Source organism: Equus quagga, chromosome 11, assembly GCF_021613505.1.
Source record: "Equus quagga isolate Etosha38 chromosome 11, UCLA_HA_Equagga_1.0, whole genome shotgun sequence".
Lineage (NCBI taxonomy): Eukaryota > Metazoa > Chordata > Mammalia > Perissodactyla > Equidae > Equus > Equus quagga.
The window spans coordinates 91,565,842-91,710,020 of NC_060277.1; the positions used below are offsets into that span (position 1 = coordinate 91,565,842).

General features: G+C 43.6%; 2 protein-coding genes and 1 non-coding gene across 11 annotated transcripts; all 3 read right to left on the reverse strand.

The window, feature by feature from the left end:
• Window positions 1-3,100: 3,100 nt before the first annotated feature.
• On the reverse strand, window positions 3,101-57,912 carry B4GALNT2 (beta-1,4-N-acetyl-galactosaminyltransferase 2). Of its 8 annotated transcripts, XM_046677025.1 has the most exons (13): window positions 57,774-57,911; window positions 57,484-57,618; window positions 27,459-27,658; window positions 26,754-26,888; window positions 18,232-18,338; window positions 16,393-16,430; window positions 14,625-14,805; window positions 13,501-13,587; window positions 7,334-7,521; window positions 6,353-6,493; window positions 4,898-5,117; window positions 4,096-4,303; window positions 3,101-3,326 (listed from the first exon to the last, which is right to left on the reverse strand). In XM_046677025.1, exons 2-12 carry the CDS (start codon window positions 57,499-57,501, stop codon window positions 4,098-4,100), a joined length of 1,521 nt encoding a protein of 506 aa, XP_046532981.1. In that variant the 5' UTR covers window positions 57,502-57,618; window positions 57,774-57,911; the 3' UTR covers window positions 3,101-3,326; window positions 4,096-4,097. The 8 variants fall into 8 exon arrangements, 7 of the variants coding, with proteins under 7 accessions (XP_046532981.1, XP_046532980.1, XP_046532984.1 ...); XM_046677024.1 differs by having other exon boundaries at window positions 3,101-4,303; XM_046677028.1 differs by lacking the exon at window positions 57,484-57,618 and adding an exon at window positions 41,340-41,442 and having other exon boundaries at window positions 3,101-4,303; window positions 27,459-27,659; window positions 57,774-57,902.
• On the reverse strand, window positions 35,188-35,333 carry LOC124248002 (small nucleolar RNA SNORA12). Its single transcript, XR_006890890.1, has one exon. It is a non-coding gene; the product is annotated as a small nucleolar RNA SNORA12 (small nucleolar RNA).
• Window positions 57,913-125,432: 67,520 nt separating the features above from the next.
• Window positions 125,433-136,967, reverse strand: IGF2BP1 (insulin like growth factor 2 mRNA binding protein 1). Of its 2 annotated transcripts, none has more exons than XM_046676654.1 (11): window positions 136,626-136,967; window positions 134,959-135,240; window positions 133,951-134,085; window positions 133,156-133,278; window positions 132,226-132,361; window positions 131,380-131,502; window positions 130,849-130,965; window positions 129,949-130,023; window positions 129,040-129,171; window positions 128,676-128,789; window positions 125,433-126,793 (listed from the first exon to the last, which is right to left on the reverse strand). In XM_046676654.1, the coding sequence occupies exons 1-11, from the start codon at window positions 136,769-136,771 to the stop codon at window positions 126,701-126,703; spliced, it is 1,476 nt and encodes a 491-aa protein (XP_046532610.1). In that variant the 5' UTR covers window positions 136,772-136,967; the 3' UTR covers window positions 125,433-126,700. The 2 variants fall into 2 exon arrangements, with proteins under 2 accessions (XP_046532610.1, XP_046532609.1); XM_046676653.1 differs by having other exon boundaries at window positions 130,849-130,968.
• Between the last annotated feature and the right edge of the window lie 7,212 nt (window positions 136,968-144,179).

The following is a 144,179-nucleotide window of genomic DNA, read 5'->3' on the forward strand; positions in this document are numbered from 1 at the left end:
GAAAACACCCAGACCCACAGAGTGCTTGCATTATTTAGGACACTTTGGTTCTAAGTCACATGAACCAACTCAAATTAGGTTAAGTAAAAAGGGAAAATTATAAGGGTATACCGTTTCACAAAACCCCAGGGCAGGACTGTAGCCAGACCCCAGGAAAGAACCAGAAGGCTGTCAGGAGTCTCTCATTTCAGCTCCTCTTGGTGCACATGTTGAATTCTTTTGTAGCTGCAGACTGACCTTCTCTGCTCTTTAGCATAACATAAAGGGGCAGCTCTGCTCCTGTGTGATGTCTGAGGTCCCACCGTGCACAGAGCCTGCCTCGATGTTTTTCAGCCCCAATTCAAACCCCGAGACAGATGATCTGATGGGCCGTTGGCTCAGGAGCCTGCCTCTCTTGGTCTAATACATTTTGACCAGGGAGAGGCACACATACTCTCTGGGTAATTGACGAATTTCTGGAGAATTCCTGGAGAATTGGCTCACAGTTTAGGCAAACACCCTAGAAAAGCTCCATTTTAACTACTCCTTCCTATTGGAGGAGAAGGCTCCAGATCCTGGGACAGGGAAGGGGATATGCCTGGAACAGACTGACGATAACTACAGCGCGTCAGATGGTCCCTGCCGGGGGATGTTGCAGAACGCTGTAATTGCCGTGAAAGGGCCCAGCTCTAACCCCCTAGATGCAGGATGCAAGGAATTAATCAGAAAGGCAGATATTTTTGTGGAACCTGGCCAGGGACAAACATACAAAAGTATTTGTCCAGATATTTAATTTGTTTTAATTATTTTTTCCTTTTTTTTTTTTTGAGGAAGATTAGCTCTGAGATAACATCTGCCGCCAATCTCCTCTTTTTGCCGAGGAAGACTGGCCCTGAGCTAACATCCATGCCCATCTTCCTCTACTTTATATGTGGGACGCTGCCTCAGCATGGCTTGCCAAGCAGTGCCATGTTCGCACCCGGGATCCGAACCAGCGAACCCCGGGCCACCAAAGCAAAATGTGTGAACTTAACTGCCGCACTACCAGATTCACCCTGTCTTAATTATTTTTAAATATTTAAAAGCTATGATAACTGAAGCTAGCAAACTGTCAAAATAAATGTTCTATCCTCTTACCTTGAAAAGGCAAAATCGAAAATATCCTAAAGCTTGGTTTTGGTATGACTAAAAGTAGGCAACGTACCAAAGCAAAGGAATTTAATAATTATTGTGCGTGTCTGGTTGATTAGTTGATGCGTTGGTGATGTTTGGATAAGAACAAAGATATATAAATTCATAATTTATGATCCATCTATTCCACACAATTTGATTTTCTTGCTTTTGTTTCAGCAAAATCACTAATTATGTTTTTATAATTGATATTTTTCATATAATTTGTAGCCAATGACAGTATTAATCTGTCAACAAACTACAGCCTGGAGACCAAATGCAGCCTGTGACTTGGGTTTCGAATGGCCCCACAAGCTCAGAATGGTTTTTCCATTTTTAAAGGGTTATTTAAAAAAAGAGAAAGAATATCTGACAGAGACCTTAAGTGGCCCACAAAGCCTAAAATATTTACTATCTGGTCCCTTACAAAAATGTTTGCTGACTCCTGATCTAACATATTGCTACTCCAAGCATCCTCTGAGGTCCGGTCCAGTCCGTGAACTCTTTGTTTCCAGTCTTCAGCGAAACAAGGAGCCGCGCCAAAATCAAACTCACCTCCGCCCCTCAGCGCACTGTTGTAGCCAAGCGGCCGTGTTTTCACGGCAAGTCTTCCTCAATGAAGGAAGCAGAAGTTGATTACACTGGGACGCATGCTCCTTACCTCTTTGTGCACCAGCACACTGAGTAGTCATAATCTAAAGAATCAATGAATAAAGTACGATTGTGTTCACAGTGTGCAAAATTTACCTCCAAGGGTAAATTGAAGCAAGTGTAAGATTTGCCAAAAGTTATAAAAATTAAAATTATTTTTCATGTCTTCAGAAGTTATTTTTCTTTCAAAATAGCTAAACTTATCTACGAAGATTAAAAGACAAAATGAAAGTTATAATGAACAAAGATCACATTTAAAAATCAAATGTTTAATTGTTTTAAATTTAACTTTTGAAAATTTGTCATTAAATGTTTTTATAAAAATACAATGACTGCAATCTTAGCTTTCACTAACTACCTAATTGCCAAGGTAAAGAATCCGCATCACACTTCAAGCCTGATACAGCTACAACGACATACAGAAACATTAAAAAGTAATACAAATTGTTACTATTTTCAAGTGTTCTTAAGCCTGTGAACACCACAGTAAATGTCTAGTACTTCCGGAACCGTGAGTTGAAAGGCAGGAAAACAGACACTAGGTAACAGGCAAGACACTACCGCTATTTATGTGATCTGAGAGGAAGCGTTTAATAAATGAAAAGTTTCGTCTTTTTCTTTTACCTAAGCACTCTGAAGCACAAATCTCACCTGTACTCCGAAGTATTGTCCACAAACTTTCAGTGCATTTGGACGTGGCTGTCTTTTGTTTTGAAGACATAAGGCAAGAGGTGTGGAGAAGTGTTTCCCTGGGGCCTGAATAGTGTTAGTCCCCAGAGTAGATATTTAGGGTCAGAGGTTATGCTGTGCCAGCACTGAGCCCTGGATCCTGACTGACAGAGATGTTCAGATGCTCATTGTAAGCAAACGTGTTTGTGATATTCAGGGTTCTCTGAAGCTCTTCTGAAGCCTCTTCAGGGGCTCTTCCTGCCTGGGTCTAAGGGCAGTACTGGATGGGACAATCCAACATCATCTTCCTGTATAGCTATGTTATAGTACACAAAAGGCACGTCCTATTGAACGAAATGATTGTGCATGTTATTTAAAGCTGTAAAAGCTTTTGTGATAGAATCTTTATGACATACACAATGGAATGAGATATGTGTTCAATTACGGTTTGGGAGAACAGAAGATGATTGCCGATCTGTATCCATATCTGAGAAATGCTGAATTAAACAAAATTAAACTAATTCCCTTACTGCAGGACTTCTCAGAGCCTTTAATATGTGAATGTGAATTGCAATTTTCCAAGAGGGAGATACAGCATGCAGTATTTTTCAAAATTACTTGACTACCAAAATGTTTTTCATGAAGTTTTATTAAAATCTCACAGACACGTTTTCAGAGATCTTGAACCACCCCAGGCCATCTTTGGTAAGAAAGAGTGGAAACCACAAAGGCTAGCGCAGTAACTGTAGAATCTACTGCCTTCCAAGATGACAGAGACGACCTTCCTCGACAACCTGTGATGGCTCCCCTCTGTAGAGGACATGGGTCTTGCGTGGTCAGTCACTGGTCTCAAGTCTCTGGAATTCAATGGCGTATCATGGCACCGTAGCACAGGGTCTCCAACTCCAACCCCTGGCCCTCTGGAATGCGTCTTTGTGGTAGCGAGTCTGATGCCAGAGAAATCTTTTTCTGGCAGACAGTGGACTACCCCAGTGCTCTCCTTCCTCCCTCCCTCCCCTGCCTGAATCCCATCCATCTTCCAGGCTCTAGATGAGACTATTCCACAGAACCTTCCTCCGCTGCCTTCTCCCCCCTCTGATCCTCTGACTCTGGCTGCCCAGTTCTGCTCATGGACTGAGCTGAACCAGGCTGCAACCTTCTCAAGGCAAGGACCCTGGGTTAGTCACATTATTTGAGTCCACAAAGTATGAGCAAATAAAAATTTATGGAAGACAGTGACGCCAGAGATGATGCTTCTGACTGTGACATCATTTCCACTAAAGCCCCTCAAGGACCCAACAGCCACTCCTTTGACTGAGGATACCAACACATCATACGCCCTTTTGTGTGAAATCAGATGAGATGATGTGAATACTGTATTTGCAAATGCTTCATAAATGGGAAGCCATCATACAGATAATGACACAGTCTCCATTGCCCCAATCAGTGATTGGTCTATTTTTAATAACCCTGAGCCTTAGATTGGTACTTTCAGAAACTAAACCCATTTGCCCTACCCACTAGATGGTTCATTGCAACGTTCCTCTTATCAGGAGTCCATTTTTTGATAGCCCAACTACCAGTTCCACAACCTGTCAGTGCAGTGCTTTCCCCATGCCTGGGCACCTTTATGTAGAGCACTGGAGATGGTTCTTGAAGTAGTGGAGAGCCAGCTTGAACTGGACCTGGGCTTTGGTGTTGGCCCGGTATGTGCTGTACATCTTCTCCAGGGAGGCCAGCTCCTGGTCCGCCGCTGGAGCATGTGACTGGTGACCCACTATTACCTGTGGGCATGACCCCACGAGCAGGCTCCCAAGCCCATCAATAAAGAACTCTGCCAAGAGAAGGAAAGCACAAGAGGGAAATGTGAGCTGCAGCCAGAGACCCAGGGTCACATCCCAGGACTGAGAGGAGAGTTCGGGGAAGGCGACACTGTTTATACCCCTGGGGAGGTTAAGTGCCATGCAAAGCCGCTTGCCCAGGCTGATGAGTTGGAAGGACATAAATAAGCTCATTTCTCAGACAGAGATATGGGCAGAGAGACACAGGTTAGCCTTCCAGCTGGACAGATCTGTGGACTCCAGGACTGAGGGTATAGGAGGAGAAAGAGAGAGGACAGTTAACCAGTTGCAGTTAAATAGGAAAAGATTTCTGGAAAATGAGAATAGGAAGCAGGGTGGGAAAAGAGGGAGAGGACAGAGCTGTGGGGAAAGGTTGGGGAAGGGTGTCTCAGATAGGCAGCTACAGCCTATAGAGAGACAGGAAGTCAAAGAGAGGGTGGAAGGAGGCAAGAGAGACCATGAGCCCTAGTCTGGGGTGAGAGGGGAAGGAAACCCCCTGTGGCCTGGTGAGCAACCACCATCAGGGGTGCATGGCCTTTGGAAAGAACAAACTTCTGACTCTAGTTGACAACACACCCCCTCCACACCTGCATGAGCCACTCGTTGTAAGCGGGGGTCAAAGCCAACTCTTTGGAGTCGCTCTGTGTGGGCCAGGAAGAAGTTGACAACGCCACTGGTCACCACGCAGCTGGGGAAGCCATCCACGGGTCCGAAAAATCCTGACCTCCGGTGAAGACAGTCCCCATTCTCGCCCTGCTCCAGCAACAACTTAAACTGGAACACGTTTCCAAGCACACTGCCACCTACCTAGCCAGTGGGCAGAGAAATCCATGTTAGAGAACACAAATTCAATAGCCATGTTGCCTCTGCCAGGAAGCCTTACTGGACTGAACCTCAGTTATAACCAGAATCACACCCTTTCTCTATCTACTCTTCAGACTATCCCTCAGTTCCTCTTTTTTGCTGTTGCAGTCACAGCCTTCAGCATACTACTGCTGGCTCCTTCGGATCTTTTCATTTCTGCTTACCCCAGAAAATCTCCTTGGCGGGAGCAGCAAGCACTTACACTAAGTCTAAATGGCAGACGACTTCTCTGTTCTGCTTACCCTACTTTTTCCAGAAGAAGGCAACTCACTCTCTTCCGTTAGGAGCGGAATGTGAGTGCAGACAAGAAGCAGCCTGCGTGTGCAGTGGTGTGTGTGTGGTGTCTCCACTGCCAGCTTCTTGCAGCGAGCAGTTTGTCTCAAGCTGTCTTCCTCCCATTCTCCACTCCTGGCCCACTTCTCTGAGCTGCCTGTCCACGCACTCATGGGAAATACGTGCATTTGTATGTTTGAGCCCGAGCGAAACAGGAGGGGCAAGTCCATCTCTGCCTGAACCGTCATAATCCTCTCGGTGGCACAGTAAAATCTCCTTGTCCCCCATCATTGGTTGTTTCTTTCTTCCTTTTAGTAGATGAACCCTCTAAGTTTTAAGTGGGCTAAATTAAGACATAGCTAACTGTCCAACTAAAGACTAAATTTCTCCACTTGCCTTATTAGCTATCACCTTTTTCTTCTCTTTTCTATATGTGAATTGACTTTTGATGTTTCTCTTCTTTTCTTTCCTTGTTTTCTTTTTAACGTCATTAGGGCCATGTGTGCTTTTAAGATTTTGTGCCATTTACATTTTTTTTTAATGGTGTGGGACAGAAGCAGAGCACTGCTCTCTTTCATCTCACACCAATCGGGGGAAGAAGTTAGAGGTGAGGCATAAACATACCATTTTCAAGATAGAACAACGGTGAATTTGGAGGGGCGTGTAATTTGCTTGAAGAAAAGTAAGTACGGAGGCAGAAGCAGAAATGCACATCTGATCCTGTGCGATGCTCACGCCGCCAGCGCTGCTCTGTCTTATTCATCTCCTGCCTCAGCCCCTCTCCCTCCGCTGCCCTTCTTCTCTTCTTCCCTCACGTACATTCCTCTCTTCTCTGCCCCTCCCCTTCCCTCTCTTGGCTGTCTCTGCAGATTGCATCCTGGGTAAATCTGGCAACACCCCCTTACCACGTCCAGTTCAGTTTTCTCCAGGACATCCACCAGCACCTCAATCTTGGTCTTGCTGTTGAAGAGAAAGTCATCGTCCACCCAGAGAACATACTTGGTGGTGACCTGAGATATGGCCAGGTTCCTACCAGCAAACCAACCCTGTAGGTGGATGAGGTTAGATCAGCGGTTGGCTACATATTAGGATGATCATCTGGGGAGCTTTCTAAATTCCCAATGCCAGGCTGCACCTCAGACAACTGAAGTCCAAATCTGTGGGGGTGAGTCCGATGTACGGCTGAGGTTGAGAACCAGTGGGTTAAAGGGAGTCCACATCTCAAGAGATACCGGAAGAAGCACAGTGACTCTCAGGATCAAAGATTGAGACAAAGTAAGGCTAGCAAGCCCTTCCTTGGCCCCATGGCAAATATGGATCAACAGTCCATATCGTCCATGGACCAAAAAGTCCAAAAGTCCTTTTTCCCGACAGACTCTCTGTGGCTCCGCTTGCATTTCCCCTTATGTTGCCTGGAAGGTGTTGGAGGGTGGGACCCCCCGGTATGTATAATATCCATTTCCTTCTGTGCGCACTTGAAGGAAGGTATACAGGGGGAGAGAGAGACAGAGATAGAGAGGAGAGATGCTCCAGAGATGCTCCAGCTGGGGTGCCATCCTAGGGATGAGAGGTTTCTCTGGGGTTGGATCTGCCTGTCAGGAATCCTTAGGATGTCAGACACTTCAAGTCACTTAGAAGGACCTCCATTTCCACATCAAGTGTGAGGAAAGGCAGATTAACCACCCCGTTAATGCAGAAAAGAGAGAGTAATTGGATTTTTCTGTGAACTGGGAGTCAGTAAGGAGACTCAGAGGAGAGTCCTACCCCTCCCACTCCAGGACTCTGCTTCCAGGGAGGCCCCTGGGGCAGCCCCATCCAGGGTAGAAGCTAACTCTGGGGCTCTCTTGTCCCGGGACTCCCTGTCTCCCCATCTGGGAGGGACGTACCTTCCCAAAGGGCATGGTGTAATACTCCACGTGGTTGTCATTAATTTTCAGGGGCTCTTTGCTGTCGTCAGCCACGATCACCGTCAAGTCTGGGTAATACTCACGAATGCTCTGGAGCAGGGTCATGAGCTTATGCGGACGGAGGAAAGTTTTGGTGGCGATGGTCACCAGGTCTCTGAGCTTCCTCTCTGGGCAAGAAAGGGTAGATGTCAGAGCACTGTCTTCCCGGAAGCCTCACTGTCTTATATTGTTCTGGTGGTTTCTTTACGCTAAGACCTCTCAGTGTTTGTGGGCCTCACGCCTCTTGTGTACAGTCGGTGCTTAATAAGAGTTTGTTATTTGGATTAGAAAATAAATGTATTTAAAACATACCCAATGGGTTAAAATTTTATGTTTTCTATTCTTGAGTTTCTTCTTCTGGCTCCATGATGCCATTTTCTACTGTCTATTTGAATGCTTCATCCTAGGCTTGCTTCTCAGCACTTTGCTTGCATCCTGCCTCCATGTTAATACCAGGAGTTGAGATGCACAGAGCTTTGCCCATCAAGGGGTTCAATATGGAGGGTCTCTGGGCCCAGGAAGAGGAGAAGAGACTTAAAGGACTTTAGACCTGTCCCTGTCACCAGCTGTACTCACAGAGAGAAACCTACTTGGCCTTTATCTTCAAGAAGACATGAGTGGAAGGGGGTCTGCCTGGAGATTGGAAGGCCCAGACCAGAATGTCCATCTTAAGTCGTGTGATATATATAAAAGGTTGGAGAAGGGACAGATCTTCTGTGGGAAAAGCCCCCTGATGAAGCAACAGGAGCTGCTGGTGTGTGTTTGGGGTTGAGCCACCGAATGTGGAGGCACCCAGCTGGCTGAGCACGTGAGCTATCTGGGTCGGGGGGGTCAGTTGGAGTTAAGGCACCCCAAAAGCCACAACCCTGCCTATTGTTTGTTGGTGAGTGCTGCATAACCCCCTGCAGAGTGACTTTCTCAGAATGTCAGAAGTCAGAAGTTATTCCAAAACCCCCTTTTTCATACATGTTGCACATTGACCCGGCTCCTCCTGGGTCTGAGGGAGTGAGGGAAAAGATATCAGTGGAAAGAGTCAAGAAAATCGTGTTCAAGAGCATGTCAACTGAATCCCTCCTCCTTTTCTTTCTTAGGCCACGTGACAAGTTTGGTTCTTTTGTTACAGCAGAGAACCAGGGGTGTGAATTACCACAGGATATGGTCAAGGTAGGCCATTCCTGGCCAAGCTGGTGGTGTAGCTTTCTGCTTTGAGATTTCTTTTTCTTTTCCCAAACACACAGCAATGAAAAGAAAAATGCAAAAATATAGCCATGCTCTAAAACAGACAAAGTTTCTTCCAAGAAACAGAAATAAAAAGCCGTGAGCAGAGCAGAAGCTGAGGCTGCTGCATTCTGGGGTCACAGCAGCAGGGCCCAGGAGGCTGATTCCGAGGGGAAACAGAATAAAAGTGTCTCATGGGAGCATGGGTGGAGAGGCAGGCTTTTTGCTGGAAGCCATGGATTGGAGCTAGGTTGCGCTCCTTCCATCCCTCACCACATACCAACTGCTGGGCAGGGAACCCCAACACAGCTGTCAGCCCTGCACACACCTCTGGGTGCAAACAGAGATGACACCTCCTCACAGCCAGGGCCTGTGCCAAGCCACCCTCAGGCTCAGCAATTGGCTCTTCAATAACGCCAGCATCACCATGGGACAGGAACCCCAAGACTCCAGTAGAAAAGGATGGACTAGGAATCTGGGAATAATGGGAATAGAACCAAATGTGGGATGCTGTGAGATGAGAGGGAGTAGGGAGGGAGAGACGGAGAGAGGAGGAAATGAAACAAATAAGCAGGCGAAGGCTCCTCCTCAAGATGAGCTCACCACCCCAAATTCCAGAACACTCCAAGGAAACTAGCATGAAGAGTGACAGCCAACACATCTACCAGGTGCAGAGGAACCTGCTCCAGACAGACTGAAAAGAATAGAGAGATCTGAAAAGGATCTAAAACGAGAATGTTTAAAATCTTTAAAGTCATAAATAACAGAATCAAACATGTGAAAAAGGAAATATGAAACAAAAACAGGCATAAATGAAATAAGAATATTTGCATATGAAAACAACCAAAGATTATTGAAGATAAATGTTAAGAACCAAAAGGGGGATATGACTTCAGATATATTAAAATATTTTTAAAAGCATAAGAGAATGCTATGAACAACTTTATGACAAAAAATTGACAATTTTATATCAAGCATACTTTTATAGACACATTTAAAAAGTTGACTCAATGCACGTATAGATCAATAAGCATTAAAGACATGGAATTGATATTTTAAAATTTGTCCCCCTTCTCTCACTCCTCATTTACATTCGCACCCCTAACCCCTCAGCCCGTCCCCCCCAACTTAGACATGGAAAAGACACAGTGACCAGATAAGTTTCAAGGGACATATAACTCCTCTTTTATGACAATTTATTTCAGCAAATAGAAAAAAAGGGAAAACTACCCAACTCATTTTATGAGACTTGTACAATATTGATAACGAAACAAGGCAAGGACATTAGAGGAAAAGATAGTCTGAGTTTTGAATATAGAGGCAAGAATCCTAAATAAAATAGCAGAAAATTTAATTCAGCATTTAATCAAATAATGCATTGCAATCAAGATGGGTTTGTTCCAGAAATGCAAGGCTATTTCAACAGGAGAAAATCAATCAGTGTAAATCACTACACAAACCCAATTAAAAGAGAAAAATTATTTCAATAGATGCAGACAAATTACCTGATAAAATTCAAAACTCATTCATAATAAAAACTCTTAGCAATGAAATAGAAAGCAGAAATAGAAAAATTCTTAGCAATCGAAATAGGAAAGAAAGAAACGTTCTTACTCTGATCCCTCTACCACACTACTACCCAGCAAACACTAATGGTGGAACATTAGAATCTTCTTCTTCACGCTGGGAACAAGCAAAACTGCCTGCTACCGCTACGACTATTCAACACGGTGCTGGAGATTTCAGCCAAATGCAGTTAGACAAGAAGAAGAAACAAATTATGAGAATTGGAAGAGAAGAGACAAAAATCATCATTATTTGTCTAAGAAAGAAACTCTATATGTTAAAAAAATAATCACTAAGATGAGTGCAACAAGGATGCTGTTTATAAGTTTGATGTTCAAAAATCACTCATGTCCTACATACTAGCAGCAGCCAGTTAAAATGTAGAAGATCCAATTCATAATAACAATAAAAAATATAAGGTACCTAAGACTAAATCCAAAAAATACGTGCAATTCCTTTACAAACAAAATTACAAAATAAAGTATTGCAGAACCTGTGAAGAGACTATAACATGGGGACTACAATATGGAGAGACAGACCAGATTCATAGTTGGGAATATTCAACTTTATAAAGTTGTCGATTCACCTCTAATTAATCTATAAAATCTATGAAATTCTAATCCAAATCTCAAGGCATTTTAGCGGATCTCGATGAGCTGATCCTCAAACTCTAATGGAAAAGGAAAAGACCAAGAAGAGCTAAGAAAATTTTGCAACGAAGCGCAGTCATTCTGAAGTATAGCATTTACTTCCATCGATATAAAACCTACTATAAAGCGTATTGGAACATTACGGAATTAGCCCAAGGATAAAGAGATCAATGCAACCTCAAGAAGCCCATATTAGACCCCTGAATAGATTGGGTGTGTGACAGATGTGGCAATCCAAGCCAGGGAGGAGGAGGATGGACCATTCAAGATAAGGTGTTGAGACAATATGCTACTCAGATACAAAAAATTAGACCCCCACCATCTGCCGCACATAAAAATAACTTCTAGGTGGATTAAATAGCTAAATCTGAAAAGCAACACATGCAACTTTGGGAAAAAAATACAGAATATCTTACAGCTTCAACGTGGGGAAGAATTTCTTGAACAAGGCAGCAAAAGCGAAAGCTAGAAAGAAGACGATGAGTCAATTTTACTATATTAAAGGATAAAACTTTCATGTAACAAAAGACCTCAAAACAAAATCAAAAGACAAGCCATGGACTGACAAGAGGTCAGAATCTAGAACTTCATACCATATAGTGTGACAACTTTCATGAAAAGTTCAAAAATGCATAAAACCACACTGTATGCTGTGTGTGTGTGTGTGTGTGTAGGAATAGGAATCTATATGCTACATGTACAAAAACAGGAAAAGAAAGATCATAGTTGCTGGAAGAAGAGAGGAGGATAAGACTGTGGAGATTTCCATTGTGTCTGTAACACTTTATCTTTAAAACAAACCTGAAGTTTAAAAAAAAAGATTTTTTGGTTAATTTCTTGCACTTTTATTTTTGAGATAGTTATGATGTTAAACAAAAATTTTAAATCCTTCTCCATAGATATTTAAAGCTGCTGCTTTTAAATAATAATTAACTTGTATTTTGACTAGAATCTATTTGAATAGATCATATTTTGAGTATATAGGTAATACATTCAAAAAAGGCCAAGTGGCAGATGTTAGCTCCAGACTAATCTTCCTCAAGCAAAAAAAAAAAAAAAAAAAAAAAGGAAGATTGGCAACAGATGTTAGCTCAAGTTAAATCTTCCTCCAGGAGGTAAGCAATATTACCAACTTGTTTATTTTTCCATAATCAAGCAATTACGTACACACATTCTTTTTTCCCTCTCTTTCTTTTTACAGAAATGGTAGCTTACTATTCACTTTCTTCTGTACCTTGCTTACTTCTTGGAAAGCATTTTTATCAGTATAAAAAAACTTTCCTCCTTCCTCCTCCTGAATGCCACTGCATGGAATTTCATTATATGGATGGACCACATTTGATCTAACCAGTGCATCCCACTTTTAAGGTTTTGTCATTGCAAACAATGCAGCAACAAATAACCTCGAACAAACATCATTTCACACAGATGCATCTGTAGGATACTTTCTGGAAGTGGAATTGCTGGCCCAAAGGGTATACACACTTAAAATGTGGATGGATATTAGCAAGGTTGTGCCAATTTTACGTTCCCACCAGCGGTTTCTAAGAACGCCCGGATTCCCAGTCCTCGCCCAATACTTTTTGATATGAATGTAGTTTTCATTTGCACTTTTCTTAGTGTGAGATTGAGCATCTATCCCTGAGCTGACATCTGCAGCCAATCCCCCTCTTTTTGCTGAGGAAGACTGGCCCTGAGCTAACACTGTGCCAATCTTCCTCTACTTTATGTGTGGGACGCCTACCACAGCATAGGTCCACATCCCGGATCCAAACCAGTGAACCCCAGGCCCCCTAAGCGGAACGCGAAAACTTAACCGCTCCACCACCGGACCAGCCCCTGAGAATGTATTTTAATGGTTAAGCATTGTTGAACTTAACTTTTTGTGAATTGTGCATTTTTCCATTGGCTTATTAGGTGTTTTTTCCTATTGATTCATAGGTGCTCTCAAGTAAAATTAGACCGTTCTCTTGAATGTGTATGGGAGATATTTTTCCAGGATTTGTCCTTTGTCATTTGCTTATGGTGGGTTTCTGCCATCAAAATATTTTTAAATTTTATGTGTTTTCTGTTTTAAGTCTTTTCTTTATGGCCTCTGGGTTTTGTGTCATATTTAGAAAGGTCTTATACTCTAAGGTTAGTTTTTAAACTTCATGGGCTTTTTCTATTACTTAAAAAAATTAGATATCTGATCTATTTGGAATTTATCTTGACATGAACTATGAAATATTCACCTTTTTATCTTCCACATAACTACACAGTTATCCCACAAGATTTCTTGAATAATCCATCTTTTCTCTCTTTAATGTGCAAAGCTACCTTTATCACATGGTAGAATTCCAACACGTCTATTTCCAGATTTCCAATTTGTATCCATTGGTATATCTACTCACGCTCCAGTACCACTCTGTTTTTATTATTATTACTTATGAAAATGTTATAATCATTAGGTTTTTTTCAAAATAAGTATAACCATATAATAAATATAAATAAGAGATATTAAGAGAGTGTGTCCTAGAATTCTTTTCCTTCAAACAAAGCTTGTTGTCAGGAATCACACGAAAGCTGTTGTTTTCCTCACTTCTCCTCTCCCATCTCAGAAGGGATCTCTTCTGAACTTCACCAACAGCTCTACAGGATCCCAGCATGGAGCCCCAGGAACGAGGGCCTTACCTGGTCCAGGGTCGTATAACTTGGGTATGACAGGATAGCGGATGGTCACCGGAAACTTGGCCACTGAGGACTTGGACTCCAGACTCACTGGAGGGAGAAATAAGGTCAGAGTGGGCAGCACCACGCCTGGGTCACTCTCCACGCTGCCCCAGGGAAGCCGATGTGACGGGGGAGTGAAGATTTGGTAGAGAATGTCCTGTCTGGGATGAGGTTGAGGACCCCCTAGAGTATACGGCATTCTGGCTCCTGACTTGCTGTGTGCCCCTGGGGGGACCTGCTGAACGCCTCTTTCCCCATAAGAATGTGTGGGGTGGGGTGGGCTTGGAATCAGAGGGTCTGGATTAACTTTGACTTTGCCACTTATTATCTGAATTGCCTTAGGTAGATCACTTAACCTCCTTCTCCAGCTACAAAACCAGGCTAATAATACCTGCCCTATTGTACCTCTCAGGGTCATTTTGTGAAAGGAAATTCTGGAAAATCTGAAAGTGAAGAGAACTCTCTCTTTAGTTGGTGGTCATGGGTAACCTGTCCCATATTTCATTTTTTCTGTTGGTGTCCTGGGAATGCATCCTGTGTAGCCAATCGAAAGAGGAAAGGGTGACTTTTAATTTCATCCAGGAAGAAACTGGAGCTTCCTCCAGGGTGGCAGGAATTGTTCTCCCTGGAATTCCTGGGGTGGGGTAGGGATTAGGAGGGGAGGAGGCAGACAGAGCCACTGCCCTTGGGACTGGGAGTTCCTCCACATCCCTGTCCCTGTTAGCGCCCAGGATTAGATACTGATGCACAGGCTGGCTCCCTCCTCTAACACAGCTGAAGTCTTCAGCTTTGAGAGCTGCAGAACATGGGAAACAGAATTGGATGGTTTCTAGGAATGCAGCCTGAATGATCTGTCCTCATAGAGAGACGAGCAGGCATTTTGCCTCTTCTTTCCTTTCAGTCACTCTATGGAGTCAATGGCAATATGGGGATAGTATAGAGTACAGTAATTGGGAAGTCAGGTATAGAGGGTCAGAAACAAGAGCAAGGGAGGAATCTTAAATGCAGGCAGGCTTCCTGGAGGAGGAAGATTTTGAGAGAGCCCAGTGGTGTTTTCTGGCTCCCATCCAGGGACGGGCTCTCACCCACATCCACTCTGTAGTTCTGGTACACGGTGCTGGTGTATGTCACGTGCTGGAGGATGAAATTCAAAAGCTCCCGGGAACTGGTCGAAATGTTCAGCTGCTTTTGACCTCTGCCCTGCACCACACTGTCTGGGACGTCGGCGAGGGTGTTCAGTGTCCCCAGAGAAGCTGTCAGGGTGACCTAGGGTGGGTGAGGCAGAATGACACTAAATGCCAGGACAGGGACACACCCAGGATGGCCAGCAGGGGGCAGAGCACATAAGGGTGAGAGGTTAAAAGTGTCGGGGTGCCCCTGAAAGCTAGGGTCTGGCTCCAAGCAAGTTGCTGCTCTTGCCCCAGGCAAGGAGAAGCAAGCCCTGCGGCCTGGTGCGTTCAAGGGCCAAATCTTGAAACATTCTGGTCTCGGCTTGCAGGATACCATTCCTCTAGATTTCTTCCCACTCCCGCTGGCGGCGCCTTTCGACTTCCGTTAGCCAACTTGTTCTCCTCTATCTGACCTCCAAATGGCGTTTTTCAGGGTTCGGTTCTGCATCCTTTCCCCTTCTTACTCTACACCTCGCTGGAGGAAGCGGCATTAAGAACCATTCATATGCTGTAGGTTTAAAAATGTTTGTCCCCAGCTCATCTCTTTCTGAGATCCAGCCTCTGCTAGGAAGTTTCACAGGCAACCCAAGCTGATCTCTTCAAAATGAAACTATTGATTTTTCTCCTTAAACCTGTTTCTACCCTCTCCCGGGCTCTCCCTGCCTCAAGAATGGCACCTTCCTCCACTCAACTCTTCACGTCCCCAAATGCAACTCGTGCTTGCTCTGCTCTTTCCCTCACACGGACAGCCAATCTATTAGTGACTCCTGTCAGTTCCCTTCAAAACGTAGCTGGAATTGGCCCACTTCTCTCCATCCCCATCGCTCCTCCCTAGTGCTACTCTCTTCTCTTGTCTTCCTGTCTTCTGTAACAGCCAGTTATCTTTGTGAAAAGTAAACTGGACTATGTCACCCCTGCTGAATACGCTTTTGTCAGTCAACAGATATTTTCTGAGATGCAAATGACAGGCACTGGGAAGAGAGTAGTGAATGGACAGAATTCCTGCCTCCGAGAAGCTTCTATTAGTGGGAGGAGAGGTGATAAGTGTATCAGGATGCACATGAGATATTCAGGTACAAGTGCTATGAAGAGAGTAGCGAGGAGTGACGGGGCAGGGATCTTCACTCAGAGGAGGGGGCAGAGAGGCCTCTGGAGGATTGAGGAGCTTTGCAGGCTTGTTCATTCCCACTTCTGTCTAGCATGCAGAGGGGGGAGAACAGAAACTTCATTTCCCTGACTCCTTTTTAATTAGGATTCTGGATGTGATTTGCATCCCCCCGATCAGATATACTTGCATAAGACCTTGCTTTGGAGCTTTGTTAAGCGGGGAAAGCAAGGCAGGGCACAGAGCATCCATCTTGCTGACGCCAAATCTGACACAGGCAACACACCCCAGGGCCCGTGGCTGTGGCGGCAGCTTCCTCCTGCAGCACGGGCAGCAGCACCCTTGGTGGCCCAGTTCTTTGGAAGTCCTCCCTGGAACTCCAGCCACTCCCATAACTGGAAAAATCAAGCCTTCTCTAGGCACCCTTCTCCTCCCCCGACCTTGGCCCCATGTCTGATATTTAATCTGGATGGGGGCTCTGTCAAAATCCGACACCAGTCACCGTTGGGGGAAGGGGCATGGACAGGGAGCCATGGAGAGGAGGCCAGGTGCCAAAGGGGCTGGGAAGGGGACTCTTGCCTCGTAGGTGGGGGCTTCGGGTCCTTCAAACTGGAGACCTAGAGGACACACAAAAAAAGGAGAAAAAACACCATCTGAGAGGATGCCAAGAGCTCTCTGATGCTCCCACTTTCCTGACTGATTCCTTCACATCCTTCCAGAGTCCCTTCAGGTATCACCTCCTCTCCAGGGTGTTTGCTGACCACTGCCCTCTCCCTAGGGTTTTGTTAGATGGTGTCCCGTGGTCCTTCTCAAATTCCAGTGGTTCTAAGGCCTCTGATACCCACCCTCAGCTTTGGGTGGGTATTGTGAATTAATCCAGTCCCTTCCACGTATCTCCGTTACTGAAGGGAAGAAAGCAATGGATAAATAATGAATCATCCGTATACAAAGTTCCTAGAATAGTCACAGAGACAGGAAGTAGAATGGTGGTTGCCAGGGGCAGAGGGGAGAGGGGAGTTAATGTTAAATGGGCACAGAGTTTCAGTTGGGAAGATGAAAAAGTTTTAGAGATGGACAGTGGTGACGGCTGCAGAACAATGTGAATGTACTTAATGCCACAGAACTGTACACTTAAAAAATGGCTAAAATTGGTAAATTTTTTGTTATGTATATTTTCCATAATAAAAAAATGAATCATCCAAAAATGGCAAATCATTTTTAAAATGACTATTCAAAACCACTCGCAATTCATCCCAAATGCATTTACTTTAGAATATATCTGTTCTTGCAATATGACTAATTGAAATTCTAATTCAAACATACCCTCCCCATGTGGCCTTAGAGAACTTATTAAACTCATCTGTGAAATTGGCAAAATAATATTCACCTCACAGGGATGTGATGCTGAACTAGAGAAGTGTGTAAAAATCCCTCGAGGAGGGGAGTTTTAACTGACATAAACATTCTTTTCAATATGGACTCATGCTTTGCCCGCTCCCATTTGTTAGAGGACACCAAAAAGCCAATCATGTCCTTCTTGAGGCACATAGAATTCTGTCCTGTTCTGTGTGATCTCCGAGCCCCAGGGAAGTCACAGCTACCAAGGACGGTTCCCAGTGGTGGAAACAGTGAGATTAACGTAAAAGGAAATCACATCAAGCTGCTTGCCTTGTGCTGGGTACACAGCAGGTACTCAATGAATGACTGTCGTCTTCCACTCCCTCTTTTTGATTAAGAAGGAAGAAGAAAATGTTGCAGAGGTTGTGGAGAAAAAGGAACCCTCATACGCTGCTGGTGGGAATGCAAACTGGTGCAGCCACTATGGAAAACAGTATGGAGATTTCTCAAAAAATTAAAAATAGAAATACAATATGACCCAGCCATCCCACTACTGGGTATCTATCCAAAGAGCTTGAAGTCAGCAATTCCAAAAGTCCCATGCACCGGTACGTTCATTGCAGCATTATTTACATTAGCCAAGACATGGAAGCAACCTAAGTGCCCATCAACTGATGATTGGAGAAAGAAGATGTGGTATATATACAATGGAATACTACTCGGCCATAAAAAAGGATAAAATCGTCCCATTCACAACAACATGGATGGACCTTGAGGGTATTATGTTAAGTGAAATAAGCCAGATAGAGAAAGACAATCTCTGTATGACTCCACCCATATGTGGAAGTTAAACATGTAGACAAAGAGAACAGTTTAGTGGATACCAGGGGAAAGGTGGGGTGGGGGGTGGGCACAAAGGGTGAAGTGGTGCACCTACAAAATGACTGAAAAACAATAATGTACAACTGAAACTTCACAAGGTTGTAAACTATCATAACTGTAATAAAAAGTAAAAAAAAAAAGAAAGAAAGAAACAATAAGAAAGTTGCCCGGGGCGTCTCAGGAGGGGGATGTACCTACCTGGGATGGGAACTGTGTGCAGGGGCATCACCTCCACCCCGTGGACCGGGTACCCAAAGGGGAGGTTGGGCTGAGCCAGTAGGGGTGGTGGGCGGGGCAGCCCTTCTCTGCAGGGAAACAGAAGCGTTAGCAGCTGCCTTGATGCTCGTCCCTAGTTAGTTCTTAAGTGGTCCCTGTGCCCAGAGTCTTGTGCTGCCAATGGGGAGAAACTGAAAGCAGGCTGTCCCGTCAAGCTCATAGACACAGAGAACAGGTTGGTGGTTGCCAGAGGTGGGGGTGAGGGGCGGGCAAAATGGGTAAAGGAAGTTAGAAGGTATAAACTTCCAGTTACAAAATAAATAAGTCCTGGTCTGTAACATATCGCATGGCGACTATAGTTCATAATACTGTATTGCATATTGGAGAGCTGCTAAGAGAGTAAATCTTAAAAGTTCTCATCACAAGAAAAAAGATTCTGTAACTAAGTATGGTGACGGATATTAACTAGACCTATTGTGGCGATCATTTCACAATATATACAAATATGGAATCATTATGTTGTACACCTGAAACTCATATGTTAGAGTCAATTATACCTCAATTAAAAAAAAAAGAAAGTAGATTGTCCTTTTCTCCCCTCCATTCTCATTCCTCTCTTTTATTCCTACCCCTCCTCCTAGCCTCTAATTCCACAAAAGAATTGAGGCAGTTTACAACAAAGCACATAAAAAAAAAATAAAAATATGACCAGCAAAAAAGAAAAAACAAAATGATCACACCAATGGGCCAACCCAGCTGCAGGAGCTGAATGTCAGAGTCACATCTGAAGGTCCTGGCGGCCAGCACAGAGTGACTGACAACAGTGCCCTGGTCTTATTATCAAAAGGACAAGGTAGACCAGGTCCTGAAGGAAGTAAAACTTCTCCTGGCACTGAATTGAAAAGTAGCATATGTCACAAGAAACTTTTTGGGGAGTGGTTGTTGTCTTGATAGTTTTAGACACAAACACAGTGGTGATTTTCATATGGTTTTGCTGTTGTAGCAACAGGAAGGTCACTGATACCTTCCATCAGAGGCAGTGCATAACCCAACCCAATGAGATCAATTCTTTGACGGACTAAGGTGTATGGCTGAAATGCAGCCTTCAGGGATCCGGTTTAACCAAGGATATCATTTAGATTACTTGGAAGAAAGGTTAGACTACTACAGCGAATATTTATGGGAATATGAAATGACAAAATTTAAAACTGCAAAAGGACATGAATAGGCAATTAAAAGAGAAAATACAAACTGCTAATAAATATATTAAACATGCTCATATACACAATGGAATACTACTCAGCGATAAAAAAGATGAAATCTTGCCGTTTGCGACAACATGGATGCACCTTGAAGATACAATGCTAAGTGAAATAAGTCAGACGGAGAAAGTCAAATACTGTGTGATTTCATTCATATGTGGAAGAGAAAACAACAAACACACACATAGATACAGAGAACAGATTGGTGATTACCAGAGGGGAAGTGGGGGAGGGAGGAGGGACAAAGGGGTGATAGGGGACACGTTCACGGTGATGGATGGTTATTAGTCTTTGGATAGTGAACATGACGTAATCTACACAGAAATTGAAATATGATGATGTATACCCAAAATTTACATAATGTTATAAACCAATGCTACCTCAATAAAAAAAAAATAAAAAGAAATATGCTTAGCTTCAATATTAATCAGGGAAATGCAACTTTAAAAACAATGAAACAGGGGCCAGCCCAATGGCACAGCCGTTAAGTTCGCACGTTCCACTTCGGTGGCCCAGGGTTCACTGGTTCGGATCATGGGTGTGGACATGGCACCGCTTGGCAAGCCATGCTGGGGTAGGCATCCCACATATAAAGTGGAGGAAGATGGGCACGGATGTTAGCTCAGGGCCAGTCTTCCTCAGAAAAAAGCGGAGGATTGGCAGCAGAGGTTAGCTCAGGGCTAATCTTCCTCAAAAAAACCCAAAAAAAAACCCCAACGAAACACCTTTTTCATTGAAGTTTTAAAATTTGATGCGGCAGAGGTTAGTTCAGGGCTAATCTTCCTCCAAAACACCCCAAAAAAAAACCCCAATGAAACACCTTTTTCATTGAAGTTTTAAAATTTGATGCTAGCAAGTTGGTTAGGTAGGGGGCATGGAAGGTACTAACCACACTGACCCACTCTTCATGAAAGTGTGAATTAATATAGGCCCTCTTGAGGGCCATTTGGCAGTATTTATTAAAAGTAGAAGTAAGCGTTAAGCGAAATAAGTCAGTCAGAGAAAGACGAACTCTATATGACTCCACTCATAGGTGGAAATTAGTATATTGAGAAGGAGATCCGATCGGGGGTTACCAGGGAAAAGGGGGGGGTGGGGGGAGGGTACGGAGGGGGAAGAGGTGTACCCACAACATGACTAACAAAAATGTACAACTGAAATTTCACAAGCTTGTAATCCATCATAACATTAATAAAAAAAAAAAAAAAAGTAGAAGTAAGCATATTCTATGCTGGAGCAATTCAGATGCTAGGAAGGGGAGAAATGCTTTCATGTGTAAACAACATGACAGGCATAAAGAGGTTCATCTCAGCACTGTTTGCAATGAGCATCCTTATACACATCTTAATGAAATAAGAATGTAAATATAGGGGCTGGCCCTGTGGCCGAGTGGTTAAGTTTGCACGCTCCGCTGCAGCGGCCCAGGGTTTTGCCGGTTTGGATCCTGGGCACGGACATGGCACTGCTCATCAGGCCATGCTGAGGCGGTGTCCCACATGCCACAACTAGAAGAACCCACAACTAAAAATATACAACTATGTACCAGGGGGCTTTGAGGAGAAAAAGGAAAAATAAAATCTTTTTAAAAATAGAATGTAATATTGTTATTATAAATTATGCAAATGTCATAATGAAAGATTTTTTTAGTTTGAATGTCTTTCAATAGGAGAATAGCTTAATAAAATTCAGTCTTCATATTCATACCTCTGCAACAATTGAAAGGGATGAACTCGATGTATAGCTAGCTCTTAAAAATATATCATTGAATGAAAAAAGCAAATATCAGCAATCTGTAACTTGTAAAGTGTAATTTCTTATGGTGCCAATTACACTAAAAACATACACACAAAACCCCAAGTATATGTTTATAAGGATATATATACACATAATATGTCTGTGATTATGTGTGTTCATCTGTGTGTGTAACAGCATAAAAAATAGTGTGGAATAATATATACCAAACTCACAATGGTGGATTCCTCAGCTGGGTTGGCAAGGGAGCGTATCATATAAGGAAGGGAAGAGAATGGGGGTAAGGGGTTGGTTCAAGTGGACTTTTTTAAGGAGCATTATCTATGTACTACTTCTTAACTGAAGTCTAATGTGGAGCTAACACACAGGATCAGACCAACCAATCGGACTCACGTGAATCAGAGATCCACCCAGTATCAAGCTCCACTAATAATTTCAAGGATACAGACAATTAAGAGGCACAGACAGAGCACAGAGGCCATAGGCATCCTGGATGGATCCCGCCCCCTATCCCCGGTCATGCCTTCCCACATCAGACATGGGCTCTCTGGCAGAGGATACCAGACGTGATCTCCAAACGAGGTTTTGCTGGATTCCCTCACATGGCAGGAAGCACGTAAGTTATGAAGCACCTCCATTCATACCCCCAGAGAATTGTACTGCTTATGAGATATTCACGAGGGAGCCAAAGATTCTGGGTTATTTACTATACGTGATCTCTTTGGCTGGAGACATCCTGCTAAGAGCAGCGTCAGCTTGCAGGGAATCCCTAATCTAAGGGAGGAGACAGAGCCCCAGTATCATGAGCTTTGCAGTCCGATGGAGGACAGCTTAGCTCTCACAGAGCCCTTGGGCTGATGGGAGAACGACACAGTTCCACCCTCAGGAGCCACCAGTCAGATGAGAGTGTCAAGGCACACAGCTTAGCTAGCATTTAGGAGCAACAAGTTCTGGAAATTAATACAAGGCAGGGATTGTCAACCTAGTGGAGTGGAGACAGGGAAGTAACAGGCTTGCTGGAAGGGCTTTCTCAAACTACACAATCCTGTCTACTACCCAGCCCCACCTCCCATCACTCCCAGAAGAACCACTACTTGCTATTACCAAGAAGTTGTAGCGGGCCCCATTCCCCCAGGTGTGCTGAGACAGAAACACTTTGGGAACCACTGATCCCCGCCAGTCAAGTTGGTACTTGCTGAGCTAAGGGTGGAGAGTTTCCAGCCTGAAGATGCTAAATGAAGCTCGGAGGAAGAGAGTGTGTGGGACAGAGAATGTGGAAACAATCCTTGTTGACTGGTGTGTTTTGCTAAGAACAGGGCTGGGAGAATGTGGGGCAGGGACATGGGCAGCCACTGAGAGTGTCAGTGTCCAGCCTCCTGGCCCAAGAGCCAGCCGGTCCCCTCTGATGATATTTATTAGGGATGCAGCATCCAGGCTGTGAGAGCTTGGCTTACACCTGTATTGCCAGGTAAAAACTCAGGTAAACTGAGTCTTATCCAACCTACAAGCTCCAGACCCACCCCACCCCAGCAAGAAGCCACTGGACTGTCAGCAGTGTGCAAAGGATTAGGGTGAGCCTGCAGATGGAGTTTTTGCATCTGAGTGTAGTTTATTCAGGGTGTAATTAAAACTGGGGGGTGTCCCTCAGACTAGGGGGGAAAATATGAAGACCTTGAGCGCTTGAAAGGTTGGGGTGAGAAGAAAGACACCGTGAGCCCAAAGCAAGAACTTCCTTCCTAAACATGGGGGACTGAATGGCAGAAAACTTATCCCAGAGCTGGAGCCTCTTGGATACCCCTAAATTGATGGCCAGTATGTCAGCCATTGAAAGGTGGTACCTCAGTGACTTGCCCAGCCCACTGTCCATTGGTAAGCGTGGATGCTTTGTGTGAAAGGGGCTTGTAAGGCAAAATCCTGCCCACTTGCTCCCATCAAGAGGCCTTGATATATATATCAAGAGAGTCAATTGTTGAATTTTCAGAATTTTTCAAGCCAGCCATTAAACATAGCCATTAATAAAAATTAAATTATATACACTTAAGTATAATGAAAACAAAGGTAATAAACACTGAAAACCCATCACTTCCTAATTACTTTACATTTTACTATTACCCCTGCTCTTGAGGTTATTTATTGCATCTGCGTGGTAGAGATACTGTGTCATGGTGACCTACTGAGAAGCTCTTCCCAACTCTGCGTTCATGATGTCACGTTGGTAGCTTGAAATCAACCACAGTATGATTATTAAACCACAGAAACCAGCAAACACTACAGGCCACTGTCAAAAGTCCATTGTTAAACACTTACCACCACTATTCATACCTCTCCCCCAACACACGCAAACACTCCTACACACACATTCCCTCCCCTGTTAAAAACATGCATGGTCGCATACCACACCTTGCTTTTTCAACATAATAGATAGCAGAACTCCTTCCCTCCTGGTATATCTAGATCTACTTCATTCTTTTAAACACCTGAAGCATTGTCGTCTGAATTGCTCCCTTTTCTTCAGGAAGTGACTCCCATCCAGAGCTCTGCTCAGAGCCACACATGACTTCACGTCCCATTATTCACTCATTTCTTGACTGCCACGCCCTGCACTAAACTGGGGATAATAGGAAAGTAAAGTCCCATTCCTGGAAGGAGGAGAACCCAGACCAGATACCAACAACTAGCACACTGGGTCATCTGCTCAGGAACAGAGATGAGGCCAGCTCTGAAGGTCACCTTCTTCTCAACTTCCTTTTTTCAGTTCTCAGAGCTGGAAGCTGCTCTCCCTCCTAAGAACGACCATTTCACTCTCTCTGACTGCTGTTATAATCTTGAGCTTTGAATTGAACCCTTGAGTTCTACACAGTTTGCTGAATACATTCTATGGGCCTCACCACCCACATTCACTCAACACCGGTTCCAGCATCCGTAATGATGGCGGCACACGTAGACAGATGCGGAGAACGGACGCCACCTGGGGGAGGGCACACTGATTGTCTCCTCTCTGTCATGTCGTAAACTCATTGACAGCAGGATCTAGGTCACATTTATCTTTGTACCTAACTCAGCGCCTTGCTCAAAGCTGGTGTTCAGTGTGTTTCATTAGCTAATTGACAAAGATTTGTGGCCCTGGTAGGACCCGGGTGTGTCCCTACTCAGCCACTTCCTTATTGGCAGGAGACCTGGTTCACATCAGTAGTTACCACTGGGCTCTGTTTTTGTTCATAACTGTATTGCCAGGTAAATCCTAAAAGAGCTGGGCAATTCCACAGGGGAAGGAGGGAGCAGGTGAGAACACGGCCAGCTCCTTGGCCTTCCGTGTTCGCAGTTAGTTCCTTCTTATAATTCCTTCTCCCCAGCTCCCTCCAGATCAGTACTCCTCCCAACAGTCACCCACCTCATGTCCTCTTATCCCTCCCTGTGTGCTCCATCTCACCCCCTCCAATCTCCTGTTCTCCCTTCCCCCACCATGCACCTCCTGCAATGTGCACACCTGAGCACTAACTCCTGAGCCCTATTGTTCCTCGCACAGCTGGGTGGCACCAGGGTTCAAATCCATGCCAGAATCATCTATGTATTCTACCGGCTTTCAGATTTTCAATACTCCTTCCTGTGTTCTCTTTTCTGGGGAGCCTTTCATTTGTATGCAGCTTAGGGGGTAGTAGCTGATTCCTGAAATTAACCATGGAGGGGCCTGACTCACCCTTCCTCTTCCCTGTTTCATGCCTTAGGCTCAGTCAACCGAGCAGCAAGGCAGTGACCCGGGACTGTTCATCACACAGGCACAGACAACATCTGCTCCAGCATAGAAGGAATGTTTACCTTCCACCCGATACTCAGCAGGTTTCTGGTCTTCCCTATACCTTCCCTACCACGTAGTCTCCACAGAAAAGCCAGAGTGATATTTTACAAAAGTATCTCAGATGATAACTTGCCACTTTTTAAAACTGTTCAATTCTTTGCATTACCCAGAAAGCAAAATACACACTCCTCCTCTTGGCTTACAACGGCTGTCATGACTGGCCTCTCTCTGGGCTCACATACCATCAGCCTTCCCCCAACTTACTAGGCTCCCAGAGCCAGGGCCCGCTTGCTTGTCATGCAGCCATCTCGACAGGCCCACCCTGACTCTGGGCCCTACGTTAGTCTTCCTTCTGGGATGCTCTTTCATGGGGGATCGTGGTGGACTCCTGCTTGATATACAAAGCAGAGTTCAAGGTCACCTTCCAACATCATCCCATGAAATTTTATGCCATCAGGTAGCATTCCACCACAATATTTTAATTTACATCTCCAAATAGCACTTACAATAATCAGATATTTAGGTGATTTGTGTATCTCTTAATGTATTACGTAGTGCCTGGAGGAACTAGAAGAATGATAATATTAATAATAAACCACAACGATAATAGTAGGTAATATTTCTGCAGAGCTTCTCCACGTCGGTCCCCTTATGAGTTACTAGCTCTTTGTATATTAACACAATGCACCTTACAGTAAGCCTATGAAGGAGGCATCTCTATTACAGTTTTTCATATGAAGATACTCAAGTACTGTGGGGTTAAGCAGTTTGCCATCCAGGCTCTTCTAGAGTTCAAGTCCTTAATCACAGTGCAACTTTTTTTAATTTGTAGCACGCCTTCCACTGTAACTCATAAATGATTGCTAAAAAAAAAAAAAATGGAAGGGCCTGCTCTTCTGTGCTCCCTTGGTTTTTTTTTTAGATTGGCACCTGAGCTAGCATCTGTTGCCAATCTTTTTTTTCCTTCTTCTTCTCCCCAAAGACCCCCTGTGCATAGTTGTATATTCCAGTTTTAGGTCCTTTTCTAGTTGTGCTGTGTGAGACACCGCCTCAGCGTGGCCTGATGAGCAGTGCCATGTCAGTGCCTAGGATCCGAACGGGGAAAACCCTGGGTCACTGAAGCAGAGCACGTGAACTTAACCACTCGGCCACAGGGCCGGCCCCAACCCTTGGTTCTCGATTTCCCAGCCAGGTCATCTTACCACCAGTAGATCTGGTGAGATCCCAACATCCTTCCCACAAATTCCCTCTTGACATAAGCCAACCAGAATCAATTTCTGCTCTTTTCAACCAACAGTCCTAGTCAATACACCCCGAGGGTTTAACCCCGGGCCTTGCACATCACAGGGGGACAGTATGTTCTCAACATATAAATGACGTAGATGGTGCAACTTGGTGAGACTACACTGTCACCTGCCATCGTGGTGCCACCATCACCACACGGACGTTTCAAACTATCTTCCTTCCTTTGCTCCTGTTTTATTAGGAAATGTTGTAGACGTGCCAAGTTTTATAAACCTTCATTTAAGGATTGTTTCCTCAGTTCTCTTTCCTTGGTTTATTCCTAATAGTTCCTCCCAGGGACCCCTGCAAAAGAGAAAGTTCCTTCCTTTTCTCTCCCACCCGTGCCCTCCGGGCAGAGTAGAGAGCTTTTGCTCACCTCAGGACCCAAGAGCCCTCACAGTCTGCATTACCTCCTCTGAAAGTGTTCAAATTCAGCCTGTCTCCTCGCATTCACCGCAGGGAGGTCACTCTGGTCATAAGCACTCTGAAAGTCATAGCCCTGAGGTTTGGTGACTTCACATTTGCACTGATTTTTCGGGAACAGCCTAGAACAAACAAGAGGACTGTGAACACGGATGGGTGGGCGGGCTGGTGGGGAGAGAACCTGAGGTCAATCCAGTGTGTCATTCACCCTGAGACTCCCCCTTCCTGTACCCGGCTGTCCCAGCTGGGCTGAGACCCTGGAATCCTAGCAGCGGCCCCTCAGAGACACAGAGAGGGGAGGGAAGGGGGGAGGGGAAGAAGGTCCCCTCTCTTGAATTATCTCCTGCACCAACATTCTTTAAACTTGAGAGTTGTACGAATGTCAGTGGCATCTCAGCCCCACCAGAAGAGGAGGCGAGTGGGCCAGAAAGGCAGCATCTTTCCTATAGTTTTGGTGAAACAGGCCCTCCAGAGTTTTAAGGGACTTTGCCGGGTGCTGTAGAGAAGAGAGCCTGTGGCCTGCAGACCAAGTCCTCTCCTGGTCCCACAGTTTGGAATTACTTTAGCAACCAGTACAGGTTCAGGAAGGTAGGAAGCCATCAGGAAAATGGGCTCAACAGGGCAGAGTAAACCACAGGAGGAGCAAGGGAGGTGTTGGACCAAGGGGAAGAGAGGGGACATTGCTATCTCACCAGATTCCATTGTAGGTAAAGAGGTTCCTGAGACGTTCCTCAGGCAGAAGCCTCAGCATCTGGATGGCTGGAGCAGGACGTGGGAGCCCTGGTATGAGGCTATTGAACTGTGCGAGAAGGGGCACACTTCTGAATGTAAATAAAACAATGCCAAGTCCTACGATTAAGACTGACAACTTGAGGAGCCATGGAAATCTAGAGCTGTTGGGACACAAAAGAGCAAATTCTGTTAAAATCTTTTTTCTTGATTATGGAATAAATTACTTGATTGTGTCATACATACGGAAAAACTAAGTTGAGGGAAAATATAAGTTAAACCTATATCTTATTCTATTTACTAAAATTGATTTGATAAATAAAACAGTAAAGAATCACATTGCAACAAAAAGACTCAGAAAAGTCACAAATAAAAGAATGGGCAAAAACATCCCAAGAGAAAAAAAAGGAGAGCAAGGTTTGCAATATTAATGTCAGATAGTTGAATTAAAGACAAAAAAAAGTATTAAATAGGACAGAAATGATCACTTATAATGAGCAAGTGCATGATCCACAAAACAGAGGTAGTGGTCATGAACTTTATCCACTAAATAATCGCATTAAAGCACACCGAGCAGAGAATGACAGGATATGAAAGGAGAAGGATTAGAAATGCAAAGATAGTCATAGTTTCTAACATTCTCATATTTAACACCTCACATTCTAACATCTCAGTCTTTAAGAGATCAAGTCTCAAAAATACATAAAGCAGTAAAGCAAGTGAATGATAGAATTCATATTCTGTTAAAGAGTTTCAGGAACATTTACAAAAATTGGCCACATATTTGGACACGAAGAAAACTATAATAAAGTAGAAATTGTTCAGATCGTATACTCTTTTTTTTTTAAAGATTTTGTTTTTCCTTTTTCTCCCCAAACCCCCCCAGTACACAGCTGTACATTTTTAGTTGTGCGCCCTTCTAATTGTGGCATGTGGGACACTGCCTCAGCGTGGCTTGATGAGCAGTGCCATGTTCCCGCCCAGGATCTGAACCCGGGAAACCCTGGGCTGCCACAGCCGAGCACGCAAACCCAACCACTCGGCCACTGGCCGGCCCCAGATCATACACTCTTGACAGTGCGATCAAAATGTAACCTCATAACAAGCCCCCTCCCTCCAACAACATGAAAAAGTTTTGAAAACTTCCCAGGACGTCAGTGACATGGCAGCGTGAGCTCTCCCGGGACTCTCTCTCCTTCAAATTACAACCAAAAGGAGCAACTTCTTTCCAACCAAAAAAAATCCTGATAACACAGAAACCGTCAGAGATCCACAGCAGCCAAACAATGGAGGGTGGAGAGGCTGCAGCGCCCCTCAGAGGAGCTGGAACGGAGTGGGAGGGAACTTCGCTCCCGCCCCTAGAGGCTGGGATCGCTGTGGCAGGTGAGGAAAGGAGTGGGGGAGGGGCCGTGCCACGGGGGAACAGTCCAGGACTCCCACAGACCCATGCACATGAAACTCTGTAAGGGGGGAAAGCTTTCCAGTGGGGGAACCCCATCAAGCCAGGGCCCCAGGAAACCAGAGAGCAGAGCTGATCCGAATCCAGGTTTGCATGAGACAGAAAGTGCCCCTCCTCCCTCAACCCACTCTGCACGCCGCCATCATGGCTAATGGCGCAGGGCTCAGAATGCGTGGCTCTCCACGTCCATCTAGTGGCGACTAGCTGTAACTGCAACCGAATAATAGCATCATGTGCAAAAACTGCTCCTCTACCATCCAGCAATTTATAAAAGCTCCAGACCAAAAGGAAAACAATAAAAACACAGAAGTATGTCCTGAGGACTTGGAAATAGGTAAACTAAGTGAAAATGAGTTCAGAATAGCTATCATCAAAAAACTCAATGAGGTAAAGGGAAATATAGAGAAACAAGTCAACGAGTTCTGGAGTTACTTCACAAAAGAGATTGAAACTATAAAGAAGAATCAATCAGAAATACTAGAGATGAAAAATACAATGGATCAGATAAATAGAATATGGATTCCCTGAATGCCCGTGTAGACACCATAGAGGAGAAAATTAGCATAATCGAAGATAGACAGGCTGAATGGCTCCAGACAGAGGAAGAAAGAGAACTAAGAATTTAAAAAACCGAAGAAAATCTCAGAGAAATAGCCGACTCAATGGGAAAATGCAACTTAAGAATCATTGGAATTCCTGAGGGCGTGGAAAAGGAAAATGGAGCAGAAAGTGTGCTCAACAAAATAATAGAAGAGAATTTCCCAAATCTAGGGATTGAGAGAGAAATGTGTGTGGAGGAAGCTTTCAGATCTAGATTTGTCAATGTAAAAAGACCTACTGCAAGGCATATAGTAGTAAAAATGACAAAAATGAATGACAAAGAAAGAATACTCAGGGCAGCAAGGTAAAAGAAAATAACCTACAAAGGAACTCCTATCAGACTTTCAGCAGATTTCTCTACAGAGACCTTACAAGCTAGGAGAGATTGGAATGACATATTCAAAACTTTAAAGGATGAAAATCTTCAGCCAAGAATACTCTATCCAGCAAAAATATCCTTCAGATATGAGGGAGAAATTAAAGCTTTTCCAGACACACAAAAGCTAAGGGACTTCGTAGCCACAAGACCTTCACTACAAGAAATCCTCAAGAAGGCCCTCATACCTGAAAAAAGAAAAAAAATGGAGAAAGGGTTCACAAAACACAGAGTAGGGAGACAGATAGAATCAGAATAGGATAGCAAATATTCAACTATAACATTAGGATAAAGGGAAGGAAATCACCAAAGCAAAGACAATCTTATCACTCTAACCACAAATTCACAGCACAAGTTGGAATAAGAGATGAAAATAATAATTTAGGAGGGGAGGAGGAAAGGGATTGAATCAGTCTAGGCTAAGGAAGTAAGAGACCCCATGAAAATGGACTATGTTATGCACGAGATTCTGAATACAAACTTCAGGGTAGCCACTAAACTAAAAAACAGAAGAGAGACACAAAACATAAATAAGGAAAAATCTAAGAAACCCAGCATAAGAAATTGCAGAAATCAACAAAATTTTGGCAACCTGAATTCAGCAAGTCATTGAAAGGATTATACATCATGATCAAGTGGGATTCATACCAGGGACACAGGGATGGTTCAACATCCGCAAATCAATCACTGTGATACACCACATCAACAAACTGAGGAATAAAAACCACACGGTATCTCAATAGATGCAGAGAAAGCATTTGACAAGATCCAACAGCCATTTATGATAAAAACTCTGAACAAAATGGGGATAGAAGGGAACTACCTCAACATAATAAAGGCCATATATGACAAACCCACAGCCAACATCATACTCACTGGGCAAAAACTGAGCACCATCCCCCTGAAAACAGGAATGAGACAAGGATGCCCTCTATCACCACTCTTATTCAACATAGTACTGGAGGTTTTGGCCAGAGCAATCAGGCAAGAAAAAGGAATAAAAGGACTCCAAATAGGGAGGGAAGAAGTGAAACTCTCACTGTTTGCAGATGACATGACCTTATATATAGAAAACCCCAAAGAATCCATTGGAAATCTTTTAGAAGTAATCAACAACTACAGCAAAGTTGCAGGGTATAAAATCAATTTGCATAAATCAGTAGCATTTCTATACTCTAATAATAAACTAACAGAAAAAGAACTCAAGAACACAATACCATTCACAATCACAACGAAAAGAATAAAATACCTCAGGGTGAATTTAACTAAGGAAGTGAAAGATCTATACAATGAAAATTACAAAGCTTTTCTGAAAGAAATGGATGATGACATAAAGAGATGGAAAGACATTTCATGTACATAGATTGGAAGAATAAACATAGTTAAAATGTCCATTCTACCTAAAGCAATCTACAGATTCAACACAATCCCAATAAGAATCCCAATGACATTCTTTACAGAATTAGAACAAAGAATCCTAAAATTCATATGGGGCAACAAAAGCCCCCGAATTTCTAAAGCAATCCTGAGAAAAAAGAACAAAACAGGAGGCATCACAATCCCTGACTTTAAAACATACTACAAAGCTACAGTAATCAAAACAGCATGGTACTGGTACAAAAACAGGTGCACAGATCAATGGAACAGAATTGAAAGCCTACAGATAAAACCACACATCTATGGACAGCTTATCTTCAACAAAGGAGCTGAGGGCCTACAATGGAGAAAAGAAAGTCTTTTCAACAAATGGTGCTGGGAAAACTGGAAAGCCACATGTAAAAGAATGAAAATTGACCATTCTTTTTCACCATTCACCAAAATAAACTCAAAATGGATCAAAGACCTAAAGGTGAGACCTGAAACCATAAGGCTTCTAGAAGAAAATGTAGGCAGTACACTCTTTGACATCAGTATTAAAAGGATCTTTTCAGACACCATGTCTTCTCAGACAAAGGAAACAATAGAAAGAATAAACAAATGGGACTTCATCAGACTAAAGAGCTTCTTCAAGGCAAAGGAAAACAGGATTGAAACAAAAAAACAACCCACTAACTGGGAAAAAATATTTGCAAGTCATACATCTGACAAAGGCTTAATATCCATAATATATAAAGAACTCACACAACTCAACAACAAAAAAATCAAACAACCCAATCAAAAAATGGGCAGGAGACATGAACAGACATTTCTCCAAAGAAGATATATGGATGGCCAATAGGCACATGAAAAGATGTTCATCATCACTGATCATTAGGGAAATGCAAATCAAAACTACACTAAGATACTGCCTTACAACCATGAGAATGACAAAAATAACTAAAACAAATAGTAACAAATGTTGGAGAGGTTGTGGAGAAAAAGGAACCCTCATACGCTGCTGGTGGGAATGCAAACTGGTGCAGCCACTATGGAAAACAGTATGGAGATTCCTCAAAAAATTAAAAATAGAACTACCATACAACCCAGCCATCCCACTACTGGGTATTCATCCAAAGAGCTTGAAATCAGCAATTCCAAAAGTCCCATGCACTGCTATGTTCATTGCAGCATTATTTACAATAGCCAAGACATGGAAGCAACCTAAGTGCCCATCAACTGATGGAAGATGTGGTACATATATACAATGGAATACTACTCAGTCGTAAAAAAGAACAAAATCGTCCCATTTGCAACAATGTGGATGGACCTTGAGGGAATTATGTTAAGTGAAATAAGCCAGATAGAGAAGGACAGTCTCTGTATGACCCCACTCATATGAGGAATTTAAAAATGTAGACAAAGAGAACAGTTTAGTGGCTACCAGGGGAAAGGCGGTGTGGGGGGTGGGCACAAAGGGTGAAGGGGTGCACCTACAACACGACTGACAAACAATAATGTACAACATATTTCACAAGAAATTTCACAAGATTGTAAACTATCATTAACTCAATAGAAATGAAAAAACACACAACTTTCCAAAGCAACTCTTGAATAAAGGACAGTATCAGAAGAAGAATATAAAGATAGTAAAGACACTGCATATTAAAACTATGGAACACACTAAAACTATACTAAGAGGAAAATTTGAATTTACATACAAATTTCTAATCACAAGACATAAAAGGAATAAATTAAGCAATCATATAAGAAGTTTGAAAAAGGACAACAATGGGGCTGGCCCCGTGGCGCAGCGGTTAAATTCGCACATTCCGCTTCGGCAGCCCGGGGTTCACTGGTTCGGATCCCAGGTGCAGACACGGACATGGCACCGCTTGGCAAGCCATGCTGTGGCAGGCATCCCACATATAAAGTAGAGGAAGATGGGCATGGATGTTAGCTCAGGGCCAGTCTTCCTCAGCAAAAAGAGGAGGATTGGCAACAGATGTTAGCTCAGGGCTAATCTTCCTCAAAAAAAAAAAAAAGAAAAAAGACACATTGAATAAAATAAAATCCACGAATCTAATGATACTCCAAAGGAAACAATGCCGCGGGGTGGGGGGTGGGGGGTGGGGGGTGGGGGGTGGGGGGGCTCAAAACTTAAAAAGTAAAGCTTTTTAATTATAGAAAAATTCCAAGCAGATATAAAAAACAAAGAGGATAGTAAAATGAATCTCCATGTACCCATTGCCCACCTTCTATTCACGGACAAAATGGATTTATCTATTTCTCCACCGATTTCCCTCCCTTCCCAAACCATTGTGAAGCAAATCTGGACATCATATCACTTCATCAGTAAATAGTCTAGTACGTATCTCTGAAGGGTAATGTAGTAGTTTTGCACTCAACTTTACTGAGCTGGAACCGGTTCCCCGGAATTCCTTTCCTCATGTGATGCCAGGTTATGGAAGGCCGCAAGAGAAATTTGCATAAGATTTGGGAGGCAGAAAGAAAGCAGCAGCCTTTATGCTCTGAGGGTTGTACTTTGTCAGGGGCAGTGAAGGACAGCCGAGATACTGGCAAATTCCATCCACTTGGTCCTCTTTCTCCCTACTCTGGGTCCAGTCCTTCTTCCTAACTACTGACCTTGCTGACGAGCAACCTCCAGTTCACTACCAGAACTTTCTCTGTGACCTCACAGCAGTGGTAGCCACGAAGAACTAACAACCTTTCATACTCTTCTCCACCAACTCTCTTTGTGGTTGTGCTCCAGAAAATGAATGCTTATGGATTCTGGTTTTTTTTTTTTTTTGGAAAAGCATTTGGATTTTATTTGATAGTTTAACTGTTTTTGAAAATGCTGATAAACACAAGCTGTACTTGGAGCTGACAGACGTGCTTCTAATATAGGATTTTCATCCTAGAATGTGACTTTTTCCAAAAAATATTCAATCTGAGGCCTCTTGCCGCAGGCAGCTTCCATGGGAATGCACAAAGAAAGAGGCAGGAAAACAGTCCCCATGGGAGACTGTAGTTTCTTAAAAAACAGGCTGCTACTAATTCCTGTGATGTTCATAAAGTGTTTTTCCCTTTGCTTAGTCGTCCAGAGTGAAGTCAAAGGGCTCAAAGTCTTTCCGGAAGCAGCGAGCCAGGGTCTCCTCCTCTTCCTTGCTGATCTGACACTGCCTCCAGTCAGACTTGTCAGGAATATTAAGGATGGCTTCACCGGCCAGGACCTCCCTTCCAAATTGCAAAGGAAAATTCTTTTTAATTCTATGGAAAAGCTTCTCTCCTGTGTCAAGTTCAACATAAAAATACGCTGCTCCTGGGGCTGGCCCCGTGGCCGAGTGGTTAAGTTCGCGCGCTCCGCTGCAGGCGGCCCAGTGTTTCGTTAGTTCGAATCCTGGGCGCGGACATGGCACTGCTCATCAGACCACGCTGAGGCAGCGTCCCACATGCCACAACTAGAAGAACCCACAACGAAGAATGCATAACTATGTACCGGGGGGCTTTGGGGAGAAAAAGGAAAAAAAAAAATTTTTAAAAAAAAAAAAAACACGCTGCTCCTGGCTGTGCAATCTGCTTGATGTCAGAGTGCTCTGGGATTTCTACCAGCTCTATCTGCTGCTCCCATGCCTGCTAAGGAAGCCATCTTTAATGTCATCAGCAGTGCAGCAGCTGAGTGGCACAGGAATAACCTGGGGGGTAGGGGTAGGGGGTAGGGAGATAGGAGAAATTCTTTGTGCAGGTGCCAGAGAGGTCATGCCTCCTGCACAGTTCCTGAGAAGGAGCAAATCCATCACAGGGGTGGAGAAACACCCCTCAGCAGAGATTCTCCTCAGGCCAGACAGACCTGTGTCAGCCTGTCTGTGAGGACTGAAACTTACGAGGTGGCCCTGCCACATGTGAGAGCCAATCGCTGATGCAGGAAAGGCTAGAGAGACAGCTCTGTCATCAAGCCTTCGCCAGCTCCTAAATAATACACGTGGCAGAGTCAGGCCCATCCGAAAACTTAACAAATGCGCCAGAAAGAAAGCCACCACAACTGCTTATGGATTCTCGCAAGGTCCAAGTCATTCACTTGTGCCAAGGCTGGGTAGTGACTTTTCTCTGATCCTTTCGGGAACTTTACCTCTCCCGCTTGTCCCGCAATTGTGTTAATTCCTGCAATAAATTCCTCACTCTATAATACTCATAGTAGTTCTGCTTCCTTGACTGAGGCGTGACTGGCACCGACAGATAAGGGTTCTCACACACACACACAATCCCATCACCACAGCTAAAAAAGGAGCAATCACTCTTTAATACCACCAAATGTCCACAGTGTTTAAATTTCCCCATTGTTTTTTTTTTTTTAAGGATCAAAGTAGGATCCAAATAAAGTCCAAACGTTGGTTGATATGTCTCCTAAGTTCCTTTTCACATATAGATTTCCCTGCATCTCTCTTTTATTTTCTTTTGCAACTTATTTGTTGAAGGAACTGAGTTGTTTATCCTATGCAGTGTGGATTTGTCACACCTGGACTGTATGTTTTCAGTCCCCTGGCATCACATTCCTTTGTCCCCTGTATATTCTAGAAGTTTGTAGTTGGGGCCAGCCGGGTGGCTCAGCGGTTAAGTTCGCATGCTCGAGGTTTGGATCCCGGGCACAGACTTATGCACTGCTTATCAAGCCATGCTGTGGCAGGCGTCTCACATATGAAAAAATGGAGGAAGATGGGCATGAATGTTAGCTCAGGGCCAATCTTCTTCAGCAAAAAGAGGAGGGTTGGCGGTGGATGTTAGCTCAGGGGTAATCTTCCTCAAAAAAATTTTTAAATAAATAAATATAAATTTTTAGTTAGATCAAGAGGCTCAATCAGATTCAGGTTAGATTTTTCTCAGAAAACTACTTCATAGGTGATGGTGCGTGTCCTTCCATCAGGGAGGCGGGGCACAGAAGAGCTCGTCACCTTTCTTTTGGGGGATATTAACAGCTATTTGTTGATGACTGCCCGAATCAGTGGTTCTCTATCGGTCTCAGGACCCCTTTATAATCTTAAAAATTATTGAGGACCCCAAAGAGCTTTTGTTTTTGTGGGTTATACCTATCAATGTTTACCATTTCGGGAATTCAATTTGAGAATTTAAAAAGTATTTATTTGTTCATTTAAAAGGAAAATAATAAACCCATTACATGTTAACACAAATAGCATATTTTTATGAAAAATAACTACGTTTTTCAAAACAAAATATATGAGAAGTGTGGCAGAACTTTACATTTTCGCATATCTCTTTAATGTCTAGCTTAATAGAAGACAAAAGAATTCTTATATTTGTTTCCGCATACAAACTGTTATGATATGTTGTTTGATTGAAGTGTATGAAGAAAATATGGCCTCACACAGATATGTAGTTGGAAAAGGGAGAAATATTTTAATTGCTTTTTCAGATAATTGTGGATATTCGTCTTTGATACTACACCAAAATCAAGATGTGGTAGTTCTTTTTTTTTTTTAAAGATTTTATTTTTCCCCTTTTTCTCCCCAAAGCCCCCCAGTACACAGTTGGCTATTCTTCATTGTGGGTCCTTCTAGTTGTGGCATGTGGGACGCCGCCTCAGTGTGGTTTGATGAGCAGTGCCATGTCCTCGCCCAGGAATCGAACCAAGAAACACGGGGCCGCCTGCAGCGGAGCGCGCGAACTTAACCACTCGGCCACGGGGGCAGCTCCAAGATGTGGTAGTTCTTAAAAGGTTGGTCACAATGTGGAATCTGGAACAAATGAATTTTTCGTACTCTGCTACCTTAAAATCCACTGGTACGTCTTGCACTTTGAATGGATCCTTTACCCAGGCATGGTCAGATAACATCATGCTGTGGTCACATGGAAAATATTAGTCCACGGAGTCATGCTCTGATCTTCCAAATGTTGATACATTTCATGATGCAATATCAGTAATTCACATTCATTAATATCAGCACCAATCTCATCAGAAAAGTCTCTTCATAAAAGGCTGTCAAGCTCCTGGTGGTGGAAAGAAGTTTTACAAAGTTCTAATTTTTCTAAAACTTGAATTTTTTTACTGGCAACAAATACTCCCAGCTGTTTTTCTTGAAGTGACAGGATCACCGGGTCCATTTTTTGATAAGATTTCTGCCAGATACACAAGTCTGAATAACCACAGTTTATGAGCCTTTCCTTCAAGTGAAAAAGATTTCCACAAAAAAGCAGCCAGCTCAGCTCGCAAGTCAGACGGCACAAGTGCTTTTTCTTGAGACAACAGCCATTGTATGTAGCGTGTTTTATGCGTAAATCTCATTAAAAAGACAGACTTAAAAGCTGAGAATGTTTTAAAAATCAGTCGTTCTTACTGTTTCATCCGGGATATTTGAAGGGACCCGGGGTCTTTTGTACCGGGAGTGTGCGGTGGTGGGGTGGACAACCGCCACCAATCCAGTTTGCTGCCACTGCCCTAATCCAAGCTAAGGCGCCAGCTTTTGCCCATCGTTGTCTTTGCATCATCAGTGTAAATGTTAGCTCAGTGAAAAAGGCAAATACCATCTTAATATTGTTGTGAAAAGAGTTTTGCCCTGTAGACTCCCTGAGAGGGTCCCTGGGACCCTCAGGAGCCCTACAGCCCACAGTTTGAGAACCTCTGCTCCAGCCCTTCTCTTCTATGGGGTTGTCAGAGTTTTTTCTTCTCTCTAGAAGCTCTTTTTTTTTGAGGAAGCCTGGCCCTGAGCTAATGTCCATGCCCATCTTCCTCTACTTTATATGTGGGACGCCTACCACAGCATGGCTTGTCAAGTGGTGCCATGTCCGCACCCGGGATCCGAACCAGCGAACCCCGGGCCGCCGAAGCAGAACGTGCGAACTTACCCGCTTCGCCACCGGGCCGGCCCGCTAGAAGCTCTTGATGTATACATGTTCACCTTTGTCTGTGGTGTAAGTAGCAAAGATTGCTTCTCCCAGTTTGTCACTCGTCTTTTTCCTTTTTAAAGAAACTAGTGTTTATTTATTTTTAGTAAAGTTCAATTTTAATATGACAAAGCATCACAGTCCAGAGCAAGAAGCAGGATTGACATTAAAAGAGGCGAGTGAAACCGAGGGCTGCTCACAGGAACCACCTCCCCAGGGCCACACCTCTTGACTTCTTCAGCACAATGGGCCTATTTGGACCTATTTCATCCGGTCTCAGAACATCCTTCCTGGCTCCTGCTCTCTCTGCCTCCCTGGCAAGCCTGTCTGCCCTCAGGGCCTCAGCCAGTCTCTCCCATGTTTTTTTCACTTTCTGATTCTGTCTGCAGATATCTCCATAGGTTACCGACTGTCTGTAAACCGACTGTGGGAGACAGAGGCCTGCTCCTGGGATCATCTCTGCCCAGTCTGAAGACTGTGCAGTGGTGGGCTCAGGGCTGGTGTGTAGAGACCCAGCACCCAACACGGCTGAGGGATTTACCTGGACTATGAGGAGCGATTATTTTTAAAGTATTTGTAATGTCAAAAGTACTTAAAAGTTCTCCAGTGCTGCAGGCCTGGGGACCCTGCAGTCTCCTGGATGCACAGACTTGTGGGGCTTCTGCAAGGTCTCCTCCCTTGACTGCACCTGACCTCAAGGCCAGGATGAGAAGTTATTTTTGTGACAGCCTTCTGGAATATGCAGCTGGTGAGGCTTATAGGAAGTGCAGAACTTTCACGACGTCCCAGCTTCATCTTGGCTAAATGAACTTATCTTTTCCTCTCTGATGTCTGGGGCATCATATTTCTTTTGAGCTTCCCCAGAATAGGCTGGCTTGGAAAACAGGTAGATGCAGCTTCCTCCATGGCTGCAGACTTGTCCTGGTGACCCATCATGCTCCAGATGTCAGACAGCCTCTGGTTTGCTGGAAAATGCAGTGACTTCTGCCTCTGATTCCCCTTTTATGGGGGAAGGGAGTGGATAACCCAATCAGTGGATAATCCAGAGGAGACATCCTGTCACTTATTGATGTGATTTGAGAGATTCCTAAATCTGGTGGGTTCTGGGGGCATCTCGGTGAGAGGAGGGACCTCTCTGGAGACTGAGACATTGGTGGGGGCCATTGTTCTGACCTGGTGTGCTGACACAGACCCCGGTGGATGCCACTGAGGTTCTTCCCTGGGCCTGTTAGCGCAGGGGTCTGCCACACCCACTAGAACACAGATTTAATCCAGTTCAGCCTGGGCAGGAAGCTTGCCCTAGGGACTGGCCCTGCCCAACAGCAAGCCTGCTGGCTACTTGTCGGCCTGCATTGACTGGGTGCCCTGATCCTCTACTGGCAGGCAAGTGTGTCCGCCTCTGTGGGGCAGAGCTTGTGTGAGGACCAGGGGAACTGTGGGGGGCATTGGTGGAGAGGTGGGGGCCTCTGCAGTGGGGCGTCAGGATACTCTCCAGGGGGTTAGGAAGTGTGCACGGACCAGGACTGTGTTGAAGGTGTGTGTGGTCCTGTGGGGGGTAAGGCTTATCAGCGGCAGCTAAAGAAATTTTTAATTGTGGTCATAAACATATAACAGAATTTACCATCTTCACCAGTTCTAAGTGTACAATTCAGTAGTTTTAACTACAATATTCACATTGTTGTGCAATGCATCTCTGGAACTTTCGTCTTTTTTCTTTGTTTCTATTTTTGCATGCAAAACATTTTTTAGAACTTTTTTCTGTAATTGAAATTTAAATCTTTTGCCTATTGAAGAAAAGCTCTTGTTTACTGAAGAATCAAAACTAATAAATGTAGGAGGAATCATAGAATTAGAAACATCATCACTTTGCAACCACCAATGGAATAAATGATTCTGGCCAGGATGGTGGATGCATGTTGAAATCATTGCGTGCAAGGTTGTTGGGGAGCAGGATATTTAGTGGTGCCAATATAGAGATCACTTACTATTTACAAAGAGAAAAACAATATCTCTACAGTGGAATGATCAGCCCGTCACTACCTAAACCAAGTGATCAAACAGCATCACTAACAATGAGACAACCCGACAAAGCGTGCCTCCTGACGTGATGCAATGTGAAGCACACGGATCACTAACGGAGTATTAATGCTGGAAATGTTTCATCCAGATGTAATCAAGCCTCCAGACCTGACTTCCAGTTCATAGGCAATAGCAAGAAATAGAGAAGCAAATTGAATAACACCATCAGAACAATCGGACACGTCAGCTTGTCGGATATTCTACAAGACAATGGCCTGGACTCTTCCAAAAGACAGTGTTATGAAAAGGAAAAAAACGTGGGGGGAATGGGGCTGTTTTTGATAGTTTAAAGAAATCTAACGACCAAATGCAATGAGTGAACTTTGATGGGATCCTTGTTCCACAAATGTGAATATTTGAAGCTGGGCTGAATGTTAGATTATGTTAGGGAATTGCTGATTTTTTAGGAGAGACAATGATATTGTGATTATATAGGAGATTGTTCTTATTCTTAGAAGTATGCTGAAGTAGTTAGGGATGAAGTATTAAGATGTCTGGAACTTCCTTTCAAAAGTCTTGACCATTTGAAAGAGGGGGAAAGAGAGAAAGCAAATGAGGTAAAATATCAATAATTGTTGATCTAGGTGGAGGGGGTCTGAGTATTAACGGTAACATCAAGTTTTCTTTAGGGTGTGACAATTTTAAAAATAAAAACTTTGGGGTTTACAAACAATGGAATAAAAATTCCTCAGGTAAAATAAGAATAGGTGGATACTTTCTCAACGTGACAAAAGGTTTACATTCCAAACCAAAAGCCAACATTACGTTTAATGGTGAAACACTGGAAAATTCCATTATAGTCAGGAATAAGATAAGAATGCCCACTGCAATTATTTAACATTGTCATGAAAGTGCCAGTTAGTGCAGTAAGATTAGCTTATGGAATAAAAAAGATATATAACAAAAAGGGGAATATTATTTATAGATGAATTGTGTACTTGGAAAACTAAAATGTATTAAATGAGAAACTATTAGATATAATAAGATTTTAGTAGGGTAGCTAGTTACAAAATAAATATTTTTTAAAAATAATGATAATCATCATATTACAACAATCAGTTACAATGTTCTAACCTTCTGCCAAGAGCTTCGTGTGCATTATCTCATTTAATTCTCACAACAGCGTAATGAGAGAGGTTCCATTACTCCAGCCGGTTAACAGATGAGTTAGCTGAGGCTTAAAGGAAAACAAACTTGCTCAGTTGGTTATTAATGAATGCAGGATTCAAAACCAGACCACACGTTTAAACGCTATGCTACACAGTTTTCTATAAGCCAAGAATGATGGGTCAAAACACAATGAAAGAAGAGATCCAATTCAAATTAATACAAAAGGATAAAATCCTCAGGCAGGCAGACGCATAAGAAGGAACATGTGGGACCTATGTGGCAGGCAGACTCCAAAGGTGGCCCCATGATCTCGGTCCCCTGGTTCTATTTGAACATTTAGCAAAACATTCTTTCTGTTCAGCATTGAAAACGGGCTTATTATTTGTACCAACTGACTTTTCCTGAAATCCCGCAGTCTTGAGTCATAAGTCTTCTTTAAAGACTTATTCTATTATTCTTTATTTATATTTATTTATTCTTATTCTACTCCCATGCCAGAATTGTATCAATATACAAGAAATTTAGAGAGATGAACGACCAAATTACCCAGCCCAATACTTGTGTATTTTTAGTATCATAGGGAATTAAAAGCCCAGGGACTATGAACACTCTAGGTCTCACGTGGTTTATCCCTTCAGGCATTTCAGATTTTGGAAGCAGGCCCTGTACAGTTATTTGCCTGCTCACTTGATGTTTATAGCTCCCATATTTGTACCAGTATACACCTAGTTTATGCAAACATGGATTTTTGCTGCATTTTAACCAAGTCTTACAGTGGCTATTTGTCTTTCCATAAATCTCATTTTGTGCTGTTATGGAAAATCTCCGTTTTGAAAATCTCCATTGTACAGAAGCACGTCTTTAACGTCTTCAGACAAAAAAGCCTTACAGTTAAACTGAATGTTTGCATTTGGTGGGTAACTTAACAGGGAGGGCCGGAAAAAGAACGAGAGTGGACTGTTAATATTTTTAGGAAAATGTTGCCTTTGTCTTGTGCAGAACAGGTAGATATATCTGTTAGAATATATTTTTAAAAGGTGGTGAGGCCTCGTTTTGGAACTAAAACGATATTTAATCATAAAATTTCTGAAGCTCTTGTAATTTTTTCAACCTGTTGGAAGTTGTCTACCACTATTATTTTTGTTGGAACTGTGAATTTTTTCCTTTTCTTCCCAACCTCTCAGAGAAAAAAAGGAAGTGAGTTTCTGGTAATGAATTGAGCAGATATCTAATATATATTATGCCTTTTGAGCTGTGTAACCTAATATTTGGATACTTGATCATTTGTTTTATTATGTAATTGATAAAATAGTGATACATATTGATATTAATTTAATCATATATTTATGCCATCTGGGGATGTACGATTATAGTTCTTTGGGAAAGACAATTTGTCAAGTGTTCACTAGTTTGTAAAAACTTACTGTGAGAGCTTAAACATGTAAATAAATAATGAAATTCATTTCTAAACAAAAGCAAATTGCTGAATATACATAGAATACACAGGATGAGCCTTAAAAAAACTAAAAGTTGGAGGCCAGGCTGGTGGTGCGGCAGTTAAGTTGGTACGTTCCACTTTGGCGGCCCAGGGTCTGCGGGTTCGGATCCCGGGTATGGACATGGCACTCCTTGTCAAGCCATGCTGTGGCAGGCGTCCCACATATAAAGTAGAGGAAGATGGGCATGGATGTTAGCTCAGGGCCAGTCTTCCTCAGAAAGAAAAGAAGAGGATTGGTGGCAGATGTTAGCTCAGGGCTAATCTTCCTAAAAAATCCTAAAACTTTATTGGATTATATACCAGATTACATGCATATTTAAAACGTGTAATCATAGAGAAAATATCTGAAATTACACACATCTAGTTGTTAATTGTGGCCAATGCTAAGAAGCGGATTATGGGGAGGAATTTTTCAGTCAACATATTCTTATATCAACATATCCCTATACTCATTCTTTCTCTTTTTTTTTGCAGTGATCAAGTATAAATTTTGTCATCGAACAAATAAAGAATTAAGAATTAAGAAAATTACTACTACATTAGGGAAATAAGAATAAATGGAGATAAATTCCTATTCTTAACTAGAATAACTCAATATCGTTGGGCTGTAACTTCACCCTATATTAATCTGTAAATTCAATACTGTAACCACATAAGCGAAACTGTGACAGGATTTTTTAATTTGTCAACATGATTCTAAAATATATTAGAAGCAATGCATGAGAATAGCAAGGAAAATATTATAAATAAGAATAATGTCTGTACACTAGACCGTGCCACTACTGAAGAATAAAATTATTATAAAGCCACTGTTATTGAAAGTATGACAGTGATTCAGGAAATCAGCAAACAGGTGAATGGAATAAACCAAAGTCTAGAAACACTTGAGAACATATAAAAATTCCATGTGGAATTTTCACCACTTGGTTATACATATATATCAGTAACATCTGAATTTTCTAAAATGGTATTCAGAAAAAGATAGATAATTTAAACTAATCAAGTTATAGAAACACTGGCAGAAAACAGACCTCGACATCCTCTTAGTCAAATTCAACCATCTGATTAGATGTATCTCAGTTCGCAGCTCTGGTTCACCAAACCTGGTTCCAGCTGGAGACAACCTCTCGCAATGCAGTCATTAATAGGAACTGTGTGGTGAAAATTACCAATAAAACATCCCACAGCTGAATTTTTATCCAATAACTACGAATGTTCTACACTATTAAAATTGCACTGTTGTGCAGCGGTTAAGTTCCCACGTTCCAGTTCGGCAGCCTGGGTTTCCCCGGTTCAGATCCAAGTGCGGACCTACACACTGCTTGTCAAGCCGTGCTGTGGCAGGCGTCCCACATATTAAAAGAAGTACAGGAAGATGGGCACGGATGTTAGCTCAGGGCCAGCCTTCCGCAGCAAAAAGAGGAGGATTGGCAGCAGATGTTAGCTCAGGGCTAATCTTCCTCAAAAATAAAAAAATTGCACTGTTTATGTGCTTAAGTGGGGATGTTAAAATTATAATTGTATGAGTCTGCTATTCTGGTTGGACCACATTTGAGAAACATTCAAGAAAGGGCCAAGATGCAAATTATGAAGTCAGTGAGAAATAAGGAAATGAACCAGTCATCCGTTTCAGCTGATGTCAATTTGCCCCTTCAAGCCAAGTGAAGCTGTTTAATCCTGCCAAGCAATTCTCACATTCCAGGTAGAGCTTTGGGGACAGGCAGAAACTGGAGGGGTAGCCTGAGTCCTGAGTCAGAAGATGGACAGCCTGATTGCCTCAAGGGCTCTTGTACCCAGCAGGGATGGTCCTGATGTCAAGCCCTCTTTGCAGACAATGAAAGCCAGCTAGGCAAGATTTTCCCCCATTTGCCTAAGAAATTAATCTCATGATTTCTGTTGCTCTATCACACTATCCCCTTATGACCATGACTCATTGACAGAAACACCTACAAAGGAAAAGGTTGAAATACTTAAATATGCATCATAACTTTTTTTAACACCTGCACAGTGGAAAACAGCACTGAAGTAAAAATGGTAATATTGGATTACTGAAATGGTTAATAACAAACAAGAGAGCAAAGGTTTAATCTTAATTCACTTATGAGAAAAACATGAAGACACTAATAAATGGGCACAGAATATGAAGAAATGACTGACCCAAGAATAAACGTATTTTATTCTTGAATAAATATAGTAGGTGAGCACATAGGAAAATATTTGTCCTCACTTGTAAGTTAAAAATATTTCAATTAAATGCAAACTGGTGAAGCCACTATGGAAAACAGTACGGAGATTCCTCAAAAACTAAAAATAGAAATAACATATGACCCAGCTATCCCACTGCTGGGTATCTATCCAAACAACTTGAAATCAACTATCCAAAGTGACCTATGTACCCCTATGTTCATTGCAGCACTATTCACAATAGCCAAGACATGGAAGCAATCCAAGTGCCCTTGACTGATGATTGGAGAAAGAAGATGTGGTATATATATACAAGGGAATACTACTCAGCCATAAAAGAGACAGAATCATCCCATTTGCAACAACATGGATGGACCTGGAGGGTATTATGTTAAGCAAAATAAGCCAGGCTGAGAAAGAAAAACACCAAATGACTTCACTCATATGTGGAAGATAGATAAACACATTGACAAAGAGAATAGTTCAGTCGTTACCAGGGGAAGGGGGGTGAAGGGTGGGCACAAGGGGTGAAGGGGAGCACTTATGTGGTGATGGACAAGAAATAATGTACAACTGAAATCTCACAATAATGTAAACTATTATGAACTCGATAAAACATTACTGAAAAAAAAGTAATTACTCAATGGACACATTTAACAGCAGAGCAGACACAGGTGAAGAGAAAATTAGTAAGCTGGAAGAAAGGGAAGAAGAAACTTCAGAATTCACCACAGTTGAAAAGATAAAAAATAAAGAGAGTAAGAGACTGAGGTAAGAGACTTGGTTGCTGGTGAACATCTAACAGAGACAAAGAGAAAAACAAAAGAATAGGGTAGCGGCACCAGTAAAGAGACGTTGACTGAGAATTGTCAAGAACTGATGTAAAGCACCAGTCCAAAATAAAATCTAAACTGGATAAATAAAAATAAATCCACGCATAGCTCAACGATAAAAACATTTTTTAAAAATATTGAAATTAAAAATAACTTTGAAGTAGCATTTTAAGCCTATTCAGTTAGTGACAAAAAAGGTCTGGTGATATTGTGGGCAAAAGTGATATATACACCCTGCTTTTGGATATTTAAGTCAGGAATTTTTGGTTTCAAGTATCAGAAACCCATTCAAATTATATACAAGATAACTACAAACTATTACATAATTATATAATAACCATGAAACGTTTCACAATACTGAGTACAAATAATATCGCCTGTCTTTATTTTCTTGAACTAAATTAGAAGCGGCTACACTCCACCCTTTACTGTGACTGGTGGAAAGTTCAAAAACAGTCTTATGGAGCTTCTCCCTCCTCTACTGGCTCATCTAAGAGCCTTAGGAGCAAAAGGGACTTCTGCCTCCGAAAATAGGGTGATTCAGACCAACTTTCCCAGTGATGACTAGAAAAGCTGGACCAAAAGGAAAAATCTGCTTGAAAAGATCAGACAGCTACCAAGATAGTGAATTACTGGGATAGAATTCAAGGAATAAAGGAGGCTAAGGAATGAGGCGACTTCCTCTGGATGTGTTTGCTGATTCCTTCGGTAGCTACTGGGAGGCTGAGCATGCTTTTCTCAGCCTCTTGGGGTTAGGAGAATAGATATTAGAGTCCAAGATCCACCGCGGGTGGTGGTCGGGGCAGGGGAGGGGGCAGTTCCTGGTGACTCCCATTTGCTTCGCATTGGAATAGAAGAAGGGGTGAACCAGAATTAGATAGATGCTCCCAGGCATGGCCACTAGGCTTCCCATCATCTTTGGGGTTTTTTGGGGGTTTTTTTGTTTTTTCTTGTTTTGAGGAAGTTTAGCCCTGAGCTAACTACTGCCAGTCCTCCTCTTTTTTGCTGAGGAAGCCTGGCCCTGAGCCCGTCTTCCTGATCCGTGCCCATCTTCCTCTACTTTATATGTGGGGCGCCTACCACAGCATGGTGTGCCAAGCGGTGCCATGTCCACACCCGGGATCCGAACCGGCGAACCCCAGGCCTCTGAGAAGTAGAATGTGCGAACTTAACCACTGTGCCACCAGGCCAGCCCCATCCCATCATCTTTGGAAGTTGAAACATTGCCAGTGCTCCCAGTGCCTAGCACAACCAAACATACATCAGCTCTGGAGAACCCTAGATCGCCAAGTATTTCCACAGACTATTTTGTAAAGCCACTGTTTGACACATGCGGAGATAATGTTTTTAAAATGAGGCAAATAAGGCAATAAAAACACAAGGCTTCAGATATTGGAGTTGTCAGACATACATTATAAAATAAGTAGACTTACAATGCCAAAGAACTGTAAGTTAATGATTCAGAATTTTAACACAGAATTGGAAAATAAAAAAAGAGCCAGACAGCGGCTGTCCCAGTGGTGTAGTGGTTAAGTTCACGTGCTCCACTTTGGTGGCCTGGGGTTCAAAGGTTCAGATTCCAGCTGTGGACCTACACACCACTCATCAAGCCATGCTGAGGCAGCATCTCACATAAAAAAATAGAGGAAGACTGGCACAGATGTTAGCTCAGGGCTAATCTTCCTCATCAAAAAAAAAGTAAAGAAACAGTGAGTATTGGAGTATTGGAGGAGAGAGAATGAGGTGGAGTAACATTTGAAGGAAAAAAGGAAAAGGAAAAAGGAAAAACTTTCAAAACTTGAAAGTTTTCAAGTTTTCAAGGAGCTTGATAAGCAACAAGGAAGAAAATTTAAAAATGAATATGAAGTTGAGTACCTGAGGGTTACTGTAAATATTCAATAAGATTACCTATTGACCTTGTTATGAAAAGACATTAATCTTGTTAATTTGCCGTTTTCTTGTTTAACCTGATGGATGACTCAAGGTTCACACAGATATATGAGTTTGTTTTACACAAGAAATAGAATCCCTTCAAGGAAGTTGCCCTTACAAAAATCAGCCCCTGGCTGCGTTTGATTGCTGAAGGGCTTACTGGGAGGGAAAGAAACAAGGATTATCCCTTTGTTTCCTCAAAACTCCTCCTGCCACACCCCTTAGCTCTATAAAACGCCCTGCTTTCTTCTGTACGAAGGCAGATTTGAGAGAACCTGTCCTTCTGCCTTCTCTTTTTGGTCAATTCAAATAAACCTTTCTCCATCTCCAAGCAGGATGTCCCAGTGGTTGGCTTACTGCGTGCATTGGGCACACGAACTTGAGACTAAGAGGTTTGATATCAAATATGCACCAAAGAACATCATAGTAAAAATGCTGAAAATTAAAGACAAGGAGACCATCTTAAAAGCAGCCAAAGAACTGGGGCCAGCCTGGTGGCACAGCAGTTAAGTTTGCATGTGCTGCTGCTTCTGTGGCCCGGGGTTCGCCAGTTGGACTTAATCACTCGGCCACGGGGCTGGCCCTTGGGGTTCGCCAGTTGGGATCTGGGGTGTGGACCTACACACACTGCTTGTCAAGCCATGCTGTGGCAGGCGTCCAACATATAAAGTAGAGGAAGTTGGGCAGGAAGCTCAGGGCCAGTCTTCCCCAGCAAAAAAGAGGAGGATTGGCAACAGGGCTAATCTTCCTCAAAATAAATAAATAAATAAATAAATAAATAAATAAAAGAAATGTTTTAAAAAGTAGCCAAAGAAGAAAAGTTTACCTTCAAAAGAGATTGCTAGCTAACTTTCCAACAGAAGACACGGGAAGCTAGAGACACTGAAATATCTTCTATCTCAGCAAAAATATTCAAGAATGAAGGTACAATAAAGACTTTTTCAGACAAACAACATTTGAGGGAATCTGTCACCAGCATACTTGCACTAAAGTGACTACTAAGGCAAATTATCCCAGATGGAAGGTCGTAAGGAAAGAAGGAAAAGAAATAAAAATGGCAAATAAGTGGGTAAATCTAGATGACTACTAACTGCATAAAACAACAATGCTGTTTTGTTTGGTTTTAAAAAACTAAAGAACCAAAAAAACCAGTAAAATACTGATGTAAGTCAGGAAAGGCAGTAAATAGACCGGAAGTGTCTTAAGATCTTTGTATGATTCAGGAAGAAGATTAAAAATACCAAGTAATTTTAAACCTTGATAGGTCAAGAATATGTTATAATCTATAGTGTACCTACTATGGAAATAGTACATATAGAGAATAACTTCCAAGCTAATAGATAAGAAAATGGAACAATAAAAAAGAACCAATATAAAAAAGTGCAAAGAGGAGCCGGCCCTATGGCCGAGTGGTTAAGTTCATGCTCTCTGCTTCAGCGGCCTAGGGTTTTGCTGGTTTGTATCCTGGGCATGGACATAGCACCGCTCATCAGGTCATGTTGAACTGGCGTCCCACATAGCACAACCAGAGGCACTCACAACTAGAATATACAACTATGTACTGGTGGGCTTTGGCGAGAAGAAGAAAAAGAAAAAAAGATTGGCAACAGATGTTAGTGCAGGTGCCAATCTTTAAAAAAGAAAAAAAGTGAGAAAGAAGAAAATAGATCAGATAGGAAAAAGTAGAAATATTCAATGAGATGTTAGATTTAAACCAACTATATTGATAATTACCTAAATGTAAACTGATTAAATGCTCCAATTAAAACACAAAGATAGTCAAATTGGATGGAAAGAAAGAAGCACGATTATACGGGGTTTGCAAGAGACACATCTAAAACACAAAGATATAGAGTACAAAGAAAGATAAATACACCAAGTGTAACCAAGATAAAGTTGATATTTCTATATTAATATCAAATGAAGTCAGGTTTTCAGACAAAAAGCTAAAACCATAGATAATGAAGAATACTTCAAAGTTATAAAATATTCACTTCACAAGAAGAGATAGCAATTCTTTATTCCAGTAATATAGCCTCAAAATATAGAAAGCAAAATATTGAAAGAATTACAAGGGGAAATAGACAAATCTGCAATCACGGTAAGAGATTTTAACATACTACTCTCCCTAACCAAGACTGCAAGCAAACAAAAACTTCGTAAGTATTTAGATGACTTGAACCGATCAGCAAACGTGATATAAATAGACATATATTGAACACTGCATGTAATGTCTGCAGAATACACATTCTTTTCAAATGTACACAGAATGTTTACAAAAACTGAAAAAATTCTGGGTCATAAAACAAGTGTCCAAAATTTCAAAGAATTTAAGTAATATGGAGTATATTTTCTGACCCGCATGCAATTAACCTAGCAGTGAATAACAAAGATATAACTAGAAAATCCCTGTTTGGGGAAATTCAGAAATACACTTGTAAATAATGACGGGTCAAAGAAGAAATCACAATAGAAATTAGACAGTAGTTTGACCCAAATGATAATGAAAATACCACATATCAAAACCTCTAGGAAGCAGCTAAAAACCAATACTTAGAAATATACTATTGCACAACTTCCATAAGTCCCCAATTATCTGCTGATCTTAACCCTCCGTTTCATCAGCCACTTCCTTAAATACACATTGAGCTCATAAAACTTGCATTTTAGCATCGTGTTGTACCCTCCCTTAGCTTCTTTGCTGCAAGTCCCGCTCCACTACCTGCCCACCTTCATCTGCCGCTGTGGATCACCACTGCCCAGCAAGGCTAAACTGAGGGGCAGAAAGAGGCCATTCATGTAGGTACCAACCCACAATACAGAACCATACTGAGCTCAAGATGGTGCAGTGGAGCCCCCTTAGCTGAGAGGGTGGGCTGGGTGGAACGGAGAAACTTACTGGGTGAAGTGGGGGAGTACCATCTCCAGTCCCAGCTTGAGTTTAAAAGTATACATTAAGCATATTGTAATGGATCATTTTACCTTTTCATTTAGGAAAACGTCTCAGGGATAGTATTATAAAGAATTGGTACTATGCAGAATGGCTTTAACCAGAGTATGCACACACTAGATGCAATTCTGTAACACAACAGACTTTAACTGTGGTCACACACAGATGAATACTATGGGCTCTTTACAGTTTGTATATGGGAGAATACGGGACATAGCCTGCCCTTTTAGGATATTTACTCACATAGGATATTTATACAATATGTACACACATATAAACATGTGTTACAGACATGTACAAATTTTGCAAAAATTCTATTTAATTTAGTAAAAATGTACTGAGCACTCATTATGCGCCAGACAATTTTCTAGAACACAAAGATGGGTCAGGAATAGACCCTGTCCTCAAGGAGATCAGTGTGGTTAAAATGACATACACACTTATTCTCTCACTTCTTCTTGGCAAGTGTGAGTATACTTTCCAAGACCCAAGAGAGCTTAAACTACTACTTATTGTTTTAGCAACCACGTTGCTTCCAGAGCTGTCATCTGGCTTGGGTTGAGTGGTAAGTTACAGTTTGACTTTTTCCTAATTTTTTTTTCAATAAGCTTTCAGCTAAAAAATATCCAGACCCTGCAATTAATTTAAATAAAATAAATTGTTGCTTACAGTTTCTTCTATTTTGGCATATTACAGGGAGAATTTTTGATTACGTGGAGTGAAAGACTGCTTAGCATTGAATGTTGAAACTGGACTCAACTCAGCTTGGTTCCGCTTACCAGATACCACACGGTTAAGAAACAGGGAGGAGGCAGAACAAAAAACACAGGAGAAACAAAGAGTAATATGTCAATGAACTGATGGCACTTTTCCTTTCCTAGAGGTAATCCTTGAAGGCAGAACATGAGCTGAGGAACACATTTAATAGAAGCCTATCTCTCTAACCACTTTCTTTGTCTAATGAACTTTCATTTGCTCAACAGACAATGGGTGCTGACTATGCCAGGCACTTTGCTAGACAGCAAGAAATGGGAATAAACCAACTATAGTCCCTTTCTTCAAGGAATACATAAGTTAATAGGGGGAACGACTCATACAAACAAATGTGTACTAGGTGAGAAAGAGAGAGAGCGGATAGAAGGAGAGAGAGAGGATAGAAGGAGAGAGAGAGAAAGACTTTGAAAATTTTTTAAGCGTCCATATACACAGGTAATCCTGATGACCGGTCAGAACTTTTCATCCCTGTATGGTGAACACTAGGATTTTTTTAAAAACCTTGCTCATGGTATTTCATATTAGTCATCTACTCCATTTGGCAAAACAGAGAACGTGTCATAGACCTGGATTCTGGTCCGAGTTCTTCCAGTTTATAGCTGAGTGGCCGAGGGCTACTCACATCATCTCACGGAGCATCTTACCTCATCTGAGAGGAAAGGAGTCTGCCTACTATAGGATGGTGTTGATAGAAGAAAGCACTTTGCAAATGAGAAGTACTGTCAGGACGACTACTGTCTTCAAGAGAAGACCTTTCGGCTGGATGATCTCTCATTTTTCCAGTCACCTGTCTTGTACTTCCAACACAACAAGGGATCTTAACCTCGGTCCATGGATTAGTGGTTGGCTCCCAAGTCTGGAGTACTAGCTAAGATCATTTGTAAAGGGTTGGGTGTATGTGCACATGCGCACTTTCCTAGTTCCACAGATTCTCAAAGGAGTCCACAGCTGCGAAAAAAGCTAAAACCACGGGTCTAGACAGAGTATCTTTTGGGAGGTGCAGAAGGTCCCTTATGTATCTTTGTATCCCAATACCTGTGTCACAGTGTCCTGCACATAGGAGGGGCTCCTAAATTTGATATATTAATAAGTATCAAAATGGATATGTGTGGGGCCGGCCCCGTGGCCGAGTGGTTAATTTCGCATGCTCTGCTTCCTCGGCCCAGGGTTTCGTCAGTTCGAATCCTGGCCATGGACATGGCACCGCTCATCAGGCCATGCTTAGGCAGCGTCCCACATGCCACAACTAGAAGGACCCACAACTAAAAATATGCAACTATGTACCAGGGGTCTTTGGGGAGAAAAAGGAAAAATAAAATCTTAAACAAAAAGGATATGTGTTATGATGGCAAATATTAACGTTCAAAATGAGTCTGGCTTCATCCTAGGGATGAAGTATTGAATTTTGATGAAGCCTATCATTGGTTGTCAAACAGGAAGAGGTACCAAATTTAGAAGGCCTGATGACTGTACAGTTTTAAGCAACTGATTCCAGAAGTTCATTATTTCTTTGCTTGTGTGTTCAACCAACTTAGGGAAAGTCCTTCCCTCCTCTTTGTTGAACTCACAGATGATTTTATTTGTTTGACTGTGTCAAGGTTGAAGGCTGTTCAGTCATTAGGACTCCTGAAGACTCTTCTCGGAACATGTGGGAAGGATCTGGCGAACATAAGCCCCCTCCAGGACAGACCACAGCTCCAAAGCAGAGGCAACTTCGGGGGAGTAGACCCAAACCTGCTCTGACTAGCTGTTTCTTACAAAAATGGAAATCTGCTAATACAAAACTTTCCTGGACATGACTACCTGAGATTGTAAAGGTTAATTACGTGCCTCGTACTGAAGAACAATCAAAGTAGGTGAGGCGCTCAGCCTGCTAAACTGTATCACAACCACAGGTGAAAGTACAAGGTTGTCCACTGCATCATTATTGCAACACTGAAAAACCAGAAAGCAACCTAAATCCCTATCAATAAGAGACTAGTTAAGAGAATTACCATATGTCCTAACAATAAAATACTAGTAACCCATTCAACAGAATGAGGTGGTTGTAATGTCCTGAAGTGGCACTATAACTAGGAGACATTTTTTTAAGTGAAAAGCTCATTGCTTTCTAAAAAGTATTTTATTCTGAAATATTTATAGACTCGTGAGAAATTGCGAAAATAGTAGAGTAAGTACAGTAAGTCCCATGTAGCCTTCACCTAGCTTCCTCCAATGGGACATTTAAAATACGTCTTAAAGAAAAACAAAGTAGGTTGCAAAATGGTATATATGGTAAGATCCTATTTGTGTAAGCATAAAAGTAAGTACATTGAATTGTCAGCACTAGATATCTCTGGGGAACAGGGAGGAGAAAAAAAGAGGAAGAGAGAAATTTACGGCTTTGAATACCTATATCAGAAAACAAGAAAATATGAGAGTCAGCAAGCCAAATATCTACCTCAGAAATTAGAAAAAGATTGGCAAATTAGGCTCAAATAAAGCAGAAAGAAGGAAATAATAAATATGAGAGCAGAAATTAATGAGATAGGAAATATACACTACAAAGATCCAAAGTCAAAAGTTGTTTTATTTAAAAAAACTAATAAAATTAATAAACTCATTGGCGATACCAAGAAAAAACAAGAGTAGGCACAAATCACCAATGTCAGGAACGTTGGGAGCATCACTTGAACCTTACGGCCATTGAAGAAGTAATAAGAGAAGATAAGTGAACAATTTTGTGCCAATAAACTAGAAAATGTGGATGAGACGAGCACCTTCTTACAGAAGAATACAACTTACAACAATTGACACAAAAGCAAAAATAGAAAATTCTGAATAATCCTGTCAAGCCAGTTTTTTGTTTTCATTTCATTGCTTATTCTTCCAAAGAACAGGAAAAGAGGGAACACTCTTCAACTTACTTTGTGAAACAGAATAAACATTTTACCAAAACCTGACAAGGAGATGATAAGAAAGAAAAATCACAGGCAACCTCACTCATAAAAATAGATGCAAAAATCCTGTGGCAGCCAGTCTCCAGGGTGGCCCTCGACGCTCTCTGCCTCCGGGAATCACACCTTGGTGGAGCCCCTTCACCCACTGGCCCATGTGACAAACAGCACAGAGCAGAAGAAGCTCCTTCTCACGTTGGTCTGGGTGATCAATATGCAAACAGCATATTGATTAGGTCTGAGATTAGGTAATAAAAGACATTGTGGCTTTCGTTTTGGTGGCACATTCTCTCTCAGATAATTAGCTCTGGGGGAGCCAGCTTCCATATTGTGAATTGCCCAGGGAGAGCCATGTGGAGAGGAACCAAAGCTTCCAGCCGACAGGCACATGAGTGAGCTAGGAAGTGGATCCCTGAGCTCCAGTCAAGGCTTCAACAGATCACAGCTACTTTTCCTTAAAATGCATTATATTAATGTCTGGCAGGTTTATGATTATTATTTTTAACTACTTAATTCATAAATATTTTTAGATTTTCTCAACTTTAATATCTAATATGGTCATAGGAATAGATGCAACCCACATAAACAAAAGCTCTTTGGGAGCTCAATAATTTCTAAGAGTGTAAAGGCTCCTGAGATCAGAAAGACTCAGAAATGCTGGTCTCAGTTCTAAGCAGTGGCTGCAGTTACAGGTAAGTTTTAATAATATACATGATCTTCAGATTAGCACGTTTTATTACTTATTCTTTAATAGAAATTATATTCTACACGGAAGTTAATCTGAAGAACTCACGTGGCTCAGCTAAATAGGTTCCTTTCAAGAGTCAGCTTGCAAACAGAGTAAGTTTATAACATTCAGAATTGTTCAAGCTGGCTTAGGGAGCCATTCGTGTCTCTAACCAGCGTGGTGTTACCCAGTCCTCCACCTAAGCAGTCGATGTGAGAGATGCACTAACAGCACAGAGATTTTAAAGACAGGGAAACCAAACTTCAGTTACTTCAATTGTCATTAGGTACAACCACTGAGTTTTTCATTAGTGTTTGAATTTTTAAATAGCAAAACAGCTATTTTTTAGCAAAATAGCAAACTGCCAAGTGTAATATTTTGTTTGGAATTTCAATTAATTAAATTAAATTTTAGTTTAACTTAAGTGTGAATTTTAACCTATACGTAAACTACTTTACCCAATTTGATTATCTTTTAAAATTTTAGTTTATTTTTATTTGTCTTAGAATGAAAGAAGCAATAAAATAATAACTATTTCTGAGTACTGAATGATTATTACTGAAAATAATTCTGTCCTAGGGAGAAGAGGAGTGTTAAAAATGATCAGCTGATGCTGTCAAATAGGCGGTCACCACTTCTTCAAGAGGTCAGGACAGTTGTAATACTAGCACCTGGTACGATGCCTAGCACACAGCAGGAAATGTTAGAAAGAAAACATCCCACACAATCAAAAAGCATTGGCTTTAGCCTCAAATGGAGCTGAATTCCAATCTGCTCCTTCCAGTGTATTCCTTGGGCAACTTCCTTCCTCGATTTTCACAACTGTAGAGTGGACATAATTAGAGTACATTCTTTAGAGAGCACTGCTCAGAGCATTACCGGTACAATCGAGAACAGGACCTATACGTAATACACAAGTACTCCATAGTGTATGAAATGAAATGAAATACCAACTAGCATTTACTGAGTTTATTGCATGGCACTATAACGATCATTTCCTGGATTGATAGGGTGCGTTGGGGTGAACCATCTTATCTCAAAGGGACAAAATCAGAAATACCCATTTCGAAATCAAACATTTTTTAGTAAGAAAGGAAACTGAAAAGGCAAAGAAAAGTTTAAAAGAAGAAGGAAGAGGGGTCTGGCCCGGTGGCCGAATGGTTAAGTTCGCGCACTCCACTGCAGGCTGCGCCGTGTTTCGTTGGTTTGAATCCTGGGCGCGGACATGGCACTGCTCATCAAACCACGCTGAGGCAGCGTCCCACATGCCACAACTAGAAGGACCCACAACGAAGAATATACAACTATGTACCGGGGGGCTTTGGGGAGAAAAAGGAAAAAAATAAAATCTTTAAAAAAAAAAAAAAAGAAGGAAGAAACCTTAGTTCCCCCAAAGTCACACAGGCCAGCAGCCTTAAGATCTCAGAGATGTAAAGATGGTAAATGACATCCATGAAAACTCAGACCTTTTCTGCATGACTTCAGGTGTCCATACGCGAAGGAAAAGTCAAGGTTGCCGAGGACTTGCCGACTTTAAATTCTTTGGCACCAGTTTCAAGCCTGGTGCCACCCCTTGTTACTCATTAAGGAATGCGGGGTGGGGGTTGGGGAGGATGTTGGAGCTGGAACCTGCTGGAATGAAAGCCTTAGCCAGACCAAGGTGGACGCCAGGGCTGCCCTGCTTCCCCTAGCTACGCCACATCCTCTGTACAACGCACGCTTCATTTTAACGCTTACGAAATATCATCTCACGAACGTCTCCTTGCATTTTCACGAGGTGACTTCCTTGTCAATGTTTCTAATGATTGTTCTAGTTTTGAAAGATACAAAGAAAACAAACTATGGCGATAAAAAGGCACAAAATGTATTTCTGATCCTTCCACGTAGTTTACAAAAATTAAATTAGACCTCCAAGTCTACTTTCCCCCTGTTAATTATTACGCTACCCCTTAGAGGCTCTTCGGTGTCCAGGACAACATAACCCACGCTCACTCTGCCTTGAGGTCGTGCGTCTGGATCCGAAAACCGACTTTCCAAAATCCCTGATCTTTTTCGGACGTTTCCTGAAGCTGCGGAAAGGACGCAGCCTCACCTCCCCCAGCTGCCCGAAGCCGGCGGCCCCCGCGCGGGGGACCCGCATCCCCAAGGCGCTCGGTCCTGGGCGCAGGAAAGAGGCCCCAGCCCAGGTCAGAACCTTCGGCTTCCAAGCCTCGCGCCCCGAACCCCGCACTCCAAAGACCTCATCCCACGCTCGAGGCCACCACACTACACATTCCTGGCCACGAGAGGCATCCTCCACGTCGAATATTCCAACTGGAAATCCAGTGTTCCCCGGGGGCGCAGCGTTCAGAAATGAGCAGAGGCTCCCAACAGCGTCACCGTGCGCCGTCCCTTTCCAGCTGCCCCCACCTATGTGGCAGATGGGTTGAACTTAATTTAGAGACCACTTGCCCCCTCCCTGGGCCCTAAAGTCCGCGGCCCCGCCCCGGCACCTGGGCGCTCTCCGACGGCGCGCCGGGCTGGCCAAGTTTGACTTCCCACTTCTCTGCTCCAGGGACACTCACCGGCACGAAGTCATCCTTAATCGCGCCGCCTCGCACAGACGGAGCTGGTCGAGCCGGGCAGCCACCCCCGCCGACTGCCAGCCCAGGCACCAACACCAGCAGGTTCTCTGCGAGCAGAGCAGGTGGTGAAGGTCGCCAAAGCTTGGGTCGGTCCCCGCCCACGTCACCGCCAATCCCCGCCCACCTCCTTGGTCTTTCACCGCGCCCAGCTTGGCGCCTTACCCATCCCAGAATCTTTTTTTAAAAAAATAATTTTATTTTTCCCCTTTTTCTCCCCAAAGCCCCCCGGTACATAGTTGTATATTTTTAGTTATGGGTCCTTTTAGCTGTGGCATGTGGGATGCCGCCTCAGCACGGCCTGACGAGCGGTGCCATGTCAGAGCCCAGGATCAGAACCGGCGAAACCCTGGGCCGCTAACGCAGAACACGCGAACTTAACAAGTCGGCCACCGGCTAGCCCCCCCATCCAAGCATCCTTGTCGTTGTTTGCGAATGACCGAATCTCACGGCGAACAAGACCCCCAACTAGTCCACGTCCTGGAGAGCTCGAGAAGATGACAATAATGGCCATTTATTCGTCACAACAGCCCTAAGTGCAGTTATTAGCCCCACTTTTAGGATGGGGAAACTGAGGCAAAGTGGGGTGATTGGGAAGTAGGCGGAGGAGCTGGGATTCCAAGCGCGTCTGGCTGACTCTGAAACCCGGAGCAAAGCGAGCATTTTCTGTCCCTTTGACGCGGAGCCCCCAAGCCGGCCAGACTCCAGAGTGTCTGTGGTCCGAGGTGACAGGAGGGGGGCCTCTCTGCAGAGGACCGCGTGGATACAGCGTTTCAGCCAAACTTCCGAATGGCCAGGGACTGAGAGAGGCTGCACAGGAGCACGGTCTCGAGCCCCGCACCGCCTGGGAGCGCGCTTCTCTTCTTCCCTGCCCAGGTCGTTGTCCCCAGGCTACCGGAGCCGGTCCTCGCACCGCGCTTGTAACTCGGAGCGCGCCCGGCCCGAGGCCTGAAATCCGGCTCCCATGCGCTTCTCGTCCAGCCTCTGTCTGGGACCTCTTCTCCTTCCGCTCGGTGGGTAATTGGACTTCTTTCTCCACCTTAAAGAACAACGAAATGCCCACGCCCACCTCTAGTCTCCCTCCCAACGCAGCCCCTCGTTTCCTTCCAGGCGAAGCTGTGTCTGTGCGTCCACGAGCCTCACGGCTTTGCCAGCAGCTCACACTTGGGTTCGCCGCGTTCGGCCTCTGTCCCGCCGCCACCCTCCACTTCGCTCCACCCGAACTCTTCTGGCAAAAGAGGCAGGGAGGAAAGCTGAAGAGGTTGCATCCCTCTCACAGAGCTGTGCGGCCACTTAATGCCTCTGTGCCTGGAAGAGTCTGGTGAACCTCCGATGGAATGAGCATTTGCAGGACCGTTTGCATAAGCGGCGAGAGGCGCTGGGCACTGGCTCCCCGTGGCTCAGCTCCAGCGTGATTGTATTGTATTTGACTATGACCCAACTTAGGTCGCGAACATGATTTTTTTTGAAGTGGACAAAACGGTGGCATGAAAATGCTTGCAAAATGCCCAGTGTTTCTACTGTATACAGTATGCAGTTAATTATATCCTGCTGTGTCCCCAAAAGGCTTTAAGGCAGAGAGACATAAAAAACAAGGTCGTGTAAATAAAGGAGAAAAATGACAATCTATCAAACCAAGTCTGTCGGTAAAGAGGGTAGAAAGAAATGTCAGAGAGGCTACAATCTTGTGCAGGGGAGTCCCAAATTCCTCCTGGAGCTTCTCAGTAGCCAGCAGAAAAAGGAAAGCCAGGTGGAGGGGCGATCTGAAGTAGCAGTTGCAGGTAAGTATTTTCTAGGAACAGCTGCAAAAGGGACTTTATCCTTTCCTGGTCCAGACTAATCAGCAAAGGGCTGTGCTTACCATGTGACTCATTGTTTACAAAAGGCTTTCACATCCATTATCCTCCTTAATACAACCCTCCTCACAAAGTCATGAACCTCTTTGAAGTTGTGAAGACCCAGCCTAGGAGATTTCATGACGTGTTCAAACGTTTGTGGCCAGCGACACAGCCAGGACTTGGACCCAGGTGCTCTGTCTCTAAGGCCAGTGGTGGCTCCCCTGTACCCCGTGCCTTGCCAGCTCTGTCGAAATGGGAAAGCTCTGCTTGTGCCTTGGAAGTGGGGAACGCGTTTAATTCAACCATAGCTTCTGCCACACAGAAGTGTTATGACCTGTGATTTCAGTTCAGGGTGAATTTTCTGTGATTTTGAGTGTGTCTGCCTGCTCTGAGGGTCATGGGCAGGAAGGGAAAGTTAGCTAAGTGAGGATCGAGTTTTTGAGCTTGATCAGCCAGGAGCTCCAACGCCGGCTCCCTGCAGCAGAGCCAGGCTGTGGTTCCTGGGTGTCTAGACCCAGAACCAAGCAGAGTGTTGGCTGCTGCCCTGAGGGGTAGGGAAGAAATGGCCCCTCAGCGCTACCTGGAGCCCTGACGGGTGGCCAGGCCTGTGACATCTCTCTCCAGGCACCATCTGGGGTCAGCCTGAGGGTGTCCTCTCCCAGGAGGTGACCTCAGGCTTTTCCACTGTGGCTGGTTACTGTTTTACACCAGGACAAGACCTCCACTTTTTCCTGGCTGTGGACCCATTTCTGGCTGTCAGTTTGACAAATCAGCAAGTTCTTTTTTTTTTTTCTTCAAAGATTGGCACCTGAGCTAACAACTGTTGTCAATCTTCTTTTTTTTCCCTGCTTTTTTCTCCCCAAGTCCCCCCAGTACATAGTTGTATATATATATTTTAGTTGTGTATCCCCCTAGTTGTGGCATGTGGGATGCCGCCTCAACATGGCCTAATGAGCGGTGCCATGTCTGTGCCCAGGATGCGAACCCTGGGCCGCTGAAGCGGAGCACACGAACTTAACTACTCGACCATGGGGCCGGCCCCCAGCAAGTTCTTAAGTAACCTGAATTTCCTCTGAGCTTAGCCATTTCAGCAGCTCCCAGTGCCCCATACACCCGCCTCTGGCACTGGTGTCGCTGGTCCAAAGGCCAAACTCTTTGTCTTTGACAATCGAGTTCTTGTCTACTTGTCCCTTGTGAGAGAAGCTTTGAGTGGCCCACAAGGAACTCAGATGCATCCAGTGGATCCTGGTGCCACACCTGAACTTTCTGAATGAGGTTCTTGGGAGACTGATTAATCCGGCTTTGCATCCTGGTCCAATGAAAACAGTGCTTTTGGCCAAGAGGAGGGGAGCTCAAGGAAGAAGGAAGTCAAATGATTTCTGACACTCTACAAAGTGCTGGTGCCTAATAGCCACTTCTTCGCTCCAGGGGAATGAGACCATGACCTATTCATGTTTCCACTCCCAGAGGTTCACACAGGCCTGCTCAGAGTTGGCACTATTCATTGACTGAATGAATGAATGATTGCCTTGACTGGTTGGATTGTTTCCTCACTAGCCCCAAATCCAGTCCTTGCCGATGCTCAATAAATGTATGTTGAAAGATAAAAGAAGACGGGGGACCAGCTGTTCGGAGACCCAAAGGAGTAGGGACAAAACACCCTAGTGTTGGTTTGTAAACTGGCCCCCAAGCACGGAGGGCAAGGAGAGACTGAAGAAAGAGGCAGCCCAATACAGTTGAGTAGGTGTCAAGTTAATAAGCAAGGGAACTTATTTACGAGGCTTGTCTGGGGAGGCTGTGAGACAAGCAGATCTCCCCATCCACCCGCCAGGGTCTTAAAGGTTATATATAAGCCTTAACAGGGTTCAATCTCATGTACCATCCAGAGGGTCTCAACACTTTACTCTCTCAAGGCTACATCCTTGGAGCAGCTCCCACTGTGGGAACGATAGGAAGAGTATATATTCCAAAGACAGAGGGGCTGGTGAGGAGCCTCTGATTGCCCGGATCCAGCTTGTGGGTCAACTGGCAGTCTCGTCCTCTTGATTGCCTCCTCCAACACCTGGCTTGCCATAACCTCAAGGAAAAGGGAAGTGATGTAATTTGCTCAAGAATGAGAAGTAAGAGATGGATGTGCAGGGTTAGCCCTTAAGGGGGGAAGTCCTGAAGATGGTGCTAGGACCTCAGTGAGCCCTGAAATGTGTTCCAGCTCTCCCATGCTAGCCACTCTCCCCCGAAAGACTTCTCCATGTCCCGTGCTTCTTTTGTCTGGCTTTTACTTTCAGTCTCTGGCTAAAAGTCGCTTCCTCAAAGGGGCCTTTTCCAGACCAGAGCAGACTCTTCTTTTGGTATCCTATAGCACCCGGTACTGTGTAGTCACAGTCTCGGTCAGAGTCTGTAGTTGTATATTAACGTGGGTGTGTGTTTGTTTGTTGCCTGTTTTCCACGTTCCCTGGAAAACAGTACCACTTCTGTTTTGCTCTCCATTGTATCCTTAGCATAGAGGCTGGCTCATAGTTGATATTCAAGAAATATCTGCTGGAGAAAGGAATGGATGAATTTTATTATACCATTTGACGCTCAGAACACTCTCAGGCCCTCCGTGTTGCATTTGCCTCATTTTCACATGAAGAAAGTGAAACTCAGAGACTTGTGAGAGGACACCGAGGGATTGGAGCCAGGTCTGCCGGATCGAACTCCCTACACCTCCTGTGCTGCCTGGGTGTGGGGGGGTCCAGGTTAATGAGTATGGGAGAGATGCAGAGGAGACAGAGAGAAAGTCAGGAAGGACCAGGGCCCAGTCTGGAAGAGCGAAGCAAGGGTGGAAGTTGAGGGTGCTGCCCTGCTGGCCTCAGCCTGACCCTGGTGGTCACGAAGTACATCATTTACATGGACCAAGGCAAAAGGAACACAGACTCGAGAGGATGAAGCCTTCTTCTCAATTGTCTTCTAAGTCGTCGAGATAGCTTCAAGAGGCAGTATGGTGCACTGCTTAAAAGATAAACTCCAGAGCCTGGCTCTGCTCCTGCCTGTTGCCTCTGCGACCTTGGCTCCAGAAGGAAACCCAGGAATCAGATTCACACCCAACCCATGGCCTGGAACCAAGGCCAGCTGACCAGCAGTCTATAGCAGAGTCATTCGGCTGAGCCCGGACTAGATCCACTGAACCATAGTTGATTCTGTACCCAAGATCTTGAGAATAAATCCTTGTTGTATGCACTGTTGGGATGGTTTGCTATATACTATTGTGGCAAAAGCCAACTAAGACATATTTCTATTAATAAATCCAGTGAATTTTAATTCTAAGTTTCACGGGAAACTTTGATTAATATTTAAACTTCCTCAAACAGTTACGTGCATCGGTCAATGTCAACCTCACAGGCGGAAACATATGGCTCACTCAAAAGGGCTTAACTGAAGGGAGCCTGAATAAGGAACTATTTACAGAGATGTGGGTAGGATTAAGGAAACCAAAATGGGATGGTGAAGCCCTCGGCAACTAGCAATGGCCAGAAGATGTTACCACCTTAGGCTGAAGGGCAAGGGGTGGGAAGAGAGATATCTGAAACCATCAAGAGCTGTGGCCTTAGATGGAGGAGCCACAGCCACTGCCCAACCACAGGGAGGGAGCTGGGGAGTAAATACAGTAGTCTCTCCTTATCCACAGGGGAATGCATCCCAAGCCCCCCAGTGGATGCCTAAAACCACGGATAGTGCCAACCCCTGTATATACTATGTTTTTTCCTATACCTACATACCTATGATGAAGTTTAATTTACAAAGTAGGCACAGGAAGAGATTAACAACAATAACATGTCTTTGGCTTATCTGAATTGCCAGCATCACTACTCTTGCACTTTGGCATCATTATTAAGTAAAATAAGGGTTACTTGAACACGAGCACTGCGATATTGCGACAGTCAATCTGATAACTAAGGTGGCTACAGAGTGACCAACAGGTGGGTAGTGTATAGTGTGAATATGCTGGACAAAGGGATGATTCATGTCCTGGATGGGATGTAGCAGAAGGTGCCAGATTTCATCACACTACTCAGAATGGCGTGCAATTTAAAACTTATGAATTGCTTATTTCTGGAATTTTCCATTTAATATTTTCAGACTGCAGTTGACGATGGGTAACTAAAATCATGGAAAGCAAAATCTCGGATAAGAAGGGACTACTGTACTCTGATCTCTTTCTTCCTCCACTCTCTAATTTCCTGCTCGTTGTTCCCATTGACTGAATTCAACTGGAAGCAGGAGGACAAGGGAGCGTGAGTCCTACAGACTACAGATGTCTTCCCGGAGTACAGGACAAGGCAGAGAAGGGTGGAGGATAGGTCTGGAGGAACAGAGAATAACTAGCACACAGCCTCATTCACAACTGGATCAGCCAACAATTGGTAATAGCTATTGAGAAACACCCCCCAAATCTTAGCGGCTTAACACAGTAAACGTTTATTTCTTGCTCATGTAAAGACCACAGTAGGGGCCGGCCCAGGGGCCAAGTGGTTGAGTCCGCAGACTCTGCTTCGGCAGCCCAGGGTTTCCCTGGTTTGGATCCTGGACGCGGACATGGCACTGCTCGTCAGGCATGCTGAGGCAGTGTCCCACATGCCACATCCAGAGGACCCACAACTAGAACATACAGCTATGTACTGGGGGGCTTTGGGGGAAAGAAGAAGGGAAAAAAAAGATTGGCAACAGATGTTAGCACAGGTGCCAATAGAAAAAAATAGCATTAAAAATAAAATGAAGACCACAGTAGATGTGCCTGGTTAGGTTGTTCTCTTGAGTGACTCTCCTCCAAAGGATGATTAAGGGACTCAGGCTCTTTCCATCTTGTAAACCCTTCATCCTCAACACGTGACCTTTAATGTCATCACTCAATAGAAAGAAGCTCATGGGAAAGGCGCGGCAGATACCTAACCTCCTCGGTTTAGAGAGGATATATAGCTTCTATTCCCTTCCACTGGCCACAGCTAGTCACTGGGCACACTCAAGTGCAGAGGGCCTGGGAATGTAGTCCCAGGTTGTGCAGCCAGTTCCTGGCAACAACCCTAGCAACAAGCCTCAGAGGACTTCCCACTGTGCAAGGGTGGTCAGACAGCCTTCTTTTCCACAACAATCTTAGTGCATTAAATTCCTTAAAGCATTTCTAGTTGCATTTTTTTTAAGATTGGCACCTGAGCTAACACCTGTTGCCAATCTTCTTTTCTTTTCTTTTTTCTTCTCCCCAAAGCCCCCCAGTACATAGTTGTATATTCTAGTGATGGGTCCTTCTGGTTTTGGCATGTGGGACGCCACCCCAGCATGGCCTGACTAGCAGTACTAGGTCCGCACCCAGGATCTGAACCAGCAAAACCCTGGACCGCCAAAGCGGAGCGCGCGAACTTCACCACTCTGCCCCAGGACCGGCCCCTCTAGTTGCATTCTTAAGGGTGATATATTCATATTCATTGTTTTCTCTTTTTTAAGTACTTCACTTTTCTGATCTGATGAACAAAACTTCTCCGAGTACTTTAACCACCCAGGAAAACCTAATCAATTAAATTGATAAAACATAGTAAATCTCAAGTTCTCTAAAACCATTCCATCACTATTTATAAACTTAGTACATCTCATACATTTCTCTTTGAGTATCACAAGTCTAGAATCTATTACCCAAAAGATTACTAACACACAAATTATTCCTGAATATGACATAAAAGTACTACAGGTTTGACTTATTTTATCATCTCTTTATTTAGCTCTGAAGGATCCAGGGATTAAAATAAATTGCATTACTAAGAAAACAATTTCACTGTACCCAGAAATAACTAGGGTTACCATCTCAGCAGGCCGAGCTGTTTATGAGCTGGGTATTTTTTTTACTGGGATGCAAGACTTGACTCTTCATGATTTAAACAAATGCTCGGCTAGCTGGGACTTGCAAATCTGTATCCTATAATTGGGGAATTCTCAAAGGACCAATCTCTTTGAGTCCATGAGGCACCATTATCTAATTCTTTCATTAAATTTGAGAATACTGAAGGCTTTACCCTCTCCAAGATTGCACCTAATTTCCTCACTGCTTGGATGGATTTTGATTTTCTTTCATTTTTGGAGGGATGAGTAAGTTAAAGTAGTAAGTCGGGTAAGAGCATAGACTCTAGAACAGACTGCCTGGGTCAAATTCTGTTCTATTTCGTAGCTGTGTGACCTTAGGGAAATCCCTTAATTTCTCTGTGCTTCAGTTGCTTCATCTGTAAAATGATGATGATAATAGGACCTAGCTCACCAAACTGTTGCGAATATTAAAAGAGTTAATACAAGTTAAGCAATTAGAACAGTGCTTATCACGTGAGTAAATAGTAACAACTTGTATATACTTATTTAATAACATTTTTAAGACTCTTTGCTATTATTAGGGCCATGGAGCTGATTCCGACTCCTAGCGACCCTGTGGACAGCAGAGCAGAACCCCACCTGGTCTTTTTGCACCATCCTCTCGCCTTCCAGTGCTGTATCAGACAATGATCCACTGCTATTCATAGGGTTTTTGTGGTCAATTTTTTCAGAACTGTGTGGCCAGGGCCTTCTTAGTCTGTCTAGTCTGGAAGCTTCATTGAAACCTGTCTACCATGGGTGACCCAGCTGGTATTTAAAATACCAGTGGCATAGCTTTCAGTATCACAGCAACACGCAGCCACCACAATATGACAACCAAGAAATGGATGATGTGGTTCCCTGACTGGGAAACGAACCTGGGGCATGGCAGTGAGAGCACTGAATCATAATCACTAGAGCACCCGGAATGGCTTTTTAAGACTCTAAAGTCTCTTTAATGCTATTTCATTCGCTCCTTCACACCCCTATTCATTCCGCCATAATGTCTTTACATTCTGTATTCTGTGCACATTGTCCCTCTCTCTCTAGGCATAAACGCACCTGAATGTACCCGAATCTCCTCCAAAGCTTTGCTTGACATTACAGACACACAGAAAAAGCGTCTCCCCAGGGCGAGATGAGACAAATGGCTTGCACAACAGAGAACAAGATCTCAGTGGCCCTGATCTCAAAAACATCATGCTAGACTTTCCTACTAATACTCATTTCTAGAGTAAAGGAGGAATGAGATTTTCCTCAGAGACAAAGAAAGACCAAGGTAGGGAGATGGCTTCCAGGATTCCCACAACGTCATTTTCCTCTTGAAAGCAAACACCACCAGATCAGATTGGATCAGAGTGCCTGGAGTTGTTTGGAATCTGCTGGGGGATTTATGTGTCAACTTGACTGGACTGTGGAATACCCAGATATTTGGTTAAACATTATTCTCTGCGTGTCTGTGAGGGTGTTTCTGGGTGAGATTAACATTTGCATGCATAGACTGAGAAAAGCAGATTGCTCTCCCCAATGTGGATGGGCCTCATCCAATGTGTTGAAGGCCTGAATAGAACAAAGAGACTGAGTGAGAGGATTTCCTTTCTCTGACCAACTGTCTTCGAGCTCGGACACCGGTCTTCTCCTGCCTTCAGACTCAGACTCAGCCTGGAACTCACACCATCTGCTCTCCTGGTTCTCAGGCTCTCAGACTTGGACTGGAACTATCCCATCAGCTCCCCTGGGTCTCAGCTTGCCATTTGCAGGTCGTGGGACTTCTCAGCCTCCATAATCACACGAGCCAATGCCTTATAATGAATCAGTCTAGCTGTCCATCTATCTATCTATCCATCTATCTATCTATCTATCTATCTATCTATCTGTCTGTCTATTTTTATCTATCTATCTAGATAGATGCAGATACCCTGTTGGTCAGTTGGTTCTGTTTGTCTGGAGAACCCTGACTACTACAGAATCCTAGCTTGGAATACCCACTCTTAGGAAAGAGATTTGAAACATCAGGATCCCAACAGCGCTCCTCTCTCTGCACCAGACTCTTCCACGTGCCTTGGCCTGGGGCTGGGGCTGGAAAGGACCTTAGGGAAAGCATGCTGGGGGCCTCAGGTAAGAGAGACATGTAAGAGGAGAAGCCTCTGCCCCACTTTCCTCATTTGGGGAGCTGCTGCCTTAGTCTTTCCACCATGAAGAGAAACACTAGGAAGGACAGTGGAGGAGGAAAACAGTATGAGCTTGGGTGCTCAGTGACCCTGGAGAGTCACTGAAAACTCTGAGGAGCAGGCTTCTCTGGCTTCTGGTAAAGCAGTGACCAATGGCCCTGCTGCATAAGCCATTTTAGTCAGGTGTTAATTGTGGCTGAAAAGAAAATCATAGTCTTAATCTTGACATGACTCTAGAGTTTGCCCAACTCTTAGATTTACATCTATGGATGACACACTAGACATGTAGTAAAGGACAAAGAGACATTTATGAGACTCCACAGTTGCCAGTTGGGGTTATCAGCATCAGCAGAATGGGGGTGACAGAACCCTAAACCAAGATGCAACAGACTTGATTCTGACTGGATCTCCAGCTGTGCCTTTCTCTGTGTGTCCTTGAGAAGGTCACTTTACCTCTCTGGGTCTCAATTTCTACTCTCTTCTCTTGCCGCATTCTTTCTCTATAACATGTAGAGACTCTTAAAGTCTCCACCTTCTCCTCCTACCAGCACCCAGAATTAGGATGAAAATAAGAAGAATAAATGTTAATTTACATATTTATGACATTTTGCCGATGATTCAAAGAGGAGAAGTGTAGCTAATATACTAGATGACAGAAATGAGACCAAAGGAAACTTGGCTCTATCTAGTAATACCTGAGCCTATTCTGATGAAAGTTGCAGGTATAAATGTCCAGAGGGGCACTCAGATCCAAAACGCTGATGCTCCATTACAGGAAAAGGGGCTCGGAACATACCCACACCGGCTGTAAAAAAGATGGGGCATTGATGTCAACTCTAAGTTCATTGTGAGTCAAGAGTGGGACCCAGTGTGGTCCCTCCTACTACATGTAGTGCAAACCCCAACTGTTCCCTGGGTCCCTCCCTGCCCTTTCTCAGGGCCCGGCCCTATCAATTGCCTCTTCTGTCTGCTGTATCTTCAATTTCTCCCTCTCTACCAGACCCTTACAGGCAACATTTAAACACGTTCATGCCTCTCTCATTAAAAAGGAAAAATCCTGGGATCCTGACCAAGATGGAGGCGTGAGTAGTCTTCTCTGTCTCTCCCCCTTCGAATCTACAACTATTTGGACATTCATTGCTTAACAAAGGATATCCATATAGCATCTCAGGACGCCTGAGAGACCCGTGCTGCTATACATCGGAAGGCGGACAGACTTCCCCCCAGGAGGAGGTGGAGATAAGAGAAAACTCTCCGACCCCGACCCCCGAACAGCCTAGTACCTGCAAGCGGCTTTCTTCCAGCGGAGGCCCCCAGAACATCGCCACACACCAAGGGCAGGAGGGTGCGCACACCAGAGGAGCGATGGTGGAAACAGGTGACCACAGCCCTACCTAAGCCCCCAGCGATTACACCTAAGCCCTGGGGGAAACTCCAGAGTCCCATACCAGAGGCGACAGGGAAAACCTCTACTCGCCATTAGTGGAGAGGCGCCGCCCAGCCGGGAGGCTCCCGGAGAGAATCCCAAACGGGGCAGCAGCCCACCAGCTGCCGCCGCTAGTCTCACGGACTGTGGTAGTCGCCCTGTCAGGGCACGGGCTACTGGAGATCTCCTGGGAGAGGACTGGGGCTGGGTGGAGTTCCAGCTGCCGGCTCCGCAGCCCAGGGGGAAACTCCAGGCTTTCGTCCTGGCAGCAGGCAAAGCCTCTGCCCGTCATTAGCAGAGAGGCCCTTCCCAGCATCTGCAACACCGGGAGGCTCCCAGAGAGAATCCCAAATAGGGCAGCAGCCCGCCAGCTGCCGCCACCGGTCCCACAGACTGCAGCTGTCGCCCGGTTGGGGTACAGGGCTACCGGAGATCTCCTGGGAGAGAACTGGGGCTGGGTGGAGTTCCAGTGGCCGGCTCCATGGCCCAGGGGGGAACTCCAAAATCCCGTTTTGGCAGCAGGCGAAACCTCTACTCACCATTAGCAGAGAGGCCCCGCCCAGCATCCAGAATGCCAGGAAGCTCCTGGAGAGAAACCCGAATGGGGCAGCAGCCCGCCAGCTGCCTCTGCTGGTCTCACGGACTGCGGCTGTTGCCCGGTCGGGGCACGGGGCTACCGGAGATCTCCTGGGAGAGGACCGGGGCTGGGTGGAGTTCCAGTGGCTGGCTCTGCAGCCCAGGGGGAAACTCTGGGGTCCCGTTCTGGCAGCAGGGAAAGCTTCTACTCACCATTAGTGGAGAGGCTCCGCCCAGTATTCAGAATGCTGGGAGGGTCCCAAAGAGGAGAATCCCAGGCAGGGCAGCAGCCGGCCAGCCACCACTGAACTCACAGTCTCCGGCTGTCCCCCTGACAGGGCAAGGGGTCCCCCGAGATCCTGGGGGAGAGGACTGGGGCTGGGTGGAGTTCCAGCTGCCCGGCTCCATGGCCCAGGGGAAACTCTACAGTCTTACAGCAGGCTCAGCGAAAGCCTCTGCACAGCACTAGTAGAGAGCACCCACCTGGCAACCACAAGGCTGGAAGACCCTGGGACAAAAGTAGCATAGCTATGTGAGCTAACCACAGACTGCAGAAGATGCCCATAGCTCTGCTGTGACCTATAGTGGACAAGTGAGATTTTGTGGGTGTCGACAGTGACAGAGCTGCAAATATAGGTGATCCTGCCCTTGGCCGCTGGAAAAGCCCATAACACCGCTGCAGACCCTAAGGAGGGAGCACGTCTAGGTGGTCTGCAACAGTAGGCACAAGCAGCCTGAAGCCCCCTTGTGACTGCCCCCACAGCTGAAGAGGAACCCCACAGGACCACTGTGACTACGAGGAGGGGGCCAGGCGCAGCTAGCAACAGCTGATAGGGTTCCTGGTGGGTACAGTATAAACAGCTGTTCCCCCACCACACCAGCAGAAACAAGTGGAAGCAGTAACTAAACTCTATCTCTATGCAGAGGCACAAATGTACACCATCAAGCAATATGAAAAAATATATTAAATCTCCAGAACAGAAGGAAAATGACAAATACCCAGAAAACAACCCCAAAGACAATGAAATATATAACCTAAATGATGATGACTTCAAAACAGCCATCATTAAAAAACTCAATGAGTTAAGAGAGAATTCAGATAGACAACTCAACGAGTTCAGGAGCTATGTCACAAAAGAGTTTGATACTATAAAGAAGAACCAAAGAGAAATACTGGAAGTGAAGAACACAATAGAGGAGATTAAGAAAAATCTAGACGCACTGAACAGTAGGGCCGATAATATGGAGGACAGAATTAGCAATTTGGAAGATAGGAATATAGAAATGCTGAAGGCAGAGGAGGACAGAGAACTAAGACTAAAAAGAAATGAAGAAACTCTCCGAGAATTATCTGACTCAATTAGGAGATGCAACGTAAGGATTATGGGTATACCAGAGGGAGAAGAGAAGGAGAAGGGAGCAGAAAGCCTGTTCAAAGAAATAATGGCTGAGAACTTCCCAAACCTGGGGAGAGAGATGGAACTTCATGTGACAGAAGCCAATAGATCTCCAAACTTTATCAATGCAAGAAGACTAACCCCAAGGCATATAGTAGTGAAGCTAGCAAAAGTCAATGACAAGGAGAAAATACTAAGGGCAGCCAGGCAGAAGAAAATAACCTACAAAGGAACCCCCATAAGGCTATCAGCAGATTTCTCAGCAGAAACTTTACAGGCTAGAAGAGAGTGGAATGATATATTCAAAACTCTGAAGGACAAAAACCTGCAGCCAAGAATACTCTACCCAGTGAAAATATCCTTCAAATACGATGGAGAAATATAAACTTTCACAGATAAACAAAAATTAAGGGAGTTCATTGCCACAAAACCTCCTCTTCAAGAAATGCTCAGGAAAACCCTCATACCTGAAAAATCAAACAAAGGAAAGGGGCTACAAAACCAAGAGCAAATGAGATAAGTAGAAGGACAATAACAGAAAGTAGCAGCTCTCCATCAGAACAGGTTAGCAAAAATTAAATAAAACATTAAAGATAAAGGAAGGGAAACACGAAGAATAAATATAACCCTGTCATTTTAACCACAAACTCACAACACAAGAAAGAAGGAAAAAAAAAAAAAACCTGACAATAACAACCTAGAAGGGGAAGAGAAAAGGGATAGAAGGTTTTAATTTAAGGAAATAAGAGGCTATCAGAAAATGGACTATCTCATCTATGAGATGTTTTATACTAACCATATGGTAACCACTAAACAAATAACAAGAATAAAGACACAAATTACAAATCAGAAGACACCCAATACAGAAATTTACATACCTGAATTAATAATCCAAAAACCATGGGACGAGAAACAAAGGAAATGCAAGACAACTGGAAAACAAGATATAAAATGGCAGCGGTAGGCCCCCACATTTCAATAATCACTCTAAATGTAAATGGATTGAACTCTCCAATCAAAAGACACAGAGTGGCAGGATGGATCAAAGAACAAGACCCAACAAAATGCTGCCTCCAGGAAACATACCTCAGCCCCAAAGACAAACACAGATTCAGAGTGAAGGGATGGAAGACAATACTCTAAGCTAATAATGAACAAAAGAAAGCAGGTGTCGCTATACTAATATCAGACAAAGTAGACTTCAAAGCAAAACAGATAAAGAAAGACAAAGAGGGACAGTATATAATGATGAAAGGGACACTCCACCAAGATGACATAACGCTTATAAATATATACGCACCCAACACAGGAGCACCAAAATTTGTAAAGCAGCTCTTAACAGAACTATAAGGAGACATCAACAACAATACAATAATAGTAGGGGACCTCAACACCCCATTAACACCAATGGATAGATCATCCAGACAGAAAACCAACAAGGAAATTATAGAATTAAATGAAAAATTAGACCAGATGGACTTAATAAATATATATAGAACCCTTCATCCAAAAACAGCAGGTTACACATTCTTCTCAAGTGCACATGGAACATTCTCAAGGATAGACCATATCTTGGGAAACAAAGCAAGCATCAATAAATACAAGAGAGTTGAAATAATATCAAGCATCTTTTCTTATCATAATGCTGTGAAACTAGAAATCAACTACAAGAATAAAGCAGGGAAAGGTGCAAAAATGTGGAGACTAAGCAACATGCTACTGAACAAACAAGGGATTATTGAAGAAATTAAAGAAGAAATCAAATATTATCTGGAGACAAATGAAAATGAAAACATGCCATACCAACTCATTTGGGATGCAGCAAAAGCAGTCCTAAGAGGGAAATTCATTGCAATACAGGCTCACCTCACTAAACAAGAAAAATCTCACATAAGCAACCTCAAACAACACCTAACAGAATTAGAAAAAGAAGAGCAAACAAAGCCCAAAGTCAGTAGAAGGAGGGAAATAATAAAAATTAGAACAGAAATAAACGATATTGAAACAAAAAAGACAGTAGAAAGGATCAATGAAACAAAGAGTTGGTTCTTTGAAAAAATTAACAAAATCGACAAACCCTTAGCCAGACTCACTAAGAAAAGAAGAGAGAAATCTCAAATAAATAAAATTAGGAATGAGAGAGGAGAAATCTCAACGGATACCAAAGAAACACAAGGGATCATAAGAGAATACTATGAAAAACTATATGCCAACAAATTGAACAACCTAGGAGAAATTGACAAATTCCTAGACTCTCACAACCTCCCCAAACTGAATCAGGAAGAAATAGAGAATCTGAGTAGACCAATCACAAGTAAAGAAATAGAAACAGTAATCAAAAACCTCCCCAAAAATAAGAGTCCGGGACCAGACGGCTTCTCTGGAGAATTCTACCAAACATTCAAAGAAGATTTAATACCTATCCTTCTCAAACTATTCCAGAAAATTGAGGAAGATGGAGCACTCCCTAACACATTCTATGAAGCCAACATCACTCTGATCCCCAAACCTGACAAGGACAACACAAAGAAGAACTACAGGCCGATATCACTGATGAACATAGATGCAAAAATCCTCAACAAAATTCTGGCAAACCGAACACAGCAATACATCAAAAAGGTTATACACCATGATCAAGTGGGATTTATACCAAGGACACAGGGATGGTTCAACATCCACAAGTCAATCAATGTGATACACTACATTAACAAAATGAGAAACAAAAACCACATGATCATCTCAACAGATGCAGAGAAAGCATTCGACAAGATCCAACATCCATTTATGATAAAAACCCTCAATAAAATGGGTATAGAAGGAAAGTATCTCCACATAATAAAGGCCATATATGACAAACCCACAGCCAATATCATACTCAACGGACAAAAACTGAAAGCCATCCCTCTGAGAACTGGAGCAAGACAAGGGTGCCCACTTTCACCACTCCTATTCAACATAGTACTGGAGGTGTTGGCCAGAGCAATTCAGCAGGAAAAAGAAAGAAAAGGAATCCAAATAGGCAATGAAGAAGTAAAACTCTCACTGTTTGCAGACGACATGATCTTATGTATAAAAAACCCCAAAGAATCCATAGGAAAACTATTAGAAACAATCAGCAGCTACAGCAAAGTTGCAGGGTATAAAATCTACATACATAAATCAGTAGCATTTCTATACACTAACAATAAACTAACAGGAAAAGAACTCAAGAACTCAATCCCATTCACAATTGCAACGAAAAGAATAAAATACCTGGGGATAAATTTAACCAAGGAAGTGAAAGATCTATACAACGAAAACTACAAGACTTTCTTGAAAGAAATTCATGACGACATAAAGAGATGGAAAGACATTCCATGCACATGGATTGGAAGAATAAACATAGTTAAAATGTCCATACTACCTAAAGCAATCTACAGATTCAACGCTATCCCAATCAGAATCCCAATGACATTCTTCACAGAAATAGAACAAAGAATCCTAAAATTCATATGGGGCAAGAAAAGACCCCGAATTGCTAAAGCAATCCTGAGTAAGAAAAACAAAGCCGGAGGCATCACAATCCCTGATTTCAAAACATACTACAAAGCTACAGTGATCAAAACAGCATGGTACTGGTACAAAAACAGATGCACAGATCAATGGAACAGAATTGAAAGCCCAGAAATAAAACCACACATCCATGGACAGCTAATCTTCGACAAAGGAGCTGAGGGCATACAATGGAGAAAAGAAAGTCTCTTTAACAAATGGTGCTGGGAAAACTGGACAGCCACATGTAAAAGATTGAAAATTGACCATTCTTTTTCACCATTCACAAAAATAAACTCAAAATGGATCAAAGACCTAAAGATTAGGCCGGAAACAATAAGTCTTCTAGAAGAGAATATAGGCAGTACACTCTTTGACATCAGTTTCAAAAGAATCGTTTCGGACACCATAACTCCTCAGATGAGGGAAACAATAGAAGAATAAACAAACGGGACTTCATCAGACTAAAGACCTTTTTCAAGGCAAGGGAAAACAGGATTGAAACGAAAAAATAGCCCACTAATTGGGAAAAAATATTTACAAGCTACTTACCCGACACAGGGTTAATCTCCATACTATATAAAGAACTCACACAGCTTAACAACAAAAAAACAAACAACCTGATCAAAAAATGGGCAGAGGACATGAACAGACATTTCTCCAAAGAAGATATAAGGATGGCCAATAGACACATGAAAATATGCTCATCATCACTAATCATTAGGGAAATGCAAATCAAAACTATGCTAAGATATCACCTTACACCCATTAGATTGGCAAAAATATCCAAAACCAAGAGTGACAAATGTTGGAGAGGTTGTGGAGAAAAAGGAATCCTCATACACTGTTGGTGGGAATGCAAACTGGTGCAGCCACTATGGAAAACAGTATGGAGATTTCTCAAAAAGTTAAAAATAGAAATACCTTATGACCCAGCCATCCCACTACTGGGTATCTATCCTAAGAACCTGAAATCAGCAATTCCAAGAGTCCCATGCACCCCTATGTTCATCGCAGCATTATTCACAATAGCCAAGACGTGGAACCAACCTAAGTGCCCAGCAACTGATGATTGGATAAAGAAGATATGGTATATATACACAATGGAATACTACTCAGCCATAAAAAAGGACAAAATCGTCCCATTCGCATCAACATGGATGGACCTTGAGGGTATTATGTTAAGTGAAATAAGCCAGACAGAGAAAAACGAACTCTATATGACTCCACTCATAGGTGGAAGTTAACATATAGACAAGGAGAACTGATCGGTGGTTACCAGGGAAAAAGGGGGGGTCGGGGGAGGGCACAAAGGGTGAAGTGGTGTACCCACAACATGACTAACAATAATGTACAACTGAAATCTCACAAGGTTGTAATCTATCATAATCTTAATAAAATAAATAAATAAATTTTTAAAATTAAAAATAAATAAATAAATAAAAATAAAAGGGAAAAAAAAAGAAAAAAGAAAAATCCTCCCCAGTTTTTTCTTCAGCTGCTTTTCTCCTCCCTCTCTTCACAGCCAGATTTCTCTGCAGAGTTGTCTGTACTCGTTGCCACCATTCCTCCACCTGCCACACACTCCTCAATCTCCACATATGGATTCTACTCCACAGTGTCAGCCAAGATCACCGTTGCTTCACGTTGGTAAGTCTGATGTACAATTTTCAGTCTTCATCTTTCTCAGTCTCGCAGCAGGGCCCTCACCATCCTAAGTCTGTAGAGTCGGGTTATATATACCTCCTCATGCCCAACCACTGAGGAACGTACCGCACGTAGTGGTTTGCATTATTGTTCCCGTGGATACTCTTCCTTGTATCCATGCCTTTTGTGATGCAACTTTCCAGTTCTCTCCATAGAGGAGGAGTGTGCTTCCCCATCCAGTGGTGCTGGGATTGGCCACATGACTTGCTTTGGTCAATAGGGTAGAGGAAGAAGTGACAGTGTGCCAGAACAATCGCAGGACTTCAGAAGCATTGCATGTTTCTACTTACATTGCTGCATTGCTGCCAGCGCCACAGGGAAAAAAATGCCCTTGTTCCAGAAGAGTGAGAGACACAGGAGCAGAGCTGCTCCAGCTGGCCCACTGTCTTGTTAGCCTGAGTGTGATAATTAATGCTTACTGTTGTGTGCCACTGAGTTTAGAGCTGTTTGTTGCACAGCACTGCTGTCGCAATAGTAGCCTGATACACTGTGCTTTCCCCACAAAACAGTCGTGGGCCTCAAACTTAGTCTGGACATCAAAAATCAAAAATGCTCATCAATGGCTATGTTAAGTCTCCCCTTCCATTACTTCTCTTCCTATATCTTAGCAGTAGAAGAAGAATGGAAGATTCTAAGAAGATGTGTCAGCTCTTAGAATTTTGTGAGGACCCCTCATTTCCACATCAGAATTTGGGATCAGAGATCTGCAGGTTTGGACCCCATGGGAGGTGTCTTCAAATATTGTCACAGCTTTTTGGTCCAGGAACTGCCATCTGGAACTTAAAGGAACTGAATTTTGCTTCAGTTTTCTACCAAGCGGTATCCATTTTTTTCTGGGTTGGTATTGTTGGAAAACAAATCCAGTTGAGTACATTTGAAGATGTAATTGGCGTTATTAAACAATTCATGAATTGAGCAGCGTCTCATCTGGCAAGCAGAGAGAGACTCCCAGGAGTTAGCAACAAGGAAGACTTCATATCGTCAGGCAGAGGGAGTGAGGAGGAGGAAAGGAAGTTATCAGCAAGGAAAAAATGAAAGTTCAGGGGCTGGCCCCATGGCCGAGCGGTTAAGTTCACGCACTCCATTTTGGTGGCCTAGAGTTTCACCAGTTCACATCCTGGGCACGGACATGGCACCGCTCATCAGGCCATGCTGAGGCAGCGTCCCACATAGCACAACCAGAGGCACTCACAACCAGAATATACAACTATGTGCTGGGGGGCTTTGGGGAGAAGAAGAAGAGAAAACAAGAAGATTGGCAACAGATATTAGCTTGGGTGCCAATCTTAAAAAAAAAAAAAAAGAAAGAAAGAAAGAAAGAAAAAGAAAGAAACACACTTGTTGGGCTTCTGTGTATAAAAAAAAATTAAAGTTCATGGTAGGAAAGTAAAAGTGTAGGTGAGGAAGGTTTCTCCTTGGCTGAGCTGCAGCCTCTTCCATTGGTTGGGCTTGTTACTGGGCTGGAAGGGAGACTTTCTTCCTCCTGACGGAGCAGTAATTTTACTTCCTGTCTGGGAGCACAAGGTACCTCCCTTTCTGTTGAAGTCTGTAACTTTGCAGTAATTGACATTGTAATTGATGTCTTCCTGTTTGGGATAATTGAAGTGTTCCTGTTTGGGAGTTATTGATGGTGGGGTGGTAGGTGAGAGCTCCCTCACAGGCCTTTCAACTCCAATTTTAGTTGAGATTTCCTTTATTAATTTTCACGGTATTTGTGGTCATAGATTCCCAGCAGTCAGTATTTGTAACCATAAATATTAACATAATTTCCTATACTTCTGAAAACAATAAAATGTTCACTATTAAATTTTGAACCCCTTTCAAACTATTTCTATTGTTTTCTGAGTTATGTCCCTCCCTGGCACTGGCCCCAGAGTTCCATCAGCAGCAGTAGTTGTAGCCATCTTTTGTAGCTAAGTCATCTATAAAAATTTTATTTCTAGAGGGCTGGCCCTGTGGCCGAGTGGTTAAGTTCGCACGCTCCACTGCAGGCAGCCCAGTGTTTCATTGGTCCGAATCCTGGGCACGGACATGGCACTGCTCATCAAACCACCCTGAGGCAGCGTCCCACATGCCACAACTAGAAGGACCCACAATGAAGAATATACAACTATGCTGTGTACCTGGGGGCTTTGGGGAGAAAAAGGGGAAAAAATAAAATCTTAAAAAATATATTTTTATTTCTAAATTATTCCATCTTTGTAGTGCCAAGCTAGTGCAGTTTCTTAGTGATCTTTCTCTAATCCATGTGGCACATCCATGAAAAACTGAGGGGGAGAATTGAGCTGGCTCCATAAATAAGTACCCTTTATGTTTTTATATATGAACTTGAGTTGTTTGGCTGTAAAGGGGACTGCCATGGCTAGATGAGGAGATTGAATAACCCCTTGGGCTGTAATCCCTGTGTCAGAGACCCGGAGAGCTCATCAGTGCCTGTGTTTCCCTCTTCTTCCTGACACGGCTCAATAACATCCCCCAGCCTCCGCTGTAGCAAGAAGCCACACAAACTTTATGCTGGGGTTGCCCTCATGCCCTCTTCCATTTGGCTGTAATAGTTACCCATTGTAACTGATTCATAACTCCCCAACCGTGCCTGCAGCTCCCTCACTCATCTCCAGGTCTGTAGTGTGGGACCACACAGTCTTTATGTCATGCCCCTGAATTTCAGGCCCATTGCCTGGATTTGGAAAACTTATTAAATACCCATTCCATTCATAAATCCTCAACTCTCCATATGCCACTGACTCCAGGTTCTACTCATGTCCCCGCCGACAAGTTAAGAAAATCTCTTGGTTTCTCAGAGCTGAGACTCACCTAAGTGGCTCTGTTCTGCCCTGGGGCACAGGCCCAGACAGAAAGCAAGGGCAGAGATGTTTTAGGTGCACTGTTTTTTATCACATGGACATGGCATTCTCTTTCTAGAGTAAATACAGGGAACGTGGTACCAGATGAACCAGTCACAATTACCACTAAAGCTGCTTAGGAAACTTTTGTTCATGCTTGAACCGTTCATCAGTTACCCAGTGTGCCCTCACTGGCTCCCAACTTCTCTAGAGCTGCTGTGCCAAGGAACAGAATGACCTCACACTTCAAAGGATGCCTAACGGCATTGTCTGCCCGTAATCTGACTCCCTTGTGAATACTACCAAGTTGCATTGGTCTATAATTATTTCAGAGGCTTCCTGGAGACCCAAGTGGTCAGGGGACAACAGAGTGGAGCTTGTGAGCAATTCATTGTGAGCACTTTACAGAGGTGCTTCATTCTATGGAGTGGCGCTGCATAAGCCTCAAGGTACCTGATACCACAGGGTTTGGTTGGGTACCTGGTGGCAGTGTCATGAGGTCCCAGGCCTGGAAGCTGCATGGTGTGTTTCCTCTCTAGTTGATTCAGCATATTGGTAAAAGCCAGAACCACATTATAGTTAGAAATTGAATCCTTAAAACAAAGGCAGAATATTATGGGAAAAACAACAGGTGGATTTGAAAAAGATTCAGATAGAAAGTCTATAAATGGAAAAAAAGCATTAAAATTAAAACCAGTGGATAGATAAAAACTATTTGGACTTAGCTGAAAAGAGATTCCATGAACTGGAAGACAGATCTGAAGAAATTCTCCAGAATGCTACAGAGAGAATTAAAGAACTTTAAAAAAATGAAAAATAGGTTAAGAGGCAGGAAGGTTAAATGAGAAGGTCCAGAAGACATCTAGTGGGAGTTCTACTAGAAAAGAATAGCGGGGGCCCAGCCCTGTGGCTGAGTGGTTAAGTTCACATGCTCTACTTTGTGGCCGAGAGCTCACCTGTTTGGATCCTGGGCACGGACCTAGCACTGCTTGTCAGCCCATGCTGAGGCAGCAATCCACATAGAAAAACTAGAGGAACCTACACCAGGATATACAACTATGTACTGGGGGGCTTTGGGGAGAAAAAAAAAAGAATAGCAATCATGGAGTGTCATGATATTCAAAGAATTCGTAGCTAAGAATTTTCCAGAATTGAAGAAAGCGGTATGCCTCCTCTGTTTGAAAAGTGTCCAACAAATGCTGAGCAGGATAAATAAAAGCAAATCAACATATTGTGATGAAACTGCAGAAGATCACGGATTAAAATGGAAAACTTAAAACTACCAGAAAAAGAGGCAAATACTAATAGATTTCTAAAAAGGAAATGATATCCAGACTGGCAGCAGCCTGTTTATGAGCAACACTGGATGTCAGGAGACATTGCAATTATATTTTGGAGACTCAAGTAGTGCTCAGGGAAAATAACTCTCAATTTAGAATCTTTTTGTGTGTGTGTGTGAGGAAACTTGGCCCTGAACTAACATCTGCTGCCTATCCTCCTCCTTTTTGCTTGAGGAGGACTGTCCCTGAGCTAACATCTGTGCCAATCTCCCTCTATTTTGTATATGGGATGTCACCACAGCTTGACTTCAGGAGCAGTAGGTAGGTCCATACCCAGGAGCCAAACCTGTGAACCCCAGGCTGCCAAAGCAGAGTGCGCAAACTTAACCATTATGCCACAGGGCCAGCTCTCAATTTAGAATCTTATACACAACTTCAAGGGTGAAGTGAAATAGGCATTTTCAGACTTACAAAGAATAAAAGGGTTGGTGCCAGCCCTGTGGCCAAGTGGTTAAGTTCTCGTGTTCTGCTTCAGTGGCCCAGGGTTTCACTGGTTCGGATCCTGGGCGCTGACATGGCACCACTCATCAGGCCATGCTGAGGCAGCGTCCCACATGCCACGACTAGAAGGACCCACAACTAAAACTATACGACTATGTACCGGGGAGCTTTGGGAAGAAAAAGGAAGAATAAAATCTTAAAAAAAAAAAAAAAAAGAATAAAAGGATTTTTTCAATCCCAAGATCTCTGAAATAGCTGCTAAAGGATGTGCCTGAGTGAAGGAAAATATACCTGGAAGGAAATTAGTGGGATGCGATGAGAAATAGTAAAGTGAGAAATCAATAACACAAGCTGGTGTATCTAAATAATTATTGATGATAAATAATGACTAATTTGTGCACGCCTAAAAACCTAAACTTAAAATATGCAAATACTTGAAAATTGAAATATTGGAAAACAAGAGCATAAAATATGGAGAGAGAAAGTTTGGAATATAGTGAAAAAAAGTGCTAAGATTCTTATCTTGCTCAGAAGGAGGAAAGATGTTTTGATCAACATTAGATTTTGATGGAAAAAATATAAGGATAAGTACATACGTTAAGAATGTAAGAGTAATAACTAAACATATAGAAATAGATGTATATCTTCCAAACAAAGAGAGAAGCGGGGAAATGGAAAACAAAAATTTTCTTTTTTATTTTTTGCACAGGAAGATTCACCCTAGGCTAACATCTGCTTCCAATCTTCCTCCTTTTTCCTTCTTTCTCCACCCCGACAACCCTGGTACATAGTGGTGTATAGTTGTATGTTCTTCTGGTTCTTCTGTGTGAGCCATCACCACAGCATGGCTACTGACAGACGAGTGGTGTGGTTCTGCAACTGGGAACCGAACCTGGGCCACCAGAGTGGAGCACACCAAACTTTAACCACTAGGCCATCAAGGCTGGCTCGAAAAACTTTCTTAATCCAACAGAAAACAGAAAAGCAGTAGGGAGTAGGGGAGGTTAAAAGCATGTGTATTAGAAAACTCCAAATAAGATGCCAGAAATACGCCAACAAAATTAGAAATCACGATAAATACGAGAACTAAACTCATATATAAAAGACAATTTATCAATTTGGATTTTTAAAGTGAGCTATATGATCCTGGTAAGACATACCCAAAACCAAAATAAAACAAAACAAAAAGGATACGGGAAGGTTAAACATGAAAGGATGGGAAAATATTTACTGGGCAAATAGCTAACTAAAAGAAAGCTGATAGGGCAATACTAAAATCAGAAAAAATAAAATTTTAGACAATGAATATTAACAGGTGTTGGTAGGAGAATCGGGAAATCATCTCTCCCCTTAAAACCTCAAAAAAATAGAAAGAATTATAAGAAGAAATTGACAGATGTCCAATTATAGCTAGAGATTTTAACAGAAGCAGTTCAAGTAGACAAAATTCTAGTGAGGATTTAGTAGAATTGCACAACTCAATTACCAATCTTGATCAAATGTGTGTGTGCACATACACAGGTACACACACACACATAGACGCACCCCAAAGATAGACAATGCACATTCTTTTTAAGTACACACATGAACATTTACAAAATGGACCGTTTACTATGCCCAAAAGAAATCTCGAAAAAGTCATAACTTACAGACCCATTCTCTAACCACAATGCAATGCAATTAGAATTACACACACACACACACACACACACACACACACACAGAGGCCAGAAACCCCTACTGATTTGGAAATTGAGACACATACTTCCAAATAATGCACAACTTAAAGGGGAAATCTGAATACGAATTGCTAAATATTTAGAAATGAACTATGGCATGGTTCTGGCTTTTACCTATATGCTGAATTAACTATAGAGGAAAAATACCATGAAATGGGAAGATTGGGAAAAACCCCAGGGCTGGAGGGGTGGGTGCAAGGTTAGGGCAGTAGCTTTGGCTGGAGGCCAGTCGACTACGGGTGTGTAAACTCGGAGAGGAGCTATTGGAATGATGCTATTGCGTCTTCCCTGCCATTGCCTTGGGACAAATAGTGCCTGCCCTACACCTGCGGTGACTCAGAGCTGGTCCAGTGGCCTCACGAGTAAAATCAAGGCAGCACAGGTGCAAATGAGAGGCTAAGAAAAACAAGTGCATTCGACGTGAGAACATTCCTCCTTGTGCACTTGAACCTTCACATGCCCAAACTTGAGGGCATGGGGGATGGGAAGGAAAAATTATTCAACCAGGTTATTACGCGTGTGAGAGGGACTACTGCATCCTTCATCCCTTGGTTCCTCAATTCATGCATTCAGGCTAAGGGGAAGAAGTGTATACTGGCCACTGGTTTAAGGCATATGCCCTTTAGACCTGGGCAAAAAAGGGCCACTGACTTGAGCCCTGCACTTGAGAGGCCTTGCTCTGTTTTTCCTGTGGGGGCAACCTGGAGCCTACATGCCTCCAGGCCACTCTGCGTGCCCAGGACCCTGGAATTCCCCGCCCTCCAGAGTCTGCACAGTTCCCTTCCCTAGGCCTGTGCTGCCGCCGTCAGCATACATAGCCCTAGGCTCATGGAGTGAACAAGGGTTGGCTAATTGCAGAGCATGCGGATGGAGCTTGGGATGTGAAAGTTTGGGTGTTCATACAAATTTATGGAAAGACAAAATCAGTGGTAGGAAAGAGAGGGGCTGGTCCATAGCCTACACCTACGGGCTGGCTTGCCTTGCACTACGGAGACCCAAAAACTCCAAATTCAAATCTGAGTTTTCAATTCATTAGGAAGGTGTATTTGTTAAGGTAGGGAGGCAGAACATATTGTATTTGGCTGTTAGCCTGATTCATAACTTTAAAATATTTAGACATATGATATGTCTGTCTGCCTCTATTTATATTCTTGCCTTAACCTTGCAAATGTTAGGGGTGGGCCCATGTACCATATGCTGTAGGACAGAACACCAAAGGCATGGGCTATTGTCTCCCAGCTAGTGTGTAATTGAGTCTTCAGCAGACCCTTCTGCTGTTCTGTCAGCCGCTGTGATGGGGCTACTTGTTAAGACCAGGACTTCTGTAAGCATGAGCTTGTTGTCATTCTTGCTTCGCCATAAAATATATCCCCTGGTTGGCATTCCACATTTTATGGTGGACATCATGGTGATAGATGAAGTATTCTGTAAGGCCATGACACGGGTGCTGGCAGAAGCACCTGAAGGTAGGGCAGGCAAATCCATACCCAGAAGACTTGTCTTATCCTCATGTGGACAAAGCACTGCCCCTCCGTGATGAGAAAGGGTCCAGTGAAGACCACTTGCCTCCAGGTAGCCAGCTGGTTCCCAAGGGAACTTTGGGGGCTTAGTATTAGTTTCTGCTGTTGGAAAGTTGGGCATTCTGCAGTGGTTCCTAGATCAACCTTGGGAAGAGAACTTGTCTCCACTAGGGCCACTTTGTACCTGGGCCCCTACTGAGCAAGCACTGGGGTGGCTGGGCAGGGAAAGCAAACTCATGCCTGGAAGATACGTCAATTCCATTTCGGAGCTACCTGCTCCAGGATAGAAAGCGTCTGATGTAATCAACCTGGCTTTGAGTGGCAGATTGGTCTCCTTAAGAGATTGTGCCATATTGAGGGCCTAGCTGTAGTTTCTGCTGCTGACAGGTGAGAAATTCAGCAGTAGCAGCAGAAGGTAGATCAGCTTTGGTGACAGGAGCCCATGTATACGCCCATTCATAGCTTCATCCCTGCCACCATGGCTACTCTGCTCATAGGGCTATTGGCAAGCACCATGGAAGGGGTCAGGGCAAGGACAGAGGCTGGCTGACACCCACTGAATAAATTAGTGTATCCATCTGTTTGCTCAGTGCCTCTGATGTGGATGCCGTCTGATGGTTATTGATGGAAAACATAAACACACGCACACTAATGCTCACTCCCATAGGTCCATCCACACACGTATTCTTTAGACCTCCTTTCTCCAATCGTTCAATCTTGCTCCTTTCAGGCCGCAGACTATCCAGCTGAGTTATCTTCATTATCCAGGAGTTCATAAATATCTTTATCTCTGAGCACTTTTCCATCTATACAAATTTGGTGACCATATGAGGACTCAGAAAAACCTGTGACGCTGCCATTAAGACACAAGCCTGTGTCAGTTAGCTTTTGCTGTATAGCAAATGTAACCACAGGCCCTCCAGGACCAGTTCGACTGACACCATCTTATCAACAGAGTAATTAAGAGCGGTTTTTCAGAAACTGAGACAACTTGTCCAGTTCAGGCCAGTTGAGACCACCAACCCATCAACGGGGCCTGCGCGAATGCTTGACAAGTGACCTTTTTGACCTCAAGGAACTAAAAACTCCACCCTCAGATCATGAGGCCACCACCATTTTATAAACGTGTCCTATGAAGAGGCATGAAACTTTACTACGCTTGCGCAGATCATCAATTACCTCACTTCTCCTTACCTCCAATCATCTATTCCCACACTTCAGACCACCTCGCCCCCTACCCCATAAGTATCCCTGTGTCCTCATTTTCGAGGCGCATCTGAGATTGATTCTCCCGTCTCCTCCCTTGGCTGCCTTGTGATTAAGTCCTTTCTTTCTGCAAACTCGTCCTCTCGGTGATTGGCATAATCATGTGGCAGGCAAAACACACGTGGTTTGGTAACAATTTGGAGCGCCAACCAGGAGGAAAGTCCAGATGGACTCTTTTGCCCATAGTTCATCAGCCCCTTGCCAGTGTGGAGAACCTGTGGATGAGTCCAGTAGCTGCCTGGGCCCACTTGTCCCAGGAACCATTCTAGGATTTTTTCCTGGCTTGGCGCTGCCAGGTCCAGTGTATAACTTCACTTTGCAATAAAGAAATGGTTTCTGGGTTTGGAAGATGTCTGTTGGGTGAGTAACTTTGGCACAAGGGACCAAATTCTTATTTCTTCTTCCATCTGGTTTGACTTCCGAAAAGGAAGGCTTGATGTGGCCTTCATTGTGAGGGTCCTGGTTTTAGGACACCCGATCTAGTTACAGCATAAATATAGTTTTGACCCGTCTTGCCTAAATTCTGAAACAATGGGAAATACTAGTTCTATCGCTACCTGTAGCCCTCTGGGCTACATTCCCCAAAATTTGGCAGCTCTGGCAGGACTGAAATAGTCACTGGCTCCTCTCCTTGATTCCTGCCTCTTGGCTCCCAACAGATGAAGCAATGGGCTGCAGCAGCATATCCTGGGCTGAATCACCTATGTTGCTGGAGGCTTGCAAACAGGAGGGAAACCAGGACTGTCCTGCCCAGTATTTAACTGCCGACTCTCCCTACTGACTCTTACTGAGCTGGCACCTGTGGCCTCACTTAGACTTTTGTCTTCTGCTACTTCGTTTGAGTTGAGGCGGATCTCCCACGAGCCAACATAAAGTCTACCTTTGGTTTAGCATCAGAACAGGGTGTGTGTGCCCACACAGGACTGAGGGAGAAGAGAGTCTTCTCCCCAGGAATAAACTGAGGCAAAGGAGAGGCTTTTCCCCAGCAATGAACTGAGAGAGTCCCTCTCCCCAGGAAGGGACAGAGGGAGCCTCTGGGAACAGTTCCTTAAGGGAGCCCCTCTCCCAAGGACTGGTACGAATCCCTGAGGGACAGACTGGGTGATGGATCAGGGACGCCTGATCACCCCAAGTCACAGTCAGTGTTGCTTGACCCTCGTGGCCAAGACACCTCAACAAGAGGTTTCGAAGTGACAGCGGAAGAGGTAAGAACAGCTGTTTAGGGTTTTTTGTTTGTTTGTTTTTGTCTTTGTGCCAACCTTCTTCCAACAGGATCAGCCAGGAATGATGGGCTTTGTATAAAATTGATTACATCACTTATGCCTGATCGTATTTTAAATTATATTGTGGGGATAACTGAAAATGGCTGGATCTGTGGATCAAGATAACTCAGGATAATTTAAAATTACAGTGGCCACTTTGGGGCTCCTTTGAGCCTCCTAAACTTGTACATTGGCTATTAGAAGGAACATTCCAACTAGGTGAGATTATTTAAGAAGTGCACTTATTAAGTAGTGGCTTTTACAGATACCTCCACAATCTACCTTTAAAGGAGGACCCAAGAGGGCCCCTCCCAGAGTTAATGAGATTCAGAGATTTTCTGGGAAACTGCTGCCCTTAAACAGTTAAAGGGAAGCTAAAATAAAAAAATTAATGGAGTTGTTTATTGCTGTCAGGAATAATTACTGTTCGTTCCAGCTGAAACTGAACAAGATATTTGAAAGGATTTAGTAACTTATGATCAGAAATCTAGCCAAATTAGAAGCTGATATTTAAAGCCTGATGGGAATTTTTTTGGTCTTCTTCCCTAAATTTAAACTATGCACCCAGAGGGAAAGAAAAATTAAGGATAATGTAAGTGGATGGGCATGTTAGTCCTTTGATAAGTAACTAATCTCCCCTGTTAATCTCAAAAAATTGTGACCTCTCCAGGAGCTATTATCTAGACCATCCTGGATTCCTAAGACTGAAAGAAAGAAAGAAAGAAAAACTGGGGAAAGAAGCTTTTGGAGATGCAGACTACTATGAAAGCACCCTTGCCCAAAAATCTAAGGAAAAATTTTAAAACAGAGTCTATAAAATCTTTGCTGCATCTGTCTGTTATTTATGTGTGTGTCTGTATATATTATATATGTGATATTTTTCTACCTCTGAATGTCATAATTTCTGAAAGCTCTATTTAATTGGTTTAAAGTAAGCACTTACAGAAATTTATTCTAAATGTAATAGAAATTAACCCAAATTCCTTTTAAATTAACAAAATATAAATGTCTTTGATAACTGAAAACTTACTTAAGATGGCTGGTTTAATTAGAATGGACATGTCCTCAGAGTTATCAGCATTGGATATAATGCAGACATGCAGCCTTTATTCTACATTTATTGGTCAAAAAGCTGATGTTATCTCTATTACAAAACTGGCTAGCAAAAATAGTAACTTAAAATGATATTAATTTTGTCTAATGTCTTAAGAAGTTTATATAGGCAGTCTAAATAATTATGGGGAATGAGTAAACTGAATAGATGTGAAAAAGATAAAAGTATTGGGTGAACTTTTTAACAATAATTTCGTGTTATGGCATGTATATTTAAGATAACTCCCAAAATTGCTCTGGTAACTTGAAACTTTGAATGTTTGCTAGGTGAAATTAAATGATAAAAAATTCATTGACTGGCTCATTTTCAAATAAGATAAAATATTCAAACATTATCACTAGACATGTCTAAGTTTACCTAATTTTGGCTTCTTATTACAGAGAAAAAAAGATCTTTGGGTCTATTAGTAAACATGTCTTGTATTTTATGAAGAATTGTAATATGAAGTAACACATTCCTAGGAATTATGAAATTATTTATAAATTTGCCAAGCCACAGAATGGTAACATAAAAGACAATTCATAATTGCTTACCCTTTAGTTTTCACTAAAAATTAAGGTTGGTAAGCCTTAAGAATTCTAATTAATATATGTAATTAAAGCTACTAAAAATTAATTGAGGAAAACACTTTTGTATTCAAGAAAAGTAAGATGTATGTTTTCAGTAAAGAAGGTATAAACACTGGAAATATTTGTTTGCTTTTTTTAGAAAGATAAATTTGTCCAAAGTACTGGGAGGGAAACAAAAGAAGGCATGGGACAGGGGCTGGCCCCGTGGCTGAGTGGTTAAGTTTGCGCGCTCCACTGCAGGCGGCCCAGTGTTTCGTTGGTTCGAATCCTGGGCGCAGACATGGCACTGCTCATCAGACCACGCTGAGGCAGCGTCCCACATGCCACAACTAGGTGGACCCACAATGAAGAATATACAACTATGTAACGGCGGGGAGCTTTGGGGAGAAAAAGGAAAAAAAAATGTTTTAAAAAAAAAAAAAGAAGGCATGGGACAAATTCTGAATGTAAAAAAAAAGTTATAGAAGGTTTGTGGAAGAGGAAGCCTGAAGAAAGAGTTTTGTACATGGTCAAATTGGCTAAGATTGAAATGAGTTTAATTAAGTGAATGAGTTTTAATATCAAAAGTAAACTGGTGCAAAATTAGAATTTGGTTTTCTCTCTCTTAAAAGGATACTTTTCCTGGACTTTTAGTTTGCTCTTGATAATGAGGTTATAAAAAGTTTTGTTTACCTTTGAGTCAATCTAACTAAAAGACAAAAATCTATGTTTTGTTAAAATGATTTCCTATGTTCTAAAATAGTAAAATCTCTCTATGAAAAGAACTAAGGTGTTTTATTTTTTAAGCTGTTTACCTTTAACATCTGTTGTCACTTCGGTTAAATGGATAACTAAGCATTGTTTCATAGGGACCTATGATATTATGTGGGTAAATGTTATTGATATAAGTGTTTTAAAAATTATATAACATTCCTAAAATTCTGATCTGTCCTAGTTGTCAGCTATAATTATAGTTATTATCTTGAACTGTTGTATGTCACAGAAATAGCCAAGTTTCTTTGGCAATTGCCCTTTTTGAGTCTTTTGCCATTTTCAGATAGTTGTTGTTTTACTCTGATGTTTTTGCAGATATGTTTCGTCTTCAGAGAGACTCATGGAAAGGACTCTGACATTAGCTCTAGAATGCAGGTTTCTGATAAACTTTCAGATTATAAAACTGAGCTGGGTAAGAGATTACAGAACTCTAATGGAGAAGCTGATGGCATCGTAAAACTGCTAATAGAAGATCAAGAATTGAGTACATAGGACTAAGTGAACTGATGAGGATGATTATAATTTTGATGAATTTTTGTTTGAAATTTGGCTGATTTTTTAAATGTTCTGTTTTTCCAGATTTAAGGAAACTTTTTTCTCTTTTCTCTTAAGCTAACTATGACTTATAGCAATTTTGTAAATTATATCTTCAAAGCAGAAGTGAAACATTTCTCTTTTTCTCCATGCTTTATCCCTCCAGAATCTGGAAACTCTTGATGAGTGAGTATTCTTATTTTTAAGGAAATATAATTATTTGCATAAGTTCAGTAAGAATCCAATCTCCTTGTAGAAGGACACAATTGGAAATATTGCTTATATTACCAAGGCTTTGACTGAATATCATATTTGAGAGAAATATGCATAGACTCAGATATGACCAAATAGCTTTGAGGCACAAAGATTGACTTTATGGACTAAAGCCTCTTGGAAATGTTGGCCTGGTACCTTTCTTACAGGATTCCCAGCAAACTTACCAGGTCGGTAAAGAAGATCACTTCCTTAGCAGGTGCAAAGAACCTCAAGATATTTTTGGGACTCTCAAGAGAAGAGAGGAATTCACTCAAATCTATTGGCATTGTAGGCAGAGTCTGATGACAAATCCTTGGTTTGGCTTTCCTGGCCTTGAGAGGCCTTTAAAGTTCAATCTGAGATTCCTCATGAAAAGTTCCAGCAAAGCAGATTTCAAGGAGCCTATATGATCAATTGCTATTCTTGCTGTATTTATGTAAATAATTGGGCCAAGTTTATTGAAATTAGACTTATTTTGCCAACCAGTGAGTCTTAATTTGGCTATCTTTGGTAAAAATGAGGGTGATTTTAGAGAGAAAAATTGTTTCAATAAAAACTATAGTGCACATTCATGGATATTAGATTCTAGTTCTGTTAATTGTCTTTGAGATTTTTGTTTTCTATCTATAAATTGGACTGGATGCTGAATTCTTCTGGTCTCCTGAAATATCTGGCTACAAATCTCCCAACTAGTGTTTTCCATTTTTTCCCCATCATTTTCATTTGGAATTATTGAGAAGTAAAACTACCCTTTTTTCCAGAAGCCCTGCAAACTAAAGATGGACAACTTGATATAAACTTAAGAGAGATTCATGTCTGTTGCTGTGTAAGCCCCTCAGAAGGATACCTGAGGGGCTGGCCAGGTTACATAGTGGTTAAGTTTGCGCACTCCACTTCAGCAGCCCATGGTTCATGGGTTCAGATCCCAGGTGTGGACCTGTGCACTGCTCATCAAGCGATGCTGTGGCAGCCTCCCACATACAAAACAGAGGAAGTTTGGGCCTGCCTGGTGGCACAGTGGTTAATTGCACACAATTCCACTTCAGCAGCCAGGGGTTTGCCAGTTCAGATCCTGGGTGTGGACATGGTACTGCTCAGCAAGCCATGCTGTGGTAGGTGTCCCACATATAAAGTAGAGGAATATGAGCACAGAAGTGAGCTCAGGGCCAGTCTTCCTGAGCAAAAATGGGAGGATTTGAAGCAGTTAGCCCAGGGCTAATCTTCCTCAAAAAAAAAAAAAATAGAGGAATATTGGCATGGATGTTAGCTCAGGGACAATATTCCTCCAGCAGAAAGAGGAAGGTCAGCAACAGATGTTAGCTCAGGGGTAATCTTCCTCACATACACAAAAAAGATACCTGAACATCTGATGACATCATCAGAGACATTTCAAACAGCAAAAGATGCTTTGACCTTGACTTCTAGAAATCTTGACTGGCTTGCCCCTGGGGTCAGAAACTGGTTTATAATTTGCTCCAATTATTAACCTTGTTTTTCTTATTGTTCCTCCAGAAATTCTTCTTATTAAATAGCTGGTTACTTGCTTACATAATATAAGCCTAATTTTGGGAACCCACTTGCATCACCACCTTACTAAGAGACTGGTTCAGTGAGATGGAATAACCTATGCCCCATATCAGCAGGAAGAAGCTAGAGCGGTTGTTACCCCATTTTCCTCAAGGTTTACAGATGAACAACAAAAAGGGGAGATTTGTAACCACAGGCCCTCCAGGACCAGTTCAACTGGCCCCATCTTATCAACAAAGTAATTACGAGTAGTTTTTCAGAAACTGAGACCCCTTGTCCAGTTCAGGTTGGTTGAGACTACAAATCCATCAACTGCGTCTGTGAAAATGCTTGACAAGTGACTTTTTTTTACCTCAAGGAGCTAAAAACTCCACCCTCAGATCATGAGGCCACCACCATTTTGTGAACATGTGTCCTATGAAGAGGCATGAAACTTGACTACACTTGTGCAGATCATCAATAATCTCACTTCTCCTTACCTCCAATCATCTATTCCCACACTTCAGATCACCCTGCCCCTCTATCTCATAAATATCCCTGAGTACCCATTTTTGGAGAGAGAGATCTGAGATTGACTCTCTTCCTTCCTTGATTGGCTGCCTTCTGATTAAATCCTTTCTCTTTGCAAAGTTGTTGTCTTGGTGATTGGCATAATTGTGTAGTGGGTAAAATGAAACTGGTTTGGTAACACAAACTACTCCAAAACTTAATGGTTTAAAACAGCAAGCATTCATTATTTCTCATAATTCTATGAGTTGACTTGGAAGCTCTTCTGGTCTGGACTGGCTCAGCCGGAGCTGGGGCTGGATGATCTAAAGGAGCCTTACCCAAATGTCTGATTGCTGGCAGGCTGAGTGGTCTAAGGAAACCTGAGATGGAACCACTGATCTCTGCTCCATCTGGTCTCTCATTTTCCAGCAGGCTTTTTCACACATGGCAGAAGGGTTCCTAAACTCAGCAAGAGAGGGCAAACCCTTTTTAAATCTCTGCCTTCATTGCTTTTGCTAATGTACCATTGCATAGAGCAAGCCATCTGGAAGCTGCTTTCCAGTCTCCAATCTTTTTACTGACTCTTTTTCTGCTCAAACCCAAAATGTTAGAGTGCTCCAAGGTCATTCCTGAGACTTCTTTCTCCAGTTGTACAGTATTCCTGGGAAATTTCACCCAGGCAATGGCATTAACTACCATCTCCAAGCCAATGACTATCAAATCCATATCTCCACCATTTCCCTAAACTCCAGACTTGCTGTAATACTGCAATTCAACTCTGACACTAACCACCCAGAGTTAGCACAGATTCCGCAGGTTTAAAGGCACAGTCTCCAAAGTACCCTCACTTTACACGCCAAGTTCAGAATGTCCAGACCACCCACACTTCTGACCAACTGGTTAAAAATTCAGGGGTTACCATGTCCCTTCAGATTCAATAATTTGCTAGAATGACTCACAGAATCAGGAAATCCTGTACTCATTATTATAGTTTTATTATAAAGGATACAAATCAGGACCAACCAAAGGAAGAGACACATAGGGCAAGGTCTGGGAAGGTCTTAAATGCAGAGCTTCTAGGTCCTCTCCCCATGGAATCAGGACACTACACTCAGCATATCAATGTGTTCACCAACCAGGAAACTCAACAAGCTTTGGGTATTCTGGGGAATTTTATTGGGGTTTTATTACATAGGTATAATTAATTAAATCATTAGTCATGTGGTTGAACTCGATGTCCAGCCCCTCGCCCCTCACTGGAGGTTGGGCTTGATATCACCTGGTTTGAAGTTTCAACCCTTTAACTACATTGTTAGTCTTTCTTGCCAGCCCTTATTTGAGTCATCTTGTTAGGATAGGTGCAGGAATGATCCAGGGGTTCATGAAAAACAAAGACAATCATGTCACTCAGGAAATTCCTAGGATTTAGAGGATATCTCCCAAGAAGCACGTACAAATACTAGACAAATTCTTTATTATACAACACTTCTATATCCAATTATCTACTCAACACAGCTAATTGTCCACTTGACACTTGGATGTCTAACAGGCATCTCAAGCTTAATATGTCAAAAACAAAACTCCTGAGTTTTCTCCAAATCCAATCATCCCACAGTCTTCCTGAATTCAGTAAATGGCACTAACTTCCAACAAGTTTTTCAAGCCAAAATTCTTGGAATCATCCTTGATTCCTTTCTTTCCCTGTTCCCTATTACCCAACCTATCAGCAAGCCCCTGTAGGGGAGTACACTCTTCCACCCCAAAAATGTGTCACTTTGGCTTGAGGATTATTTTGGTCTGGTTATTTTTAAGAATAAAAGACTCAGGAAGAAAAACTTTGACCTTCCCCCTAACTGCCTAAAAGAATTTAAGATACAAGGCCTTTCCAGGGAGGAGCTATCACCATAGATAACTATCGTATAAGATGAAATATGTGTGATAGAAAGGGAGGAACCTAGCAAGATGACCAGACAGCTTTAAGGAACAAAGCTTGACTTTATGGAACAACCAAAGCCTCTTGGAAATATCACCCTGGTACCTTGCTTAGAGGGTTCCAAACAAACTTCTTACCAGATAAGTAAGGAAGATCACTTCATGGCAGGTGCAAGAACATCAGAATATTTGGGGGACCTTGAGAAGAGAGGAATTCACCCAAATCTATAGGTATTGCAGGCAGAATCTGATAAGTCATTGGTTTTGCTTTCCTGGTCTCAAGAGGCATTTCAAAGTTCAATCTGAGATTCCTTATGAAAAGTTCCAGCAAAGCAGATTTAAAAGAGCTTATAGGACCAATTGCTATTCTTGCTGTACTTATGTAAATAAACAGGCCAAGTTCATTGAAATTAGACTCATTTTGTGAACAAATTAGTCTTAATTTGGCTATCTTTGCTGGAGATGAGGGAGATTTTAGAGAGAAAAATTATGTTCCAGTAGCACATCTTTGTGGATATTAAATTGTAGTTCTGTTAGTTGTCTTTGAGGTTTTTGTTCTCTACCTGTAAACTGGACTGGATTCTGAATTCTTCTAGTTTCCCCAAATATATGGCTACAAATCTCAAAACTAATATTTTCAATTTTTTCCCATCCTTTTGATCTGTAATCATTAAGAACTGAAACCATCCTTTTTCCTGAAGCCCTGCAAACTAAAGCTGAACAACTTGATATAAATTTAAGACAGATCACCACAATGGCCCTTGTTTAGACAATGTTCATGCCTGTTGCTGTGTTAAGCACTCAGAAAGTTACCTGAACACTCAATGACATCATCATAGACATTTCAAACTGCAAAAGATGCTTCAAGCCTAACACTAGAAATCTTGACTGGCTGCCCTCTGGGTGCAGAAACTGGTTTATAATTTGCTCCAACCATTAACGTCTGTTTTTCTTTTGTTTCCATAGAAACACCTCTTATTAAATACTTGATTGCTTTCTTACACAACACAGGCCTAAGTTTGGGAGGCCACCCGCATTACTGCCTTCTGAAATTAATTTAACTGGACTAACCTATTGTCATGACTAAGAGGCTGATTCAGTGAGATGGAACAACCTACGAACTCAGCTTTTGGACTGTGAAACTTCTTGGAGAACTTTCAAAGCAGAACTGTAGGGGAGCAGAATTTGCCACCCCAAAATGTGTCTCTTCGACTTGAGGATTATTTTGGGGCTGATTATTTTTAAGAACAAAAGACTCTGGAAGAAAAATTGAACTTCTCCCTAACTGCCTCAAAGAATTTAAGATAAAAGGCCTTTCCAGGAAGGAAATACATCATAGATAACCATTATGATATGAACTAGGTATGGTAGACAGGGAGGAACCTAACAAGGCCCATTTTACCAGAGTCCTTTTCATGTCTTATTGTCTCTACAAGGCATGGCAAACACGTATTTACCAAGCACTTGCTTTTCCACCTCCACATGAATTGCCTTCCTCCCCTTTGAAGTCCCAAACCACTACCCCCAACAACCTCTTTTGTCTTAAGCTGAAGATGGTATTTAAGGTGGTGGCTTCAGCTATTTTGTTGAGTCACTCAGTTTTACTGTTTCTCTCATGTATACATGTTATTAAACTTCGTGCAATTTTCTCTTGTTATTCAGTCTCATGTCAATCTAATTCTTAGACTAGCCGGTAGAACCTAGAAGGTAGAGGAAAATTTCTTCCTCCCCTATACCTCAATTCCTGTTACAAATCTGTTCACTTCTTTTCGTTGCCACAGGTACCACTCTTGCCAAAATCTCCATCATTTATTTACTCTCTTTTTTACAAAAGTTTCCTAGCTGGTCTCTTTGCTTCTACTCTTACTCTACAAGCCATTCTTCACATCACAGGGTGAATCAGATAATGACACTTCCCTGTTTAAAAACCATCCAGTATCTCTCTGCTGACTTAGACTACAATTAAGACTTCTCAACATGGCCTACACGATCTGGTCTCTGACTGTTTCTCAGACTGCACCTTCTATTTCCCCACCTTCCTCACTCCTCTCCATCCCCACAGGCCTTATCTAATTTTCTCAAGCACATTGAGCTCCTTTCCTTATGCAGCCCTTATGTCAGCTGTTCCCTGCCTGGAATAGTTTTCAAGATCACATGGCTGTCCTTTCTTGGCACCCAGGCCTCAATTTAACATCACCTCCCAGAAAGTGGGGGTAGTTTTCCAGACTAATGTATTTCCTTAGTCACTCTCTGTTTACTTTTGGACAGCACTTATCACTACCTGATATTTACATGTTAATCTCTTTCTTTGTTTATTGCTTCCTCACCGCCTGCTCCCTGCAGAATGTAAACATCAGGAGAGTGGAGATCTCATTTATTTTGTTCAATGCTCTATCCCCAGTACCAACAACGCCTGGAACATAGTAGGCATTCAATAAATGAATGAAATTAGATTAGCTATTCTCACCCAGCTAAAGGCTTAGCTAGTTTGCCCTGCCTTCCCCTGATCTTTTTGTTCTGGAAGAGCATGGTTGCATATATTAGCCAACTAGGACCACCATAACAAAATGCCATAGACTGGGTGGCTTAAACAAAAGGAAGTTCTTTCTTCATAGTTCTAGAGTCTGGAAGTCTGAGATCAGGGTGCCAGCATGGTGAGGCTCTGGTGAGAGCTCTCTTCCTGGCTTGCAAATGGCCACCTTCTCTCTATGTGCTCACATGGTGGAGAGAGAGCACAAGCTCTCTGGTGTCTCTTCTTATAAAGACGCTAATTCCATCATGGGAGCCCTTCCTTCATGACCTCATCTAAACTTAATTACCTCCCAAAAGCCCCATCTCCAAATACCATTACATTGCGAGCTAGGGCTTCAACATATGAATTCGGAGAAGATAAAATCAGTCCATAGCATTTCAGTTTTCTGTCATCTTGCTTTTATGCAAGACCTACATATCTCATATATATCTTGGTGGCTTGCGATCCCCACCCCCCAAAAAAGCATGTTTTAGGTAACTGAGAAAGGGCCTGGAAGTCTTAGACCTCTTTGATGTTTGTTTGGGTTTTCCTTCTTCTCTGTATTGTATCCTTTGTCATTATTACAGCTTATAGAAGTATACTTTGCTGAGTTTCATGAGTCTTTTCAATCATGTGACCCTGTGTTATTGCTGCATCCCCTTCCTGCTTAGCCACCTGTTTGGCTTCTACCACTTCTGAACTCATCCCAAAGGTGAGATGCATCTAGGCAGAGCAAGTGAGTGTGAGACAAGGCAGTGTAATCACTTAGACAGCATTACTGCAAGGCCCCCACTGGAGGAAAAGGATAAGATTGGCTCTAGCAACTGGAGGCACCATAAGACCAGAACACCATTCCATCCCTACATCTGTGTCCAAACTGAGTTCACACCCCAGAATCCTCAGCTACCCAAATTGCTCCTGTACATCATTCCATCACCCTAAGTGTGATGACCTCAAGTAGAAAATAGCCCATGGGCACCAGAAGGTATCTACTAGATCGACCACCTCCCTAAGGGAGGAGATCCGTGGGTTCGAGGACCCCCACCACTGACTAGTGCTCTTCCATGGTACTTTAATGGCCTGTTTGAGCCTCCAGGGAGGTCAGATGGAAATCTAAGCCCCTGAGAATAGGGGATGCAGATGGTTCTCAGAGATTCAAGAGGGATGTGCTATGCTTATGGATTAACCAGTCCACTTCTTTCTCACAGCACCTCCACCAAAAGACAGGAAGAGAACAAGAGAGATTTCCAAATCATGGTTTTGTAAATCATGGTATTCTCTATGTGTGAGTGGTTCTGGTAAAGAGTTTAGAAGAAAGAGAAGGCAGATAAAGCTATTGCTTAGGGTGAAAGTTTAAAATTCTAATTATCCATAGACCTTCCATAATGACACATAATTGAGACTTGGCTGAAATAAATGTCCCTGGTGATAGTGAAAACAATGAGAACAGACCTCAGACTCCTAGTGTCTAGCCTAGAGCATTTACTAACTCACCCAATTTTTTATTAGAAAGGAAAAAGTAAAGAGGAGTGAAGTAAGCATCATGGCACAATGATTTGTTCCCTTAGTCTGTCCCCTCTAAGTTACAACCAAATAGACATTCATTAACCAGCACAAGATTACCCGCACAGCACAACAGGATGTCTGAGAGATCCACACAGCTGTGCATCTGAAGGAGAGTGGGCTGGATCCCCAGGAGGCAGTGGAAAAAGCACCCCTCCCCCTTCCCAGCAGCAGTGAGCCAGGTCACAGATCCTTACACAGCAGCAGCCATGACTGTAAGAGGTGGGGTCAGCCAAAATTGTGTGAACACTTTTGGAGTTGCACCCCTGCCCATGGGAGCACACTGTATGGTGGTGGCCCTGCCAATGGGAACACTCTACAGTGAGTCGTGTCAGTTTAGCCCCTGAATGGTGTCTGTCCACTGAGCACAGTGCAGACAAGAAAGCACCCTTGCCCACTCAAAAGGCACTCACACCCATGAAGCACAGGAACCCACAGGAACCCACAGGACCCACTGAGTGGTAGCTCAGCTCACTTGTAGGCAAGACTCCCAGCTAGTGTGCAGCAGCTCAGCCAGTCAGTCCCCTGCCAGGCACAGAGGCGCCATCTACAGTGCCCAACCCTCCTGCCCAGCACAGAAGCTCTGCCCATGTGAACACAACCTGCAGAGCAATGGCAGTCAGCCCAGGCAAATGCAGACTAGCCTTACCCACAAAACTTCCAGTGGACAGGGCAGGATCAGAAAACACAGCTGGTGCTCCCCCACAGTAATGGCAGGTAGATTCTGTGACCTGATACTATCACAAATGCACTAGCAAAGGATCACTTCATCAAATACCATGATGAACTACAATAACACTTCAGAGCAGAAGAAAAATGACATGACAAGTCTCCAGAAACCAATCCTGAACTCATAGAAATTTACAGTCTAAATGACAGAGAATTCAAAATAGTTATCATAAAGAAACTCAACAAGTTACAAGAAAACCCAGAAAGACAGTTCAATAAGCTCAGGAATAAAATTAATGAACAGAAGGAAAACTTCATGAAAGGGGTTGAAACTCTAAAAAAACGAAAAAGAAACAGAAACTCTGGACATGAAGAACACAATTAATGAGATAAAAAATAATCTAGAATCAATAAAAAATAGAGCTGAGATTATGGAGGACAGAATTAGTGATTTAGAGGATAGAAATATAGAAATGCTTCAGGTGAAGGAGGAGAGAGATCTAGCATTTTTTAAAAATGAAGAGGGCCAGCCCTGGTGGCCTAGTGCTTAAGTTCAGCACCTTCTGCTTCAGCAGACCTGGTTCAGTTCCCAGGCGTGGACCTACACCACTCGTTAGGGGCCATGCTGTGCAGTGGCTCACATATAAAAAGAGGAATATTGGCAACAGATGTTACATCAGGCAAATCTTCCTCAGTGAAAAGAAGAAGAAGAGGAAGAAATTCTTCAAGAAATATCCAACTCAATTAGGAAAAGCAACATAAGGATTACAGGTATTCCAGGGGGAGAAAAGAGGGAGAGAGGAGCAGAGAGCTTGTTCAAAGAAACAATAGGTGAGAACTTTCCAACCTGGGGAAGAAACTAGACTTACAAATACATGAAGCCAATAGAACTCTTACTTACATCAGTGCAAAAAGATCTTTTCCAAGGCATATACTATTAAAACTGTTAAAAGTCAATGACAAAGAAAAAATATTAAGGGCAGCAGGCAAAAGAAAATAACCTCCACAGGAGCCCCTATCAGGCTTTCAGCAGATTTCTCAGCAGAAACCTTACAGGCAGGAGAGAATGGAATGATATATTCAAAATACTGAAAGACAAAACCCTTCAGTCCAGAATACTCTATCCAGTGAAACAATCCTTCAGATACAATGGAGAAATAAAAGTTTTCCCAGATTAAGAAAAACAAAAAAAGTTGAGGGAGTTCATCACCACTAGACCTCCCTTACAAGAAAAGGTGGAGGAAGCCATCCTCCCTGTAACAAAAAGGCAAAGATGTGCAAAACCTTGAGCAAGGAGATAAGTAGATAAATAGAATCAGAAAATTTCAGCTCTATAACAGAATAGGTCAGTAAACAATTATGACATAAAAGACAAAGGGAAGGGAAGCATCAAAAATAACTATAAACACTTCAATTTAGTCACAAACTCACATTGTAGAAAAGAACAATTTGTGACAACAATAACTCAGAAGGGAAAGAGGAAAGAGAGGGAACTTGCTTGGGCTGATAGAGATAAGAGGTTATCAGGAAATGGACTATCTCATCTATGAGATCTTTTATATAAACCTCATGATAACTACTAAACAAAAAATCAGAGCAGTGGGCTGGCCCCGTGGTCCAGTGGTTAAGTTCGTGCACTCCACTTCAGTGGCCCAGGGTTTCACCAGTTCGGATCCTGGGCACAGACCTAGCACTGCTCATCGAGCCATGCTGAGGTGGTGTCCCACATAGCAGAGCCAGAAGGACGTAAAACTAGAACATACAACTATGTACTTGGGGACTTTGGGGAGAAGAAGAAGAAAAAAATAAAAAAAGAAGATTGGCAACAGATGTTAGCTCAGGTGCCAATCTTTAAAAAAAAAAAAAAAAACAAAACCAGAGCAGAGATACAAATCACAAATAAAGACACAACTAAGAAAACCATCACAGAAAACCACCAAACTGAAATGGCAGTCAGAAATACAAGGGAAAAGAAAAAATAGAAATATAGGACAACCAGAAAACAAGAGATAAAATGGCAGTATTAAGCTCTCAATAATATATGGATAATCACTCTAAATATAAATGGATTGAATTCTCCAATCAAAAGACACAGAGTGCTTGGATGGATGAAAAAACAAGACCCAAGAATATGCTGCCTCCAGGAAACACATCTCAGCTCTGAAGACAAACATAGACTCAGAGTGAAGGCATGGAAGACGATACTCCAAGCAAATGGGAAGCAAAAGAAAGCAGGTGTTGCCATACTTATATCACACAAAGGAGACTTCAAGAAAAAAAGACAATAAGAGACAACAAGGGATTGTATATAATGATAAAAGGAACATTCCACCAAGAGGACATAACACTTATGAATATATATGCACATAACACAGGAGTGCCAAAGTATATAAAGCAACTATTAAAGGACCTAAAGGGAGAAATGGACATCAACACAATAACAGTAGGGGACCTTAACACCCCACTTACATCAATGAATAGATCATCCAGACAGAAAGTCAACAAGAAAACAGTGGCCTTACTAGAAATTAATTACAAGAAAAAAGCTGAGAAAGGCACAAAGATGTGGAGACTAAACAACACACTACTGAACAAGCAATGGATCATTGAAGAAATTAAAGAAGAAATAAAAAAATACCTGGAAACAAATGAAAATGATAGCATGCCACACCAACTCATATGGGATACAGCAAAAGCTGTATTAAGAGGAAAATTCATCGCAACACAAGCACATCTTAACAAACAAGAAAAATCCCAAATAAGCAACCTTAAAGCACACCTAACTGAACTAGAGAAAAAAAGAACAAATGAAGCCCAAAGTCAGCAGAAGGAGAGAAATAATAAAAATCAGAGCAGAAATAAATACTATTGAAACAAAAAAGGCAGTAGAAAGGATCAATGAGACAAAGAGCTAGTTTTTTGAGAAGATAAATAAAATTGACAAACCACTAGCCAGACTTACAAAGAAAAAAAGGGAGAAAGCTCAAATAAACAAAATCAGAAATGAGCAAGGAGAAATAACAACAGACTCTGCAGAAATACAACAAATTATAAGAGAATACTACAAAAAACTATATGCCAACAGAATGGATAACCTAGAGGAAATGGATAAATTCTTGGACTCCTACAATCTCCCAAAGCTCACTCAAGAAGAGGCAGACAATTTGAACAGACCAATCACAAGGAAAGAGATTGAAACAGCAATCAAAAACATCCCAAAGAATAAAACCCCAGGACCAGATGGCTTTCCTGGGGAATTCTACCAAACTTTCAGAGACGATTTAATACCTATCCTTTTCAAGCTATTCCAAAAAATGAGGGAAGATAGAACACTTCCTAACACATTCTATGAGGCCAACATCACGCTGATACCAAAACCTGACAAGGACACCACGAAAAAAGAGAACTATAGGCCAATATCACTGATGAACATAGATGCAAAAATTCTAAACAAAATTTTGGCAACTGGAATTCAGCAATTCATCAAAAGAATCATACATCATGATCAGGTGGGATTCATACCAGGGACCCAGGGATGGTTCAACATCCGCAAATCAATCAACGTGATACACCACATCAACAAACTGAGGAATAAAAACCACATGGTCATCTCAATAGATGCAGAGAAGGCATTTGACAAGATCCAACAGCCATTTATGATAAAAACTCTGAACAAAATGGGCATAGAAGGAAACTACCTCAACATAATAAAGGCCATATGTGACAAACCCATAGCCAACATCATACTCAATGAGCAAACACTGAACGCCATCCCCCTGAAAACAGGAATGAGACAAGGATGCCCTCTATCACCACTCTTGTTTAACATAGTACTGGAGGTCCTGGCCAGAGCAATCAGGCAAGAAAAAGGAAAAAAAGGAATCCAAATAGGGAGGGAAGAAGCGAAACTCTCGCTGTTTGCAGACGACATGATCTTATATACAGAAAACCCCAAAGAATCCATTGGAAAACTGTTAGAAGTAATCAACAACTACAGCAAAGTTGCAGGGTATAAAATCAATTTGCATAAATCAGTAGCATTTCTATACTCCAGGAATGAACCAACAGAAAAAGAACTCAAGAATACGTTACCATTCACAATCACAACAAAAAGAATGAAATACCTTGGGGTAAATTTAACTAAGGAAGTGAAGGACCTATATAATGAAAATTAAGGCCTTTCTGAGAGAATTGGATGATGACAGAAGGAGATGGAAAGACATTCCATGTACATGGATTGGAAGAATAAACCTAGTTAAAATGTCCGTTCTACCTAAAGCAATCTACAGATTCAACGCCATCCCAATAAGAATCCCAATGACATTCTTTACAGAATTAGAACAAAGAATCCTAAAATTCATATGGGGCAACAAAAGACCCCGAATTTCTAAAGCAATCCTGAGAAAAAAGAACAAAACGGGAGGCATCACAATCCCTGATTTCAAAACATACTACAAAGCTACAGTAATCAAAACAGCATGGTACTGGTACAAAAACAGGTGCACAGATCAATGGAACAGAATTGAAAGCCCAGAAATAAAACCACACATCTATGGACACCTTATCTTTGACAAAGGAGCTGAGGGCATACAATGGAGGAAAGAAAGTCTTTTCAACAAATGGTGCAGGGAAAACTGGAAAGCCACATGTAAAAGAATGAAAATTGACCATTCTTTTTCACCATTCACCAAAATAAACTCAAAATGGATCAAAGACCTAAAGGTGAGACCTGAAACCATAAGGCTTCTAGAAGAAAACGTAGGCAGTACACTCTTTGACATCAGTATTAAAAGGATCTTTTCGGACACCATGCCTTCTCAGAGAAGGAAAACAATAGAAAGAATAAACAAATGGGACTTCATCAGATTAAAGAGCTTCTTCAAGGCAAAGGAAAACAGGATTGAAACAAAAAACAACCCACTAACTGGGAAAAGATATTTGCAAGTCATATATCTGACAAAGGCTTAATATCCATAATATATAAAGAACTCTCGCAACTCAACAACAAAACATCAAACAACCCAATCAAAAAATGGGCAGGAGACATGAACAGACATTTCTCCAAAGAAGACATACTGATGGCCAATAGGCACATGAAAAGATGCTCATCATCGCTGATCATCAGGGAAATGCAAGTCAAAACTACACTAAGATATCACCTTACACCTGTTAGAATGACAAAAATATCTAAAACTAATAGCAACAAATGTTGGAGAGGTTGTGGAGAAAAAGGAACCCTCATACACTGCTGGTGGGAATGCAAACTGGTGCAGCCACTATGGAAAACAGTATGGAGATTCCTCAAAAAATTAAAAATAGAACTACCATACGACCCAGCCATCCCACTACTGGGTATTTATCCAAAGAGCTTGAAGTCAGCAATCCCAAAAGTCCTGTGCACCCCAATGTTTATTGCAGCACTGTTTACAATAGCCAAGACGTGGAAGCAACCTAAGTGTCCAGCAACAGACGAATGGATAAAGAAGATGTGGTACATATATACAATGGAATACTACTCAGCTGCAAAACAGAACAAAATCATTCCATTTGCAATAACATGGATGGACCTTGAGAGAATTATGTTAAGTGAAATAAGCCAGGGAGAGAAGGATAATCTGTGTATGACTCCACTCATATGAGGAATTTAAAATTATGGACTAAGAACAGTTTAGTGGATACCAGGGGAAAGGTGGGGTGGGGGGTGGACACAAAGGGTGAAGTGGTGCACCTACAACATGACTGACACACATTAATGTACAACTGAAATTTCACAAGATTGTAACCTATCAATAACTCAATAAAAAAAAAAGAAAAAAAGAAAACAGTGGCCTTAAATGAAATACTAGACCAAATGGACTTAATAGATATGTATAGAACATTCCATCCAAAAAGAGCAGAATTCACAATTTTCTCTAGTGTATATGGAACACTCTCAAAGATAGACCCTATGTTGGGAAACAAGGCAAGCCTCAATAAATTTAAGAAGATTGAAATCATATCAAGCTTCTTTTCTGACTACAATGCTATGAAACTAGAAATCAACCACAAGAAAAAAGCTGAGAAAGTCACAAGTATGTGGAAACTAATCAGCATTCTACTGAACAACTATTGGATCAACGAAGAAATCAAAGGAGAAATCGATAAATACCTAGAGACAAATGCAAATGAAAACACAACATACCAACTCTTATGAGATGTAGCAAAGGTGGTTCTAAGAGGGAAATTCACAGTAACACAGGTCCGTCTCAATAAAGAAGAAAAATCTCCAATAAGTAATCTTAAACTACACCCAACAGAACTAGAAATATAGAACAAAGTCCAAAGTCAGCAGAAGGAGAGAAATAATAAGAATTAGAGCAGAAATAAATGAAATAGAGACTAAAAATAGAATAGAAAGGATCAATAAAACTAAGAGCTGGTTCTTTGACAAGATAAAAATAATTGATAAACACTTAGCCAGACTCACTAAGAAAAAAAGAGGGGAGCCTCAGATAAATATAATTAAAAATGAAAGAGGAGAAATTACAATGGATACCACAGAAATACAAAGGATTATAAGAGAATACTGTGAAAAACTATATGCCAACAAATTGGACAACCTAGAAGAAATAGATAAATTCTTAGACTCGTACAACTTTGCAAAACTGAATCAGGAAGAAATAAAGAATCTGAATAGGCAAATCACAAGTAAAGAGATTGAAACAGTGTTCAAAAATCTCCCAAAAAATAAAAGTCCAGGATCAGATGGCTTCTCTGGAGAATTCTACCAAAGATTCAAAGATTTAATATCTACACTCAAACTATTCAAAAAAAATGAAGAAGACAGAATGCTTTCTAACTCATTTTGTGAGGCCAACATTACCCTGACACCAAAACCAGACAAGGACAATACAAAGAAGGAAAATTATAGGCCAATATCACTGATGAACATAGATGCAAAAATCCTCAACAAAATATTGGCAAATCAAATACAGCAATACATTAAAAGAATCATATGCCATGATCAAGTGGGATTTATACCAGGAATGCAGGGATGGTTCAACATGTGCAAATCAATCAATGTGATATACTCCATTATCAAAATGAGGAATAAAAATCACATGGTCATCCTAATAGATGCAGAGAAAACATTTGACAGGATCCAGCACTCATTTATGATAAAACCTCTCAATAAAACTGGTATAGAAGGAAAGTACCACAACATAATAAAGGCCATATATGACAAACGCACTGCCAACATCATAGTTAATGGTGAAAAACTGAAAGCCATCCCTCTAAGAAGAGGAACAAGACAAGGGTGCCCATTCTCACCACTCCCATTCAACATAGTACTGGAGGTTTTGGCCACAGAAATTAGACAAGAGTAAGAAATAAAAGGTATCCAAACTGGTAAGGGAGAAGTGAAACTCTCACTGTTTGTGGATGACATGATCCTATATATAGAAAACCCCAAAGAATCCACCAGAAAGCTATTAGAAATAATCAACAATTAGAGCAAAGTTGCAGGGTACAAAATCAGCTTACAAAATTCAGTTGCATTTCTATACATTAATAATGAACTAGCATAAAGAGAAGTCAAGAATACAATCCCATTCACAAGCTCAACAAAAAGAATAAAATATCTAGGAATAAATTTAACCAAGGAGGTGAAAGACCTATACACTGAAAACTATAAGACATTATTGAAAGATATTGAAGAAGATACAAAGAAATGGAAAGATATTCCATGCTCACATATTGGAAGAATAAATGTAGTTAAAATGTCCATATTACCTAAAGCAATCTATAGATTTAATGCAATCCCAATCAGAATCCCAATGACATTCTTCACAGAAATAGAACAAAGAATCCTAAAATTTGTATGGAACAACAAAAGACCCTGAATAGCCAAAGCAATCCTGAGAAAAAAGAAAAAATCTGGAGGCATCACAATCCCTGACTTCAAAATATACTACAAATCTATAGTAATCAAAAGAGCATGGAACTGGCACAAAAACAGACACAAAAATCAATGGAATAGAATTGAAAGCCCAGAAATAAAACCACACATCTATGGACAGCTGATCTTCGAAAAAGGAGCTAAGAACATACAATGGAGAAAGGAAAGTCTCTTCAACAAACGGTGTTGGGAAAACTGGACAGCCACACGAAAAAGAATGAAAGTAGACCATTATCTTATACCATAAACAAAAATTAACTCAAAACGCATTAAACATTTGAATGTAAGACCTGAAACCATAAAACTCCTAAAAGAAAATATAGGTAGTACGCTCTTTGACATCAGTCTTAGCAGCATCTTTTCAAATACCATGCCTACTCAGGCAAGGGAAACAAAAGGAAAAATAAACAATTGGAACTACCTCAGACTAAAAACCTTATGCAAGGCAAAGGAAACCATGAACAAAACGAAAAGACAACCTACCAATTGGAAGAAAATATTTGCAAATCATATATCCAACACGGGTTAATTTCCCAAATATATAAAGAACTCATACAACTCAACAACAACAACAAAAACAACCCAATCAAAAATTTGGCAAAGGATATGAACAGACATTTTTCCAAAGAAGATATACAGATGGCCAACAGGCACATGAAAAGATGTTCAACATCGCTGATTGTTAGGGAAATGCAAATCAAAACTTCAATGAGATATCACCTTACACCTGTCAGAATGGCTATAACTACCAAGACAAAAAATAACAAGTGTTAAAGAGGATATGCAGAAAAGGAAACCCTCATACTAGTGGGAATGCAAAGTGGTGCAGCCACTGTGGAAAACAGTACGGAGATTTCTTAAAAAGTTAAGAATAGAAATATCATATGATCCAGCTATCCCACTACTGAGTATTTATCCAAAGAACGTGAAATCAACAAATCAAAGAGATTTATGCACCCCTATGTTCATTGCAGCATTATTCACAACAGCCAAGACATGGAAGCAACCCAAGTGCCCATCAACTGATGAATGGATAAAGAAGATGTGGTATATATATAAAATGGAATACTACTCAACCATAAAAAAAGACAAAATCGTCGCATTCACAACAGCATGGGTGGACCTTGAAGGTATTATGTTAAGCAAAATAAGCCAGACAAAGAAAGACAAACACCATATGATTTCACTCATATGTGAAAGGTAAACAAACACATGGATAAAGAGAACAGATTAGTGGTTACCAGAGGGGAAGGGAGTTGGGGGCTGGATGATAGACATAAAGGGGCACATATGTATGGTGACAGACAAAAATTAGACTATTGGTGGTGAGCATGATGCAGTCTATATAGAAACTGATATATAATAATGTACATCTGAAATTAAACCAATATGACCTCAATAAAATAACTGAAAAAAATAAAAATAAAAATTATTTGACACATACCAACCAAAAAAAAAAAAAAGGAAAAAATTGAGTTTGTTTTTCTATCAAATTATATTTGTTTCATTTCTTCCTCCACTCTCCCAACCTCTGCTTTTTCTAACATAAGCAGTCCAAAACTTCTACTGAAGACTAAATCTTTGTCCTCTTTCTTCCAGAATCTTTAACACTCTTAACCCCAAAACTACACCTGTTTTGTTCTGTCTGCTCAGTATAGAGACTCTTGTTCAAAGTTTGAAGAAGAAAACCCAATTCTGAGAAATCAAAAGTGAAACATTGAATTAAAAAATAAAATTTCTCTCCAGAAGGGCCAACTGAGGGGGCAGCAAATTTCCCACAAAGTCTAATTTTATTCCTATGCTTCTTAGATCTGGTTTCTTGTGGTCAGCCCAGATTTCCCAACTCAGAATAAAGAAAGCTCAGCAAACAATCTCAGCTGTTCTAAGAACAATCTGAGATCTCAGACAGACCATGTCCTTGGAGTAAGGCCACATACACTCCAAGAATAAAGGCAAAACTAAAATAAAAAATAAACCCCCTCTAACAAAGCCTAAAACCAAACTTCAATAAGACAGGGTTATTGACTGGTAATTTAACTGCCTGCCAGAACAAAATATATACTCTTTATGGGAATATAAAATAATCTAGAACCTCCACAAAACATTATCACAATGTCCAACATACAATAAAAAATTTCTGGACATGAGAAGCAGGAAAGAAGTAACCAAAAATCTTAAGATAAAACAGTCAATAGAAGCAACTTCTTCCATTTATTTGTAGCTACTTCAGACAATTTCTAACTCTGTGATACCCTGGGTTCTCTGTTTACACTTTGAGTTACCTCCTTAACAACTTTATACCTAACTAACAATTTCTTTTTAATTATGGAGGTATAATTGACACATAACATTATATTAGTTTCAGGTGTACAACATAATGATTCGATATTTGTATATATTATGAAATTATCAGCACAATAAGTCTAGTTAACATCTGTCACCATACATAGTTACAAAATCTTTTTCTTTTGATGAGAACTTTCAAGATTTACTCTTAGCAACTTTCAAATATGCAATACAGTATCATTAACTATAGTTGCCAGACTGTACACTACATCCCCATAACTTACTTGTTTTATTACTGGAAGTTTGCACCTTTTGACCTCTTTCACCCATTTCACCCACTCCCAATCCCCCATCTCTTGCAACCACCAATCTGCTCTCTGTATCTATGAGTTTGGTTTTTCAGTTTTTTTGGATTCCACATACACATGAGATCATACGGTATTTGTTTTTCTCTGTCTGACTTATTTCACTTAGCATAACGTCCTCAAGATTCGCCCATGTTGTTGCAAATGGTAAGATTTCCTTCTTTTTTGTGAGGAATAAGATTCCTTTATAGATACACCACATTTTCTTTATCCATTCATTCACTGATGGACATTTTGGTTGTTTCCATATCTTGGCTATTGTAAATAATATTGCAATGAACATGGGGACACATGTTAGCAATTCTTAACAACATTTTATTTTAAATTCTATCTTTCCAGATAACTGATATGGCTTCTGTCTCCTCACTGGACCAAGCAACAAAAAGAATGACAACAGCAATGAGTTAAAACACATCAATGATGTTTAAACTCTTGAATTCATAATAATATTTCAAAATATTTTTTGGTTTTGGAGAATGCTTGGAAACCAACTTGTTCTTTAGGAAACAGGTAAATAAAGGTGAAAATTTCAAGCATTTATCCTGTCTTTTATGTATGAACTGTTCCTCAGGGCAACCAAATAGCTCATGAGGGAAAGTTTTCATTATAGAAACATTCCAGTTAATAAATAAATAAGGAATGATAGAATTAGAATATCAACAACATTGCAATCTCTAATGAAATAGTGAAGCTAGGCAGGAATTGTAAGCAGCTGCTAAAAGCATTAGGTGTAAAGCTGCCTATATTTTCACTCCTATGCATGCGTAATAGTAATATATGATTTAAAAAATGTGCAAATAAGTCTAAAAAGGTTCTTTCAATGAAATAATTTTTTTTTTTTGGTGAGGAAGATTGCCCCTGAGCTAACATCTGTTGTCAATCTTCTCTTTTTGCTTGAGGAAGATTGTTGCTGAGCTAACATCTGTGCCAGTCTTCCTCTGTTTTGTATGTGGCATGCCGCCACAGCATGGCTTGATGAGCAGTGTGTAGATCCGCACCTGGGATCTGAACCCATGACCCTTGGGCGGATGAAGTGGAGCACATGAACTTAACCACTACACTACTGGGCCGGCCCCTAAAATAAAATTTCTAAGTGATAGGAAGCAATGACAACACGCTCAACATCATTAGCCATCAGAAATGCAAATCAAAACCACAACGAGATAGTACTTCACACCCACTAGGACAACTATAATCAAAAAGACAGATAGATAATAATAAAAAGTATTAGTGAGGGTGCGAAAAGATTGGAACCTCATACATTGCTGGAGGGAAAGTAAAATGGTACAGCGACTTTGGAAAACAGTTTGGCAGTTCCTCAAAAAGTTAAACATAGAGTTATCATATAGCCCAGCAACTCCATTCATAGGTATATACCCAAGAAAGAAAAATACATCTCCACACAAACACTTGGACAGGAATGTTCACAGCGACATTACTCATAACAGCCAAAAGGTGGAAACAAGCCGAACATGCATGAACTTATGAATGGATAAACAAAGCTCATACAGTGAGATGTTATTTAGTGATAAAAAGAAATTAAATACTGATAAATCTATGACATGAATGAACCTTGAAAACACTATGCTAAATGAAAAAAAGCCAGTCCTATCGTATGATTTCATTTATAGGAAATATGCAGACTGGGCAAATCTATAGAGACAGGAAGTAAATTAGTGGTTGCCAGAGGCTGAAGGAAGGGGCTACAGGGAGTGACCAGTAATGGGGTGTCTTTGGAGGAAGGGATAAAAACGTTCTAAAATTAGAGCATGGTGATAGATACTCAACTCTATGGATATACAAAAACCATGGAATTGTACACTTTAAATGGGTGAATTTTATAATATGGAATTATAACTCAAGAAAATGGTTACCAAAAAAAATCTCAAAAAGAAGCAGTGATGGCACTTTCCTTTCATAGTGACATCTGAATCAATGCTGCATTTTACAATTGATGTAATCTTAGCAGTGATTAAACATGTTAGTTTGTTTTCTTAATTATCAAAGCAACTTGGGACTTAAGTATTAATATCTCTGTCTCGTAGATGAGTGGACAGGCCTTTTTCTGGATTTGAGGGTAGGTCTATATAGCTCCCACACTCTGCCTGGGGAGAGTTTGAGTGATGGCAGACCCAGGGTTAGTGCCCAGCAGGAAGGATGTTGTGGTCTGAAGGAGCCAAGGTCAAGGCTGAGCCTACAGAGAAAGTAGAGCTGCTTTTGACCCCAGGAGTCCAGATGGAGGAGAATCAGGCAGGTGCTGATTTCTTCCAGGCTGGTCAAGAAGGTAGTTCCTAGCTATGGAACATGGAGAAAATGGGGCTGGGGGCAGAGTAGAGTTATCCTAAGGTCAGTAGTTTCCTCAGAAGCCTGCTCAAGGCTAACTCCTCCGTTGAGTACACCGTATGGGATCCACCCCCAACCCCCAATTGTCAGGGATGGGCAATCACAGGGCTCCTCAGTCCCCAGGGGTAATGCCACGAGCTCCAGCTCTCCCTGGGAACGAGAACGTTTCCTCTGTGTTGCAACACTGCAGCCAGAAACGTCCTTCCCTCTTCCTGGTACAGAGGCTCTTTCCCTTAGGGATGGCCCGGCTCTGTCCCAGGGAGAAGCCTGCAGATGCTCTCACAGGCTAGTGGTGCACAGCAGACAGCTGTTTGGACCGTTTCTGGACCCTTATTTCCCGCGATGACTTGAGACTGGGTTAGAATTTTGGCTTCAAACAATTAGCAAACCAGCCACAAAAGCCATCTGGGCAAGGACGAGAGAAGAGAAGGCAGAAGACTTAGGTGTTTGCATCTGAATGCGTGGTTTCACCCCTAGACGATGTCCAGAAAACAAGGATCCTTTGAGTAAGATCGTTATTCTGGAGAGTGACAATAATGTGCAAACCCACCCTGAGTCCCCTCTCTTTCCTGCCTTCTCTGGGTTAGTTTTCCAGCCTTGACCAGTTTTCTTGTCTGTCTTGTCCCCCACCCCCTAACTCCCCTGAACTTCGCTGTGTCACCCTGTTTTCCCTTCCTGAGGCTCAGTTTTGCCCTCAACGACATAGGTAGATTTATCTCTGCTCTGGAAACCATCGCTGCCGGGAATGTTGCCACTTCCTCATTCTTCCCAGCCTCCTGCAGGAGCATCTTTTGGAAGCACTCTGCTCCATCTGCCCCTGCCCTCTTGAACTGTCAGGAGTCTGCTCTGGGCTCTCCTCATCTGGCATCCTCCCTTCGGGGTGGGGCAGTGGTGGAGCTCTCTGCTTTGGTCAGGAAAGGACAGACAGAGTTCAGCCTATTGGAACGGATAATGCAGCACCGGGAATCAGTTGACATACCGGCATGGGTCAGGCTACCAAGTGGAAAGGTGGGTGGTGGAATCTGCACACCTGGAGACCTCCTCTCTCCTCCCGAGAGAGTGGTGACTCAGCCCTGGGACAGGCTCCCCAAGGAGAACCCTGCGGGAGCCTTCTCTGCAGCTCCATCATGTCACAATAGAACAAGACCCACTTGAGGGGAGTTAGAAATAAGAGGGAGGCCTACCCAGCCCCACAAATCTCTGCCCACAGTGCTTGAGTCACCCTGCTTTGTCTCATTGCCTGACTTAGCTTCATTACCTAACCTCCTGAGGTCTGAGATTTTCTCTCCCCAGAAGCAGGGATTCTTCCCCTCCTTCCACGGCCACATGATTGTAGGACCAGCCTCTGCAGCAACAGCTTCCCCTTTCTCCAGCCTCCCCAAGTCTTGTCCACCACACACACAGCCTCATCCCTAGGTGGTTCAGCAGTTTCTTATATGCCTTGTACCATCCTAGAACATCTACCCCATGTGAGCTATGCCAGGACCACCTTAGGAGTTGTCACTTTGTATTCTTGATCATTATCATCAATGTCCATAATTGCCCAAATCCAGCAAGCATAGCTAGGTGATGGGGGGTTGGGGAGGGAGGCATAAGAAGCACCAGGAGAGTTGCCAACCTTCTTTGTTACTCGCAAATTCCAGTAGCCCGGTCTCCCAGGGGTAGATGTGGGAGGGGGGAAGGTGGAGTGAGAAGGGTTAATTATGTGGTTTGGGTCTCTTACAGCCATTATGGGCCTCTTCCCCTCCTCCCCAACCTCGTGATTAAGCAATTGATTTAAATGGGAGGGAACTGCCACATTTAGAGGCCAAACTGCCTGTCTGAAGTGTTCCGCTGAAAACTGAACTTGGGTTGTCCAGTTACTCTTCTCCAGTTTTTCCTTTTTTAAAATCCATACCATGTGTCAGTGGCACCTGCTGCCTGAGAACGACAAGGGGTGTGAAAAGTCCAGCGAATGTTCCAGGTGCTGCCCACTACTGAGTACTTTTTGCTACAAAGGCAATGCCATTGTCTGATTGCACGTGTTCAGGGATCCAAAAACGTGGCATGGGCCATCTAAGAGTCCTTGAATATTATGGCACCCATCTCCCATGCAGATGGAGATGGCAGTGCCATCCTGAGAAGATATCTATGGACCACCAAAGATATCCACATTCTAATCTCCTGAATTTGTGAATATATTATATTACCTAGCAGTGGGAATTCAAGTTGCAGATGGAATCAAGGTTGCTATCAGCTGAATTTGATGTAGGAAGATCTGGATTATCTGGGTGGGCCCAATGTAATCCCTAGGCTCCTTATAAGTGAAAGAGGGAGGCAAGAGAGTCAATGTCAGAGTGACACACGCATGTGAGGAAGGCTGGATCAGCCACTGCTGGCTCTGAAGATGGAAGGGGTCCAGGAGTCAAGGAACACGAGCAACTTCTAGAAACTAAAAAAGGCAAGAAAAGGTTCTCCCTTAAAGCCTCCAGAATGGAAAGCAGTTCTGCCAACACCTTGTTTTAGCGTATTTTCGATTTCTGAACTACAGAACAGTAAGATGATAAATTTATGTTGATCTAAGTCTCTCAGTTTGTGGCAATTTGCTGCAGCAGCAATAGGAAACGCACACAGTGTCTACTGCAGCCAGTGCCCAGCAGTACCCTCAAGAGGAGGGTAGGGACCTATACGGTCTGCTTGCCGAGACCAGCTGGTCTGATATCCCTGCTATAGTCTCTGAAGTTGCCTTTGCTACTCAACTATGTGGCTGGCAGTCCCGACACATTATCCAGGCTCCCTTAGCCTCGTGTGCTGTAATTGCTAGGCCTTGTTTTAGGGTAAAGATGTGAATTGTTCATGGATGACCACCGTGTGATAGTGTATCCAGGGAGTTACTGTCCTCGCTCAGGAAGTGCAGATCTGAATGGCTTGTCACTTCCACTGATTTCCATCCTTGAAGGGTCCTTTTCCATGGCATCCACATGACTCACAAACAGGGGGCGAGGGTCTTATGCAATCTGTTGCCATAATGTTTGTCCCCAGTGCCTGAGACTTGATGATCCATTTGACTCCAGCCAGGCACCAGACCACACTGCCAGTCCCATGACTCCATGAATTGGTCACAAGGTACATTTGGGGGCGTGTTTTAGGACAAGTACCACAGCCTACAAATCTGCCCATTAAGCAGAATTCTCTTGCCTGTGCCCAGTTTGAAACCATTTTCTAGGGCCACCATAACAAAATGCCATAGACTGGGTGGCCGAAGCTACAGAAATTATTTTTTCACAGCTCTGAGGCTAGAAGTCTGAGAGCAAGGTGTCACCAGGTTTGGTTTCTCCTGAGGCCTCTCTCCTGGACTTGCAGATGACCACCTTCTTGCCCTGTCCTCACAAGGCCTTTCCTCTGTGTCACACATCCCTGGGTCTCTCCTTGTGCCCAGATCTCCTCTTACAGGGACACCAGGCAGACTGGACTAGGACCCACTTCAATAGCCTCGTTTTAACTTAATCACCTCTTTAAAGGCCCTCTCTCCAAATACAGTCACATCCTGAGGTACCAGGGGGTTAGGGCTTCAACATACGAATTTTAAGGGGACACCACTCAGCCCCTAACAGTTCCCAAGAACTTTACTTGGGTGACTGAACCCTGACTCTTGTCAGGGTCAATCTTCCAGCCCTGTTTAGAGACCTAACCGTCTTACCTAAGGCAGTCCGTCTGCCGCCCTTAGTCCTTCCAATCAGAACGTCTCCGTGGAATGGTACCAGGACTCTGCTGGTGAGATTTAAGCCTTCTCTAGGTCTCAGCCTATTCAGTAGTGACAAATTGTAGAAGAGATTTAGATCGGCTTGCAGCAGCACGGTGAAAACATTGTAACCTAAGCCACATGAAGACAAATTGGCTCTGATCTGGGTGTGGTGGGATGCTGAAGTTGGCATTAACAACATTCCCCACTGTGTACAAGGCTCCTTCCATCTGTGTAATGGACTGTACAATTGTTACGTTGTGCCTGAAACAGTAGGCACAAGCAGAAACTATGCCTCATTGAGTTTGCAGGAGATGCCAGGTACCACCGGCCTTTTCACTGGCCACACAGGCTATCATAAGGCAAAATCATTTCTTAAGCATCTCTGCCTCCATTAGCTTCTTGGTCAGTACAGTGACCTCTTGTCCCTCCCCTGCCCCCACCAGCTAGCATCCTGTATTGGTTCACAGTAATAATAAGACTAGAGGGGCTGGCCCCGTGACCAAGTGGTTAAGTTCCCGTACTCCACTTTGGTGGCCCAGGATTTAGCCAGTTGGGATCCTGGGCGCAGACGTGGCACCACTCATCAGGCCATGCTGAGGCGACGTCCCACGTAGCACAACCAGAGGCACTCACAACTAGAATATACAACTATGTACTGGGGGTGCTTTGGGGAGAAGAAGAAAAAAAGATTGGCAACAGTTGTAAGCTCAGGTGCCAATCTTTAAAAAAAAAGACTAGACTGGGGGAGCCTGGTGGGCTCCTGATTATGGACTTGTCCCATGACCACTGTTCTGATTATGGCATTTCTCCAGCAGTATCAGCGACAAGCACTTGAGTGGGTATTGGCCCAAGGGGCCCACTCATAGTGTTACAGCAGTCCATTGTCCAAACTGAGAGTTATTTCCAAATCTGGTTGCAATAGCCTTCCAGCCATGCCCATGAGTGCTTTCTGGCACCATAGTGACTCATATCTCAGTATCCAAAAGGACTGAAAAGGTTTGGCAACCTTGGTTGCCATCAAGTCCTGAGTACACCTTGAGCAGTGCCTATGGCCGCCAGCCCTCCTTAGGAAGAAGGGACCTCAGCTTCTGCCCTCGTCCTATTTGTTCTTGAAGGGAGTGACGTCTGGGTAGACACGTGGTGTGAAGGCATCAGACCAACAGCAGTCTCAACAGCACAGACCTCAGCAGGGGCTCCAAGCCTTCTTGGTCCTCGTTTGTCCACAGTAAATGCCAAAGCTTGCTGGGCAGCTTCTCCTGCTGTAGCCCAGATCTTTAAATTGTGTGGCCCTCTTGTGGCGTGATAGTGAGAATTTCTCTCATGCGCAAACCATCAATCCCATTTGCGGACTCCCTGGAGTAAATGCCAGGTCCACATTGTCTTACAGCCTGGACCTTCAATTTGTTTCTTTTCCTCCTCTTTAGCCTGAAGGGCATTTACCTTGACCTGTTTCCAGGCTTCTGGACTTCCCAGCCTCCTGAACTGTGAGAAAAAAGATTTCTGTGATTTATAAGGTTTATAAGCCATAGGATCTATGGTATTGTTATACTGGCCCAAGCTGACCAAGACATTGGGCTTTTGCCCAAATCCATCTCTAATGTTCCTTTCCCGCTTATTGTTGAGTAGAACTCTGCATAACTGAACAACCACCATACTATGTTTTCCTTAGCTTTACGGGGTCCTCTCCCCTTTACCTCTAACTCTAACCGCCAACCCAAACCACAGTCAAGCACCACTTGTTCTCCTTGTCACCAAATGCTTCAGCAACCAGGGTTGCTACCATCCTGACCCACAGCCGGTTAGTCGGCCTGCAGGGTCTCACCTGTCTTTTTCCAAAAGGGCGTTGTGATCTTATCAACCTCAGGGGGAAAGCGGGATGAAAAATCCAATGTAGCCAACCTGTCAGAGGCAGGTGGGCCAAAGCCCCACGTAGTATGGCCTCTGTAATAGGTTGAATGGTGTCCCCCCCAAAAGATATGCCAGGCTCTCACCTTAGAATGTGACCTGAATTGAATACAGGTCTTGGCAGATGCGTGTAAGAATCTGGAGACGAGATAATCCTGGATGTGGGTGAGACCTAAATCCAATGATGATTGTCTTTCCAGGAGACAGAAACAGACAGAACCACAGAAAAGGCCATGTGAAGATGGAGGCGGAGATTGGAGTGATGCGTCTATGCGCCAAGGAAGGATACGGACTCCCATCAACCACCAGGACTCAGGAGAGAGGCGTGGGATGGACGTCCCTAAGGACCTCCAGAAGAAACAGACCTGCTGACACCTTGATTTCAGACTTCTGGCCTCCAGAACTGTTGTTTCAAGCCACCAGCTTTGGCGTAATTTGTTACAGCAGCCCTAGCACACTAATATAGCCTCTTTTACAGCAAGACGAGTAGGTCAACTTTGGCCAAGAGTTACAAGTTTTGAATTAAGAACATAGAGTTTCTCACTTTGTAAAAAACAGCAGTTTTCCCTTGATTGTCAAAAGAAATTCAAGACACTTGTTTCAAGACACTTTACTTGGCAAGCAGGCCCTGAGTCTTGTTGAGGCTTATGGTTGTGGTCGCTCCCAATGGCAGGCAGCCAAGGCCACTAAGAATGAGACTTTTAACTTGTCAAACAACAAGACATCATTATAGAGTGAAAATTTTGGACACCCGAGGAATTTTCTAACACTTCATGCACATTCACAATTCAAACCTGTGACACATTTCAATGCCAATTATACATTTTTACAACAGTTCATACAATGAATGGGCTAGACCCGTCACTTTTGCAAGTTACTTTATCTTTTTTTCCCCTTTCTTTCCTCCCTTCACTGCAAGGGCTTTGCCCAAACTCTATTAGGTGCTTTTTTACAGAAACACAGACCAAGGAGTTTTAACACAGGCACTGCAGGAGTTACGCAGGAGCTGGGAGCTGAGGGAACAACTCGCACCGGTAAGCACAGCTTTGCACTTACTTTTGATTTAAGTGGCCATTAACTCAGCCTCAAACCCATTTTTAACACCTGAAGGCACAAATGCTACCTTTAGCTGCTTGACCTACAAATGTTTATCAACAGGTTGCATTTGCCGTCAGATCCCAGGAAGTCCCGTCCCCCAATCCAACTCACAACCCACGCGGCCCCTGAACAGGTAGGACGCCTCCCCTCCCCCACCACGTAGGGGAGGGCTGCACTGCCAGATCCTGGGGCACAGATGTTATCCCCTAACCTGGCGCACACGGTCTCCAGGCTTCTTTTAAGGGTACTGTAACTTTATGGGCCCCACATTGGGCCCCAAATTTGTTAAGCTCATGCACACATGACAAGGCAAGGCCAAAGTCTGACTGATTTGACCAGTAAAGACACAAAGAGCCACTTGTAGATTTATAGTTTATTACTTACACAGACAGTGACAAGAATAAGGTGTTCCAGTAAACCAACAGCTGGATTGAGAGTTCTCGTCTGGGCTCACGTGCACCAACGAAGACTTCTTTTGCAGAGATGTTGGTAAGCGGCACTGTTAAAGGTCCGGGTTCTAGAATCAATGTCTGAGTGACTTTAGTAACATAACCTCTCTGATCTTCCGTTCCTTCATCTATAAAGTGGAAATAACATTCATTTTAGGATTGTTGTGAGGGTTCAATAAATAATCCATCATGTAAGGCCTCTAATTCCTTAAATGCGTGTAAGAAGTACAATCTTTATCTCAACAAATATTGGCCATTACTAGGAAACTATCCACAGGGTTTCATTCCCCTGTTTAAGCCACCTTAATTATTTCCGAAACAAGGCAGGGAACGAATAAATATTCACCTCCTATATAAAGCTTCCACCAAGACTTGAAAATCATGTCCCAACATTTATTCAATTATTTGAGAAGGCACAATTGACAGCAATACTAAATCTAGCCTAATGACCTTAACCCATCCAGATTCACTTTATAAGTTTTTCAAAGAAGATTGAGTTAAGTAGGGAAAAAAAAGATGCAGAGGGCAAGTGTAGGAAGGAAGAGACTGGGGTAACCACACTTGGCAAATATTCCCCCCAAATATGTGCTCTGTGTAAGGTATCACGATGCGTTCAATATCCAGTGCAGCCCTGAAACCTAAATGGGAGGGAGAGATAGTCCTTAGTGTTCCTTCCACACTAGACTGCAGAACGCCACCACTGGTGCAAGGCACATCTATACTTCACAGATAACCCAGAATGCTCCTTTAAGCGTGGCGTTGCCCAGGACCATCACGTCATCTTTGACAGACAGATGATATAGCAGAAAGAGCTGAACCAGCCATCAGGAGAGCCAAGCTGGAGTCCAGGCTGTGTCACACACCAGGCTGTCTCGCCACCAATCTCGCCTTCAAAAAGGAGAGAAATAGGAGAATGCAGTCATGGTAGATGGTAACCAAGTTCCCTTTCCAGGAAGAAAAAGAAGCCCTTGGCATCATTTTTCTTAGGGCGGGTGTCAGAAAGAGCAACACGTCGTCCTCACCTCCAGAGCAAGTGGGACTGCTCTGCACAATGATTGTGCAACTTCTTTAATGGTGGAGACCCTACTCCAATATGCAAAGGAAATTAAGAGCAAGGCACCGTTTAAAAGCCACTCCCCTATGCCATCCTGCAAATGTAAGAAGAATGCCCACTTTGCACGAGTGATTCTGGTCCCTGGGAACCAGGTCTCTCACACTGAGGTTGACCCCTGAAGGTCTGGGCATCTCAGCCAACAGACCCCGAAAACCCTCCCTGAGACACAGACACACTCAGCTTTCAATATAAGTTTCCTTTTATTTTGAAATTGAAACAGCGGAATGAAGTGGTTTATGGCTGAAACAATCTTTGCAGGAAAGAAAATTTGAGTGCTCATCCAGCAAAAGAACAAGCTCCAAAAGTCTGAGCCAACTGCCCCACCTCCCCCGACAAAGTAAAGAACAGATTAAAGGGTGGGAGAAAGGGTACAATCAAAATCCAAGTGGTGATGGCTGGCAGATTTCCATCAAAGTACAATGTTCAAAGTGGCCACAATTACAGAAGAGGGTAGCACCATCACCAGCAGGGTTCCCCCCTCCAGCCCCCACTAAGCTTTGCATTCATAAAAATACATTTTCAGTATCCTGAGTAAGTGATGTCTCAGGACTGGATACCAACTCACTATGCCTCCGGGGAGGGGACTCTTTTGGCTTATTCTTGTTTCCGGGACCCGGACCAAGATGCTGGAGAAAGGGGAGAGTCCAAACGGTGGTAGAGAATGTTTATTCGTAATGCTAACTCATTATCTGCTGAAATTCATCTTGAACACCTTTACATTGCAACGGGTTACATAAAATTTGCAGAGAAGTGTTACAAGCAGCCCCCAACCCCACGGGGGTGGAAATGATGAGTCAAGACTTAATCACCCCAACACACACAAAGCCTTTGTTCTTGCTGGGGTGACAAGCTCAGGCAGGACTCGCTGGCAGGACTGGGGTGTGGGGTGGGGCAAGCCAGGGGGCAGACTGTGAAAGCTGTACCTGTTAGAATAGCACATCATCTTAAACAAGTGGAGAAAATCGCCGAAGAGTGAAACTTATTTATGGGGGAAAAAAAGAGAAAAGTTTGGGGAATTAAAACAATCCAGTGGTCACTGGAAAATGTCTCCCTCTTTTTTTTTGTTTTTTTTTGTTTTTTTTTTTTTGGTTTTTTAATTTTTTGGAAAGTATTTTTAAGGTAATATTTTTTTTTCCTTTGGAAAAAGAAATCTTTTTCCCCCCTAACCTAAGCAAGTGGAGTTGCCACTACCTAATTTCTCTCTATTGTCTTGCTAAGAGGTAGATAAAACAAAAGTGAAATGGGGCTTCTATGAGGAGGTCCATTAGCGGGTGGGGAGGGGCTGGGATGGCCCAGTGGACTCCCCGACTACAAAGGCGCCCGAGCCGTCAGAGGACCAGAGGGCTGGGCCTCCGACTCTCAGGACACAGGATCCTGCTCCACCTTTTCTCCTTCTAGAGCCAACTATCCCCGTGAAGACTGAGAAGGGGGTACAGTGGAGGTGGAGCATCTCAAAGAAACCCTGTTGAAGAGGTCTTAGCTCTGCTTCACCAGGTTTCCTGGCTGTGGGGCTAAGTGGTGGGTTCCGGGCCAAGCCCCAGATTTCACCTCCAGCCAACCCCCTCTGACAGAACGAAGAGAGGAGGTAATTCTTCTCCTCACCCTCTGGTCCAACAAAGGTATAGCAGGTGAGAGAGGGGCAAACTGGAGGGAAAGGGGTGAAACATGAGAACCCAGGGCAAGGAAGGCAGAATGGGGGGACCTAACGGCCAGCCCTCCCCACCCAATCGATCTGAGTGGGGGATCAGGCAGGCCTTGTCTGTTCCTTAAGGACAAACCTTTCGTGGCACAAGCCTCAACTCACTCCTCCTGGCTGGGATTCACATCCTTATGCACGAGTCCCTGCCCTTGGTTCCAATCTTACTGTAAGGATTGAGGTAGTTAATCCATTTATACTCGTAGCGTCCATCACCTGTGGTTACTCAAAACACATGCTCCCAAAGAGCTTCCTGCTATTTCATTTAAGAAAAAAAATTCTTTCTTTTCTTTTGTCTTGTCAGTCCGGATTCAACCATACTAAGGCACCAGTAGTGGTGCCATCAGACTGTGCCCCCAGGAGGGGCACAGGGCCGAGGGTCAGGGTTGGGGCTCCGGCCCTCACCCTCACAATCCACCTTCGGTCACGAGGCCTCCTCCCTGTCCTGTGCCCCAGTAGAGAAGCCTTATGGATCCAAAGGAAAGAAACTGAAGTTTTCCGCGGGTGTTGCTCTAAGTCTGAAGCCAAGAGAAATGTTCTGCATCTAAATCATCGAGTGTTTGGAAGGGAAATGGCTTTATGTCCCCTGGCAGTGAGGATTTTTCTTCCATCTTCCTATAATTACTGTGTCAGACTGTGCTGTTTTCCTTCTACCAGTTTTCAACAAACAGGCGAAACAGTTGCATGGTTTAAATGTCAGTCACTAGGACCTCCACACAAACACTCCAAGGGAAAGAAAGGAGGAGATCCCCCACCGCTGGATGAGAGATGGGAGCAGAGGGTTGACTAGAGGCACCAGCTTCTTCGGGAACCGGGAAGCTCAGGCGGGCCCTTTGGGGCTCTGTGAGGTAGTTACATAGCACTGCTGGTTCCCAGTTTGGCAGAGGATGTGTCTGGGGTGGGAGGAGGGGAAGGCACCCTTGAGAGCTAACTGAGGCCCCTCCTCACTGCCAGTCTGCCAGGCCTGAAGGGAACCCTCCGTGCTGTCTCTGCAGAGGGGCAGGGGACGGAGAGCAGTCCCACGTGGAGGAGCCCCAAACTTTCCCTCCTTCCCCAAAGTGCAACCAGGAGCCATCCGACCCCCTTCTCAGCCCCCTTCCCCTTGGCACATCCGCCCCCACAGCCCCCGGAGCCTCAGAAGGGAAGGGATGCGTCTTTAGCTCACGCTGTTTCCAAGAGCCCTCCCCTCTCAGACAGCCCAGGTTTATGTCGAAAGATGGCTATTACTGTGATTCAGAAACGGCCTCTCTCAGCCTCTGTCTGTCTGTCTTTGGCACAGAGGAAAACGGACACATAGAACCAACTGGAGTGTTCCCTCCAGTGTTCTCTGGGTTTTACATGGGGTCTTTTCTGCCAATAGTGAGGCATAACTAAGAGAATAGCTCCCTATTGCCCCCAGAAGTGGAGAGCTCAGGGGAAAGGAAACGACCGAGGACGACTGGGAGGAGAGGAGGAGAGGGTAGAAGGTGACAAACTCCTGTCCCTAAACCTGGCTCTCTCCTCCCCAGACCCCTCCTAGGAGCCGAGTCCACAGCCCAAACCTTCAAAGGCAACCAGACCCAGAGGGGATAAAGCCATTGGGGTGTAACAGATGCAGCTTCAAAGTCAGTGAATCAAACCATTTTGGTTTTCTATGTGTTCCACAGAATTAAAAAATATATCCTAAAGAGATGGTCCTTTCTTAAAAATATATATGTAGCACATACACATATATATCTTAGAGCACAGAAGCGGTTTTTAAAGTCGCTTTTCTCAGATCGTCCAATCTCCCAAGTGCTTTTTGAGCTAGCTTGTTATCTTGCTAAGGATGGGGAAACGGAGGCACTGGGCAGGAGGGCAGAGGACTGCCCACGCCCCGGCCTAGGGGCCAAAGGCAGACCCACCAAGACAGGCCCTTTATCCCGCCAAACCTTAACCACCAAACCATATTCCGTTTGCTTTCTGATAGTTTAACTTCTCACCATTTTCCTGCTGGGCAAGTATCAGCAATGAGTGGAGCTGTGCCTAATATCCAAGTGAAGTCTGACTGTCCCTTGCCACACTTCCTGATCTCTCCTGGGAGCTGAATCCACCAAAGGAAAAGGATGTGGGCATAAGGTGTGAAGGGAGCAGGATCCCGAGGAAACTGAACACTGCAACAATCACATTTCAGGTACTGTGGGATTTTCTTTTTCTGATGGTAGTTTGAACCAGATATCAAAGCATGCTTGCTGCTGGAAATTCGCCTTAAATCACTAAACGGCCGATGTCTGAATGTCATCTGCTTCATTTTGGGTTAAAGCATATAGAGCCAGAGATGGAAGTTGGGAGACCCTTTTTTGTAGTTAGGACAGGTGGGAAGCTTAATTATACTGGCCTGATATTACCCCCAAATGCTTTCCTGCTTTCTCCTCTCTGTGGGGCAGACAGTTCTGGGGGCCACCAAGGAACGTCATGGGGAGAAAGTGATAAGAGATAAACGAGGTGGGAACCTGTCCCCAGTCACGTTCCCGGATCTCTCGCCCCTCCTTGCCACCCACCCTAAATCAAGACTTCCCTAAGTTTGGGTCCACTCTTAGAATCAATCAGATCCATCTAAAGAAGAGAGGGAGATGGGAGGGGGCAGTTATCTGAGTATCCATTGGCCCCTGGTCTACTGATATAAACCAAGGAGAATAGCAAGATGGGTTTGAATGAAACAGCAACGACAAATGAAAAGCACTGCAATGACAAACCAGGTGGACCTCTCCGAGGGTGAGAGGGTGGCTTTGTCTCTTCCACCAACGGAATCTTGGCTCCCATATTTTTAGACAGAGAAGTATAGATTTTTTCTTAAAAGGGTATATATTTTTTTTTCAGTTATTATTTCTCTCCTCGATAAAACGGAGGCAATATTTTTAAATAATCTCAACAGCACCACTGGTGGGAAAATCCAGCTGGGGTGGCCTTCAACCCAAGGGGGAGAGAGGGGAGACCATGGCCGTTGTTGGAGACTGGTGTTTTGTCATTGGGGGCCCAGCGCTCTGCTAGGCCTCTGAATCCCCTGAGGCAGGATTATCCAGAAGAGGCCAGTGGCCGGGAAATCTGGGAGTCTGAGATCAGAGCCTCACTCGCCCTGGTCTCTCTCAGCTTGGGCCTCCCTCTCAGCCCCAGCCTCCTCCCAAGGCGCCAGCCCCCGCTGCCTTTCCCACAGGGCCTGTTCTCCAGAGAGAGTTCCTAAAGGGTTACACTGGCTCATGTTGTAATTAATTATGAAACATAACTTTCTCATTTTTTCTTTTCATTAAAAAAATAAAATATTCAAGACTATCAGCTTCTCTTTTGCTTTGCTTTTCTTTTTTATATAAAATATCAGCAAGCCGCAAAGAAAAAAAGATTAAAAAAAAAAAAAAAGAGGTGGGGGGGAACAAAAAGGAAAGTAATTGCTGAGGTAACTTCATACCTTGAGGTAGTTTACTCCGCGCACAGCATTACCTGACTGACTCCGCCCACATATCATGGTTGTCTTGTTGTTACTGTCGTTGTTGCAATGTCGGAAGGAGGGGACTCCACGCACAGGCTTTTCCACATGCAGAGGCCTTTCCTCCCTTCCCAGCACACTTGATAGCATTGTCCAAGGCAGCTAAAGTGCACCGCCTGGCTAACATGCACTGACAATCAGTATATTAGGAGGGGAGGCCTGACCTCATTTAACTGATGTCTGCTGTCTTCCCTAAGGGCTGAACTTCAAACGGGATCTTATTGAGCCTGGTAAATTAATAAATTAAGCTTATTTACCCCTTTGTGCATAAGGTTGCTGGTATTTTGAACTTCGTCTTTTAGGCACATCGTGCCGATGATTCAGGGAGGCAGGAGCCATCAGTTAAATACGCCTCTAAGATATAAACAGAAGCAAATACTCTCCAATTTACTGAACAGCCATAATATATGCCAGATGATGGACTTTAGCTTTATCGGGAGCTCAGGGTTGGGTTCCACATCCCCCCACCACCAAGGGAACAGTGCCGTGGGGAGGGGAGTGCCCCGCAACCCCTGCCTCTGGGAACCAGCCCTTATGAGAGCACATGGGCTGGGGTGAGGGCACAGTGGCAGCCTTTGGGGCCACTCAAGTCCTCCATGGAACTGAGACTTTATCAAGGGGAGTTAGTGTCCCCTTCCCAGTGCTCATATCCAATCATTAAAATAGACTTTAAAAAAATATAAAATCTGCCTGAGAATGGTGGGAATCAGGGACAGTACAGTGGTTGGCCCCTATCCCGCTGAGCATTCAGCACCACCCATGTGCACCTGGAGACCATGTGGGACCTGTACGGTTAGAGGGACACGAATAGGGCGGGGAATCTTAGCAGGGAAGCCCCAGGAGAGTGGGTGAAATTTTCATTGTGCCAATTTTTCATGATGGTGATCTGGAATAGATCAGCCACAAGGGCGCTCCTTTTAAACGTGGATTACTATATGTTTAATCATCTTTCTCCCCATTTCTCCCACATTCTTTACTTCTTTCTGTTCCTGTTGGTTGGTTAGGGAGGGATTGGAATTAAACTACAGAGGCTGACGTGTCTTCTCCCTTTGAGTCAATAACAGAAGCAGAGCAATGCATTGGTTCCCACTTTTTCTGGTAGCAGTAAAGATAAAACAATTAGTGTGAATACAGGAAGAGGCCATGGCAGGGCACAAGAATAGAGGTATTTTAATCAATAAACCAAGTCAGAGAAGGCTGGAAGGATTTTAGGGTCAAGAAGCAAACCATCCTTTGAGGCTGATTAAAACACCCCTCTGCATGTTTTAAAAACCTGAAGGAAATTTTATTTCTCTTCCCACTGGGGTCTGACCTACCCTCTCGGTGGGACCTTGAGACCTTACTTAACAATCCACGTTTAAAAGCACCCTGAGCTAGAATTTCCATGGTGACATCCTGAGGGGCGGGCAGTCTTAGGCCAATTGGTTGGGTATTTGGGGCCGAGAGATCAGGGTTCCTCACTGGAACATCTTTCTCAACCAAGTGGGCAAACCTGATCTCCATCCCAGCCCGAGGGTCCCTGATTCCCACTCATTCTCAGGTCTGCTGGGGAGAACGCGCTCTCGACTTCAGCCCGTGGTCCTTGAGTCAACGGGATGGAAAGAGGCTGGTCACTTCCTCCGTGCCTGGGCCTGGTTACTTTGTCCCTTTTGGTGCAGCTGTTTAACTTGGGCCAGGATGTCTCGGATCTTCCGCTGAGCCATCTGCAGAGAGAATAGGCAAGAGGGAGGGAGTGAGGACTTCCAAAGGCAAGGAGACAGCCTGACACGAGAAGAGAGGCCATCAGGATCCAGACACTAGCAACAAACAGAATAGGACACATGGGAGTTAGAGGAAGATTGAGGGTAGAATGACCTTAAGGTTCTCTGCCTTTGAGTACCCTGAGCCCTGTCACACAGCACGGGTGGGTGGCGGGGAGGGGGCACCCACAGGAGAAAGAGTAGTATAAACTCCTTCAGAACTTAAAACTTGACAAAGTCTAAAAATTGACAAAGTTCACACATATGTTAGCAGACCCAAAATGGAATTCTTGTTCCAGGGATACATGTCATCAGAGGGTCATAAACTAGGAGACCTTGTCACAAATCACAACTCCACTACACATGAAATGCCCAGAGACAGATTAACAACAACAAAAAGCAGTGAAATAACGTCCATCGTGTCCATTGTGAAAGTCGACAAAATACCACAGGATCGGTATCTTTACTCTTTACTTCTTAAAAGTTTCTTGCCTAAGAACAAAGTTTTATAAGGGAAATAAAAAGCAAAATGTGATTCACTTGACCGATATTTTACCAGAATGTCTCCCTTTCCATAAACTGAGTCCTTGGTTTCTTGGTTAAAAACAAAGTTGGTCTAGGTTGGGGAAAGAATGTGGAATTAATATTTCTATTATTCTTACTGTCGACCCCGTGCTTGGTGTTTTACATAGTTTTTCACTTATTCTAACCAACAAATATTTTCCCTACTTTGGTATTTAATACATCCTGGCTCTGTGGATCCTTGATTATATCATTTTCCCTCTTACACCTCATGTTCCTCATTTGTAAAATGAGGCTGTTGTGGGGATTAAATGAGTTAATATACATAAACTATGTAGAATAGTGTTTGGTGTTTATCAGAAACACATAAATTTTAGGTATTCTTGTGGCTCTTATTAATGCTTCTCAAAGGATTGTCAAAGAAAGTTGCTTATCCAAGGTCACACAGCAGGAAAGGCCATGTGGGGTTGGAGCTCAAAGCCTCTCGCTCCAAAATCTATGTTCTCGATGCCGTGCAGCCACACTACACTGGCAGCCGAGAGCTGGGGTTCTGGGTTCCTGTTTTGCCCTTGACTGCTTGAGCAGCCACAGGCCACAAGCCTGCTGTGACATGCTTATCCTCTATGAATGGAAGGGGTTGTGTCCAATAGTCTCCACATCCCTTCCAGTTCCAACAAGAGGATTTTAGGATAATGCCATCAGCTTCCAATCATGCTTTCTGACTTGTTGAGGTTCAGAAAATTTAAACCTGATATTCACACTCCTTTCCAGGCTCTGGGGTCAGTCCCAACGCAGGGCAGTGCTGATTGGCTCATTGGAGGCAGTGCACGAATGGTGAATTCTGGAATGGGAATGGGAGAGTGGGAGAACAGGAACCAGGGATGCAGCAGTCATTCTGGGAAGGATGAAGGGACTGCACTGGAAAAAGGAAATCTAGGGTGATATCATTACTGTTGTTGTTATTATTTCCCGAACAAGACTGGGTGATGGATAACAGCAATTTCTCTTCTTATCCAGTGAAATAAGGGCTTAGAGCGGGACCAAGTTTAGAGAAGAGGAAAGGCCATTAATATATAATGTATAGCACATTAGATAGTGTTTTATATATAATATATACTCTATATATGGATGTTGTTTAAATCAAGTGAGTCTTAAGAGAAAATAAAGCATGTACACATCATACTCTTAACCCCTGGAAGAGAAAAATGACCCAGCCCAGAGTCCACAGGACCTGTCATGGTCATGCAGGTCAACCTCTGGAGTCCTGCTTCTCTGATCCCTGGGCTCCTGCCACCCTCCTGTGATGGGGGAGTGCCATATGTACCTGGCTGGCATAGAAATGCCCAATGATCTTGACGATGACTTGGTCGTTCTCATCAGGGGTCTGATCTCTTGGCACCACCACCTCAGCTGCTGTCAAATTCTGCAACTCATTCACCTGGGAGCAGGGTGGGCAGAGAGGAGCTCAGGGTGCCGTCCAGACAGCACGAGTGCGATTAGAGGAAGAGGCGGGTGACTAGCAGGAAGAAACTGCAGTCGTCGGGAGCTGAGCTTGGGGAGTAGAATCAAATAAACGGGCAAATCAGGAGTCCTAAGGTTGAGCAGGGCAAGGGAGCAGACAGCCAGGGGAGAGCTGTTGGTTTTGGGGACTAAGGTCCAGAAGTTTCAACCTGGCCCTCGCAGCTCACCGTTTTGCCACCTTTGCCAATGACCCGGCCAGCTGCTGACGCTGGTACCCGGATGTGAGTCTCCAGCTTTACTTCCTCCTTTGGACCAAAGAAGTTCTCCTCCTTGAGCTTACCGTAAATTCTTCCCTGAGCCTGAGAAGAGGAGGTCATTGTTAATCAGTGGGCTGCACAGACATGACAAAAGGGAAGCGTGGTAACCACGAAGTGCAGCCCCCGGCTCCACCTGAGCCCCTTCTGGCTCACAGGCCCACCCCACCTAGGGCAGGGTCGATCATCTAGGCCAGGTGAAAGGAAAGGGCCAACAGCATTGACCTTCCACATCCCTTCTGCTTATTTGTAATACTGGAGAACCTGGGTAGAGTAACTGAAGACACACTTCCCATCAGAATATAATTCATAAACTACAAACCAGACCTGTGGGGTCTGGGATGACTGCACGTACTTGGACAAGGCAGTGGCTAGCAACTCAAGGCCCTGCCCGAATGGCAGCTATCAGTCACTTGGAGGGCAGGCTGTCAGACACTCAACAGCGTCTGAAGCTGCCATTCTCCAACCCTGTCAGGCAAAGTTACTATCAGTTCTTTTGACTGTCTGATCAGAAGTCCAAGAACACACGGATATAGTAGGGACATAAAAGAGAGAAGGGAATTTGGCATCAAAGGCCTTCCTTAGAAACTAAAGCAGAGTGCACAGAAGCCGCCCTCAGACTCCCTCTTCTTTCCCATATTCCTGTTGACCTCAGGAAGTAACAAAGGAAGCAGAAGTCAACAGAAATGAAGTCTGATGTGAGTCTGAAAGCAGCCATACAAGCCCTATCTCTGCAGGGAAGCTGACAAACGTGGCACGATTTGTACTCCCACCCCATCTTGATTGTGTGTGTCCAGCTTGGAAAAAAAATAAGATCAGAACCTTGAATTGGGCCTCTGGGGGTCCAGTGATGATGACCATACGAACTTTGGAGTCAGGAGTTTCAGGAGGAGCAATCTACAAAGCAAAGAGCTGGTCAAAGAGGTGCCCACTGTCTCCACCTCCTCCAGTCCCCTACCACCACCCCACTTTCCACTCCCCACTTCTGAGGACATGGGGAGGCAAGAACAAAGACATCGAACCCCAAGGTCGTTGCTTCTGCACCAAATCTGTTTGGAGGGCATGGGTGGATTTGTTTCAGTGACATTTCCTAAGTAGGGCTCCCCGCCTCTCCTCTCTCCCCACTCCCAATCTCTGGGGGGGTTTCAGTGGAGAGAGGGGCACAGATGAGATGACCAATGCAGGAATGCAAGGAGAGCAGGGACCACAGCCACTGAAACAAATGCAGATTTACACCTGGGAAATTTAACAACGCCTTTGTTTCATTATGACAGATTCTCCCCACTCTCTCCGTGGGACTCCGTGGGCCAGGGAAGGTAGAAAGACAGCTAACATTTACTGAGCAACCACCATGCACCAGGCACTGACGGAGCCAGAGGCTTTGGCTGCATTATTGCAGTGTTATGGTGACTACTGTACTGATGAGGAGACGGAAGCTCGGGTCACACAGCTTAGGGGCTGGGATTGGAACCGAAGTCAGTCTGTGCCAGAACCTAAGCTTTCTTTCTACGCTACAATACTGCCTCCTCCCTGGCCTGAAAATCCAGAACCTCAGAAGGCATTCCATGGAGGACCAAGCAAGGCCAAACGCCAAGGGGACTGTGATTCCACAGGGAAAAGGCCCCCACACCAGCCAGATGGGGCATCTGGGAACAAAAGTAGCAGGTGATGGGAGCAGAGCACTCCTCTGTCTGGGACCTGGAAGGAGACAGAGCAGATCACCTTGATGGAGGCGCTGGCGAAACGGGAGAGCTGCTTGATGTGCTGCCCCTTTTTGCCGATGATGGCGCCCACCGCCTGGGCGGGAATAAACACCTGCACCATCTCTTGCTCTGGAGCCTGCTGCATAAAAGGGCATGTTGTTACAACAGAAGCCAAGGGGCCCGGCCACGAAGCCCCTCCACACCCCTGCCGCGCAGCCTCAAGGAAGAAGGGGTGCAGGCACCCAGCAGCCAACCTGGGCTACATGCTCTTTGGCTGTCCCTCTGCCCAGCAGGAATAAAAGGAAGAAGCCAGACAAGAGGAAGAAGATGAGGGAAGAGGAAGAGTGCTGCCAGCATCTCCAAGGCCGCCCTCCAAGCAGTTAACCTTCTGAAGGGTCACCAGTGGCTGGGAGCAATGCAGAGGAGCATCTTCAGACCTCCCTTCCCTCTCCCTGCAAATCCCCAAACACGAGGCTCCCACAAGAGTGGGACCTTTAAGAGAGGCCACAGACAGGCCCAGGGGTCCCCTGTAACGAGACCTTGCACCTACCATAAAGGAGCTGTAGGGAGCGGCCCCAGTGACGCTGCTGGGAGGCGGAGGAACCGCACTAGACGAGGCTGGGAAAAGACCTACAGCAGCCAAGTTCAGGCCGGGGATGAGATGAGACTGCAGCTGGAGAAGGAAGGAGAGAAGGTCAGCTCATTCTGAGGGGGTCTAGCGGTCCTTTGTGTGTGGCCCTGGCTGAACTAAGAGGGTGAGTACCCCCAGAGAGTGGGCCAAAAACAGGAGAACGATACGCCTTTACACAAACCCCTGCCTGAGCTTTTGGTTTTCACATACACTCACATACACACTCAGGGTGCGCAGCTGTGAGCGACGTGCTGGTCTCACTGAACCAAGAACTAGCAACTCGGACCAGAAGAGCCGACCAGTCTCACGCCCTCAGAAGTCCCTCCTCTCTGGTTTACTCCACTCTGATGGAGTAAACGATGGGCTCAGCCCTGCACTGTGAGGAGTGGCAGGGGCAGAGCTCCGTTTGACTTCTAGGACTGTCCTTTGTGGTCATGTACCCTACATCTGTACTCCCCTTTGAAAACCAGATGAAAATTACGGACCTACTTCCCATTAAAGTGTACACATAAACACCAACTTTACACATGTTTACAGGAGACCACAGAACTTGAAGCCCAAGATTGGAACCCCATTCCCACCCCAGGAATCAGGTGAACGCCTATTAACTAAACGTAAAAGCCTTTTTCTGATGAATCAGTGTTCAAAAGCAAAGTAAATGCTCCAAGGCCACACAGCGCACGGCATGCCCACCCCACAGGGAAGACACAGTCCTGTGGGGGGCTCGGGCTCAGAGGAGGGTGGGGAGAGGCGCCCGGCACTCACACTCATGGCAGCCACGTCATTCTCATAGGCCTCCCGAACTTTCTTCATGATCTCCTGCTCGGCCCTGCAGCAGTTCTCGATAGCCCCCTTCACAGTGATGGTCCTCTCGGGGTTATAGAGGGTGAGGTCCTGCAGCCTGGGGGGAGAGCAGAGCAGTGTCACCCTTCCACAGACAAAACAGGCCCAGGCCAGGCTGGAGACAAGTCACAGCTCCACCATTGCTACAGGCTATTTAACTTTTGGCAAAAAGTGTGTCTCTGGGCTTTGCTTCACAACTAGGGCACAGAGAGTGAAGTGCAGGGAGATGAGAACACCCAAGCGAAACCCATCTACTTGCAAGGAATCCAATCACAGACAGGTTTTCATCACTGGTAAAGCAAGAAAGATGCTCGTGACTGGAAGTTTCCCCAGCAGTTCAAGGCAATCCATTTCCTGTGCCTTTTTGGAACAAAGCGGTTATTCTGCCCACCAGTAAGTCTCCGACAAAATTAAGAAGATGGCCTAAGAGGAGCTAACCTGCCCCCTTAGCTCCGGTTCTTCCCAGAAAGGCAGGTACCACGCAGAGAGAGCATAGGCCAAAAGGACCAGGGTCTGTCCCATGGCCTGGAGACATGCCTGAACCCCTGAAGCCCTAGCTCTCAGCTGCAGGCTCCCTCCTGGAGATGCAGAGCACCTGAGGTATGATGTGCAGGGCAGAGGACTGAGGAGGCAGCACCCGACCCACAGCCCTCCAGCTCACATGGCAGTGGTGATGGCAGAGCTCCAACCCTTATAGAAATAAATGCTCTTTACCACTTCTTGATTCTTCTCCAATAAGCAGAAACTGCATCCAAATTAAGGGGCAAGCATTAGGGCTCAATAATGAAACACTGCCAAGCCTGGGCCACGGGGCATCCCATTCATAAAGAGGGAAATGGAAGAGAGCCTTACGAGGAAATGGTGATTTTCGTCTCTGTGTCCTGCTCCACCTTCTTCAGGTTGCGTCCTTCCTTGCCAATGAGACGCCCCACAAAGTTATTATGGGCCAGGATCTTCAGGGGAACTTCGTCAGCCCTTAGGAAGACAGGGGAGGAAACAAGAGACAAGAGCTCCTTAAATGGTGGGCCACGTTGAGACTCAGTCGTCAAGCCACCCCAGATGTGGGGATTCCAGCACAAACCACAGGATAAAATTACATTTGAAGATTGCAAAAATCAGCAGATGGGTGGTTGCTTAGGGATAGAGAAATGGGAAGGTAGGGATGGCTTGCCAATGGGGCACCAAGTGCCATGAGGGTGATGGATATGTTCGTTATCTTAATTGTGGTGATGGTTTCACGGGTATGCGCATGTTAAAACTCATCCAACTGTATTCTTTAAGATAGTCATACTACAGAATTCTATGCAGCTATAAAAAGAATAAGGTGGATTAATATGTACTGATGCACGAAAATGAAAAAAGCAAACTACAGAACAGAATGTTCATATGATCCTATTTATGCTCAAACACCCATGTGCACGTATATATGTGCACAGACATGCACATGCACACATTTGTGAGTGCACAGAAATTCTAGGAGGGTATACGAGCTGTCACTTGTGGGAAGGAGGATTTCATTTCTCAGTTTATGTCCTTTTGTACAATTTCAAACTGTACCTCCCACATCTCTCTATTCTTACTAATAAAGCGTGTGCTGGAGTGGTGAGGGTGGCAGTCCCCACATTCCAAGAAAAGCTGAAGCCTTACGTTTTGGTGTCCTTTGCCTCCTTATGCATAATCTCCAAGATCATCTTACAGGCAGAGGAGCAGCCCTCGGGGGTCGAGTGAACGCTGATGGCCTTCTCCGCAGCACCTGCATTCTCCTTCCTGTGCACGTCTATCCTGAGGACCACAAGGACAAGGACGGTTAGCTGTCCCCTGTGAAACCAGGTCTTCTTCGGGCTCCCCCATCTCTCCTCAACCAAAGGCACAGGGCCTGCTCTTCCTGGAACAAAGCTGATCAAGCACAGAATTGGGAAGGGCTGAGAGAGAGGACCAGGGACACATGACCAGCCTGTTGCTATGGATCCTGCCCCAGTCAGGAGGTGGTTGGTGGAAGAATGGCATCTATCACGGGAATACAGGGGTGGGAATCAAGAGCCCAGAACTCTCAAGCTGTTCTTTCCCCTTGAATGCTGGGTTTCTGTCTTGAAACAACTGTAAAGGGAAGGTATATGCTCCCAAATTAAAAGTAATAAAGGATTTATTATAAATAAGGACATAATGTGACCTGTTCTTTTCCAGAGTATACTGATCCGCTACAAGGATTGGAGAAGAGATGTGGCTGTGGTGGAATGGGACATGGGGCAGAACTGTGACCTATTACTGAGGGCCCTGGCTTTCGCCCGGCTGGCCAGCCCTGTTGACGCCAACAAGCAGTGCTGAAATCGCAGAGCTCTGACGGGTGGCTGACTCACCAAGAGTAGATTTGCTTGACGAGATTTTCTACGAGAAATTTTAGAGCCCTTCTTACTAACAACAGCCCAGCCACCGCCACCAAATGGCACCAGGCCCATTCTACCTCCCCACCTGCCCCCTCTATTTAGGAGGCTAGGACTGACAGCAGTGACCCTTGAATGAAGAGAAAGGAACATGCTCCAGGCCACATTTCCTAAGAGGTAAATGTTGATGCCCCCCAGTGTGTTTCCAGGAAGCACCCCACCTCCCCAGGTGTTTCCTCGCACCTGCCTCCATTCCCCAACAGCCAAGACTCACTTCGACTGGGTCTGTTTTGTGATATTGCGGATGGTGGCACCCTCTTTGCCAATGATGGCGCCCACATACTGGGTGGGCACCAGGAGCCGCAGGGGGATGTCCACTTGCTGTTGCTTGGCAGGGGCTCCCGCTGCCACAGGCGAGCCCTGGCGGGGCTGACCCCGAGAGCCAAAGCCCCCTCGGCGCCCATTCTCAGGACCCTGTGCTATCTGGTCGTCAGGAATGTAGGAGACCTTCAAGGCGTGGTTCTCCAGCTGGTGACCGTTCAGCTTCATGATGGCTCTGGGGACACAGGGAGAATCAACGGGTCACTCCAATCCATGTCAATCACACCAAATACCCTCCACGTGTAAAGCACTCTACTGGGTTACAGCATGGAACAACAGCTAAAGAAGGAGATGACCACCTGCCCCCCACTCCCACCTCCACCTTAGAGAACCTTCCAGTCTAAATGGCATAGTACACCAAAGGGAAATGTAAATAAGTTATTTCTATTGAATTTTGCGATCAGCTTGTTAATTTCAGCCAAAACCACCTATCATATAGGAGTCAGGTGAGAAATCATGTGACTCGTGATAAATAAGTACAATAAATTAAAACATGATAAATCAAGAGATTTGTTTTTACACTTGTTGAGTTTGGCACCTTCTATGATTAAGGAAATTCTGTGGAAAAGGGAAAGTTAGAGACGGAATGGCTTCCCTACCACTTGGACGCAGAGGTTTAAGTATAGCTAGGATGCCTGCAAAACAAGGCTGGACAACAGTGAAGGGAGGCAGCAAGCCCCATCCACTCCCAAAGCTGATTCTGGTTAGAAATGTTAACAAGGCAACAACAGGTAGCGGAGGAGTGGGCAAGTGTTGCCATGATCTCTAAAGCCAGGCTCAAGACCATAGATTGGCCACATGGGGCAGTAGGCACCTCCAGAAAACTCTGGGCCCAGTGGGCTTCTGAAAGAAAATAGCATTTTGGGGAAGTGGTGGGATTTTACAATGCATCACTAAGCTGGAGGAAACAGAAGGGTGGGAGGCAACCCACTGAAGAAGCAAGAAAGCCATCAAAAGCCAAACGTGGCAAAAGGCCTTTAAAAACAGGGTCAGATATGGATATAAATGAGTACATGCATAAAGTGTACAGTTTTCAGTACTGGTGGGTGAGAAGCATAATTGCTCATCCAAAGGATCAAGGAGCTAGAAACTGTGAGTGTGAAGGGACTGAAGGACCCTAGCAGGCGTACCCTGGGCAAAGGCGATCCGGGCAATAAAATGTCTGCCCCGGCCCCATCATAACGTCAACCAATCCTTTTTTTAAATCTCGCAGTTCCTCCTCACTATCACTAGATGGCGCCATAAACACAGCAAAGGACGCTGCAGTTCTGCTGCAGCGGGAAACCTAAGAGAAGGCCACCTTTCCGCCCCCAGGATTTCCCACCTTCCCTCGAAGGTCTCTGGGTCCCTCCCTTTGATGTATCTGCCTTCAATCCTGGTGAGTTTCTGAATCGCTGAGATCCCTGAACCAAAGGATGAGAGTCTGGGGTTGGCTACAACAGTATCAGAACCCAGCTGGGGACTCCTGTCTGCCTGGAACCCAATCCTGTCGAGAATCGGGGGGCCCAGTTCCCAACACCCCGCAAAGACCCTCCCAGCCCCACTTTCCAGCCCACTCACTGCCTGGTCTGTTCCCGGTTGGAATAGGTCACATTCACCACTGCCGTCTCACTCTCGGTGTTCACTGGGGGAGCAAAAACAGAGGCCAGGGTCAGAGCAGCGAAATCTGGTGATGCCGCCGATGAATCCCGAGCGTTAAGGCTCATCCTTCCACGTTGTGAGGTGAAGGAGGCATCTAGCTGATTCTTTGGAGCTTATGAAATACTTGAATGACGACGCAAACACTTCCCTTTCAGGTCCCTTTCACCAGAACTCCTAGAAAATTCACATTAACCTTCCTGCATTTTCCTTTCTATGTCTTCTTTTGATTTTCCTACCCAGCCCCCAAGAGATCTGGGTGTACAAAAGGATGTAGTCAACACAGCAGTTAGGCAGCAGGGCGAACACCCAGCCAGCACGCATGCGCCCACACACACAACAACCCGAGAGAGATAAAATTTACCCTTGGAAAGTTAAACTAGTTAAAAATCAACACACACTGAGTGCGATTAGCAATTTAAAGAAGTAAACATCCCAAGAAATGGTCTGTAAGGATATGGCTGAAAGACTCAGGGAACACCCAGCTCTATTTTAGAGGCCTAAGTATCCTGAAGGCTACATTAATCAAACGCACGTGCATGATGACCTAGCTAAGTGGGTTCACAGGAGTGGCTGCTGGGGAGTCTACGGAGGGAAAAAAGAATATGTCTGCATCTTTTCCAGGGGAAGGATTTCCTGAGTGAGTATTCCAAACATCTTGGCGAGGGAAATGCACATATTCAGGCCATCATAAATTCATGGCACCAGTCATTAATCCCATCAAGGTCCTAATCTCGAGCAGCTTTTGGATTTTCATTAGATGACCATATACTCTTTCCTACGGGGCGGGGAGACTGGGTTGGACGAATTCCAGGCGATCTGGGCACATACTTCTCATTTTAAATTAATAAAATTAACCTTCTGTCTTATACATGATGGTCTTATGATTTCGGGCCCCCTAGGCCTGCTCAACCCTGGGGTGGAAGAGGCAAAAAGCAAGCCTCTGCCCCCACAACACTGAGGAGCAGGTACTTAACCACAAAACCACAATGCAGACACTCTTAACCCTTCTGGCCTTCGGTACGGTTCTCTCACCTCAGTGGTGAGGGAGAGTCTGCAAGAACAATCTTCCAGTTAAATGGAAATACAGCAGTGAATGAAACCAACACAACCTCTGCCTCCATGGAGCTTACATTCTAGAAGCGGAAGACTGCGGTAAGTGAAATAAGCAAATTCTATAGCATATGACGGGTGACGGGTGCTCTGGAGAAATATAAATCAGGGTGAGGGAGGCAGTGGTAAGGGGTGCGGTTTATTTATTTATTTTTTAACATTTTATTTTTCCTTTTTCTCCACAAAGCCCCCCGGTAGATAGTTGTATATTTTTAGCTGTTGGTCCTTCTAGTTGTGGCCTATGGGACACCACCTCAGCACGGCCTGATGAGCAGTGCCATGTTCACGCCCAGGATCTGAACCGGTGCAACCCTGGGGCACCGAAGCGGGGTGCGTGAACTTACCCACTCGGCCACTGGGCTGGCCCCAGGGGTGCAGTTTTAAATAGGGTGGACAGAAAGCACCTCACTTCGAAAGTGACATCTGAGCAGACTTGAAGACCTTCTCTATTGTCCAACCAAATCAAACGTTTCCCATTCTGTTCCCTCCAGGAAGCAGGGATCCCCCTCCAGACACTGGATGCAACAGCCCCCTGGTGAGACCTGGATAAACTTAAACTAGTGTTGACTCCTGCTGGGCCTGGCACCTGTCTGCAGGCCACCGCCCAACGTTGCTCTGTTTGTCCAGGAGTACCGCAGCCGTTAGCCTGCGCTGTGTGCAGTACGGGGCAATGGTTATCAGTGCGTCCAGTTGCGCCCTGGCGTTTATGATAAAACGGAAGCCACAGGATTCGAACAGGAGAGAGCCTGTTTGATTGATTCAGCACTTTACTTCTGTACGGGCAAGTGTTTTAGTCATTTATGATTGACAGCTTGCCCCTTTCCACCAAGAATTCGGAGATGAATATTTAAATCTTGACCTGGTGATTTTCTAGATTTCCAGAAGATCTACAAATTCTAACTGTATCTTGTCTACCTAATGACCAAGCTCTACCTTTTGTCCAATCAAAACCACTACATATTTTATTTTATGCTCATTCCCTCTGAACATAATTTATAATCTTAAGCAATGGAGAAACCTCAAAAATCATAGCAAACTTTTTATGATCTAGAATTCTTTTTATCATTTCTCCTTCTGTGGGCCCACTCTTGAGAGATTTTGCCTGCCCATCAATATGTACTAAGTAATTCCTCTGCTTTCTTTTTTTAATTGACCAAAGACATGTAGCTGATAATCAGAGCTTCTTGCAAAAGAGATAGCCCGTTGATTACTCCAGCCAAAAACAATGACTCGTGAAGCTTTTAAAGTAAAAGCCGTGCGGACTTACTCAGGCCGAGTGCACCATTTCCATTCTTAAACTATTTCTAAAATCCTGGGACCTCTATTTCCACCTTGGTTGACCCCTAGGAGCCTGGGGACCCCATGTTGGGAATGAGTGACTCTCTTCAAGCCTCTCAGGAAACAGGAGAAACCTGTTCCAGAGATACGCAGCGGAGCCACAGCCGGGACCACGTGTCCAGGTCCCCAGTCCAGCATATCTCCCTCCATACATTCTGTCTCTCTGCCTTCTTTTGGTGTGCTAGGTAAATTTCGTAATTAAAAACAAAGCAGGGGGGGCCGGTCCCGTGGCCGAGTGGTTAAGTTCACCCGCTCCGCTTCAGCAGCCCAGGATTTTACCAGTTTGGGTCCTGAGGGCAGACATGGCACCACCCATCAGGCCATGCTGAGGCAGCGTCCCACATGCCACAACTAGAAGGACCCACAACTAAAAATATGCAATTACATACCAAGGGGCTTTGGGGAGAAAAAGGAAAAATTAAATCTTTAAAAAAAAAATTTAAAAAAAAAAAAAGCAGGGGGCCAGGTCCGTGGCCAAGTGGTTAAGTTTGCATGCTCCACTGTGGTGGCCCAGGGTTTCGTCGGTTCAGATCCTGGGCACGGACATGGCACCGCTCATCAAGCCATGCTGAGGCAGCGTCCCACATGCCACAACTAGAAGGACTCACAACTAAAATATACAACTATGCACTGGGGGATTTGGGGGAAAAAAAGGAAAAAAAAAAAAAGTGAAGTGCTTTTAAAAAAAGAAAAGAAAAATGAAGCAGAAGAGACCCCGCCCAAACCCCTCCAACACCCGCCCCACCACCTCTGCCCCTCTTACCTTGCTCGCAGTTCTCTACCGTACCATACTGAGCCAGGAGGCTGTCCAGTACCTAGAAGCATGGAGAAAGGAGGAAGGCTACTCTGAGCATCCTGGGAACTACCACAAAGCCAGCCACTGGGCAGTCCTCATCCAAAGCCCTGGGGCCCAGGCAGAGCCTAGGTGGGGATTTAGCATTATTGCCTGTGCAGGTTGCCCTTTCTGAGGTACTAATGCTGGTGGTGACCTATCGGGGTATCTTTACAGAAATGCACTTGAGCTCAAAAAGGCATTTAAGGGCTTTTTTAGAAGCAGACCCGGGTCCCTAAATCAACTTCTGCCATCACGAAATTGTGGACTCAAGGAACACCCTTCTCACCTCTCTAATGCCTCTCACCACAGGAAGAGCCCAAAGGGCTAAAAGGGTGAAGGATGAGACCCAACCAACCTCCCCTCAGCACAAGGGGACCCTCCTGGCCTAGCCCCAAACCATCAGGCGACTTCGCAGTCATCTCTGCCAACTGAGGCTGACCCAGACTTACTTTCCAGTCTCCACTACCCCGCGCCATTCAGAGTTTCCCCAATCACTTACTTCCCATCGAAGCTGGGGTGGAATATTTCGGATCTGAATTTTCCGACTCCTGAAATTAGAGGGAACAGGATTAGTGACAGCTCTGGATGCTTTAGGGGCCTGTGACTTTGCAGTTTTTAATCCTCGTCTCAGTCTTTATCTCCCTACCTTCTGCTCAACACCAAAGTCTTAGAGTCTAAGAATGATAACGTCTAAAAATGATAACCTTTGGGAATGGAGATTTGGGGTAGGGGCGCCTCACTTTAGAGAATTACCATCGGTGCCACCACAGACAGGAAAGCCGAAATCAGGCGCCCTCAGCACGAGGGTGACATAATCCCCTAAAATTACAGCCGCATTTTTTGCCTCTCTACTTAGCTTTCTCACCAGTTCTTTTATTCAGTAACCACCTAATATCACCCACTGTTTCCGGCACTAGGAATACAAAGCTACCTAAGACTTTATTCATTAATCTAAAACCTTTCATTGGTGCCTACTTCATGACAGACACTGTTCTAAATGCTGGGGCACAGCAATAATCAAAACAGACCAAGTGCCTGGCCTCAAGGTGCTCACCATTTATTAGAGGAGGCACATGTGCAGACACATTACGGCAGGATAACAGTGCAGCTGTTAGTGCTCCCTGTAGATCCGGACTTGAACTGTGCTCCACCTAACAGCACTGATCTCAAAAAGCTTATTTAACTTCTGAGGCTCAGTTTCCTCCTTTGTAAAACAGGGATAATGCCTATTCACCGGGTGGTATGGCGTGATGTTAGATAGGGTTATAAAGAGCTTAGACACGGCTGGGCGTAAGGACTTCAGTGTAACAAGAGACGCATCTTTGAATGTGAAGATGGGAGTGACTCACACACACAACCCAGCATCGTGACCACCACTTTGCTTCCTCCCAGTTTACTACACTTTCTCCCTTCCCAGTTTGCATATGCCTCTTAAAAATGTAATTTTCAGGGCCGGCCCCATGGCCTATGGGTTAAGTTCAGCACACTCCACTTCAGCAGCTCGGGTTTGGACCTACGCCACTTGTTGGCAGCCATGCTGTGGTGGCAACCCACATACAAAATAGATGAAGATTGGCACAGATGTTAGCTCAGGGTGAATCCTCCTCAGCAAAAAAAAAGAAAAAAGTAATTTTCTCTGAGGAAGGGTTTCAGGTTCAAGGTTGACTCCCAGGGTAATTAACTGCTCAATACCCAAATCGATGCCCTAATCTCTGGGCTTAAAGCATTTCAATTACGGGCCAGCCCTGTGGCCAAGTGGTTAAGTTCACATGCTCCACTTTGGTGGCCTAGGGTTTTGCCAGTTCAGATCCTGGACACAGACATGACACCGCTCATCAAGCCATGCTGAGGCGGCATCCCACATGCCACAACTAGAAGGACCCACAACTAAAAATATACAACTATGTACCTGGGGGCTTTGGGGAGAAAAAAGGAAAAGTAAAATCTTTGAAAAAATAAAATTTCAATTAATTTGATCTGTGTTGGTCAAGTGTCATTTATGTCTGCATATCCTTGATCACAAACTCTTAGATCAGAGACATGGTCTAACCAAATTATAGTGTCATGTGGGAAAACCAGACTAGGAAGCAAGAAAGTCTACCTCTAGCCCTTAAACCACCTCTGATGGGATGTTCATCTGTCTCAACCACTAATAGCTTCAGGCTTCAGTATTCCTACTGATATGCAAGGGGCCTATGTCAGCTCTTGCCAAGCTGGAGGGGAGGGGTGTTGGAAACACACTGGATGGGATGCTAAACTCTAAGTGCAAATGTTTCCGTCTTGCCTCTGTCCTGGGCCAGCTCACTGGTTTCATCCCTGACAACTCAGGTGTCTTCAGCTGTACATGGAAACAGAAAGGTCTTTAAGATCCCTTCTAGCTCTGCAGTTCTGAGCATGGAAGGTCTTATCGATGAAATACATTAAGGAAATCTCTTCCTGGGATAAAACAACTTAGGGGAAAAGGAGGATAAATGGTGAAGAGAATCTATGTCTATGGCAATCTACTTTGGTTGTTGACTCATGAACCTGATCTAAGGAGGTCAGACGATAGCAGGACAAAAGAGTAAGGATCAGAAACAAGTCCCGTTCCAGATCCTCGGATCCCACACCAGGCCACCTTGTGATTCAATTCACTGGACAAAAGGGAGCCCTATGGCATCTGCCCTTGGGAGGGATTTCCCATACAACTCATTTCAACACCAAATGGGCAGAGAAAATGCAGGAACCCTCACCGTGAAAGTCAAACTGTTGGAGAATTGAGGAAGAGATGATCACACCACTGGAAGATTGAGAACACTGATCTAGCACAAGGATGCCCACTCTTGACACTCTTATTCAACAGTGTTGGAGGTCCTAGCTACAGCAATCAGACAAGAAAAAGAAAGAAAGGGCGTCCAAATTGGAAAAGAAGAAGTAAAACTGTCACTATTTTCAGACGACATGACACTATATAGAGAAAACCCTAAAGACTCCACCAAAAAACCATTAGGACTAATAAATGAATTCAGTAAAGTTGCAAGATACAAAATAAATATACAGAAACCAGTTGCATTTCTATACACTAACAACAAACTATCAGAAAGAGAAATTAAGAAAACAATGCCATTTACAATTACATCAAAAAGAATAAAATACCTAAGAATAAATTTAACCAAGGAATTGAAAGACCTGTACACTGAAAACTATTAAGACACTGATGAAAGAAACTAAAGATGACACAAATAAAAATGCAAAGATATACCGCGCTCATGGATTGAAAGAATTAGTATTGTTAAAAGGTCCATACTACCCAAACTAATCTACAGATTCAGAGGAATCCCTATTAAAATACCAATGGCATTTTTCACAGAACTAGAACAAATAATCCTAAAATTTTTATGGAACTACAAAAAGCCTCAAATAGCCAAAGCAATCTTGAGAAAGAAGACCAAAGCTGGAAGTATCATGCCCCCTGAGAATAGTGATCTAGCTTAATGCCAATGACAGGGGTCACCCAAGCTGAGAGGACCTCTCACGCGAACTCTTCCGGACAGAGGGTAGGAGGTGCGGGCTGCCTGCCTGGGAGTTCAAACCAATAAGGGCGTAAAGCAAGCCCCGTGCAGGAGCTCAGTTTGAGGAGTGCTCTTTCAGATGGTCCCTCAGTATAATCTCAGGTCAAAGGTCAAAAATACCCTCCTCCTACTTCAAACTCCCAGTTTTAGGGGCTTTCTTTTCAGGGTAGGGAGGAGATGGGGAGGGGATGGGGTAGTGAAATCAAATCTCAGCTTGGGATGTTAATCCATATCCTGAAAGCAATGGCAGTCTGGAATGTCTGGAATGTTCCAGGAGAAGGAGGGGGAGGAGGGCAGGGCCACCCAACCAATGAAAGAAAAGACATCCTGGCAGCTCTCCCCCACCCCCAAGAGGCAGAGACTCACCCACCCCTCTAGGGCACACGCACCCAATCCTGGGAACCCAGACCAGGCCCCTTCAGGCCTCCAAACCTCCTTTCAGCAAAGCCCCCGACCCTGACAAAAACACAACAGAGGCCATGAAGAACCTTGCCTGGTAAACCCTTCGCCTGGTTTCTGTTAAGTATGGTGCTACCTAATTTCTTTCAGGCCCAGAGCACACAGGGCGATGTTGGGAACTGTACCAAGGACCCTCTCCCCAGGACTCATTCACCCTACAAACATTTATGGAAGGCTCAC

Coding starts and splice junctions, on each gene's coding strand:
- IGF2BP1 (XM_046676653.1), bottom strand. CDS start 136,771: ATGAGCCTTAACGCTCGGGATTCATCGGCGGCATCACCAGATTTCGCT. Junction 132,362..133,155: donor ACGAAAATCACCATTTCCTC/GTAAGGCTCTCT, acceptor CTCTCCCCCCAG/GCTGCAGGACCTCACCCTCT. Junction 126,794..128,675: donor GGCATTTCTATGCCAGCCAG/GTACATATGGCA, acceptor TTCTCTCTGCAG/ATGGCTCAGCGGAAGATCCG.
- B4GALNT2 (XM_046677025.1), bottom strand. Junction 26,889..27,458: donor TTTACCTACAATGGAATCTG/GTGAGATAGCAA, acceptor TGTTTGTTCTAG/GCTGTTCCCGAAAAATCAGT. Junction 4,304..4,897: donor ACAACGAGTGGCTCATGCAG/GTGTGGAGGGGG, acceptor TTCTCTTGGCAG/AGTTCTTTATTGATGGGCTT.